This window comes from Salmo salar, chromosome 14 (assembly GCF_965601325.2).
Source record: "Salmo salar chromosome 14, fSalSal1, whole genome shotgun sequence".
Taxonomy (NCBI): Eukaryota; Metazoa; Chordata; class Actinopteri; order Salmoniformes; family Salmonidae; genus Salmo; species Salmo salar.
Window position 1 is genome coordinate 52,629,948 of NC_138304.1, and position 142,859 is coordinate 52,772,806.

General features: G+C 46.2%; 3 protein-coding genes across 3 annotated transcripts in view; 1 reads left to right on the forward strand and 2 right to left on the reverse strand.

Annotated features, from left to right (window-relative positions):
* Positions 1-57,716: 57,716 nt before the first annotated feature.
* On the forward strand, positions 57,717-91,882 carry LOC106569730 (protein APCDD1). Its single transcript, XM_045694509.2, has 7 exons — positions 57,717-58,351; positions 75,234-75,420; positions 77,257-77,467; positions 79,707-79,880; positions 80,142-80,285; positions 88,514-88,835; positions 89,009-91,882. The coding sequence occupies exons 1-7, from the start codon at positions 58,312-58,314 to the stop codon at positions 89,467-89,469; spliced, it is 1,539 nt and encodes a 512-aa protein (XP_045550465.1). The 5' UTR covers positions 57,717-58,311; the 3' UTR covers positions 89,470-91,882.
* Positions 91,883-97,791: 5,909 nt separating this feature from the next.
* Positions 97,792-120,292, reverse strand: LOC106569738 (vesicle-associated membrane protein-associated protein A). Its single transcript, XM_045694511.2, has 6 exons — positions 120,099-120,292; positions 105,893-106,045; positions 103,555-103,658; positions 102,713-102,793; positions 101,731-101,925; positions 97,792-99,437 (listed from the first exon to the last, which is right to left on the reverse strand). The coding sequence occupies exons 1-6, from the start codon at positions 120,154-120,156 to the stop codon at positions 99,261-99,263; spliced, it is 768 nt and encodes a 255-aa protein (XP_045550467.1). The 5' UTR covers positions 120,157-120,292; the 3' UTR covers positions 97,792-99,260.
* A 6,004-nt stretch (positions 120,293-126,296) lies between these two features.
* Positions 126,297-142,859, reverse strand: part of LOC106569740 (ras-related protein Rab-31) — a 17,165-nt gene continuing 602 nt past the window's right edge. Inside the window, exons 2-7 of the mRNA XM_014141320.3 lie at positions 142,450-142,529; positions 137,097-137,178; positions 135,321-135,392; positions 134,807-134,913; positions 131,616-131,725; positions 126,297-130,117 (exon numbers count right to left, since the gene is read on the reverse strand). Coding sequence (XP_013996795.1) covers positions 130,020-130,117; positions 131,616-131,725; positions 134,807-134,913; positions 135,321-135,392; positions 137,097-137,178; positions 142,450-142,529 — 549 coding nt within the window. The 3' untranslated portion in view covers positions 126,297-130,019. The remainder of the gene's footprint in view (positions 130,118-131,615; positions 131,726-134,806; positions 134,914-135,320; positions 135,393-137,096; positions 137,179-142,449; positions 142,530-142,859) is intronic.

The following is a 142,859-nucleotide window of genomic DNA, read 5'->3' on the forward strand; positions in this document are numbered from 1 at the left end:
TTAATGGTGAGGTTATGTCAGTCAGGAGGGTTAGTGGTGAGGTTATGTCAGTCAGACAGGAGGGTTAGTGGTGAGGATATGTCAGTCAGTCAGGAGGGTTAGTGGTGAGGTTATGTCAGTCAGGAGGGTTAGTGGTGAGGTTATGTCAGTCAGGAGGGTTAGTCGTGAGGTTATGTCTGTCTATCAGGAGGGTTAGTGGTGAGGTTATGTCTGTCTGTCAGGAGGGTTAGTGGTGAGGTTATGTCTGTCTGTCAGGAGTGTTAGTTGTGAGGTTATGTCTGTCTCTCAGGAGGGTTAGTGGTGAGGTTATGTCTGTCTGTCAGGAGTGTTAGTGGTGAGTTTATGTCTGTCTGTCAGGAGGGTTTGTGGTGAGGTTATGTCTGTCTGTCAGGAGGGTTTGTGGTGAGGTTATGTCTGTCTGTCAGGAGGGTTAGTGGTGAGGTTATGTCAGTCTGTCAGGAGGGTTAGTGGTGAGGTTATGTCAGTCAGACAGGAGGGTTAGTGGTGAGGATATGTCAGTCAGTCAGGAGGGTTAGTGGTGAGGTTATGTCAGTCAGGAGGGTTAGTGGTGAGGTTATGTCAGTCAGGAGGGTTAGTCGTGAGGTTATGTCTGTCTATCAGGAGGGTTAGTGGTGAGGTTATGTCTGTCAGTCAGGAGGGTTAGTGGTGAGGTTATGTCAGTCAAGAGGGTAAGTGGTGAGGTTATGTCAGTCAATCAGGAGGGTTAGTGGTGAGGTTATGTCAGTCAGGAAGGTTAGTGGTGACGTTATGTCAGTCAGGGAGGTTAGTGGTGAGGTTATGTCTGTCTGTCAGGAGGGTTAGTGGTGAGGTTATCTATGTCTGTCAGGAGGGTAAGTGGTGAGGTTATGTCAGTCAGTCAGGAGGGTTAGTGATGAGGTTATGGCTGTCTGTCAGGAGGGTTAGTGGTGAGGTTATGTCTGTCAGTCGGGATGGTTAGTGGTGAGGTTATGTCAGTCAGGAGGGTTAGTGGTGAGGTTATGTCAGTCAGGAGGGTTAGTGATGAGGTTATGTCTGTCTGTCAGGAGGGTTAGTGGTGAGGTTATGTCTGTCAGTCAGGATGGTTAGTGGTGAGGTTATGTCAGTCAGGAGGGTTAGTGGTGAGGTTATGTCAGTCAGGAGGGTTAGTGGTGAGGTTATGTCTGTCTATCAGGAGGGTTAGTGGTGAGGTTATGTCTGTCTGTCAGGAGGGTTAGTGGTGAGGTTATGTCTGTCTGTCAGGAGGGTTAGTGGTGAGGTTATGTCTGTCTGTCAGGAGGGTTAGTGGTGAGGTTATGTCTGTCTGTCAGGAGGGTTAGTGGTGAGGTTATGTCAGTCTGTCAGGAGGGTTAGTGGTGAGGTTATGTCTGTCTGTCAGGAGGGTTAGTGGTGAGGTTATGTCTGTCAGTCAGGAGGGTTAGTGGTGAGGTTATGTCTGTCTGTCAGGAGGGTTAGTGGTGAGGTTATGCCTGTCAGTCAGGATGGTTAGTGGTGAGGTTATGTCAGTCTGTTAGGAGGGTTAGTGGTGAGGTTATGTCAATCAGTCAGGAAGGTTAGTGGTAAGGTTATGTCTGTCTGTCAGGAGGGTTAGTGTTGAGGTTATGTCAATCAGTCAGAAAGGTTAGTGGTAAAGTTATGTCAGTCAGGAGGGTTAATGGTGAGGTTATGTCAGTCAGGAGGGTTAGTGGTGAGGTTATGTCAGTCAGACAGGAGGGTTAGTGGTGAGGATATGTCAGTCAGTCAGGAGGGTTAGTGGTGAGGTTATGTCAGTCAGGAGGGTTAGTGGTGAGGTTATGTCAGTCAGGAGGGTTAGTCGTGAGGTTATGTCTGTCTATCAGGAGGGTTAGTGGTGAGGTTATGTCTGTCTGTCAGGAGGGTTAGTGGTGAGGTTATGTCTGTCTGTCAGGAGTGTTAGTTGTGAGGTTATGTCTGTCTCTCAGGAGGGTTAGTGGTGAGGTTATGTCTGTCTGTCAGGAGTGTTAGTGGTGAGTTTATGTCTGTCTGTCAGGAGGGTTTGTGGTGAGGTTATGTCTGTCTGTCAGGAGGGTTTGTGGTGAGGTTATGTCTGTCTGTCAGGAGGGTTAGTGGTGAGGTTATGTCAGTCTGTCAGGAGGGTTAGTGGTGAGGTTATGTCAGTCAGACAGGAGGGTTAGTGGTGAGGATATGTCAGTCAGTCAGGAGGGTTAGTGGTGAGGTTATGTCAGTCAGGAGGGTTAGTGGTGAGGTTATGTCAGTCAGGAGGGTTAGTCGTGAGGTTATGTCTGTCTATCAGGAGGGTTAGTGGTGAGGTTATGTCTGTCAGTCAGGAGGGTTAGTGGTGAGGTTATGTCAGTCAAGAGGGTAAGTGGTGAGGTTATGTCAGTCAATCAGGAGGGTTAGTGGTGAGGTTATGTCAGTCAGGAAGGTTAGTGGTGACGTTATGTCAGTCAGGGAGGTTAGTGGTGAGGTTATGTCTGTCTGTCAGGAGGGTTAGTGGTGAGGTTATCTATGTCTGTCAGGAGGGTAAGTGGTGAGGTTATGTCAGTCAGTCAGGAGGGTTAGTGATGAGGTTATGGCTGTCTGTCAGGAGGGTTAGTGGTGAGGTTATGTCTGTCAGTCGGGATGGTTAGTGGTGAGGTTATGTCAGTCAGGAGGGTTAGTGGTGAGGTTATGTCAGTCAGGAGGGTTAGTGATGAGGTTATGTCTGTCTGTCAGGAGGGTTAGTGGTGAGGTTATGTCTGTCAGTCAGGATGGTTAGTGGTGAGGTTATGTCAGTCAGGAGGGTTAGTGGTGAGGTTATGTCAGTCAGGAGGGTTAGTGGTGAGGTTATGTCTGTCTATCAGGAGGGTTAGGTGAGGTTATGTCTGTCTGTCAGGAGTGTTAGTGGTGAGTTTATGTCTGTCTGTCAGGAGGGTTAGTGGTGAGGTTATGTCTGTCTGTCAGGAGGGTTAGTGGTGAGGTTATGTCTGTCTGTCAGGAGGGTTAGTGGTGAGGTTATGTCTGTCTGTCAGGAGGGTTAGTGGTGAGGTTATGTCTGTCTGTCAGGAGGGTTAGTGGTGAGGTTATGTCTGTCTGTCAGGAGGGTTAGTGGTGAGGTTATGTCTGTCAGTCAGGAGGGTTAGTGGTGAGGTTATGTCTGTCTGTCAGGAGGGTTAGTGGTGAGGTTATGTCTGTCAGTCAGGATGGTTAGTGGTGAGGTTATGTCAGTCAGGAGGGTTAGTGGTGAGGTTATGTCAATCAGTCAGGAAGGTTAGTGGTAAGGTTATGTCTGTCTGTCAGGAGGGTTAGTGTTGAGGTTATGTCAATCAGTCAGGAAGGTTAGTGGTAAAGTTATGTCAGTCAGGAGGGTTAATGGTGAGGTTATGTCAGTCAGGAGGGTTAGTGGTGAGGTTATGTCAGTCAGACAGGAGGGTTAGTGGTGAGGTTATGTCAGTCAGTCAGGAGGGTTAGTGGTGAGGTTTTGTCAGTCAGGAGGGTTAGTGGTGAGGTTATGTCTGTCTATCAGGAGGGTTAGTGGTGAGGTTATGTCTGTCAGTCAGGAGGGTTAGTGGTGAGGTTATGTCAGTCTGTCAGGAGGGTTAGTGGTGAGGTTATGTCTGTCTGTCAGGAGGGTTAGTGGTGAGGTTATGTCTGTCTGTCAGGAGGGTTAGTGGTGAGGTTATGTCTGTCAGTCAGGAGGGTTAGTGGTGAGGGTATGTCTGTCTGTCAGGAGGGTTAGTGGTGAGGTTATGTCTGTCAGTCAGGATGGTTAGTGGTGAGGTTATGTCAGTCAGGAGGGTTAGTGGTGAGGTTATGTCAATCAGTCAGGAAGGTTAGTGGTAAGGTTATGTCTGTCTGTCAGGAGGGTTAGTGTTGAGGTTATGTCAATCAGTCAGGAAGGTTAGTGGTAAAGTTATGTCAGTCAGGAGGGTTAATGGTGAGGTTATGTCAGTCAGGAGGGTTAGTGGTGAGGTTATGTCAGTCAGACGGGAGGGTTAGTGGTGAGGTTATGTCAGTCAGACAGGAGGGTTAATGGTGAGGTTTTATCAGTCAGGAGGGTTAGTGGTGAGGTTATGTCTGTCTATCAGGAGGGTTAGTGGTGAGGTTATGTCAGTCAGTCAGGAGGGTTAGTGGTGAGGTTATGTAAGTCAGTCAGGAGGGTTAGTGGTGAGGTTATGTCAGTCAGTCAGGAGGGTTAGTGGTGAGGTTATGTCAGTCAGTCAGGAGGGTTAGTGGTGAGGTTATGTCAGTTAGTCAGGAGGGTTAGTGGTGAGGTTATGTAAGTCAGTCAGGAGGGTTAGCGGTGAGGTTATGTCAGTTAGTCAGGAGGGTTAGCGGTGAGGTTATGTCAGTCAGGAGGTTTAGCAGTGAGTTTATTTCAGTCAGGAGGGTTAGTGGTGAGTTTATGTCAGTCAGGAGGGTTAGTGGTGAGGTTATGTCTGTCAGTCAGGAGGGTTAGTGGTGAGGTTATGTCAGTCAGGAGGGTAAGTGGTGAGGTTATGTCAGTCAATCAGGAGGGTTAGTGGTGAGGTTATGTCAGTCAGGAAGGTTAGTGGTGATGTTATGTCAGTCAGGAAGGTTAGTGGTGAGGTTATGTCTGTCTGTCAGGAGGGTTAGTGGTGAGGTTATCTATGTCTGTCAGGAGGGTAAGTGGTGAGGTTATGTCAGTCAGTCAGGAGGGTTAGTGGTGAGCTTATGTCTGTCTGTCAGGAGGGTTAGTGGTGAGGTTATGTCTGTCTGTCAGGAGGGTTAGTGGTGAGGTTATGTCAGTCTGTCAGGAGGGTTAGTGGTGAGGTTATGTCTGTCTGTCAGGAGGGTTAGTGGTGAGGTTATGTCAGTCAAGTCAGGAGGGTTAGTGGGGAGGATTTGTCTGTCAGGAGGGTTAGTGGTGAGGTTATGTCAGTCTGTCAGGAGGGTTAGTGGTGAGGTTATGTCAGTCTGTCAGGAGGGTTAGTGGTTAGATTATGTCTGTCTGTCATGAGGGTTAGTGGTGAGGTTATGTCAGGCAGTCAGGAGGGTTAGTGGTGAGGTTATGTCAGTCAGTCAGGAGGGTTAGTGGTGAGGTTATGTCAGTCAGGAGGGTTAGTGGTGAGGTTATGTCAGTCAGGAGGGTTAGTGGTGAAGTTATGTCTGTCTGTCAGGAGGGTTAGTGGTGAGGTTATGTCTGTCTGTCAGGAGGGTTAGTGGTGAGGTTATGTCAGTCAGTCAGGAGGGTTAGTGGTGAGGTTATGTCAGTCAGTCAGGAGGGTTAGTGGTGAGGTTATGTCAGTCAGGAGGGTTAGTGGTGAGGTTATGTCAGTCAGGAGGGTTAGTGGTGAAGTTATGTCTGTCTGTCAGGAGGGTTAGTGGTGAGGTTATGTCTGTCTGTCCGGAGGGTTAGTGGTGAGGTTATGTCAGTCAGTCAGGAGGGTTAGTGGTGAGGTTATGTCAGTCATTTGGGTTAGTGGTGAGGATATGTAAGTCAGGAGGGTTAGTGGTGAGGTTATGTCTGTCTGTCAGGAGGGTTAGTGGTGAGGTTATGTCTGTCTGTCAGGAGTGTTAGTTGTGAGGTTATGTCTGTCTCTCAGGAGGGTTAGTGGTGAGGTTATGTCTGTCTGTCAGGAGTGTTAGTGGTGAGTTTATGTCTGTCTGTCAGGAGGGTTTGTGGTGAGGTTATGTCTGTCTGTCAGGAGGGTTTGTGGTGAGGTTATGTCTGTCTGTCAGGAGGGTTAGTGGTGAGGTTATGTCAGTCTGTCAGGAGGGTTAGTGGTGAGGTTATGTCTGTCTGTCAGGAGGGTTAGTGGTGAGGTTATGTCTATCTGTCAGGAGGGTTAGTGGTGAGGTTATGTCTGTCAGTCAGGAGGGTTAGTGGTGAGGGTATGTCTGTCTGTCAGGAGGGTTAGTGGTGAGGTTATGTCTGTCAGTCAGGATGGTTAGTGGTGAGGTTATGTCAGTCAGGAGGGTTAGTGGTGAGGTTATGTCAATCAGTCAGGAAGGTTAGTGGTAAGGTTATGTCTGTCTGTCAGGAGGGTTAGTGTTGAGGTTATGTCAATCAGTCAGGAAGGTTAGTGGTAAAGTTATGTCAGTCAGGAGGGTTAATGGTGAGGTTATGTCAGTCAGGAGGGTTAGTGGTGAGGTTATGTCAGTCAGACGGGAGGGTTAGTGGTGAGGTTATGTCAGTCAGACAGGAGGGTTAATGGTGAGGTTTTATCAGTCAGGAGGGTTAGTGGTGAGGTTATGTCTGTCTATCAGGAGGGTTAGTGGTGAGGTTATGTCAGTCAGTCAGGAGGGTTAGTGGTGAGGTTATGTAAGTCAGTCAGGAGGGTTAGTGGTGAGGTTATGTCAGTCAGTCAGGAGGGTTAGTGGTGAGGTTATGTCAGTCAGTCAGGAGGGTTAGTGGTGAGGTTATGTCAGTTAGTCAGGAGGGTTAGTGGTGAGGTTATGTAAGTCAGTCAGGAGGGTTAGCGGTGAGGTTATGTCAGTTAGTCAGGAGGGTTAGCGGTGAGGTTATGTCAGTCAGGAGGTTTAGCAGTGAGTTTATTTCAGTCAGGAGGGTTAGTGGTGAGTTTATGTCAGTCAGGAGGGTTAGTGGTGAGGTTATGTCTGTCAGTCAGGAGGGTTAGTGGTGAGGTTATGTCAGTCAGGAGGGTAAGTGGTGAGGTTATGTCAGTCAATCAGGAGGGTTAGTGGTGAGGTTATGTCAGTCAGGAAGGTTAGTGGTGATGTTATGTCAGTCAGGAAGGTTAGTGGTGAGGTTATGTCTGTCTGTCAGGAGGGTTAGTGGTGAGGTTATCTATGTCTGTCAGGAGGGTAAGTGGTGAGGTTATGTCAGTCAGTCAGGAGGGTTAGTGGTGAGCTTATGTCTGTCTGTCAGGAGGGTTAGTGGTGAGGTTATGTCTGTCTGTCAGGAGGGTTAGTGGTGAGGTTATGTCAGTCTGTCAGGAGGGTTAGTGGTGAGGTTATGTCTGTCTGTCAGGAGGGTTAGTGGTGAGGTTATGTCAGTCAAGTCAGGAGGGTTAGTGGGGAGGATTTGTCTGTCAGGAGGGTTAGTGGTGAGGTTATGTCAGTCTGTCAGGAGGGTTAGTGGTGAGGTTATGTCAGTCTGTCAGGAGGGTTAGTGGTTAGATTATGTCTGTCTGTCATGAGGGTTAGTGGTGAGGTTATGTCAGGCAGTCAGGAGGGTTAGTGGTGAGGTTATGTCAGTCAGTCAGGAGGGTTAGTGGTGAGGTTATGTCAGTCAGGAGGGTTAGTGGTGAGGTTATGTCAGTCAGGAGGGTTAGTGGTTAAGTTATGTCTGTCTGTCAGGAGGGTTAGTGGTGAGGTTATGTCTGTCTGTCAGGAGGGTTAGTGGTGAGGTTATGTCAGTCAGTCAGGAGGGTTAGTGGTGAGGTTATGTCAGTCAGTCAGGAGGGTTAGTGGTGAGGTTATGTCAGTCAGGAGGGTTAGTGGTGAGGTTATGTCAGTCAGGAGGGTTAGTGGTGAAGTTATGTCTGTCTGTCAGGAGGGTTAGTGGTGAGGTTATGTCTGTCTGTCCGGAGGGTTAGTGGTGAGGTTATGTCAGTCAGTCAGGAGGGTTAGTGGTGAGGTTATGTCAGTCATTTGGGTTAGTGGTGAGGATATGTAAGTCAGGAGGGTTAGTGGTGAGGTTATGTCTGTCTGTCAGGAGGGTTAGTGGTGAGGTTATGTCTGTCTGTCAGGAGGTTTAGTGGTGAGGTTATGTCAGTCAGTCAGGAGGGTTTGTGGTGAGGTTATGTCAGTCAGGAGGGTTAGTGGTGAGGTTATGTCAGTCAGGAGGGTTAGTGGTGAGGTTATGTCTGTCTATCAGGAGGGTTAGTGGTGAGGTTATGTCTGTCTGTCAGGAGGGTTAGTGGTGAGGTTATGTCTGTCTGTCAGGAGTGTTAGTTGTGAGGTTATGTCTGTCTCTCAGGGGGGTTAGTGGTGAGGTTATGTCTGTCTGTCAGGAGGGTTAGTGGTGAGGTTATGTCTGTCTGTCAGGAGGGTTAGTGTTGAGGTTATGTCTGTCTGTCAGGAGGGTTAGTGGTGAGGTTATGTCTGTCTGTCAGGAGGGTTAGTGGTGAGGTTATGTCTGTCTGTCAGGAGGGTTAGTGGTGAGGTTATGTCAGTCTGTCAGGAGGGTTAGTGGTGAGGTTATGTCTGTCTGTCAGGAGGGTTAGTGGTGAGGTTATGTCTGTCTGTCAGGAGGGTTAGTGGTGAGGTTATATCTGTCAGTCAGGAGGGTTAGTGGTGAGGGTATGTCTGTCTGTCAGGAGGGTTAGCGGTGAGGTTATGTCTGTCAGTCAGGATGGTTAGTGGTGAGGTTATGTCAGTCAGGAGGGTTAGTGGTGAGGTTATGTCAGTCAGGAGGGTTAGTGGTGAAGTTATGTCTGTCTGTCAGGAGGGTTAGTGGTGAGGTTATGTCTGTCTGTCCGGAGGGTTAGTGGTGAGGTTATGTCAGTCAGTCAGGAGGGTTAGTGGTGAGGTTATGTCAGTCATTTGGGTTAGTGGTGAGGATATGTAAGTCAGGAGGGTTAGTGGTGAGGTTATGTCTGTCTGTCAGGAGGGTTAGTGGTGAGGTTATGTCTGTCTGTCAGGAGGTTTAGTGGTGAGGTTATGTCAGTCAGTCAGGAGGGTTTGTGGTGAGGTTATGTCAGTCAGGAGGGTTAGTGGTGAGGTTATGTCAGTCAGGAGGGTTAGTGGTGAGGTTATGTCTGTCTATCAGGAGGGTTAGTGGTGAGGTTATGTCTGTCTGTCAGGAGGGTTAGTGGTGAGGTTATGTCTGTCTGTCAGGAGTGTTAGTTGTGAGGTTATGTCTGTCTCTCAGGGGGGTTAGTGGTGAGGTTATGTCTGTCTGTCAGGAGGGTTAGTGGTGAGGTTATGTCTGTCTGTCAGGAGGGTTAGTGTTGAGGTTATGTCTGTCTGTCAGGAGGGTTAGTGGTGAGGTTATGTCTGTCTGTCAGGAGGGTTAGTGGTGAGGTTATGTCTGTCTGTCAGGAGGGTTAGTGGTGAGGTTATGTCAGTCTGTCAGGAGGGTTAGTGGTGAGGTTATGTCTGTCTGTCAGGAGGGTTAGTGGTGAGGTTATGTCTGTCTGTCAGGAGGGTTAGTGGTGAGGTTATATCTGTCAGTCAGGAGGGTTAGTGGTGAGGGTATGTCTGTCTGTCAGGAGGGTTAGCGGTGAGGTTATGTCTGTCAGTCAGGATGGTTAGTGGTGAGGTTATGTCAGTCAGGAGGGTTAGTGGTGAGGTTATGTCAATCAGTCAGGAAGGTTAGTGGTAAGGTTATGTCTGTCTGTCAGGAGGGTTAGTGTTGAGGTTATGTCAATCAGTCAGGAAGGTTAGTGGTAAAGTTATGTCAGTCAGGAGGGTTAATGGTGAGGTTATGTCAGTCAGGAGGGTTAGTGGTGAGGTTATGTCAGTCAGACAGGAGGGTTAATGGTGAGGTTTTATCAGTCAGGAGGGTTAGTGGTGAGGTTATGTCAGTCAGTCAGGAGGGTTAGTGGTGAGGTTATGTCAGTCAGTCAGGATGGTTAGTGGTGAGATTATGTCAGTCAGTCAGGAGGGTTAGTGGTGAGGTTATGTCAGTCAGTCAGGAGAGTTAGTGGTGAGGTTATGTCAGTCAGTCAGGAGGGTTAGTGGTGAGGTTATCTATGTCTGTCAGGAGGGTAAGTGGTGAGGTTATGTCGGTCAGTCAGGAGGGTTAGTGGTGAGGTTATGTCAGTCAGTCAGAAGGGTTAGTGTTGAGGTTATGTCAGTCAGGAGGGTTAGTGGTGAGATTATGTCAGTCAGGAGGGTTAGTGGTGAGGTTATGTCAGTCAGGAGGGTTAGTGGTGAGGTTATGTCTGTCAGGAGGGTTATTGGTTAGGTTATGTCAGTCAGGTGGGTTAGTGGTGAGGTTATGTCAGTCAGGAGGGTTAGTGGTGAGGTTATGTCAGGCAGGAGGGTCAGTGGTGAGGTTATGTCTGTAAGTCAGGAGGGTTAGTGGTGAGGTTATGTCAGTCAAGTCAGGAGGGTTAGTGGTGAGGATTTGTCTGTCAGGAGGGTTAGTGGTCTTGTTATGTCTGTCTGTCAGGTGGGTTAGTGGTGAGGTTATGTCAGTCTGTCAGGAGGGTTAGTGGTGAGGTTATGTCAGTCTGTCAGGAGGGTTAGTGGTTAGATTATGTCTGTCTGTCATGAGGGTTAGTGGTGAGGTTATGTCAGTCAGTCAGGAGGGTTAGTGGTGAGGTTATGTCAGTCAGTCAGGAGTGTTAGTGGTGAGGTTATGTCAGTCAGGAGGGTTAGTGGTGAGGTTATGTCAGTCAGGAGGGTTAGTGGTGAGGTTATGTCAGTCAGTCTGGAGGGTTAGTGGTGAGGTTATGTCAGTCAGGAGGGTTAGTGGTGAGGTTATGTCAGTCAGGAGGGTTAGTGGTGAGGTTATGTCTGTCTATCAGGAGGGTTAGTGTTGAGGTTATGTCTGTCTGTCAGGAGGGTTAGTGGTGAGGTTATGTCTGTCTGTCAGGAGTGTTAGTTGTGAGGTTATGTCTGTCTCTCAGGAGGGTTAGTGGTGAGGTTATGTCTGTCTGTCAGGAGGGTTAGTGGTGAGGTTATGTCTGTCTGTCAGGAGGGTTAGTGGTGAGGTTATGTCTGTCTGTCAGGAGGGTTAGTGGTGAGGTTATGTCTGTCTGTCAGGAGGGTTAGTTGTGAGGTTATGTCAGTCTGTCAGGAGGGTTAGTGGTGAGGTTATGTCTGTCTGTCAGGAGGGTTAGTGGTGAGGTTATGTCTGTCTGTCAGGAGGGTTAGTGGTGAGGTTATGTCTGTCAGTCAGGAGGGTTAGTGATGAGGTTATGTCTGTCTGTCAGGAGGGTTAGTGGTGAGGTTATGTCTGTCAGTCAGGATGGTTAGTGGTGAGGTTATGTCAGTCAGGAGGGTTAGTGGTGAGGTTATGTCAGTCAGGAGGGTTAGTGGTGAGCTTATGTCTGTCTGTCAGGAGGGTTAGTGGTGAGGTTATGTCTGTCTGTCAGGAGGGTTAGTGGTGAGGTTATGTCAGTCTGTCAGGAGGGTTAGTGGTGAGGTTATGTCTGTCTGTCAGGAGGGTTAGTGGTGAGGTTATGTCTGTCAGTCAGGAGGGTTAGTGGTGAGGTTATGTCTGTCTGTCAGGAGGGTTAGTGGTGAGGTTATGTCTGTCAGTCAGGATGGTTAGTGGTGAGGTTATGTCAGTCAGGAGGGTTAGTGGTGAGGTTATGTCAATCAGTCAGGAAGGTTAGTGGTAAGGTTATGTCTGTCTGTCAGGAGGGTTAGTGTTGAGTTTATGTCAATCAGTCAGGAAGGTTAGTGGTAAAGTTATGTCAGTCAGGAGGGTTAATGGTGAGGTTATGTCAGTCAGGAGGGTTAGTGGTGAGGTTATGTCAGTCAGACAGGAGGGTTAGTGGTGAGGTTATGTCAGTCAGTCAGGAGGGTTAGTGGTGAGGTTATGTAAGTCAAGAGGGTTAGTGGTGAGGTTATGACTGTCTGTCAGGAGGGTTAGTGGTGAGGTTATGTCAGTCAGTCAGGAGGGTTAGTGGTGAGGTTATGTCAGTCAGTCAGGAGGGTTAGCGGTGAGGTTATGTCAGTTAGTCAGGAGGGTTAGCGGTGAGGTTATGTCAGTCAGGAGGTTTAGCAGTGAGTTTATTTCAGTCAGGAGGGTTAGTGGTGAGTTTATGTCAGTCAGGAGGGTTAGTGGTGAGGTTATGTCTGTCAGTCAGGAGGGTTAGTGGTGAGGTTATGTCAGTCAGGAGGGTAAGTGGTGAGGTTATGTCAGTCAATCAGGAGGGTTAGTGGTGAGGTTATGTCAGTCAGGAAGGTTAGTGGTGACGTTATGTCAGTCAGGGAGGTTAGTGGTGAGGTTATGTCTGTCTGTCAGGAGGGTTAGTGGTGAGGTTATCTATGTCTGTCAGGAGGGTAAGTGGTGAGGTTATGTCAGTCAGTCAGGAGGGTTAGTGATGAGGTTATGGCTGTCTGTCAGGAGGGTTAGTGGTGAGGTTATGTCTGTCAGTCGGGATGGTTACTGGTGAGGTTATGTCAGTCAGGAGGGTTAGTGGTGAGGTTATGTCAGTCAGGAGGGTTAGTGATGAGGTTATGTCTGTCTGTCAGGAGGGTTAGTGGTGAGGTTATGTCTGTCAGTCAGGATGGTTAGTGGTGAGGTTATGTCAGTCATTAGGGTTAGTGGTGAGGTTATGTCAGTCAGGAGGGTTAGTGGTGAGGTTATGTCTGTCTATCAGGAGGGTTAGTGGTGAGGTTATGTCTGTCTGTCAGGAGGGTTAGTGGTGAGGTTGTGTCTGTCTGTCAGGAGGGTTAGTGGTGAGGTTATGTCTGTCTGTCAGGAGGGTTAGTGGTGAGGTTATGTCTGTCTGTCAGGAGGGTTAGTGGTGAGGTTATGTCAGTCTGTCAGGAGGGTTAGTGGTGAGGTTATGTCTGTCTGTCAGGAGGGTTAGTGGTGAGGTTATGTCTGTCAGTCAGGAGGGTTAGTGGTGAGGTTATGTCTGTCTGTCAGGAGGGTTAGTGGTGAGGTTATGTCTGTCAGTCAGGATGGTTAGTGGTGAGGTTATGTCAGTCAGGAGGGTTAGTGGTGAGGTTATGTCAATCAGTCAGGAAGGTTAGTGGTAAGGTTATGTCTGTCTGTCAGGAGGGTTAGTGTTGAGGTTATGTCAATCAGTCAGAAAGGTTAGTGGTAAAGTTCTGTCAGTCAGGAGGGTTAATGGTGAGGTTATGTCAGTCAGGAGGGTTAGTGGTGAGGTTATGTCAGTCAGACAGGAGGGTTAGTGGTGAGGATATGTCAGTCAGTCAGGAGGGTTAGTGGTGAGGTTATGTCAGTCAGGAGGGTTAGTGGTGAGGTTATGTCAGTCAGGAGGGTTAGTCGTGAGGTTATGTCTGTCTATCAGGAGGGTTAGTGGTGAGGTTATGTCTGTCAGTCAGGAGGGTTAGTGGTGAGGTTATGTCAGTCAAGAGGGTAAGTGGTGAGGTTATGTCAGTCAGTCAGGATGGTTAGTGGTGAGATTATGTCAGTCAGTCAGGAGGGTTAGTGGTGAGGTTATGTCAGTCAGTCAGGAGAGTTAGTGGTGAGGTTATGTCAGTCAGTCAGGAGGGTTAGTGGTGAGGTTATCTATGTCTGTCAGGAGGGTAAGTGGTGAGGTTATGTCGGTCAGTCAGGAGGGTTAGTGGTGAGGTTATGTCAGTCAGTCAGAAGGGTTAGTGTTGAGGTTATGTCAGTCAGGAGGGTTAGTGGTGAGATTATGTCAGTCAGGAGGGTTAGTGGTGAGGTTATGTCAGTCAGGAGGGTTAGTGGTGAGGTTATGTCTGTCAGGAGGGTTATTGGTTAGGTTATGTCAGTCAGGTGGGTTAGTGGTGAGGTTATGTCAGTCAGGAGGGTTAGTGGTGAGGTTATGTCAGGCAGGAGGGTCAGTGGTGAGGTTATGTCTGTAAGTCAGGAGGGTTAGTGGTGAGGTTATGTCAGTCAAGTCAGGAGGGTTAGTGGTGAGGATTTGTCTGTCAGGAGGGTTAGTGGTCTTGTTATGTCTGTCTGTCAGGTGGGTTAGTGGTGAGGTTATGTCAGTCTGTCAGGAGGGTTAGTGGTGAGGTTATGTCAGTCTGTCAGGAGGGTTAGTGGTGAGGTTATGTCAGTCAGTCAGGAGGGTTAGTGGTGAGGTTATGTCAGTCAGTCAGGAGTGTTAGTGGTGAGGTTATGTCAGTCAGGAGGGTTAGTGGTGAGGTTATGTCAGTCAGGAGGGTTAGTGGTGAGGTTATGTCAGTCAGTCTGGAGGGTTAGTGGTGAGGTTATGTCAGTCAGGAGGGTTAGTGGTGAGGTTATGTCAGTCAGGAGGGTTAGTGGTGAGGTTATGTCTGTCTATCAGGAGGGTTAGTGTTGAGGTTATGTCTGTCTGTCAGGAGGGTTAGTGGTGAGGTTATGTCTGTCTGTCAGGAGTGTTAGTTGTGAGGTTATGTCTGTCTCTCAGGAGGGTTAGTGGTGAGGTTATGTCTGTCTGTCAGGAGGGTTAGTGGTGAGGTTATGTCTGTCTGTCAGGAGGGTTAGTGGTGAGGTTATGTCTGTCTGTCAGGAGGGTTAGTGGTGAGGTTATGTCTGTCTGTCAGGAGGGTTAGTTGTGAGGTTATGTCAGTCTGTCAGGAGGGTTAGTGGTGAGGTTATGTCTGTCTGTCAGGAGGGTTAGTGGTGAGGTTATGTCTGTCTGTCAGGAGGGTTAGTGGTGAGGTTATGTCTGTCAGTCAGGAGGGTTAGTGATGAGGTTATGTCTGTCTGTCAGGAGGGTTAGTGGTGAGGTTATGTCTGTCAGTCAGGATGGTTAGTGGTGAGGTTATGTCAGTCAGGAGGGTTAGTGGTGAGGTTATGTCAGTCAGGAGGGTTAGTGGTGAGCTTATGTCTGTCTGTCAGGAGGGTTAGTGGTGAGGTTATGTCTGTCTGTCAGGAGGGTTAGTGGTGAGGTTATGTCAGTCTGTCAGGAGGGTTAGTGGTGAGGTTATGTCTGTCTGTCAGGAGGGTTAGTGGTGAGGTTATGTCTGTCAGTCAGGAGGGTTAGTGGTGAGGTTATGTCTGTCTGTCAGGAGGGTTAGTGGTGAGGTTATGTCTGTCAGTCAGGATGGTTAGTGGTGAGGTTATGTCAGTCAGGAGGGTTAGTGGTGAGGTTATGTCAATCAGTCAGGAAGGTTAGTGGTAAGGTTATGTCTGTCTGTCAGGAGGGTTAGTGTTGAGTTTATGTCAATCAGTCAGGAAGGTTAGTGGTAAAGTTATGTCAGTCAGGAGGGTTAATGGTGAGGTTATGTCAGTCAGGAGGGTTAGTGGTGAGGTTATGTCAGTCAGACAGGAGGGTTAGTGGTGAGGTTATGTCAGTCAGTCAGGAGGGTTAGTGGTGAGGTTATGTAAGTCAAGAGGGTTAGTGGTGAGGTTATGACTGTCTGTCAGGAGGGTTAGTGGTGAGGTTATGTCAGTCAGTCAGGAGGGTTAGTGGTGAGGTTATGTCAGTCAGTCAGGAGGGTTAGCGGTGAGGTTATGTCAGTTAGTCAGGAGGGTTAGCGGTGAGGTTATGTCAGTCAGGAGGTTTAGCAGTGAGTTTATTTCAGTCAGGAGGGTTAGTGGTGAGTTTATGTCAGTCAGGAGGGTTAGTGGTGAGGTTATGTCTGTCAGTCAGGAGGGTTAGTGGTGAGGTTATGTCAGTCAGGAGGGTAAGTGGTGAGGTTATGTCAGTCAATCAGGAGGGTTAGTGGTGAGGTTATGTCAGTCAGGAAGGTTAGTGGTGACGTTATGTCAGTCAGGGAGGTTAGTGGTGAGGTTATGTCTGTCTGTCAGGAGGGTTAGTGGTGAGGTTATCTATGTCTGTCAGGAGGGTAAGTGGTGAGGTTATGTCAGTCAGTCAGGAGGGTTAGTGATGAGGTTATGGCTGTCTGTCAGGAGGGTTAGTGGTGAGGTTATGTCTGTCAGTCGGGATGGTTACTGGTGAGGTTATGTCAGTCAGGAGGGTTAGTGGTGAGGTTATGTCAGTCAGGAGGGTTAGTGATGAGGTTATGTCTGTCTGTCAGGAGGGTTAGTGGTGAGGTTATGTCTGTCAGTCAGGATGGTTAGTGGTGAGGTTATGTCAGTCATTAGGGTTAGTGGTGAGGTTATGTCAGTCAGGAGGGTTAGTGGTGAGGTTATGTCTGTCTATCAGGAGGGTTAGTGGTGAGGTTATGTCTGTCTGTCAGGAGGGTTAGTGGTGAGGTTATGTCTGTCTGTCAGGAGGGTTAGTGGTGAGGTTATGTCTGTCTGTCAGGAGGGTTAGTGGTGAGGTTATGTCTGTCTGTCAGGAGGGTTAGTGGTGAGGTTATGTCAGTCTGTCAGGAGGGTTAGTGGTGAGGTTATGTCTGTCTGTCAGGAGGGTTAGTGGTGAGGTTATGTCTGTCAGTCAGGAGGGTTAGTGGTGAGGTTATGTCTGTCTGTCAGGAGGGTTAGTGGTGAGGTTATGTCTGTCAGTCAGGATGGTTAGTGGTGAGGTTATGTCAGTCAGGAGGGTTAATGGTGAGGTTATGTCAGTCAGGAGGGTTAGTGGTGAGGTTATGTCAGTCAGACAGGAGGGTTAGTGGTGAGGTTATGTCAGTCAGTCAGGAGGGTTAGTGGTGAGGTTATGTAAGTCAAGAGGGTTAGTGGTGAGGTTATGACTGTCTGTCAGGAGGGTTAGTGGTGAGGTTATGTCAGTCAGTCAGGAGGGTTAGTGGTGAGGTTATGTCAGTCAGTCAGGAGGGTTAGCGGTGAGGTTATGTCAGTTAGTCAGGAGGGTTAGCGGTGAGATTATGTCAGTCAGGAGGTTTAGCAGTGAGTTTATTTCAGTCAGGAGGGTTAGTGGTGAGTTTATGTCAGTCAGGAGGGTTAGTGGTGAGGTTATGTCTGTCAGTCAGGAGGGTTAGTGGTGAGGTTATGTCAGTCAGGAGGGTAAGTGGTGAGGTTATGTCAGTCAATCAGGAGGGTTAGTGGTGAGGTTATGTCAGTCAGGAAGGTTAGTGGTGACGTTATGTCAGTCAGGGAGGTTAGTGGTGAGGTTATGTCTGTCTGTCAGGAGGGTTAGTGGTGAGGTTATCTATGTCTGTCAGGAGGGTAAGTGGTGAGGTTATGTCAGTCAGTCAGGAGGGTTAGTGATGAGGTTATGGCTGTCTGTCAGGAGGGTTAGTGGTGAGGTTATGTCTGTCAGTCGGGATGGTTACTGGTGAGGTTATGTCAGTCAGGAGGGTTAGTGGTGAGGTTATGTCAGTCAGGAGGGTTAGTGATGAGGTTATGTCTGTCTGTCAGGAGGGTTAGTGGTGAGGTTATGTCTGTCAGTCAGGATGGTTAGTGGTGAGGTTATGTCAGTCATTAGGGTTAGTGGTGAGGTTATGTCAGTCAGGAGGGTTAGTGGTGAGGTTATGTCTGTCTATCAGGAGGGTTAGTGGTGAGGTTATGTCTGTCTGTCAGGAGGGTTAGTGGTGAGGTTATGTCTGTCTGTCAGGAGGGTTAGTGGTGAGGTTATGTCTGTCTGTCAGGAGGGTTAGTGGTGAGGTTATGTCTGTCTGTCAGGAGGGTTAGTGGTGAGGTTATGTCAGTCTGTCAGGAGGGTTAGTGGTGAGGTTATGTCTGTCTGTCAGGAGGGTTAGTGGTGAGGTTATGTCTGTCAGTCAGGAGGGTTAGTGGTGAGGTTATGTCTGTCTGTCAGGAGGGTTAGTGGTGAGGTTATGTCTGTCAGTCAGGATGGTTAGTGGTGAGGTTATGTCAGTCAGGAGGGTTAGTGGTGAGGTTATGTCAATCAGTCAGGAAGGTTAGTGGTAAGGTTATGTCTGTCTGTCAGGAGGGTTAGTGTTGAGGTTATGTCAATCAGTCAGAAAGGTTAGTGGTAAAGTTCTGTCAGTCAGGAGGGTTAATGGTGAGGTTATGTCAGTCAGGAGGGTTAGTGGTGAGGTTATGTCAGTCAGACAGGAGGGTTAGTGGTGAGGATATGTCAGTCAGTCAGGAGGGTTAGTGGTGAGGTTATGTCAGTCAGGAGGGTTAGTGGTGAGGTTATGTCAGTCAGGAGGGTTAGTCGTGAGGTTATGTCTGTCTATCAGGAGGGTTAGTGGTGAGGTTATGTCTGTCAGTCAGGAGGGTTAGTGGTGAGGTTATGTCAGTCAAGAGGGTAAGTGGTGAGGTTATGTCTGTCTGTCAGGAGGGTTAGTGGTGAGGTTATCTATGTCTGTCAGGAGGGTAAGTGGTGAGGTTATGTCAGTCAGTCAGGAGGGTTAGTGATGAGGTTATGGCTGTCTGTCAGGAGGGTTAGTGGTGAGGTTATGTCTGTCAGTCGGGATGGTTACTGGTGAGGTTATGTCAGTCAGGAGGGTTAGTGGTGAGGTTATGTCAGTCAGGAGGGTTAGTGATGAGGTTATGTCTGTCTGTCAGGAGGGTTAGTGGTGAGGTTATGTCTGTCAGTCAGGATGGTTAGTGGTGAGGTTATGTCAGTCATTAGGGTTAGTGGTGAGGTTATGTCAGTCAGGAGGGTTAGTGGTGAGGTTATGTCTGTCTATCAGGAGGGTTAGTGGTGAGGTTATGTCTGTCTGTCAGGAGGGTTAGTGGTGAGGTTATGTCTGTCTGTCAGGAGGGTTAGTGGTGAGGTTATGTCTGTCTGTCAGGAGGGTTAGTGGTGAGGTTATGTCTGTCTGTCAGGAGGGTTAGTGGTGAGGTTATGTCAGTCTGTCAGGAGGGTTAGTGGTGAGGTTATGTCTGTCTGTCAGGAGGGTTAGTGGTGAGGTTATGTCTGTCAGTCAGGAGGGTTAGTGGTGAGGTTATGTCTGTCTGTCAGGAGGGTTAGTGGTGAGGTTATGTCTGTCAGTCAGGATGGTTAGTGGTGAGGTTATGTCAGTCAGGAGGGTTAGTGGTGAGGTTATGTCAATCAGTCAGGAAGGTTAGTGGTAAGGTTATGTCTGTCTGTCAGGAGGGTTAGTGTTGAGGTTATGTCAATCAGTCAGAAAGGTTAGTGGTAAAGTTATGTCAGTCAGGAGGGTTAATGGTGAGGTTATGTCAGTCAGGAGGGTTAGTGGTGAGGTTATGTCAGTCAGACAGGAGGGTTAGTGGTGAGGATATGTCAGTCAGTCAGGAGGGTTAGTGGTGAGGTTATGTCAGTCAGGAGGGTTAGTGGTGAGGTTATGTCAGTCAGGAGGGTTAGTCGTGAGGTTATGTCTGTCTATCAGGAGGGTTAGTGGTGAGGTTATGTCTGTCAGTCAGGAGGGTTAGTGGTGAGGTTATGTCAGTCAAGAGGGTAAGTGGTGAGGTTATGTCAGTCAATCAGGAGGGTTAGTGGTGAGGTTATGTCAGTCAGGAAGGTTAGTGGTGACGTTATGTCAGTCAGGGAGGTTAGTGGTGAGGTTATGTCTGTCTGTCAGGAGGGTTAGTGGTGAGGTTATCTATGTCTGTCAGGAGGGTAAGTGGTGAGGTTATGTCAGTCAGTCAGGAGGGTTAGTGATGAGGTTATGGCTGTCTGTCAGGAGGGTTAGTGGTGAGGTTATGTCTGTCAGTCGGGATGGTTAGTGGTGAGGTTATGTCAGTCAGGAGGGTTAGTGGTGAGGTTATGTCAGTCAGGAGGGTTAGTGATGAGGTTATGTCTGTCTGTCAGGAGGGTTAGTGGTGAGGTTATGTCTGTCAGTCAGGATGGTTAGTGGTGAGGTTATGTCAGTCAGGAGGGTTAGTGGTGAGGTTATGTCAGTCAGGAGGGTTAGTGGTGAGGTTATGTCTGTCTATCAGGAGGGTTAGTGGTGAGGTTATGTCTGTCTGTCAGGAGGGTTAGTGGTGAGGTTATGTCTGTCTGTCAGGAGGGTTAGTGGTGAGGTTATGTCTGTCTGTCAGGAGGGTTAGTGGTGAGGTTATGTCTGTCTGTCAGGAGGGTTAGTGGTGAGGTTATGTCAGTCTGTCAGGAGGGTTAGTGGTGAGGTTATGTCTGTCTGTCAGGAGGGTTAGTGGTGAGGTTATGTCTGTCAGTCAGGAGGGTTAGTGGTGAGGTTATGTCTGTCTGTCAGGAGGGTTAGTGGTGAGGTTATGCCTGTCAGTCAGGATGGTTAGTGGTGAGGTTATGTCAGTCTGTCAGGAGGGTTAGTGGTGAGGTTATGTCAATCAGTCAGGAAGGTTAGTGGTAAGGTTATGTCTGTCTGTCAGGAGGGTTAGTGTTGAGGTTATGTCAATCAGTCAGAAAGGTTAGTGGTAAAGTTATGTCAGTCAGGAGGGTTAATGGTGAGGTTATGTCAGTCAGGAGGGTTAGTGGTGAGGTTATGTCAGTCAGACAGGAGGGTTAGTGGTGAGGATATGTCAGTCAGTCAGGAGGGTTAGTGGTGAGGTTATGTCAGTCAGGAGGGTTAGTGGTGAGGTTATGTCAGTCAGGAGGGTTAGTCGTGAGGTTATGTCTGTCTATCAGGAGGGTTAGTGGTGAGGTTATGTCTGTCTGTCAGGAGGGTTAGTGGTGAGGTTATGTCTGTCTGTCAGGAGTGTTAGTTGTGAGGTTATGTCTGTCTCTCAGGAGGGTTAGTGGTGAGGTTATGTCTGTCTGTCAGGAGTGTTAGTGGTGAGTTTATGTCTGTCTGTCAGGAGGGTTTGTGGTGAGGTTATGTCTGTCTGTCAGGAGGGTTTGTGGTGAGGTTATGTCTGTCTGTCAGGAGGGTTAGTGGTGAGGTTATGTCAGTCTTGGTAAAGTTATGTCAGTCAGGAGGGTTAATGGTGAGGTTATGTCAGTCAGGAGGGTTAGTGGTGAGGTTATGTCAGTCAGACAGGAGGGTTAGTGGTGAGGATATGTCAGTCAGTCAGGAGGGTTAGTGGTGAGGTTATGTCAGTCAGGAGGGTTAGTGGTGAGGTTATGTCAGTCAGGAGGGTTAGTCGTGAGGTTATGTCTGTCTATCAGGAGGGTTAGTGGTGAGGTTATGTCTGTCAGTCAGGAGGGTTAGTGGTGAGGTTATGTCAGTCAAGAGGGTAAGTGGTGAGGTTATGTCAGTCAATCAGGAGGGTTAGTGGTGAGGTTATGTCAGTCAGGAAGGTTAGTGGTGACGTTATGTCAGTCAGGGAGGTTAGTGGTGAGGTTATGTCTGTCTGTCAGGAGGGTTAGTGGTGAGGTTATCTATGTCTGTCAGGAGGGTAAGTGGTGAGGTTATGTCAGTCAGTCAGGAGGGTTAGTGATGAGGTTATGGCTGTCTGTCAGGAGGGTTAGTGGTGAGGTTATGTCTGTCAGTCGGGATGGTTAGTGGTGAGGTTATGTCAGTCAGGAGGGTTAGTGGTGAGGTTATGTCAGTCAGGAGGGTTAGTGATGAGGTTATGTCTGTCTGTCAGGAGGGTTAGTGGTGAGGTTATGTCTGTCAGTCAGGATGGTTAGTGGTGAGGTTATGTCAGTCAGGAGGGTTAGTGGTGAGGTTATGTCAGTCAGGAGGGTTAGTGGTGAGGTTATGTCTGTCTATCAGGAGGGTTAGTGGTGAGGTTATGTCTGTCTGTCAGGAGGGTTAGTGGTGAGGTTATGTCTGTCTGTCAGGAGGGTTAGTGGTGAGGTTATGTCTGTCTGTCAGGAGGGTTAGTGGTGAGGTTATGTCTGTCTGTCAGGAGGGTTAGTGGTGAGGTTATGTCAGTCTGTCAGGAGGGTTAGTGGTGAGGTTATGTCTGTCTGTCAGGAGGGTTAGTGGTGAGGTTATGTCTGTCAGTCAGGAGGGTTAGTGGTGAGGTTATGTCTGTCTGTCAGGAGGGTTAGTGGTGAGGTTATGCCTGTCAGTCAGGATGGTTAGTGGTGAGGTTATGTCAGTCTGTCAGGAGGGTTAGTGGTGAGGTTATGTCAATCAGTCAGGAAGGTTAGTGGTAAGGTTATGTCTGTCTGTCAGGAGGGTTAGTGTTGAGGTTATGTCAATCAGTCAGAAAGGTTAGTGGTAAAGTTATGTCAGTCAGGAGGGTTAATGGTGAGGTTATGTCAGTCAGGAGGGTTAGTGGTGAGGTTATGTCAGTCAGACAGGAGGGTTAGTGGTGAGGATATGTCAGTCAGTCAGGAGGGTTAGTGGTGAGGTTATGTCAGTCAGGAGGGTTAGTGGTGAGGTTATCTTAGTCAGGAGGGTTAGTCGTGAGGTTATGTCTGTCTATCAGGAGGGTTAGTGGTGAGGTTATGTCTGTCTGTCAGGAGGGTTAGTGGTGAGGTTATGTCTGTCTGTCAGGAGTGTTAGTTGTGAGGTTATGTCTGTCTCTCAGGAGGGTTAGTGGTGAGGTTATGTCTGTCTGTCAGGAGTGTTAGTGGTGAGTTTATGTCTGTCTGTCAGGAGGGTTTGTGGTGAGGTTATGTCTGTCTGTCAGGAGGGTTTGTGGTGAGGTTATGTCTGTCTGTCAGGAGGGTTAGTGGTGAGGTTATGTCAGTCTGTCAGGAGGGTTAGTGGTGAGGTTATGTCTGTCTGTCAGGAGGGTTAGTGGTGAGGTTATGTCTGTCTGTCAGGAGGGTTAGTGGTGAGGTTATGTCTGTCAGTCAGTAGGGTTAGTGGTGAGGGTATGTCTGTCTGTCAGGAGGGTTAGTGGTGAGGTTATGTCTGTCAGTCAGGATGGTTAGTGGTGAGGTTATGTCAGTCAGGAGGGTTAGTGGTGAGGTTATGTCAATCAGTCAGGAAGGTTAGTGGTAAGGTTATGTCTGTCTGTCAGGAGGGTTAGTGTTGAGGTTATGTCAATCAGTCAGGAAGGTTAGTGGTAAAGTTATGTCAGTCAGGAGGGTTAATGGTGAGGTTATGTCAGTCAGGAGGGTTAGTGGTGAGGTTATGTCAGTCAGACGGGAGGGTTAGTGGTGAGGTTATGTCAGTCAGACAGGAGGGTTAATGGTGAGGTTTTATCAGTCAGGAGGGTTAGTGGTGAGGTTATGTCTGTCTATCAGGAGGGTTAGTGGTGAGGTTATGTCAGTCAGTCAGGAGGGTTAGTGGTGAGGTTATGTAAGTCAGTCAGGAGGGTTAGTGGTGAGGTTATGTCAGTCAGTCAGGAGGGTTAGTGGTGAGGTTATGTCTGTCTGTCAGGAGGGTTAGTGGTGAGGTTTTGTCAGTCAGTGAGGAGGGTTAGTGGTGAGGTTATGTCAGTCATGAGGGTTAGTGGTGAGGATATGTAAGTCAGGAGGGTTAGTGGTGAGGTTATGTCAGTCAGGAGGGTTAGTGGTGAGGTTATGTCAGTCAGTCAGGAGGGTTAGTGGTGAGGTTATGTCAGTCAGGAGGGTTAGTGGTGAGGTTATGTCAGTCAGGAGGGTTAGTGGTGAGGTTATGTCTGTCTATCAGGAGGGTTAGTGTTGAGGTTATGTCTGTCTGTCAGGAGGGTTAGTGGTGAGGTTATGTCTGTCTGTCAGGAGTGTTAGTTGTGAGGTTATGTCTGTCTCTCAGGAGGGTTAGTGGTGAGGTTATGTCTGTCTGTCAGGAGGGTTAGTGGTGAGGTTATGTCTGTCTGTCAGGAGGGTTAGTGGTGAGGTTATGTCTGTCTGTCAGGAGGGTTAGTGGTGAGGTTATGTCTGTCTGTCAGGAGGGTTAGTTGTGAGGTTATGTCAGTCTGTCAGGAGGGTTAGTGGTGAGGTTATGTCTGTCTGTCAGGAGGGTTAGTGGTGAGGTTATGTCTGTCTGTCAGGAGGGTTAGTGGTGAGGTTATGTCTGTCAGTCAGGAGGGTTAGTGATGAGGTTATGTCTGTCTGTCAGGAGGGTTAGTGGTGAGGTTATGTCTGTCAGTCAGGATGGTTAGTGGTGAGGTTATGTCAGTCAGGAGGGTTAGTGGTGAGGTTATGTCAGTCAGGAGGGTTAGTGGTGAGCTTATGTCTGTCTGTCAGGAGGGTTAGTGGTGAGGTTATGTCTGTCTGTCAGGAGGGTTAGTGGTGAGGTTATATCAGTCTGTCAGGAGGGTTAGTGGTGAGGTTATGTCTGTCTGTCAGGAGGGTAAGTGGTGAGGTTATGTCTGTCAGTCAGGAGGGTTAGTGGTGAGGTTATGTCTGTCTGTCAGGAGGGTTAGTGGTGAGGTTATGTCTGTCAGTCAGGATGGTTAGTGGTGAGGTTATGTCAGTCAGGAGGGTTAGTGGTGAGGTTATGTCAATCAGTCAGGAAGGTTAGTGGTAAGGTTATGTCTGTCTGTCAGGAGGGTTAGTGTTGAGTTTATGTCAATCAGTCAGGAAGGTTAGTGGTAAAGTTATGTCAGTCAGGAGGGTTAATGGTGAGGTTATGTCAGTCAGGAGGGTTAGTGGTGAGGTTATGTCAGTCAGACAGGAGGGTTAGTGGTGAGGTTATGTCAGTCAGTCAGGAGGGTTAGTGGTGAGGTTATGTAAGTCAAGAGGGTTAGTGGTGAGGTTATGACTGTCTGTCAGGAGGGTTAGTGGTGAGGTTATGTCAGTCAGTCAGGAGGGTTAGTGGTGAGGTTATGTCAGTCAGTCAGGAGGGTTAGCGGTGAGGTTATGTCAGTTAGTCAGGAGGGTTAGCGGTGAGGTTATGTCAGTCAGGAGGTTTAGCAGTGAATTTATTTCAGTCAGGAGGGTTAGTGGTGAGTTTATGTCAGTCAGGAGGGTTAGTGGTGAGGTTATGTCTGTCAGTCAGGAGGGTTAGTGGTGAGGTTATGTCAGTCAGGAGGGTAAGTGGTGAGGTTATGTCAGTCAATCAGGAGGGTTAGTGGTGAGGTTATGTCAGTCAGGAAGGTTAGTGGTGACGTTATGTCAGTCAGGGAGGTTAGTGGTGAGGTTATGTCTGTCTGTCAGGAGGGTTAGTGGTGAGGTTATCTATGTCTGTCAGGAGGGTAAGTGGTGAGGTTATGTCAGTCAGTCAGGAGGGTTAGTGATGAGGTTATGGCTGTCTGTCAGGAGGGTTAGTGGTGAGGTTATGTCTGTCAGTCGGGATGGTTACTGGTGAGGTTATGTCAGTCAGGAGGGTTAGTGGTGAGGTTATGTCAGTCAGGAGGGTTAGTGATGAGGTTATGTCTGTCTGTCAGGAGGGTTAGTGGTGAGGTTATGTCTGTCAGTCAGGATGGTTAGTGGTGAGGTTATGTCAGTCAGGAGGGTTAGTGGTGAGGTTATGTCAGTCAGGAGGGTTAGTGGTGAGGTTATGTCTGTCTATCAGGAGGGTTAGTGGTGAGGTTATGTCTGTCTGTCAGGAGGGTTAGTGGTGAGGTTATGTCTGTCTGTCAGGAGGGTTAGTGGTGAGGTTATGTCTGTCTGTCAGGAGGGTTAGTGGTGAGGTTATGTCTGTCTGTCAGGAGGGTTAGTGGTGAGGTTATGTCAGTCTGTCAGGAGGGTTAGTGGTGAGGTTATGTCTGTCTGTCAGGAGGGTTAGTGGTGAGGTTATGTCTGTCAGTCAGGAGGGTTAGTGGTGAGGTTATGTCTGTCTGTCAGGAGGGTTAGTGGTGAGGTTATGTCTGTCAGTCAGGATGGTTAGTGGTGAGGTTATGTCAGTCAGGAGGGTTAATGGTGAGGTTATGTCAGTCAGGAGGGTTAGTGGTGAGGTTATGTCAGTCAGACAGGAGGGTTAGTGGTGAGGTTATGTCAGTCAGTCAGGAGGGTTAGTGGTGAGGTTATGTAAGTCAAGAGGGTTAGTGGTGAGGTTATGACTGTCTGTCAGGAGGGTTAGTGGTGAGGTTATGTCAGTCAGTCAGGAGGGTTAGTGGTGAGGTTATGTCAGTCAGTCAGGAGGGTTAGCGGTGAGGTTATGTCAGTTAGTCAGGAGGGTTAGCGGTGAGGTTATGTCAGTCAGGAGGTTTAGCAGTGAGTTTATTTCAGTCAGGAGGGTTAGTGGTGAGTTTATGTCAGTCAGGAGGGTTAGTGGTGAGGTTATGTCTGTCAGTCAGGAGGGTTAGTGGTGAGGTTATGTCAGTCAGGAGGGTAAGTGGTGAGGTTATGTCAGTCAATCAGGAGGGTTAGTGGTGAGGTTATGTCAGTCAGGAAGGTTAGTGGTGACGTTATGTCAGTCAGGGAGGTTAGTGGTGAGGTTATGTCTGTCTGTCAGGAGGGTTAGTGGTGAGGTTATCTATGTCTGTCAGGAGGGTAAGTGGTGAGGTTATGTCAGTCAGTCAGGAGGGTTAGTGATGAGGTTATGGCTGTCTGTCAGGAGGGTTAGTGGTGAGGTTATGTCTGTCAGTCGGGATGGTTACTGGTGAGGTTATGTCAGTCAGGAGGGTTAGTGGTGAGGTTATGTCAGTCAGGAGGGTTAGTGATGAGGTTATGTCTGTCTGTCAGGAGGGTTAGTGGTGAGGTTATGTCTGTCAGTCAGGATGGTTAGTGGTGAGGTTATGTCAGTCATTAGGGTTAGTGGTGAGGTTATGTCAGTCAGGAGGGTTAGTGGTGAGGTTATGTCTGTCTATCAGGAGGGTTAGTGGTGAGGTTATGTCTGTCTGTCAGGAGGGTTAGTGGTGAGGTTATGTCTGTCTGTCAGGAGGGTTAGTGGTGAGGTTATGTCTGTCTGTCAGGAGGGTTAGTGGTGAGGTTATGTCTGTCTGTCAGGAGGGTTAGTGGTGAGGTTATGTCAGTCTGTCAGGAGGGTTAGTGGTGAGGTTATGTCTGTCTGTCAGGAGGGTTAGTGGTGAGGTTATGTCTGTCAGTCAGGAGGGTTAGTGGTGAGGTTATGTCTGTCTGTCAGGAGGGTTAGTGGTGAGGTTATGTCTGTCAGTCAGGATGGTTAGTGGTGAGGTTATGTCAGTCAGGAGGGTTAGTGGTGAGGTTATGTCAATCAGTCAGGAAGGTTAGTGGTAAGGTTATGTCTGTCTGTCAGGAGGGTTAGTGTTGAGGTTATGTCAATCAGTCAGAAAGGTTAGTGGTAAAGTTCTGTCAGTCAGGAGGGTTAATGGTGAGGTTATGTCAGTCAGGAGGGTTAGTGGTGAGGTTATGTCAGTCAGACAGGGGGGTTAGTGGTGAGGATATGTCAGTCAGTCAGGAGGGTTAGTGGTGAGGTTATGTCAGTCAGGAGGGTTAGTGGTGAGGTTATGTCAGTCAGGAGGGTTAGTCGTGAGGTTATGTCTGTCTATCAGGAGGGTTAGTGGTGAGGTTATGTCTGTCAGTCAGGAGGGTTAGTGGTGAGGTTATGTCAGTCAAGAGGGTAAGTGGTGAGGTTATGTCTGTCTGTCAGGAGGGTTAGTGGTGAGGTTATCTATGTCTGTCAGGAGGGTAAGTGGTGAGGTTATGTCAGTCAGTCAGGAGGGTTAGTGATGAGGTTATGGCTGTCTGTCAGGAGGGTTAGTGGTGAGGTTATGTCTGTCAGTCGGGATGGTTACTGGTGAGGTTATGTCAGTCAGGAGGGTTAGTGGTGAGGTTATGTCAGTCAGGAGGGTTAGTGATGAGGTTATGTCTGTCTGTCAGGAGGGTTAGTGGTGAGGTTATGTCTGTCAGTCAGGATGGTTAGTGGTGAGGTTATGTCAGTCATTAGGGTTAGTGGTGAGGTTATGTCAGTCAGGAGGGTTAGTGGTGAGGTTATGTCTGTCTATCAGGAGGGTTAGTGGTGAGGTTATGTCTGTCTGTCAGGAGGGTTAGTGGTGAGGTTATGTCTGTCTGTCAGGAGGGTTAGTGGTGAGGTTATGTCTGTCTGTCAGGAGGGTTAGTGGTGAGGTTATGTCTGTCTGTCAGGAGGGTTAGTGGTGAGGTTATGTCAGTCTGTCAGGAGGGTTAGTGGTGAGGTTATGTCTGTCTGTCAGGAGGGTTAGTGGTGAGGTTATGTCTGTCAGTCAGGAGGGTTAGTGGTGAGGTTATGTCTGTCTGTCAGGAGGGTTAGTGGTGAGGTTATGTCTGTCAGTCAGGATGGTTAGTGGTGAGGTTATGTCAGTCAGGAGGGTTAGTGGTGAGGTTATGTCAATCAGTCAGGAAGGTTAGTGGTAAGGTTATGTCTGTCTGTCAGGAGGGTTAGTGTTGAGGTTATGTCAATCAGTCAGAAAGGTTAGTGGTAAAGTTATGTCAGTCAGGAGGGTTAATGGTGAGGTTATGTCAGTCAGGAGGGTTAGTGGTGAGGTTATGTCAGTCAGACAGGAGGGTTAGTGGTGAGGATATGTCAGTCAGTCAGGAGGGTTAGTGGTGAGGTTATGTCAGTCAGGAGGGTTAGTGGTGAGGTTATGTCAGTCAGGAGGGTTAGTCGTGAGGTTATGTCTGTCTATCAGGAGGGTTAGTGGTGAGGTTATGTCTGTCAGTCAGGAGGGTTAGTGGTGAGGTTATGTCAGTCAAGAGGGTAAGTGGTGAGGTTATGTCAGTCAATCAGGAGGGTTAGTGGTGAGGTTATGTCAGTCAGGAAGGTTAGTGGTGACGTTATGTCAGTCAGGGAGGTTAGTGGTGAGGTTATGTCTGTCTGTCAGGAGGGTTAGTGGTGAGGTTATCTATGTCTGTCAGGAGGGTAAGTGGTGAGGTTATGTCAGTCAGTCAGGAGGGTTAGTGATGAGGTTATGGCTGTCTGTCAGGAGGGTTAGTGGTGAGGTTATGTCTGTCAGTCGGGATGGTTAGTGGTGAGGTTATGTCAGTCAGGAGGGTTAGTGGTGAGGTTATGTCAGTCAGGAGGGTTAGTGATGAGGTTATGTCTGTCTGTCAGGAGGGTTAGTGGTGAGGTTATGTCTGTCAGTCAGGATGGTTAGTGGTGAGGTTATGTCAGTCAGGAGGGTTAGTGGTGAGGTTATGTCAGTCAGGAGGGTTAGTGGTGAGGTTATGTCTGTCTATCAGGAGGGTTAGTGGTGAGGTTATGTCTGTCTGTCAGGAGGGTTAGTGGTGAGGTTATGTCTGTCTGTCAGGAGGGTTAGTGGTGAGGTTATGTCTGTCTGTCAGGAGGGTTAGTGGTGAGGTTATGTCTGTCTGTCAGGAGGGTTAGTGGTGAGGTTATGTCAGTCTGTCAGGAGGGTTAGTGGTGAGGTTATGTCTGTCTGTCAGGAGGGTTAGTGGTGAGGTTATGTCTGTCAGTCAGGAGGGTTAGTGGTGAGGTTATGTCTGTCTGTCAGGAGGGTTAGTGGTGAGGTTATGCCTGTCAGTCAGGATGGTTAGTGGTGAGGTTATGTCAGTCTGTCAGGAGGGTTAGTGGTGAGGTTATGTCAATCAGTCAGGAAGGTTAGTGGTAAGGTTATGTCTGTCTGTCAGGAGGGTTAGTGTTGAGGTTATGTCAATCAGTCAGAAAGGTTAGTGGTAAAGTTATGTCAGTCAGGAGGGTTAATGGTGAGGTTATGTCAGTCAGGAGGGTTAGTGGTGAGGTTATGTCAGTCATACAGGATGGTTAGTGGTGAGGATATGTCAGTCAGTCAGGAGGGTTAGTGGTGAGGTTATGTCAGTCAGGAGGGTTAGTGGTGAGGTTATGTCAGTCAGGAGGGTTAGTCGTGAGGTTATGTCTGTCTATCAGGAGGGTTAGTGGTGAGGTTATGTCTGTCTGTCAGGAGGGTTAGTGGTGAGGTTATGTCTGTCTGTCAGGAGTGTTAGTTGTGAGGTTATGTCTGTCTCTCAGGAGGGTTAGTGGTGAGGTTATGTCTGTCTGTCAGGAGTGTTAGTGGTGAGTTTATGTCTGTCTGTCAGGAGGGTTTGTGGTGAGGTTATGTCTGTCTGTCAGGAGGGTTTGTGGTGAGGTTATGTCTGTCTGTCAGGAGGGTTAGTGGTGAGGTTATGTCAGTCTGTCAGGAGGGTTAGTGGTGAGGTTATGTCTGTCTGTCAGGAGGGTTAGTGGTGAGGTTATGTCTGTCTGTCAGGAGGGTTAGTGGTGAGGTTATGTCTGTCAGTCAGTAGGGTTAGTGGTGAGGGTATGTCTGTCTGTCAGGAGGGTTAGTGGTGAGGTTATGTCTGTCAGTCAGGATGGTTAGTGGTGAGGTTATGTCAGTCAGGAGGGTTAGTGGTGAGGTTATGTCAATCAGTCAGGAAGGTTAGTGGTAAGGTTATGTCTGTCTGTCAGGAGGGTTAGTGTTGAGGTTATGTCAATCAGTCAGGAAGGTTAGTGGTAAAGTTATGTCAGTCAGGAGGGTTAATGGTGAGGTTATGTCAGTCAGGAGGGTTAGTGGTGAGGTTATGTCAGTCAGACGGGAGGGTTAGTGGTGAGGTTATGTCAGTCAGACAGGAGGGTTAATGGTGAGGTTTTATCAGTCAGGAGGGTTAGTGGTGAGGTTATGTCTGTCTATCAGGAGGGTTAGTGGTGAGGTTATGTCAGTCAGTCAGGAGGGTTAGTGGTGAGGTTATGTAAGTCAGTCAGGAGGGTTAGTGGTGAGGTTATGTCAGTCAGTCAGGAGGGTTAGTGGTGAGGTTATGTCTGTCTGTCAGGAGGGTTAGTGGTGAGGTTTTGTCAGTCAGTGAGGAGGGTTAGTGGTGAGGTTATGTCAGTCATGAGGGTTAGTGGTGAGGATATGTAAGTCAGGAGGGTTAGTGGTGAGGTTATGTCAGTCAGGAGGGTTAGTGGTGAGGTTATGTCAGTCAGTCAGGAGGGTTAGTGGTGAGGTTATGTCAGTCAGGAGGGTTAGTGGTGAGGTTATGTCAGTCAGGAGGGTTAGTGGTGAGGTTATGTCTGTCTATCAGGAGGGTTAGTGTTGAGGTTATGTCTGTCTGTCAGGAGGGTTAGTGGTGAGGTTATGTCTGTCTGTCAGGAGTGTTAGTTGTGAGGTTATGTCTGTCTCTCAGGAGGGTTAGTGGTGAGGTTATGTCTGTCTGTCAGGAGGGTTAGTGGTGAGGTTATGTCTGTCTGTCAGGAGGGTTAGTGGTGAGGTTATGTCTGTCTGTCAGGAGGGTTAGTGGTGAGGTTATGTCTGTCTGTCAGGAGGGTTAGTTGTGAGGTTATGTCAGTCTGTCAGGAGGGTTAGTGGTGAGGTTATGTCTGTCTGTCAGGAGGGTTAGTGGTGAGGTTATGTCTGTCTGTCAGGAGGGTTAGTGGTGAGGTTATGTCTGTCAGTCAGGAGGGTTAGTGATGAGGTTATGTCTGTCTGTCAGGAGGGTTAGTGGTGAGGTTATGTCTGTCAGTCAGGATGGTTAGTGGTGAGGTTATGTCAGTCAGGAGGGTTAGTGGTGAGGTTATGTCAGTCAGGAGGGTTAGTGGTGAGCTTATGTCTGTCTGTCAGGAGGGTTAGTGGTGAGGTTATGTCTGTCTGTCAGGAGGGTTAGTGGTGAGGTTATATCAGTCTGTCAGGAGGGTTAGTGGTGAGGTTATGTCTGTCTGTCAGGAGGGTTAGTGGTGAGGTTATGTCTGTCAGTCAGGAGGGTTAGTGGTGAGGTTATGTCTGTCTGTCAGGAGGGTTAGTGGTGAGGTTATGTCTGACAGTCAGGATGGTTAGTGGTGAGGTTATGTCAGTCAGGAGGGTTAGTGGTGAGGTTATGTCAATCAGTCAGGAAGGTTAGTGGTAAGGTTATGTCTGTCTGTCAGGAGGGTTAGTGTTGAGTTTATGTCAATCAGTCAGGAAGGTTAGTGGTAAAGTTATGTCAGTCAGGAGGGTTAATGGTGAGGTTATGTCAGTCAGGAGGGTTAGTGGTGAGGTTATGTCAGTCAGACAGGAGGGTTAGTGGTGAGGTTATGTCAGTCAGTCAGGAGGGTTAGTGGTGAGGTTATGTAAGTCAAGAGGGTTAGTGGTGAGGTTATGACTGTCTGTCAGGAGGGTTAGTGGTGAGGTTATGTCAGTCAGTCAGGAGGGTTAGTGGTGAGGTTATGTCAGTCAGTCAGGAGGGTTAGCGGTGAGGTTATGTCAGTCAGGAGGTTTAGCAGTGAATTTATTTCAGTCAGGAGGGTTAGTGGTGAGTTTATGTCAGTCAGGAGGGTTAGTGGTGAGGTTATGTCTGTCAGTCAGGAGGGTTAGTGGTGAGGTTATGTCAGTCAGGAGGGTAAGTGGTGAGGTTATGTCAGTCAATCAGGAGGGTTAGTGGTGAGGTTATGTCAGTCAGGAAGGTTAGTGGTGACGTTATGTCAGTCAGGGAGGTTAGTGGTGAGGTTATGTCTGTCTGTCAGGAGGGTTAGTGGTGAGGTTATCTATGTCTGTCAGGAGGGTAAGTGGTGAGGTTATGTCAGTCAGTCAGGAGGGTTAGTGATGAGGTTATGGCTGTCTGTCAGGAGGGTTAGTGGTGAGGTTATGTCTGTCAGTCGGGATGGTTACTGGTGAGGTTATGTCAGTCAGGAGGGTTAGTGGTGAGGTTATGTCAGTCAGGAGGGTTAGTGATGAGGTTATGTCTGTCTGTCAGGAGGGTTAGTGGTGAGGTTATGTCTGTCAGTCAGGATGGTTAGTGGTGAGGTTATGTCAGTCAGGAGGGTTAGTGGTGAGGTTATGTCAGTCAGGAGGGTTAGTGGTGAGGTTATGTCTGTCTATCAGGAGGGTTAGTGGTGAGGTTATGTCTGTCTGTCAGGAGGGTTAGTGGTGAGGTTATGTCTGTCTGTCAGGAGGGTTAGTGGTGAGGTTATGTCTGTCTGTCAGGAGGGTTAGTGGTGAGGTTATGTCTGTCTGTCAGGAGGGTTAGTGGTGAGGTTATGTCAGTCTGTCAGGAGGGTTAGTGGTGAGGTTATGTCTGTCTGTCAGGAGGGTTAGTGGTGAGGTTATGTCTGTCAGTCAGGAGGGTTAGTGGTGAGGTTATGTCTGTCTGTCAGGAGGGTTAGTGGTGAGGTTTTGTCAGTCAGTGAGGAGGGTTAGTGGTGAGGTTATGTCAGTCATGAGGGTTAGTGGTGAGGATATGTAAGTCAGGAGGGTTAGTGGTGAGGTTATGTCAGTCAGGAGGGTTAGTGGTGAGGTTATGTCAGTCAGTCAGGAGGGTTAGTGGTGAGGTTATGTCAGTCAGGAGGGTTAGTGGTGAGGTTATGTCAGTCAGGAGGGTTAGTGGTGAGGTTATGTCTGTCTATCAGGAGGGTTAGTGTTGAGGTTATGTCTGTCTGTCAGGAGGGTTAGTGGTGAGGTTATGTCTGTCTGTCAGGAGTGTTAGTTGTGAGGTTATGTCTGTCTCTCAGGAGGGTTAGTGGTGAGGTTATGTCTGTCTGTCAGGAGGGTTAGTGGTGAGGTTATGTCTGTCTGTCAGGAGGGTTAGTGGTGAGGTTATGTCTGTCTGTCAGGAGGGTTAGTGGTGAGGTTATGTCTGTCTGTCAGGAGGGTTAGTTGTGAGGTTATGTCAGTCTGTCAGGAGGGTTAGTGGTGAGGTTATGTCTGTCTGTCAGGAGGGTTAGTGGTGAGGTTATGTCTGTCTGTCAGGAGGGTTAGTGGTGAGGTTATGTCTGTCAGTCAGGAGGGTTAGTGATGAGGTTATGTCTGTCTGTCAGGAGGGTTAGTGGTGAGGTTATGTCTGTCAGTCAGGATGGTTAGTGGTGAGGTTATGTCAGTCAGGAGGGTTAGTGGTGAGGTTATGTCAGTCAGGAGGGTTAGTGGTGAGCTTATGTCTGTCTGTCAGGAGGGTTAGTGGTGAGGTTATGTCTGTCTGTCAGGAGGGTTAGTGGTGAGGTTATATCAGTCTGTCAGGAGGGTTAGTGGTGAGGTTATGTCTGTCTGTCAGGAGGGTTAGTGGTGAGGTTATGTCTGTCAGTCAGGAGGGTTAGTGGTGAGGTTATGTCTGTCTGTCAGGAGGGTTAGTGGTGAGGTTATGTCTGTCAGTCAGGATGGTTAGTGGTGAGGTTATGTCAGTCAGGAGGGTTAGTGGTGAGGTTATGTCAATCAGTCAGGAAGGTTAGTGGTAAGGTTATGTCTGTCTGTCAGGAGGGTTAGTGTTGAGTTTATGTCAATCAGTCAGGAAGGTTAGTGGTAAAGTTATGTCAGTCAGGAGGGTTAATGGTGAGGTTATGTCAGTCAGGAGGGTTAGTGGTGAGGTTATGTCAGTCAGACAGGAGGGTTAGTGGTGAGGTTATGTCAGTCAGTCAGGAGGGTTAGTGGTGAGGTTATGTAAGTCAAGAGGGTTAGTGGTGAGGTTATGACTGTCTGTCAGGAGGGTTAGTGGTGAGGTTATGTCAGTCAGTCAGGAGGGTTAGTGGTGAGGTTATGTCAGTCAGTCAGGAGGGTTAGCGGTGAGGTTATGTCAGTTAGTCAGGAGGGTTAGCGGTGAGGTTATGTCAGTCAGGAGGTTTAGCAGTGAATTTATTTCAGTCAGGAGGGTTAGTGGTGAGTTTATGTCAGTCAGGAGGGTTAGTGGTGAGGTTATGTCTGTCAGTCAGGAGGGTTAGTGGTGAGGTTATGTCAGTCAGGAGGGTAAGTGGTGAGGTTATGTCAGTCAATCAGGAGGGTTAGTGGTGAGGTTATGTCAGTCAGGAAGGTTAGTGGTGACGTTATGTCAGTCAGGGAGGTTAGTGGTGAGGTTATGTCTGTCTGTCAGGAGGGTTAGTGGTGAGGTTATCTATGTCTGTCAGGAGGGTAAGTGGTGAGGTTATGTCAGTCAGTCAGGAGGGTTAGTGATGAGGTTATGGCTGTCTGTCAGGAGGGTTAGTGGTGAGGTTATGTCAGTCAGTCAGGAGGGTTAGTGGTGAGGTTATGTCAGTCAGTCAGGAGGGTTAGCGGTGAGGTTATGTCAGTTAGTCAGGAGGGTTAGCGGTGAGGTTATGTCAGTCAGGAGGTTTAGCAGTGAATTTATTTCAGTCAGGAGGGTTAGTGGTGAGTTTATGTCAGTCAGGAGGGTTAGTGGTGAGGTTATGTCTGTCAGTCAGGAGGGTTAGTGGTGAGGTTATGTCAGTCAGGAGGGTAAGTGGTGAGGTTATGTCAGTCAATCAGGAGGGTTAGTGGTGAGGTTATGTCAGTCAGGAAGGTTAGTGGTGACGTTATGTCAGTCAGGGAGGTTAGTGGTGAGGTTATGTCTGTCTGTCAGGAGGGTTAGTGGTGAGGTTATCTATGTCTGTCAGGAGGGTAAGTGGTGAGGTTATGTCAGTCAGTCAGGAGGGTTAGTGATGAGGTTATGGCTGTCTGTCAGGAGGGTTAGTGGTGAGGTTATGTCTGTCAGTCGGGATGGTTACTGGTGAGGTTATGTCAGTCAGGAGGGTTAGTGGTGAGATCATGTCAGTCAGGAGGGTTAGTGATGAGGTTATGTCTGTCTGTCAGGAGGGTTAGTGGTGAGGTTATGTCTGTCAGTCAGGATGGTTAGTGGTGAGGTTATGTCAGTCAGGAGGGTTAGTGGTGAGGTTATGTCAGTCAGGAGGGTTAGTGGTGAGGTTATGTCTGTCTATCAGGAGGGTTAGTGGTGAGGTTATGTCTGTCTGTCAGGAGGGTTAGTGGTGAGGTTATGTCTGTCTGTCAGGAGGGTTAGTGGTGAGGTTATGTCTGTCTGTCAGGAGGGTTAGTGGTGATGTTATGTCTGTCTGTCAGGAGGGTTAGTGGTGAGGTTATGTCAGTCTGTCAGGAGGGTTAGTGGTGAGGTTATGTCTGTCTGTCAGGAGGGTTAGTGGTGAGGTTATGTCTGTCAGTCAGGAGGGTTAGTGGTGAGGTTATGTCTGTCTGTCAGGAGGGTTAGTGGTGAGGTTATGTCTGTCAGTCAGGATGGTTAGTGGTGAGGTTATGTCAGTCAGGAGGGTTAGTGGTGAGGTTATGTCAATCAGTCAGGAAGGTTAGTGGTAAGGTTATGTCTGTCTGTCAGGAGGGTTAGTGTTGAGGTTATGTCAATCAGTCAGAAAGGTTAGTGGTAAAGTTATGTCAGTCAGGAGGGTTAATGGTGAGGTTATGTCAGTCAGGAGGGTTAGTGGTGAGGTTATGTCAGTCAGACAGGAGGGTTAGTGGTGAGGATATGTCAGTCAGTCAGGAGGGTTAGTGGTGAGGTTATGTCAGTCAGGAGGGTTAGTGGTGAGGTTATGTCAGTCAGGAGGGTTAGTCGTGAGGTTATGTCTGTCTATCAGGAGGGTTAGTGGTGAGGTTATGTCTGTCTGTCAGGAGGGTTAGTGGTGAGGTTATGTCTGTCTGTCAGGAGTGTTAGTTGTGAGGTTATGTCTGTCTCTCAGGAGGGTTAGTGGTGAGGTTATGTCTGTCTGTCAGGAGTGTTAGTGGTGAGTTTATGTCTGTCTGTCAGGAGGGTTTGTGGTGAGGTTATGTCTGTCTGTCAGGAGGGTTTGTGGTGAGGTTATGTCTGTCTGTCAGGAGGGTTAGTGGTGAGGTTATGTCAGTCTGTCAGGAGGGTTAGTGGTGAGGTTATGTCTGTCTGTCAGGAGGGTTAGTGGTGAGGTTATGTCTGTCTGTCAGGAGGGTTAGTGGTGAGGTTATGTCTGTCAGTCAGGAGGGTTAGTGGTGAGGGTATGTCTGTCTGTCAGGAGGGTTAGTGGTGAGGTTATGTCTGTCAGTCAGGATGGTTAGTGGTGAGGTTATGTCAGTCAGGAGGGTTAGTGGTGAGGTTATGTCAATCAGTCAGGAAGGTTAGTGGTAAGGTTATGTCTGTCTGTCAGGAGGGTTAGTGTTGAGGTTATGTCAATCAGTCAGGAAGGTTAGTGGTAAAGTTATGTCAGTCAGGAGGGTTAATGGTGAGGTTATGTCAGTCAGGAGGGTTAGTGGTGAGGTTATGTCAGTCAGACGGGAGGGTTAGTGGTGAGGTTATGTCAGTCAGACAGGAGGGTTAATGGTGAGGTTTTATCAGTCAGGAGGGTTAGTGGTGAGGTTATGTCTGTCTATCAGGAGGGTTAGTGGTGAGGTTATGTCTGTCAGTCAGGAGGGTTAGTGGTGAGGTTATGTAAGTCAGTCAGGAGGGTTAGTGGTGAGGTTATGTCAGTCAGTCAGGAGGGTTAGTGGTGAGGTTATGTCAGTCAGTCAGGAGGGTTAGTGGTGAGGTTATGTCAGTTAGTCAGGAGGGTTAGTGGTGAGGTTATGTAAGTCAGTCAGGAGGGTTAGCGGTGAGGTTATGTCAGTTAGTCAGGAGGGTTAGCGGTGAGGTTATGTCAGTCAGGAGGTTTAGCAGTGAGTTTATTTCAGTCAGGAGGGTTAGTGGTGAGTTTATGTCAGTCAGGAGGGTTAGTGGTGAGGTTATGTCTGTCAGTCAGGAGGGTTAGTGGTGAGGTTATGTCAGTCAGGAGGGTAAGTGGTGAGGTTATGTCAGTCAATCAGGAGGGTTAGTGGTGAGGTTATGTCAGTCAGGAAGGTTAGTGGTGATGTTATGTCAGTCAGGAAGGTTAGTGGTGAGGTTATGTCTGTCTGTCAGGAGGGTTAGTGGTGAGGTTATCTATGTCTGTCAGGAGGGTAAGTGGTGAGGTTATGTCAGTCAGTCAGGAGGGTTAGTGGTGAGGTTATGTCAGTCAGGAGGGTTAGTGGTGAGGATATGTCAGTCAGGAGGGTTAGTGGTGAGGTTATGTCAGTCAGTAGGGTTAGTGGTGAGGTTATGTCATTCAGGAGGGTTAGTGGTGAGGTTATGTCAGTCAGGAGGGTTAGTGGTGAGTTTATGTCAGTCAGGAGGGTTAGTGGTGAGGTTATGTCAGGCAGGAGGGTTAGTGGTGAGGTTATGTCTGTAAGTCAGGAGGGTTAGTGGTGAGGTTATGTCAGTCAGGAGGGTTAGTGGTGAGCTTATGTCTGTCTGTCAGGAGGGTTAGTGGTGAGGTTATGTCTGTCTGTCAGGAGGGTTAGTGGTGAGGTTATGTCAGTCTGTCAGGAGGGTTATTGGTGAGGTTATGTCTGTCTGTCAGGAGGGTTAGTGGTGAGGTTATGTCAGTCAAGTCAGGAGGGTTAGTGGGGAGGATTTGTCTGTCAGGAGGGTTAGTGGTGAGGTTATGTCAGTCTGTCAGGAGGGTTAGTGGTGAGGTTATGTCAGTCTGTCAGGAGGGTTAGTGGTTAGATTATGTCTGTCTGTCATGAGGGTTAGTGGTGAGGTTATGTCAGGCAGTCAGGAGGGTTAGTGGTGAGGTTATGTCAGTCAGTCAGGAGGGTTAGTGGTGAGGTTATGTCAGTCAGGAGGGTTAGTGGTGAGGTTATGTCAGTCAGGAGGGTTAGTGGTGAAGTTATGTCTGTCTGTCAGGAGGGTTAGTGGTGAGGTTATGTCTGTCTGTCAGGAGGGTTAGTGGTGAGGTTATGTCAGTCAGTCAGGAGGGTTAGTGGTGAGGTTATGTCAGTCAGTCAGGAGGGTTAGTGGTGAGGTTATGTCAGTCAGGAGGGTTAGTGGTGAGGTTATGTCAGTCAGGAGGGTTAGTGGTGAAGTTATGTCTGTCTGTCAGGAGGGTTAGTGGTGAGGTTATGTCTGTCTGTCCGGAGGGTTAGTGGTGAGGTTATGTCAGTCAGTCAGGAGGGTTAGTGGTGAGGTTATGTCAGTCATTTGGGTTAGTGGTGAGGATATGTAAGTCAGGAGGGTTAGTGGTGAGGTTATGTCTGTCTGTCAGGAGGGTTAGTGGTGAGGTTATGTCTGTCTGTCAGGAGGTTTAGTGGTGAGGTTATGTCAGTCAGTCAGGAGGGTTTGTGGTGAGGTTATGTCAGTCAGGAGGGTTAGTGGTGAGGTTATGTCAGTCAGGAGGGTTAGTGGTGAGGTTATGTCTGTCTATCAGGAGGGTTAGTGGTGAGGTTATGTCTGTCTGTCAGGAGGGTTAGTGGTGAGGTTATGTCTGTCTGTCAGGAGTGTTAGTTGTGAGGTTATGTCTGTCTCTCAGGGGGGTTAGTGGTGAGGTTATGTCTGTCTGTCAGGAGGGTTAGTGGTGAGGTTATGTCTGTCTGTCAGGAGGGTTAGTGTTGAGGTTATGTCTGTCTGTCAGGAGGGTTAGTGGTGAGGTTATGTCTGTCTGTCAGGAGGGTTAGTGGTGAGGTTATGTCTGTCTGTCAGGAGGGTTAGTGGTGAGGTTATGTCAGTCTGTCAGGAGGGTTAGTGGTGAGGTTATGTCTGTCTGTCAGGAGGGTTAGTGGTGAGGTTATGTCTGTCTGTCAGGAGGGTTAGTGGTGAGGTTATATCTGTCAGTCAGGAGGGTTAGTGGTGAGGGTATGTCTGTCTGTCAGGAGGGTTAGCGGTGAGGTTATGTCTGTCAGTCAGGATGGTTAGTGGTGAGGTTATGTCAGTCAGGAGGGTTAGTGGTGAGGTTATGTCAATCAGTCAGGAAGGTTAGTGGTAAGGTTATGTCTGTCTGTCAGGAGGGTTAGTGTTGAGGTTATGTCAATCAGTCAGGAAGGTTAGTGGTAAAGTTATGTCAGTCAGGAGGGTTAATGGTTAGGTTATGTCAGTCAGGAGGGTTAGTGGTGAGGTTATGTCAGTCAGACAGGAGGGTTAATGGTGAGGTTTTATCAGTCAGGAGGGTTAGTGGTGAGGTTATGTCAGTCAGTCAGGAGGGTTAGTGGTGAGGTTATGTCAGTCAGTCAGGAGGGTTAGTGGTGAGATTATGTCAGTCAGTCAGGAGGGTTAGTGGTGAGGTTATGTCAGTCAGTCAGGAGAGTTAGTGGTGAGGTTATGTCAGTCAGTCAGGAGGGTTAGTGGTGAGGTTATCTATGTCTGTCAGGAGGGTAAGTGGTGAGGTTATGTCGGTCAGTCAGGAGGGTTAGTGGTGAGGTTATGTCAGTCAGTCAGAAGGGTTAGTGTTGAGGTTATGTCAGTCAGGAGGGTTAGTGGTGAGATTATGTCAGTCAGGAGGGTTAGTGGTGAGGTTATGTCAGTCAGGAGGGTTAGTGGTGAGGTTATGTCTGTCAGGAGGGTTATTGGTTAGGTTATGTCAGTCAGGTGGGTTAGTGGTGAGGTTATGTCAGTCAGGAGGGTTAGTGGTGAGGTTATGTCAGGCAGGAGGGTCAGTGGTGAGGTTATGTCTGTAAGTCAGGAGGGTTAGTGGTGAGGTTATGTCAGTCAAGTCAGGAGGGTTAGTGGTGAGGATTTGTCTGTCAGGAGGGTTAGTGGTCTTGTTATGTCTGTCTGTCAGGTGGGTTAGTGGTGAGGTTATGTCAGTCTGTCAGGAGGGTTAGTGGTGAGGTTATGTCAGTCTGTCAGGAGGGTTAGTGGTTAGATTATGTCTGTCTGTCATGAGGGTTAGTGGTGAGGTTATGTCAGTCAGTCAGGAGGGTTAGTGGTGAGGTTATGTCAGTCAGTCAGGAGTGTTAGTGGTGAGGTTATGTCAGTCAGGAGGGTTAGTGGTGAGGTTATGTCAGTCAGGAGGGTTAGTGGTGAGGTTATGTCAGTCAGTCAGGAGGGTTAGTGGTGAGGTTATGTCAGTCATGAGGGTTAGTGGTGAGGATATGTAAGTCAGGAGGGTTAGTGGTGAGGTTATGTCAGTCAGGATCGTTAGTGGTGAGGTTATGTCTGTCTGTCAGGAGGTTTAGTGGTGAGGTTATGTCAGTCAGTCAGGAGGGTTAGTGGTGAGGTTATGTCAGTCAGGAGGGTTAGTGGTGAGGTTATGTCAGTCAGGAGGGTTAGTGGTGAGGTTATGTCTGTCTATCAGGAGGGTTAGTGGTGAGGTTATGTCTGTCTGTCAGGAGGGTTAGTGGTGAGGTTATGTCTGTCTGTCAGGAGTGTTAGTTGTGAGGTTATGTCTGTCTCTCAGGAGGGTTAGTGGTGAGGTTATGTCTGTCTGTCAGGAGGGTTAGTGGTGAGGTTATGTCTGTCTGTCAGGAGGGTTAGTGGTGAGGTTATGTGTGTCTGTCAGGAGGGTTAGTGGTGAGGTTATGTCTGTCTGTCAGGAGGGTTAGTGGTGAGGTTATGTCAGTCTGTCAGGAGGGTTAGTGGTGAGGTTATGTCTGTCTGTCAGGAGGGTTAGTGGTGAGGTTATGTCTGTCTGTCAGGAGGGTTAGTGGTGAGGTTATGTCTGTCAGTCAGGAGGGTTAGTGATGAGGTTATGTCTGTCTGTCAGGAGGGTTAGTGGTGAGGTTATGTCTGTCAGTCAGGATGGTTAGTGGTGAGGTTATTTCAGTCAGGAGGGTTAGTGGTGAGGTTATGTCAATCAGTCAGGAAGGTTAGTGGTAAGGTTATGTCTGTCTGTCAGGAGGGTTAGTGTTGAGGTTATGTCAATCAGTCAGGAAGGTTAGTGGTAAAGTTATGTCAGTCAGGAGGGTTAATGGTGAGGTTATGTCAGTCAGTCAGGCGGGTTAGTGGTGAGGTTATGTAAGTCAGTCAGGAGGGTTAGTGTTGAGGTTATGTCAGTCAGTCAGGAGGGTTAGTGGTGAGGTTATGTCATTCAGACAGGAGGGTTAATGGTGAGGTTTTATCAGTCAGGAGGGTTAGTGGTGAGGTTATGTCAGTCAGTCAGGAGGGTTAGTGGTGAGGTTATGTCAGTCAGTCAGGAGGGTTAGTGGTGAGGTTATGTCAGTCAGTCAGGAGGGTTAGTGGTGAGGTTATGTCAGTCAGTCAGGAGGGTTAGTCGTGAGGTTATGTCAGTCAGTCAGGAGGGTTAGTGGTGAGGTTATCTATGTCTGTCAGGAGGGTAAGTGGTGAGGTTATGTCAGTCAGTCAGGAGGGTTGGTGGTGAGGTTATGTCAGTCAGTCAGAAGGGTTAGTGGTGAGGTTATGTCAGTCAGGAGGGTTAGTGGTGAGATTATGTCAGTCAGGAGGGTTAGTGGTGAGGTTATGTCAGTCAGGAGGGTTAGTGGTGAGGTTATGTCTGTCAGGAGGGTTATTGGTTAGGTTATGTCAGTCATGAGGGTTAGTGGTGAGGTTATGTCTGTCAGGAGGGTTAGTGGTGAGGTTATGTCAGTCAGTGTGCAGGTTGGGGGGTACGATGCCATTTCATTGTAGCCTCTGATGTTGTTTAAACACCGTGGGGTCTTCAGCGACCTGAGACAGGTTTAATTCAGGTGCTGCCTTCTAGGTCACTGGACCACACACACACACAGGGGAGGTATGTGAAGAAGAAATGTGGTGTTTGGCAGGAGTTGTGTCACACACACATTGACTTCTATGGTAGACGCGTCCGCTGACGAGTGGTTTTATCGTTGTTGATAGGAGTCCATGACGGAGAGACAGAGCTCTCTCTAGTTCTCTGTTCACTTTGTCGTAGAAACGATCCTTTGATCAGTGAGGGGGGAACTCACCGAGGGTCCTAGCCAGAGTATGTTCCAAAAAGCACCCTATTCTGCCAACAGTGCACTCCCTTAGAGCCCTGTGGTGCGCTATGAAGGGAATAGGATGGCTGTTTGGAAGACTTCCCTAAAAGGACAGGACTCTTTTAGAGTTGTTGTTGATTTTAGGCTGGTTTTTCTGTATAAGCACTTTGTGACATCGGCTGATGTAAAAAAGGGCTTTGTCAATACATTTGATTGATTGATTTTAACCACAAGAATCACATAGGGGGGGGGAAACTGTATGAAACCTATGAGATTGCACCTCTGTTGGATCAAAGATATGTAACAATGTATTGTGGGGATGTCACGGAACCATTTCTGGATTGAACTTCAGCAAATAGCAGCTACAAATGCTTTAATAAATATATATGGCTGGGTTAGGGGTTAGAGGTTAGGGGTTAGGGGTTATGGCTGGGTTAGGGGTTAGGGGTTAAGGTTATGGCTGGGGTAGGGGTTATGGCTGGGTAATGGGTTATGGCTGGGTTAGGGGTTAGGGTTATGGCTGGGTTAAGGGGTTAGGGGTTATGGCTGGGTTAGGGGTTATGGCTGGGTTAGGGGTTACGGCTGGGTTAGGGGTTAGGGTTATGGCTGGGTTAGGGGTTAGGGGTTAGAGGTTAGGGGTTAGGGGTTATGGCTGGGTTAGGGGTTAGGGGTTAGGGTTATGGCTGGGTTAGGAGTTAGGGGTTATGGCTGGGTTAGGGGTTACGGCTGGGTTAGGGGTTAGGGTTATGGCTGGGTTAGGGGTTAGGGGTTAGGGGTTATGGCTGGGTTAGGGGTTAGGGTTATGGCTGGGTTAAGGGTTAGGAGTTATGGCTGGGTTAGGGGTTAGGGGTTATGGCTGGGTTAGGGGTTAGGGGTTAGGGTTATGGCTGGGCTAGGGGTTAGGGTTATGGCTGGGTTAGGGGTTAGGGGTTATGGCTGGGTTAGAGGTTAGGGTTATGGCTGGGTTAGGGGTTCTGGGTTATGGCTGGGTTAGGGGTTAGGGTTATAGCTGGGTTAGGAGTTAGGATTATGGCTGGGTTAGGGGTTAGGGTTATGGCTGGGTTAGGAGTTAAATGTAATGGCTGGATTAAGGGTTAGGGATTAGAGGTTGTTTCTGGACCGGACCTTTAACGTACTACCTTGATCCAGGACCTCCATGCCCCTAAGCCAGGCAGTGGTGCAGTACAGTCCTGTATGTGGCCAGAGGGTAGGAAGGGTTAGGGACTCGAGGCTAGTTTGTGGTTCAGGTCTAGGGGATGTTTCTGGACTGGTCCACCCAGACCTCACTTCCCCCTGAATCTCAGAAGGAGGTGGTTCAGTACAATCCAGAGGAAACATTCTTAATGTGGTCAGACCAGGATGGAACTCTGGGGCTTCCTGCCCTTAGCCAAACCCTAGAAGTCACGTGAGGGACATAAATCAAACTTCTAATGATATTTTATCAAAGAGGAGCAGTACTGTACTAGGGTTATGGTTTGGACAGGAAAAAAAAATCTACTTGATCTCAAAACAATTCATATTATTCTGTACGTAAATCTGTATCCCTCCATTTAGTATGATACAGTACGTTACGTTGTGTTAGCTTACATTATGAATGGAATAGAATAGCAGTCGTACGATATCATACGACTTGGATGATGTAATTTATACATCTTGATGGACGAATAGTATTGCACGTCTTTATCTGAGACCGGATTGCTTGTTGAGCTGAAAACAGCAACATTTAGGTTGGCGGTTAGGGGAACTAACGACAAAGGTTAGGGCTAACTAAAATGACAAAGGTTAGATGGATTGGGTTACGTTTGAATAAGGGTTAGGGGAATGGTTAGATAAAATTCGACAGTTGTCCCCGACACGGCTCGAACATGCAACCCTTGGATGTAGGTTAAAACCCAGAGAGCTTCTCTATCTATCTACCATGTGTTACATCTAATAGCCTACAATAGTAAAGCCAAGCAGAACCGCAGTCATCTAGTTTGAAGCAACTATTTGTAACAATATTTTTGAATGTGTTCCAGAAGTCACTCTGAAGAACAACAAAACTGAATTTCCTTTCTTAAACAATTACAACACAAGCGTTACTTCTGTTAGACAAAGACGTTTCACTCTACTTTAAAGAAAGATGGAGTAGACTAGACAACATGACATCATGTCGGTCATGTAGCCTTCTACGAGAGAAGATGGATGTCAGTTCTGTCTGTCTGTCTGTCTGTCTGTCTGTCTGTCTGTCTGTCTGTCTGTCTGTCTGTCTGTCTGTCTGTCTGTCTGTCTGTCTGTCTGTCTGTCTGCCTGCCTGCCTGCCTGTCTGCCTGCCTGCCTGCCTGCCTGCCTGCCTGCCTGCCTGCCTGCCTGCCTGCCTGCCTGCCTGTCTGTCTGCCTGCCTGCCTGACTGTCTTTCAGCGTTTGTGAGGGAACTTCTTTATATATTTATAAATATGTTGCTTCCTCCGTCTCTCTCTCTTCACCACAAGCCAATCTACAGTCCCAGTCCCATCTGGTTCTTCTCTGTCCTGCGACCACAACACAGAGAGAGAGAGAGAGAGAGAGAGAGCGAAAGAGAGAGAGAGAGAGAGAGCGAAAGAGAGAGAGAGAGAGCGAAAGAGAGAGAGAGAGAGAGTGAGAGAGAAGGATGGAAGATGAGAGAGAGAGTGAGAGAGAGAGAAGGATGGAAGATGAGAGAGAGAGAGAGAGAGAGAGAGTGAGAGAGAAGGATGGAAGATGAGAGAGAGAGAGAGAGAGAGAGTGAGAGAGAAGGATGGAAGATGAGAGAGAGAGAGAGAGAGAGAAGGATGGAAGATGAGAGAGAGAGCCACATCAAAGGATACCACCAACCTAACCACAGGAGAGAAAGGGTGGAGAGGAGGAGAGAGAGCGAGGGAAGAGAGAAAAGAAGGAAAGACAGAGCGAGAGACGGTAAGAGAGAGCAGGGAAGGAGAGAGAGAGGGGGAAGGAGAGAGTGGGGTGGGAGGGGTGTGGGAGGAGAGAGGGAGCAGGGGAAGGAGAGAGAGAGCAGTGGGAGGAGAGGGGGAGAGAGAGTGGGGGAAGGAGAGAGAGCAGGGGAAGGAGAGGGGGGAGAGAGCGGGGGAAGGAGAGAGAGAGCAGGGGAAGGAGAGGGGGGAGAGAGAGAGCAGGGGAAGGAGAGGGGGGAGAGAGAGCGGGGGAAGGAGAGGGTGAGCAGGGGAAGGAGAGAGAGCAGGGGAAGGAGAGGGGGGAGAGAGAGCGGGGAAGGAAAGAGAGAGCAGGGGAAGGAGAGGGGGGAGAGAGAGCGGGGGAAGGAGAGAGAGCAGGGGAAGGAGGGGGGGAGAAAGCGGGGGAAGGAGAGAGAGAGCAGGGTAAGGAGAGGGGGGAGAGAGCGGGGGAAGGTGAGAGAGAGTGGGGAAGGACAGATAGAGCAGGGGAAAGAGAGAGAGAGCGGGGGGAAGGAGAGAAAGAGGGAAAACAGAAAAGAAGGAAAGAGAGAGAGAGGGAATACGAAGAAGACGATGAGATAAAAATCTGTGATAAATTCTATTTCACACACGAACCACAATCTGAGTTCAGTCATGGAAAAACACTTCCAGCTCTGCACATCATTTAGGTTGTGAGTCAATAAATCTACAGGCCTGACTGCTTGACCAGTATAGTTCAGTCTCTCTCTCTCTCTCTCTCTCTGTCTCTCTTTGTCTGTCTCTCTGTCTCTCTGTCCCTCTCTCTCTCTGTGTCTCTCTGTGTCTCTCTGTCTCTCTCTCTCTGTCTCTCTCTCTGTCTCTCTCTGTCTCTGTCTCTCTGTCTCTCTCTGTCTCTGTCTCTCTGTCTCTCTCTGTCTCTGTCTCTCTATGTCTCTCTCTCTATGTCTCTCTCTCTATGTCTCTCTCTCTATGTCTCTCTCTCTCTCAGTCTCTGTCTCTGTCTCTCTCTGTCTCTGTCTCTCTCTGTCTCTGTCTCTCTCTGTCTCTGTCTCTCTCTGTCTCTGTCTGTCTCTGTCTTTGTCTCTCTCTGTCTCTGTCTCTCTCTGTCTCTCTCTGTCTCTGTCTCTCTCTGTCTCTCTGTCTCTCTCTCTCTCTCTCTCTCTCTCTCTCTCATATCCCCAATATACAGGCTGTATCTAAGGCGTAACGCAATGTGGCATGGGTGGAGTTTGTTGCACATGTTTCAAGCTGTCGTTTTTGCGTAACATTTCCTTTCTGGGCAACAACACAATACAGAGACAACCATCCAAATAGTTTCTGGAGCTTAGATGCCGTTAATTATCAGACGGTGATACCAGGGTCTCTTTATTCAGCTCTCAGTTCGCTATTGGTGGTGACATTTTGAACATACGGTATGCAAAGTGACACGATTGGTTCATTTGTTTGTTTCTTTCTTTCTTTCAAGGAGCTGCAAATGATGTCGTTATCAAAAAAAAGCTATACGGTGGTGACATTTAGGACAATGCATAGTCTCGCGATCCAAGATTGGTTGATTGGTAAAAGATGCAGGAATGTAAAACTAAATCACCAGTTTGTTTTTGTTGATGCCATGCTATAACTAAAATAGGATGTTCCTCAGGTCTCCAAACCCGTTCACAGGGTTGGCTAACTGGAGGTTCCTCACGTCTCCAAACCCTTTCACAGGGTTGGGTTAACTGGAGGTTCCTCACGTCTCCAAACCCTTTCACAGGGTTGGGTTAACTGGAGGTTCCTCAGGTCTCCAAACCCGTTCACAGGGTTGGGTTAACTGGAGGTTCCTCAGGTCTCCAAACCCATTCACAGGGTTGGTTAACTTGAGGTTCCTCAGGTCTCCAAACACGTTCACAGGGTTGGTTAACTCGAGGTTCCTCAGGTCTCCAAACACGTTCACAGGGTTGGTTAACTCGAGGTTCCTCAGGTCTCCAAACACGTTCACAGGGTTGGTTAACTCGAGGTTCCTCAGGTCTCCAAACCCTTTCACAGGGTTGGTTAACTGGAGGTTCCTCAGGTCTCCGCTGGACTATGTACAGTTGAAGTCAGAAGTTTACATACACTTAGGTTGGAGTCATTAAAACTCGTTTTTCAAACACTCCACAAATTTCTTGTCAACAAACTATAGTTTTGGCAAGGACATCTACTTTGTGCATGACACAAGTAATTTTTTCCAACAATTGTTTACTGACAGATTATTTAACTTATAATTCACTTTATTACTGTATCACTTTGCTTGACATTATGGGAAAACCAAAAGAAATCAGCCAAGATCTCAGAAAAACTATTGTAGATCTCCACAAGTCTGGTTCATCCTTGGGAGCAATTTCCAAACGCCTGAAGGTACCACGTTCATCTGTACAAACAATAGTACGCACGTATAAACACCATGGGACCACGCAGCCGTCATACCGCTCAGAAAGGAGACGCGTTCTGTCTCCTTGAAACAAACATACTTTAGTGTGAAAAGCGCAAATGAATCCCAGAACAACAGCAAAGGACCTTGTGAAGATGCTGGAGGAAACAGGTACAAAAGTATCTATATCCACAGTAAAACGAGGCCTATATCGACATAACCTGAAAGGCCGCTCAGCAAGGAAGAAACCACTGCTGGATTAGATGTTTTTAGTTTGTCTCATGAAATTGTATATGCAAGGATTTCTTGTGAAAGAGACCCTGGTCTCAACAGGGACTTTCTGTTTAAATAAATAAAAAGTGTCTGCATGATGATACAATATTAAACCGTCCCCCAATATTAAACCGTCCCCCAATATTAAATCGTGATGGTTTAACCTGTTAGGGCAAGGGGGCAGTATTTGCACGGCTGGATAAAAAAATGTACCCGATTTAATCTGGTTACTAATCCTACCCAGTAACTAGAATATGCATATACTTATTATATATGGATAGAAAACACTCTAAAGTTTCTAAAACTGTTTGAATGGTGTCTGTGAGTATAACAGAACTCATTTGGCAGGCAAAACCCTGAGACATTTTCTGACAGGAAGTGGATACCTGATGTGTTGTATTACCTTTAAACCTATGCCATTGAAAAACACAGGGGCTGAGGAATATTTTGGCACTTCCTATTGCTTCCACTAGATGTCACCAGCCTTTACAAAGTGTTTTGAGTTTTCTGGAGGGAGATCTGACCGAACAAGAGCCATGGAACGATGATGGCCCATTAGACACCTGGCGTGCGAGTTCATGTTGGGTACCCTCGTTCCAATACGTTATAAAAGAGAATGCATTCGTCCACCTTGAATATTATTCATGTTCTGGTTAAAAAAGGCCCTAATGATTTATGCTATACAACGTTTGACATGTTTGAACGAACGTAAATATATTTTTTCCCCTCGTTCATGACGAGAAGTCCGGCTGGCTTAGATCATGTGCTAACAAGACGGAGATTTTTGGACATAAATGATGAGCTTTTTTGAACAAAACTACATTCGTTATGGACCTGTGATACCTGGAAGTGACATCTGATGAAGAGAATCAAAGGTAATGGATTATTTACATAGTATTTTCGATTTTAGATCTCCCCAACATGACGTCTAGTCTGTATCGCAACGCGTATTTTTCTGGGCGCAGTGCTCAGATTATTGCAAAGTGTGATTTCCCAGTAAGGTTATTTTTAAATCTGGCAAGTTGATTGCGTTCAAGAGATGTAAATCTATAATTCTTTAAATGACAATATAATATTTTACCAATGTTTTCTAATTTTCATTATTTAATTTGTGGTGCTGACTTGACTGCCGGTTATTGGAGGGAAACGATTTCCTCAACATCAATGCCAAAATAAAACGCTGTTTTTGGATATAAATATGAACTTGATAGAACTAAAAATGCATGCATTGTCTAACATAATGTCCTAGGAGTGTCATCTGATGGAGATTGTAAAAGGTTAGTGCATCATTTTAGCTGGTTTTATGGTTTTGGTGACCCTGTCTTTGAATTGACAAAACATTACACACAACTCTTGTAAATGTACTGTCCTAACATACTCTAAATTTATGCTTTCGCCGTAAAACCTTTTTGAAATCGTAAAACGTGGTTAGATTAAGGAGATGTTTATCTTTCAAAGGGTGTAAAATAGTTGTATGCTTGAAAAATTTGAATTTTGACATTTATTTGGATTCAAATTTGCCGCTCTTGAAATGCACCTGCTGTTGATGGAGTGCACACACACACACACACACACACACACACACACACACACACACCTTTCATTAGTTCTTATTGTTGTTGCATTGTAGAGAAGGAACCTGCAGGAAGCATTTAGTTGGACGATGTATACCATGTATATGTGTATCCTCTACTAAAACAGATAACTTGAAACACAAGCAGACACAAACATGAGATAGTCCTGCTCAAACACTGAGATTGAAGAGAGAAAAGCCCAACACTAGAAGTCTCTGTGGTGGGGTTTCATTTTGTTTATTATATTTCACCTTTATTTAACCAGGTAGGCTAGTTGAGAACAAGTTCTCATTTACAACTGCGACCTGGCCAAGATAAAGCAAAGCAGTTCGACACAAACAACACAGAGTTACACATAAACAAACATACAGTCAATAACACAATAGAAAGATCTATGTACAGTGTGTGCAAATGTAGCAAGATTAGGGAGGTAAGGCAATAAATAGGCCATAGAGGCGAAATAATTACAATTTAGCATTAATACTGGAGTGATAGATGTGCAGAAGATGAATGTGCAAGTAGATATACTGGGGTGCAACAGAGCAAGAGGATAAATAACAATATGGGGATGAGGTAGTTGGGTGTGCTATTTCCAGATGGGCTGTGTACAGGTACAGTGATCGGTAAGCTGCTCTGACAGCTGGTGCTTAAAGTTAGAGAGGGAGATATAAGACTCCAGCTTCAGTGATTTTTGCAGTTCGTTCCAGTCATTGGCAGCAGAGAACTGGAAGGAAAGGCGGCCAAAGCAGGTATTGGCTTTGGGGATGACCAGTGAAATATACCTGCTGGAGTGCGTGCTACGGGTGGGTGTTGCTATGGTGACCAGTGAGCTGAGATAAAGCGGGGCTTTACCTAGCAAAGACTTATAGATGTCCTGGAGCCAGTGGGTTTGGCAACAAATATGTAGTCAGGGCCAGCCAACGAGAGCATACAGGTCGCAGTGGTGGGTAGTATATGGGGCTTTGGTGACAAAACGGATGGCACTGTGATAGACTGCATCCAATTTGCTGAGTAGAGTGTTGGAGGCTATTTTGTAAATGACATCGCCGAAGTCAAGGATCGGTAGGATAGTCAGTTTTACGAGGGTATGTTTGGCAGCATGAGGGAAGGAGGCTTTGTTGCGAAAAAGGAAGCCGATTCTAGATTTCATTTTGGATTGGAGATGCTTAATGTGAGTCTGGAAGGAGAGTTTACAGTCTAAACAGACACCTAGGTATTTATAGTTGTCCACATATTCTAAGTCAGAACTGTCCAGAGTAGTGATGCTAGACGGGCGAGCAGGTGCGGGCAGCAATCAGTTGAAGAGCATGCACTTAATTTGACTAGTATTTAAGAGCAGTTGGAGGCCAAGGAAGGAGAGTTGTATGGCGTTGAAGTTCGTTTGGAGGTTAGTTAACACAGTGTCCACAGAAGGGCCAGATATATACAGAATGGTGTTGTCTGTGTAGAGGTGGATCAGAGAATCACCAGCAGCAAGAGCGACATCCTTGATATATACAGAGAAAAGAGTCGGCCCGAGAATTGAACCCTGTGGCACCCCCATAGAGACTGCCAGAGGTCCGGACAACAGGCCCTCCGATTTGACACACTGAACTCTATCAGAGAAGTAGTTGGTGAACCAGGCGAGGCAGTCTTCTGAGAAACCAAGGCTGTTGAGTCTGCCGATAAGAATGCGGTGATTGACAGAGTCGAAAGCCTTGGCCAGGTCGATGAAGACGGCTGCACAGAAACTGTCTTTTATCAATGGCGGTTATGATATTGTTTAGGACATTGAGCGTGGCTGAGGTGCACCCATGACCAGCTCGGAAACCAGATTGCATAGTGGAGAAGGTACGGTGGTATTCGAAATGGTCGGTGATCTGTTTGTTAACTTGGCTTTCAAAGATTTTAGAAAGGCAGGGCAGGATTGATATAGGTCTATAACAGTTTGGGTCTAGAGTGTCTCCCCCTTTGAAGAGCGGGTTGAACGCGGCAGCTTGCCAATCTTTGGGGATCTCAGACGATACTAAAGAGAGGTTGAATAGGCTAGTAATAGGGATTGCAACAATTTCAGCAGATCATTTTAGGAAGAGTGGGTCCAGATTGTCTAGCCCAGCTGATTTGTAGGGATCCAGATTTTGCCGCTCTTTCAGAACATCAGCTGTCTGGATTTTGGTGAAGGAGAAGCAGGGGGGGGCTTGGGCAAGTTTCTGCGGGGGGTGCAGAGCTGTTGGCTGGGGTAGGGGTTGCCAGGTAGAAAGCATGGCCAGCCGTAGAAAAATGCTTATTAAATTTATCGATTATCGTAGATTTATCGGTGGTGACAGCGTTTCCTAGCCTCAGTGCAGTGGGCAGCTGGGAGGAGGTGCTCTTATTCTCCATGGACTTTACAGTGTCCCAAAACTTTTTGGAATTAGTGCTACAGGAAGCAAGTTTCTGTTTGAAAAAGCTAGCCTTAGCTTTCTTAACTGTCTGTGTATATTGTTTCCCGACTTCCCTGAAAAGTTGCATATCGCGGGGGCTATTCGATGCTAATGCAGCACACCACAAGATGTTTTTGTACTGGTCAAGGGCAGTCAAGTCTGGGGTGAACCAAGGGCTATATCTGTTCTTAGTTCTACATTTTTTGAACGGGGCATGCTTATTTAAGATGGTGAGGAAAGCACTTTTAAAGAGCAACCAGGCATCGTTTACTGACGGGATGAGGTCACTATCCTTCCAGGATACCCGGGCCAGGTCGATTAGAAAGGCCTGATCACTGAAGTGTTTTAGGGAGCATTTGACAGTGATGAGGGGTGGTCGTTTGACCGCGGACCCAGTACGCACACAGGCAATGAGGCAGTGATCGCTGAGATCCTGGTTGAAGACAGCAGGTGTGAATTTAGAGGACAGGTTGGTCAGGATGATATCTAAGAGGATGCCCATGGTTACGGATTTAGGGTTGTACATGGTAGGTTCCTTGATAATTTGTGTGAGATTGAGGGCATCTAGCTTAGATTGTAGGACGGCCGGGGTATTAAGCATTTCCCAGTTTAGGCCACCTAACAGTACGAACTCTGAAGATAGATGGGGGGCAATCAATTCACATATGGTGTCCAGGGCACAGCTGGGGGCTGAGGGGGGTCTATAACAAGCGGTAACGGTGAGAGACTTATTTCTGGAAATGTGGATTTTTAAAAGTAGAAGCTCAATGTGTTTGGGCACAGACCTGGATAGTAGGACAGAACTCTGCAGGTTCTCTCTGCAGTAGATGTCAACTCCGCCCCCTTTGGCAGTTCGATCTTGTCGGAAAATGTTGTAGTTGGGGATGGAAATTTCAGAATTTCTGTTGGCCTTCCTAAGCCAGGATTCAGACACGGCTAGGACATCAGGGTTGGTGGTTACAGAAGTCAACAAATGAAAGCGCCTGGGTAATAGGTGTGGTGCTGGGGGCTACAGGGCCTGGGTTAACCTCTACATCACCAGAGGAACAGAGGAGGAGTAGGATAAGAGTACGGCTAAAGGCTATAAGAACTGGTCGTCTATTGCGTTGGGAACAGAGAATAAAAGGAGCAGAATTCTTGGCGTTTTAGAATAGATTCAGGGCAATATGTAAAGACATGGTTATGGTAGGATGTGAATACAGTGGAGGTAAACCTAGGCATTGAGAACGATGAGAGAGGTTGTGTCTCTGGAGGCACCAGTTATGCCAGGTGGGGTCTCTCCACATGTGTGGGGGGTGGGACAAAAGAGCTATCTAAGGCGTGTTGGGTGAGGGTGGGGGCTCTACAGTGAAATAAAACAATAATAACTAACCTAAACAGCAGTAGACAAGGCATATTGACATTAGGGAGAGGCATGTGTAGCCGAGTGATCATAGGGTCCAATGAGCAGCAATAGGTGAGTCAGGGAGCCGCTCAGTAGTCGCTATTACGCTACCCGAGCTGGAGACACGGCGATTCAGAAAGCTAGCGGGCCGTGGCTAGCAGATAGGTCTTCGGCGACGTCGCAACGGAAAAGCCTGTTGAAACCACCTCGGACGATTACATCGGCAGACCAGTAGTGATGGATCGGCGAGGCTCCGTGTCGGCAATAAAGGGTCCAGGCCAATTGGCAAAAGAGGTATTGTAGCCCAATAATTAGCTGGTAGACCTCTTCGGCTAGCCGGGAGATGGGCCTAGCTCAAGGCTAGCTCAAGGCTAACTGGTGCTTGCTTCGGGAGCCACTCGTTTGCAGTTATGCAGTTAGCTTGCTGTGATGATCCGGTGTAATGGTCCAGAGCTTGCGGTGGGAATTCGGTGATGTGGTGGAGAAAAAGCAGTTCGATATGCACTGGGTTGATATCGCACTGTACAGACTGGCAGGTATTGACCGAGCTGAAGCTGGCTGGTGTCCGAGTTAACGGTGATGACCGCTAGCAGTGGCTAACTAACTACTGGCTAGTGGCTAGTTAGCTGGCTAGCCTCTGATGGGGCTTCCGGTTGTAAAGTATAAAAATCGCAGATCTGTACCACATTGGGCAAGAGAGTATATTCAGTCCGTAGATGGAAAGTGAGATTAAAATATAAAGGACAAAAAAAAAACAAGAGGACACAAGACGGGACAAGACAAACACAAGTCCGACTGCTACGCCATCTTGGAATGAGGAATAAGGTACAGTAGATATGGAAGCTGTGCAAACAACGTTCCACATTCTGTTATTTTTCTTTGAATTAAACGTCAATAGTATAAATCTTAGGTTCAGGATATTGGTATTTTTCAGGTGCCAGATTTACCACGCATTTGCATCAAGTGTAAAATTTTCTCCTTTCTTTCAATCGGAAGATTGGTGAATATGAGTAGCCACAACAAGATGGCTTGGGTTTGAATGAGCTAGATAGAGTTCTCCATGCTACGTTCTCCTCCTCCATTTTACTGTAGCGTCACATCAGAACCCTCTCATTGGTTCTACCAGAGATAAATCAATCTGATTTGTTGGACCAGGTTCCAACTCATCCTCTGATTGGTTAGACTCGATTCCGGCTCGGCCTCTCGCCACCTGTGTGTAGAATGTTCAGGAGTTATTTTCACAGCTAACTGTCTCTCTCTCAACACTCTAACGTTAGAGGCTTTGATCCTGGCGTATGTATGTGTGCTGTCTAGGCCTGAAACAGACTGTCAGACCAGGGAATCCAGGGGAAGCCCACACCAGACTAATAAATGATTCTATGTCCATTTTGTTGCTACATGGACCTCAAACCCCTAGTCTGTAGCATCTACTATAGACACTTGTAGATCTTGGATAGGTATGATAGGATACCATAGCTACTACCAATACAGATTATAAAATAAAACCGTACAAATATATTGGATTAGATTAATACCATTTTAATAATAATAGTAATTATAACAACATAGTCCCCCCATAAGTTCACATAGTAGCTGGTCGTATACAGCCACCGTCTCTCCTCTTGGAGAGATCTGGAGAGGGTTTCATGGAGCAGAGACCATCACCACTCTACACCACAAGAGATCTGGAGAGGGTTTTATGGACCAGAGACCACCACCACTCTACACCACAAGAGATCAGGAGAAGGGTTTTGTTTCTACCTGGTAGTTAATCACATGGTGTCCCAGGTCTGAATTAGTCCCTGATTAGTAGGAGATGATGAAAACCAGATGTGTTTGGGCCCTCCAGGACTATGATTGGTTAACCCTGATCTAGTAGGACCTATGATTGGTTAGCCCTGATCTAGTAGGACCTATGATTGGGCAGCCCTGATCTAGTAGGACCTATGATTGGGCAGCCCTGATCTAGTAGGACCTATGATTGGGCAGCCCTGATCTAGTAGGACCTATGATTGGGCAGCCCTGGTCTAGTAGGACCTATGATTGGTTAGCCCTGATCTAGTAGGACCTATAATTGGTTAGCCCTGATCTAGTAGAACCTATAATTGGTTAGCCCTGATCTAGTAGAACCTATGATTGGTTAGCCCTGGTCTAGTAGGACCTATGATTGGTTAGCCCTGATCTAGTAGGACCTATAATTGGTTAGCCCTGGTCTAGTAGGACCTATGATTGGTTAGCCCTGATCTAGTAGGACCTATAATTGGTTAGCCCTGGTCTAGTAGGACCTATGATTGGTTAGCCCTGATCTAGTAGGACCTATAATTGGTTAGCCCTGGTCTAGTAGGACCTATGATTGGTTAGCCCTGGTCTAGTAGGACCTATGATTTGTTAGCCCTGATCTAGTAGGACCTATGAAAATAATCACAAACACAAAACAACACATGCATTCAATTATTCAGAAAAAGTCTGTAATGAAGAACTGGAAAAACAAAAACTTTGAAATGTCCCCAACACACTCTGACTCCACTGACATGCATGGGAGGGAGACAAAGACATTAATCAGAAAAATATGGTATAATCATTCTGTAATGTTTAAACACTTTGGGAGAGCTATATTTCATCATCACACGTGTGTACAGATCCAAGGCAAATCACAATAATCTAAAAGTCCCTAAATGATTAAATGATGAAATTGAAGTTATTCGTGCTGTAATGAGTTTTGGGAGCACTGGCTTTCAATGGTCACCGGGTTTCTACTGTACCTCACTGTCTTGGAAAATTACTTGGCTGGAACAAAACCCTGTAAGCACACGGTAAAACTGCCCAGGGTCACAGATCACATCCCCCCCTGTTCACAGATCACATCCCGACTGTTCACAGATCACACCCCCCCTGTTCACAGATCACATCCCGCCTGTTCACAGATCACATCCCGCCTGTTCACAGATCACATCCCCCTGTTCACAGATCACATCCCCCCTGTTCACAGATCACATCCCCCCCTGTTCACAGATCACATCCCCCCCCTGTTCACAGATCACATCCCGCCTGTTCACAGATCACATCCCCCTGTTCACAGATCACATCCCCCTGTTCACAGATCACATCCCGCCTGTTCACAGATCACATATCTCCTGTTCACAGATCACATCCCGCCTGTTCACAGATCACATCCCCCCTGTTCACAGATCACATCCCCCCTGTTCACAGATCACATCCCGCCTGTTCACAGATCACATCCCGCCTGTTCACAGATCACATCCCCCCTGTTCACAGATCACATCCCCCCTGTTCACAGATCACATACCCCTGTTCACAGATCACATCCCCCCTGTTCACAGATCACATCCCCCCTGTTCACAGATCACATCCCGCCTGTTCACAGATCACATCCCCGTCTATTCACTGATCACATCCCCTTCTATTCACTGATCACATCCCATCTGTTCACAGATCACATCCCCCCTGTTCACAGATCACACCCCCCCTGTTCACAGATCACATCCCCCCGTTCACAGATCACATCCCCCCGTTCACAGATCACATCAACCCGTTCACAGATCACATCCCCCCGTTCACAGATCACATCCCCCCGTTCACAGATCACATCCCCCCGTTCACAGATCACATCCCCCCTGTTCACAGATCACATCCCCCCGTTCACAGATCACATCCCCCCTGTTCACAGATCACATCCCCCCCGTTCACAGATCACATCCCCGCGTTCACAGATCACATCCCCCCTGTTCACAGATCACATATCCCAGGTTCACAGATCACATCCCCGCTGTTCACAGATCACATCCCCGCTGTTCACAGATCACATCCCCGCTGTTCACAGATCACATCCCCCCTGTTCACAGATCACATCCCGCCTGTTCACAGATCACATCCCGCCTGTTTACAGATCACATCCCGCCTGTTCACAGATCACTTCCCCCCCTGTTCACAGATCACTTCCCCCCTGTTCACAGATCACATCCCCCCTGTTCACAGATCACATCCCCCCTGTTTACAGATCACATCCCGCCTGTTCACAGATCACAATCCCGCCTGTTCACAGATCACATCCTGCCTGTTCATAGATCACATCCCCCCTGTTCACAGATCACATCCTGCCTGTTCACAGATCACATCCCCCCCTATTCCCAGATCACATCCCCTGTTTACATCCCCGCTGTTCACAGATCACATCCTGCCTGTTCACAGATCACATCCTGCCTGTTCACAGATCACATCCCCCCTGTTTACAGATCACATCCTGTCTGTTCACAGATCACATCCCCCCCCATTCACAGATCACATCCCCCAGAACTCCCGAAGGCCAATAGGAGAATAAGACAGAACTCCTGAAGGCCAACAGGAGAATAAGACAGAAATCCTGAAGGCCAATAGTCTCACAGGGAGGAATGTCAAAGCCAACAGTTCAAAGAAGCAAGAGGTCAAACCACCAAAGCCTTAATGCTAGTGTATGTGTATGTGTGTGTGTGTGTGTGTGTGGTGTGTGTGTGTGTGTGTGTGTGTGTGTGTGTGTGTGTGTGTGTGTGTGTATGTGAGTGTGTGTGAGAGTGTGTGTGTGTGTGTGAATGTGTGTGTGTGTTATGTGGGTGTTGAGCAGAAAATCACTTGGCACACAACTCTCCCCTCCAGACACAAGTACGGGCTAGAGGAGGAGGCAGTACATTATTTGGAAACGTAATGTAGATAATAATACATCAATACCCTCCAGAACAGAGGAAATAAACATCACAAAAAGCATTGTTATGATGTTGGCTAGTTTGGCAACTTTTGGTCCATTCCCAACTAGGATTCAATATCACTCCATTTCGAACATGTCTTACTTTAGCCTACCCTTTCTCTTTTCTTTGTTAAAACAATAATCCAAAAAACAGAGTCCATTTATTTATGAAATATACTTGTTTTTTCAGTTGTATATGCTTAAAAAAAAAGAAAAAAAATCTCTGTTTTGCATCTAATGTGAGAATGTAGACTAGACTCATTCAGACAGTATACACAGTACCTTAGTGGCCAGGCTACATGGATACACACTCCTCACCCCCCAATACAAACTCATCTGGAAGGAGGAGTGGAGTTTACAGTACCTTAGTGGCCAGGCTACATGGATACACACTCCTCACCCCCCAATACAAACTCATCTGGAAGGAGGAGTGGAGTTTACAGTACCTTAGTGGCCAGGCTACATGGATACACACTCCTCACCCCCCAATACAAACTCATCTGGAAGGAGGAGTGGAGTTTACAGTACCTTAGTGGCCAGGCTACATGGATACACACTCCTCACCCCCCAATACAAACTCATCTGGAAGGAGGAGTGGAGTTTACAGTACCTTAGTGGCCAGGCTACATGGATACACACTCCTCACCCCCCAATACAAACTCATCTGGAAGGGGGAGTGGAGTTTACAGTACCTTAGTGGCCAGGCTACATGGATACACACTCCTCACCCCCCAATACAAACTCATCTGGAAGGAGGAGTGGAGTTTACAGTACCTTAGTGGCCAGGCTACACGGATACACACTCCTCACCCCCCAATACAAACTCATCTGGAAGGAGGAGTTAAGAGTTTACTCTCGCTCTCTATTGGTGGACACACAGGGTTCAGATCATAATGAATTAAGTTCTCACCGAATACGGTTGAATTCTTGTATAGTACAGGAAGGAGCATGCTCATCAATACACTATTTTATTCATTCGCGGGATGTTCTATGTGGTTTTGGAGAGACACAGAAAAACATGTAGGCAACTTCTGAAGCGGATATTTCTTCTCTTGGAATAGAAGACAAGACGCACTTCAACTTCGGATTGGTTCGGGAGGAAAGTCGTTCGTTGCGTTGAAGCATACTAAACAAAGTGATTCAATTATTTCTTTGCGGTGACGAAAATTTAGTTTGAATACATTTAAATCGATATCTTCCACACACACACACACACACACACACACACACACACACACACACACACACACACACACACACACACACACACACACACACACACACACACACACACACACACACACACACACACACACACACACACACCGCTATTTATCCGATGTTTGGTCAGATATCACTGAGCCGAAACTATGGTGATAGAATGTTGGATTCGGTCACGGATTTGACGCGCCGTCGCTAAAGGAATAACACATCTTCAGAGAAACAAAACCTCATCGCTGTTTCCAGAGTGTGAAGGAATGGAGCCTTCCATAGTATTACTGCTTATGACAGTTTTCGGTAAGACATTCAACAAATATATGTTTACTGAAATACTATTCATGTGGTTCCTTATCTAATCATGCTTTTGAAGTAACTATAATTTATCCTTTTTTTTTTAAATTGGAATATTCCTTTTAATTGGGGTTAATATGAAATACGCTTTAGGAATATAATAGTGTGTGTGTGAAGTGATGATCAATTGATATACCTGGTTTCCACTACTATAATTACACGGGTCCCGTGTGGCTCAGTTGGTAGAGCATGGTGTTTGCAACGCCAGGGTTGTGGGTTCGATTCCCACGGGGGACCAGTACGAGAAAAAAAGAAATGTATGAAATGTATGCATTCACTACTGTAAGTCGCTCTGGATAAGAGCGACTGCTAAAATGTAAAAATGTAAACTAGACGTTATAGACCAGTGGTATTCAACTCTTACCCGACACGTTCCGGGGGCGCCTGCTGGTTTTCTGTTCTATCTGATAGTTACCTACCTGTTGTCTAAGGCAGTCCCTGATTAGAGGAAAACAAGCAGTGGAACTGGGGGTTCAAGACCCTCCATATACGGTTAAACTATGTACTTTTAGTTAAACTATTTTCAACCTATTTTTTCCTCTATAGGCCTAATATGACATTTTATAATGATAAAAATACCCATGAGTGGAAAAGTTGTCACCAGAACTTCCCACAGAGAACAGAACAGAGTATTTGGTAGTGACATATGTTTGGCCACATTGGTGGACATATCTGAGGCAGAGAATGCAATATAGCGTAGCCATGGGCAACAGGGCAGATGAACACAGCGGGAGACGTACACACACCAATACACACACACCACTACACACACACACCACAACACACACACCACAACACACACACCACATCACACACACCACTACACACACACCACTACACACACACACACCACTACACACACACACACCACTACACACACACACACCACTACACACACACCACATCACACACACACCACTACACAAACACACACACACACCACTACACACACCACTACACACACACCAACTACACACACACCACATCACACACCACTACACACACACCACTACACACACACCACTACACACACACCACTACACACACACACCACTACACAGACACCACTACACACACACCACTACACACACCATTACACACACCACAACACACACACACACACACACACACCACTACACACACACCAACTACACACACACCAACTACACACACACCACTACACACACACACCAACTACACACACCACTACACACACACCAACTACACACACCACTACACACCCACCACTACACACACACACCACTACACACACACACCACTACACACACACCACTACACACCCACCACTACACACCCACCACATCACACACACCACTACACACACACACCACTACACACACACACACACCACTACATACACACCACATCACACACACACACACACCACTACACAAACACACACACACACACACCACTACACACACCACTACACACACACCAACTACACACACACCACATCACACACCACTACACACACACCACATCACACACACCACTACACACACACACCAGTACACACACCAACTACACACACACCAACTACACACACACCACTACACACACACACCACTACACACACACCAACTACACACACACCAACTACACACACACCACTACACACACACCACATCACTACACACACACCACTACACACACACCAACTACACACACACCACATCACACACCACTACACACACACACACCACTACACACACACACACCACTACACACACACCAACTACACACACACCAACTACACACACACCACATCACACACACCACTACACACCCACCACAACACACACACCACATCACACATAAACACCACTACACACACACACACCACTACACACACACCACTACACACACACCAACTACACACACAACAACTACACACACACACCAACTACACACACACACCACTACACACACACACCACTACACACCCACCACTACACACCCACCACTACACACCCACACCACTACACACACACACCACTACACACACACCACTACACACCCACCACTACACACCCACCACTACACACCCACCACATCACACACCCACTACACACACACACCACTACACACACACCACTACACACACACACACACACCACTACACACACACCACTACACACACACACACATCTACACACACACCACTACACACACACCACTACACACACACCACATCACACACACCACAACACACACACCACAACACACACACCACAACACACACCACTACACACACACACACACACACACACACACACACACACACACACACACTCACACACACACATTTACACACCACTACACACACACACCACTACACACACACACACCACTACACACACACCACTAAACACACACACCACTAAACACACACCACTACACACACACACACTACATACACACACACACACACACACACACACACACACCACTACACACACGCGACTACACACATACACCACATCACACACACACACACACACACACACACACACACCACTACACACACCACTACACACACACACCACTACACACACACCACTACACACACACCACTACACACACTAGATTACTGGAATAGAGCTGACCCGTTCCATCTGCTGGCTATGACAGTACGGACAATGAAGCCAAAGACTTGGCCAGGACTTCAAATGAGCTGCAAGATAAAATATATATTTTAGAATCCACTTATCCTTAAGTGTGTTTAAATGAAACTAACATTCAATTAACTGGGGCGTTATTGTAGTCTTTCCCTACAGCTGTAACACCAGGCTGTCAGACTGGATCAGTGTCAGCTGTAACACCAGGCTGTCAGACTGGATCAGTGTCGGTTGTAACACCAGGCTGTCAGACTGGATCAGTGTCAGCTGTAACACCAGGCTGTCAGACTGGATCAGTGTGGGCTGTAACACCAGGCTGTCAGACTGGATCAGTGTGGGCTGTAACACCAGGCTGTCAGACTGGATCAGTGTCGGCTGTAAAACCAGGCTGTCAGACTGGATCAGTCTCAGCTGTAACACCAGGCTGTCAGACTGGATCCGTGTCAGCTGTAACACCAGGCTGTCAGACTGGATCAGTGTCGGCTGTAAAACCAGGCTGTCAGACTGGATCAGTGTCAGCTGTAACACCAGGCTGTCAGACTGGATCAGTGTCAGCTGTAACACCAGGCTGTCAGACTGGATCAGTGTGGGCTGTAAAACCAGACTGTCAGACTGGATCAGTGTGGGCTGTAAAACCAAACTGTCAGACTGGATCAGTGTCGGCTGTAACACCAGGCTGTCAGACTGGATCAGTGTAGGTTGTAAAACCAGACTGTCAGACTGGATCAGTGTAGGCTGTAAAACAAGACTGTCAGACTGGATCAGTGTCGGCTGTAAAACCAGACTGTCTACCTTGGCTACTTGAGGAGGGGTGGGGTCGAGGTGAGGAGGAGAATTATTTAAGATACTGTTTGCAGTGGATGTGAGCTTCGACTAGAAGCCAGTCTAGTGTGCGGAGGAGTGGGGTGACATGAGAGAACTTGGGAAGGTTGAACACCAGGCGGGCTGCAGCGTTCTGGATAAGTTGAAGGGGTTTGATGGCAGAAACGGGGAGCCCGGCCAACAGAGAGTTGCAGTAGTCCAGACGGGAGATGACAAGAGCCTGGACTAGGACCTGCATCACTTCCTGTTTGAGGTAGGGAGCGGTCACTGCTTTGATGTTTGCAGAGAACAACAGGGTGTTGTCCAGGGTCACGTCAATGTTCTTTGCACTCTGGGAGGAAGACACAATGGAGTTGTCCACCGTGATGGCGAGGTCTTTGAGCGGGCAGACCTTCCCTGGGAGGAAGAGCAGCTCCGTCTTGTCGAGGTTGAGGTTGAGGTGGTGGGCCGACATCCAACCTGAGATATCTGCCATGAACGCAGAGATGGGTGTCGCCACCTGGGTGTCAGAAAGAGGCGGAAGGAGAAAAGTAGTTGAGTGTCATCCTCATAGCAATGATAGGAGAGACCATGTGAGGATATGACAGAGCTGAGTGACTTGGTGTATAGAGAGAAGAAGAGAGGGCCTAGAAGTGAGCCCTGTGGGGGACACCAGTAGCGAGAGTACGAGGTGCAGACACAGATCCTCTCCACGTCACCTGTTATGAGCGGTTTGCCAGGTAGGGTGCAATCCAAGGTACTTTAATATCCATTTGGTTAGAATATAAACCAACGTTGTCTTAGATATATGATGTCGGAGGAGTTCTCAAAGCCAATGTTCACAACAGATGTGGAGTCCTCCAGCTCCAGCCCAGGCAGGCAGGGGTCCCAGTTGTTTTAGCTCAATGGTGGTCCTGGGCCAAACTACATGGGCCAATTGGAAATGTTCACTGTGGTTTGGATTTCTTCTAGGAGCTCTGTGGTTCTCTTTGATTTAGATAGAATCCAATGGGAAATGATTGGTAGAGGAGGAGGAGGAGGAGAAAAAAGCCTAGTAAAGAAAAAGAGGAAATAGCCGGGCCATTCGGCCTCGGATGGCAGTGGCTTTAGATATAGGACTAATGAAGGAAGGGTTATGGACTTCTACATAAAAGAAATATAAACCGTGAACCCCCCCACACAGATACAACGCTAACATCATTATGAGGAGGACAAATATGGACATTGGTGAGATTGCTGTAATTATGTGTAGTTATGATCAAAATAGATATTTTCTATAAAAGTCTTTGAATGGGTTTCGTCCCTTGGTGTGAAAGTGTTTCTTCCCTGGTGTGAAAGTGTTTCCTCCCTTGGTGTGAAAGTGTTTCCGCCCTGGTGTGAAAGTGTTTCCTCCCTGGTGTGAAAGTGGAAGTGCAAGGCCTCACGTTGCTCAACAGTACATGCCTGTGTAACCGACGTGAAATGGCTAGCTGGTTAGCGGTGGTGCGCGTTAATAGCGTTTCAATCGGTGACGTCAATCGCTCTGAGACCTTGAAGTAGTTGTTCCTCTTGCTCTGCAAGGGCCGTGGCTTTTGTGGCGCGATGGGTAACGATGCTTTGTGGTGGTGTCAGTCGTCGATGTGTGCAGAAGGTCCCTGGTTCGACCCCAGGTAGGGGCGAGAGGAGAGGGAGGTACAGTACTCAACAGTACATGCCTGCTGTCATTTATGGTTAGAAAGAATATTCTAAAAGAGGTTGTCCACTTATCTGGGTAATACTTTTAAAGGTAACCTATATACAGTGTATATACATATATAAGTCAATGGTGGTTGGTGCCGTTTAAGATGAGGGAGGACGATTATATTTTTTAGGAGCATGGCCTTATTTCTATTACAGCATATTGGATGACTGTCATTCATATTCCATTCACCCAGTTCAATGTAACATCGATACGTTTAGCCTACTACATGATACTCAAATGTTCCCTGTACACGTCATGAGGTTGCTACAACCTAGCCAACGAATGGTCAAGAGAAATTTGAGTAAACAAGGTGACAGACATTGACACATTCAATACCACCTTGCACAGTCTTGCCTGCATCTAGCTGATCTAGGGTGTAATCATTAGTCCAACAGTTGCAAACAAGAGTTTCTATTGGACAAATTCAGGTATGTTTATCCCAGTTTCGTTCCGTTTGCTTCCGTTTAAGAAAAGTTTTTCAACAGAATTGGTGGAATGAATACACCCTCGATCGCACGCAAAAAAAAGTTCCCTTTCATAGCAGCCACATACAAACAGCATGATCCCTTTGATCGTTGGATAATTCCTTCACACATCTACGCGCTCTCCTCCTCTTACCTTTTCCCCTTCACTTCTGGACTTCAGTGCACAACACATCAGCTGTCTGTGACCAGGCGAAAAAAACGTTCCAAGCCAAGCCTTCGTATCATAACCGCTAAGCGCCTCACAAAGCCTACATCATTTTCACCATATTAGCTAATGTCAAGTCAACATATCTACTAGAACTAACACGTTAGTAAACCTGCTACAATCATGCAGTACAGTGTACAGTTAGCAAGCAGTATAGCAGTTACACCGGCAGGTCCCGGTGGCAATAAATTAATAAAACCAAAAGTTTACCTTGATTTGGAAGAGTTCCAGTGTTGGATAGCCATAGCCAGCTAGGTAACATAACATCCCTCTGTCACGCCTGCTCCCGCTCCCCCTCTCTGGCGCTCGACGGTGCCAGGCGGCCATTATTACGCACACCTGTCACCATCATTACGCGCATCTGCACAATATTGGACTCATCTGGACTCCATTACTTTGTCGATTGACCTTCTGTATCTGTCTGCTCCTCAGTTTGTTCCCCGTGTCAGCATTATTGTCGTTGTGTTTTCCCCTGTCCAGACGCTGTCCTTGTTTGTGTCTTGTCCGTTGTTTATTAAATGTTCACTCCCTATACTTGCTTCTCGTCTCCCAGCGTCTGTCCTTACACCTTCTCTGTTTGAGCCGGGTGTTTGAGTAGGCTAAACTAGCTAGCTAAGTGAAAGTGAAAAACATGAAATCTCTCTCTTCTTCTCTCTTGCTTCTCCTGCATTATTTAAAGAAATTAATTTGTTCAAAACTGTTCAACTGTTGTTTTTGTCTCTCTTTGAGTCAACTACTCGCCACATTTTATGCACTGCAGTGCTAGCTAACTGTAGCTTATGCTTTCAGTACTAGATTCATTCTCTGATCCTTTGATTGGGTCCCATTCTACAGTAGGTTCCATTCTACAGTAGGTCCACCTTCTACAGTATGTCTCATTATACAGTAGGTCCCATTCTACAGTAGTCCACCTTCTACAGTAGGTCCACCTTCTACAGTAGGTCCACCTTCTACAGTAGGTCTCATTATACAGTAGGTCCCATTCTACAGTAGGTCCACCTTCTACAGTAGGTCCCATTCTACAGTAGTCCACCTTCAACAGTAGTCCACCTTCAACAGTAGGTCTCATTCTACAGTAGGACCCATTCTACAGTAGTCCACCTTCAACAGTAGGTCCCATTCTACAGTAGTCCACCTTCAACAGTAGGTCTCATTCTACAGTAGGTCCCATTCTACAGTAGTCCACCTTCAACAGTAGGTCTCATTCTACAGTAGGTCCCATTCTACAGTAGTCCACCTTCAACAGTAGGTCCCATTCTACAGTAGTCCACCTTCAACAGTAGTCCACCTTCAACAGTAGGTCTCATTCTACAGTAGGTCCCATTCTACAGTAGTCCACCTTCAACAGTAGGTCCCATTCTACAGTAGTCCACCTTCAACAGTAGTCCACCTTCAACAGTAGGTCTCATTCTACAGTAGGTCCCATTCTACAGTAGTCCACCTTCAACAGTAGGTCCCATTCTACAGTAGTCCCCATTCTACAGTAGGTCCCATTATACAGTAGGTCCCATTCTACAGTAGTCCACCTTCTACAGTAGTCCACCTTCTACAGTAGGTCCCTTTCTACAGTAGGTTCCCATTATACAGTATTCCCCATTCTACAGTAGGTCCCATTCTACAGTAGGTTACCATTATACTGTAGTCCCCATTCTACAGTAGTCCCCATTCTACAGTAGGTCCCCATTATACGTTAATCCCCATTCTACGGTAGTCCCCATTCTACAGTAGGTCCCATTCTACAGTAGTCCCCATTCTACAGTAGGTCCCCATTCTACAGTAGGTCCCCATTATACAGTAAACCCCATTATACGGTAGTCCCCATTCTACAGTAGGTCCCATTCTACAGTAGTCCCCATTCTACAGTAGGTCCCCATTCTACAGTAGGTCCCCATTATACAGTAATCCCCATTATACGGTAGTCACCATTCTACAGTAGGTCCCATTCTACAGTAGTCCCCATTCTACAGTAGGTTCCCATTATACAGTAGTCCCCATTCTACAGTAGGTTCCCATTATACAGTAGTTCTCCATTATACAGTAATCCTCATTCTACGGTAGTCCCCATTCTACAGTGGGTCCCATTCTACGGTAGTCCCCATTCTACAGTAGGTTCTCATTATACAGTAATCCTCATTCTACGGTAGTCCCCATTCTACAGTAGGTCCCATTCTACGGTAGTCCCCATTCTACAGTAGGTCCCATTCTACGGTAGTCCCCATTCTACAGTAGGTCCCATTCTACAGTAGGTCCCATTCTACAGTAGGTCCCATTATACAGTAGTCCCCATTCTAGTAAAGTGTTCCTCTGATTCAGTCTCTATTTGTATAACATCCCAGCAGATTCCACCTGGTCCAGATAAGGGCTTGCGTCCCCAATGGCAGCCTATTCCCTACATAGTGCACTACCTTTGACCAAGGCCCATAGGGAAAGTAGCGCACGATGTAGGAGATAGGGTATCATTTAGGACGCGAACAGCCGAGGTCTATAACATCCTCCCAGAGCGGTTTCCTCCTTCTCCAGATCAGCTGTACTGTAATCTGTAATCCACCATACCTGATTCATAGGACTCCATCCTCCCAGGTTTGGCTGTAGCGTGTGTGTGTGTGTGTGTGTATGTGCGTGTGTGTGTGTCTGTGCGTGCGTGTGTGTACGCACGATAAGGTTGTTCCTCTCAGGTTTGGCTGTAGTAGAAGGATGTCTGTTTTACCTCAGAATCTGATTGTCTCCTGAGCCCTGTGTTTTCATCCTCTTGTCATTGAGAGGAAATCCCACTGAATACCTTACCTTCGCTGAATCTTGATGGAGGTGTGTGTGTACATATGTGTGTCTGTGTCAGACGTTTGTACTGTACTGTATATGGTAGGTACTGTAGACCTAACAGTTCACCTCGCATTCATTCACCTGCCAGTAAAGCTGTGGTTCAACATGCAGTAATTTCCCTCTGACTAAAGGATTTCTGGATAAGAAAGTGTTTACATACAGCGCCTTTGGAAAGTATTCAAACCCCTTGTCTTTTTCCACTTTGTTACGTTACAGCCTTATTCAAAAAAAAAAAAAAATGTTTGTTTTTTAACTCAGCAATCTGCACACAATACCCCATAATGACAAAGCGAAAAAACTGGTTTTTAGAAATGTTTGTACATTTATTAAAATAAAAACGCTGCAATATCACATTTACATAAGTATTCAGACCCTTTGCTTTGAGACTCGAAATTGAGCTCAGGTGCATCCTGTTTCCATTGATCATCCTTGAGATGTTTCTACAACTTGACTGGAGTCCACCTGTGTCAAATTCAATTGATTGGACATGATTTGGAAAGGCACACACCTGTCTATATAATTGTGATATATTGTGATGTCATTATGGGGTATTCTGTGTAGATTGATGAGGCAAAAAAAAAAAAAAAACATTTTAGAATAAGGCTGTAACATGACAAAATGTGGAAAAAGTCAAGGGGTCTGAGTACTTTCCGAATGCACTGTAGCACATCTCTCCAGGTCTCCCTAGACTAACACACACACACACACACACACACACACACACAGAGCCCGGTGTTTTCTGGTATCCCAAGTCCGAAAACAATTCTGTTCAGGTCCTTTCCTCTGGAAGGAGGAGGCTGGCTGGGGCTAGGAATACACGCTCACACACTTATTGTGTTCTTCTTATTTCTCATTTTAATTTCTCCTGTTTTTTGTTCTACCTTATGTTATTTTTAGTACTACATTGTTATTGATTACTGTATTATTGGGTTTAGAGATTGCAAGAAAGGTATTTAATTGTATTTGTGCACGTGACATTAAAACGTTGTGGGACGTGAATGGGCTGCAGGTGTAAACCACATTCGCTGGCGGAGAGAGGAGATCTGTGAAGTGTAAAGTGATCTCCTTGTGTGATCTCCTCCACACGGCCCCGGGGGGGTGTGTGTGTGTGTGTGTGTGGTGTGTGTGTGTGTGTGTGTGTGTGTGTGTGTGTGTGTGTGTGTAACCAGCGAGCAAACACTGACAGCGTTCCTAATGCTTAGTATCGTTCCGGTATTCATATCTACTAGTCTATCAGCCAAGTCACTCCAGATCCAAGGTGAAATTCAACATTTGTCCAGGTCCCCAGGATGTTGGGAGATGTATTTATAAAAATGGCCACTAGGGGAGCAACGGTGAGCGCTATTACCATCCAGTAGGATAGCTCCGGCTTTGACGGTCGCATGTTCAATCCCACTGCACTCGTTTTTATTTATTTGTTTTAAACCGATCCCAAACCTTAACCATTCTGAATTAATGGGTAAATTTAACCGTAGAAATTTGACATTTATCTGGACAAGATGTCAATAAGAAATAATTTAGTGATGATACCATTTGGCTAAAACAGCTGGGTATAACCTTACAACAACAAAAAATATGAACAAATATTATTTAAAAAAATACATTGCTTTTCCGATAATATTTATGAACACGTTTGAACAAATCACATGTTAAAAATTTCCCGTGAAAAACAAAACAAAAACTAAAATTCACAAGTCAGACACATGGATTTTCAACTTTTTCACATTAACAAATCACATGTGAAGATGTCACGTGAAGCGAGAAAAAGAAACATGGTTTTCGGACACCTGGGAAGCTTCAAATTGATTTTTCACATGTATATTTTTCACATGACTCAGACACATGGTTCCCAACATTTCAACTTTCACATGTGTGCTTTTGCAACCAGCGGGATTAGAACAGGGGTCTCCCACAGGAGACGCCAATGTCTTGACCATTGGACAAAGAGGGCTGACACTGGGTTTGTCTTCCATATTTATTATCAATTTCTCTCAATCTCAGAATATTGACTGTTCAATTAAAAAAAGGGTCTGTCAAACATTTAAAAATGTAATCGAGTTAATCGCAGGATTTGAGATGATTAATCACAAATTCTCAATTACTAATTTACAAAAAAATAATTATATAAAAAGCCTTACAAGAATATTGATGTCTTGATTTTGTCCAAAGTAATGTTAGCAAAATCAGGTCAATTAATAAAGCAATTGATAAATTGATAAAGCACATCCCATAGAAAATGTGTGGGCAGAACTGCAAAAGCTTGAGCGAGCAAGGAGGCCTACAAACCTGACTCAGTTACACCAGCTCTGTCAGGAGAAATGGGCCAAAATTCACCCAACTTATTGTGGGAAGCTTGTGGAAGGCTACCCGAAATGTTTGACCCAAGTTAAACAATTTAAAGGCAATGCTACCAAATACTACTCGAATGTATGTAAAACTTGTGATGAATGTGATGAAAGAAAGAAATAAAAGCTGAAATAAATCATTCTCTCTACTATTATTCTAACATTTCACATTCTTAAAATAAACTGACCTAAGACAGGGAATTTTTACTAGGATTAAATAAGAATTTGTTCTTAACAGACTTGCCTAGTTAAATAAAGGTTCGATTATTATTATTTTTGAACATAACAAAAGGTGGTGTTAATATGTAAACTTCAAATTTAATACAAGTGAAAGTAAGTGTTTCACATGTGAAATGTAAGTGTTTCACATGTGAAATGTAAGTGTTTCACATGTGAAATGTAAGTGTTTTTTTGCTATGGAGATTTGGATTCTTTGTCCCTTAGGATACACTGTGCTACAAATACATGCACAGATTTCGAGGTTTGTTGTTGTTAGTAGTAATTGTAGTTTATTATTATTATTATTATTACATGTAGGCCTTACTTGGCAGCTAAAAGCGTATTTGCATTATTGAATAGTTTTACAGTGTATTGTGTATGAATTGTCCTTCATAATACAGTAGTGATACTGTAATGAGCCGTGTGCATGAATATAACCAGATAGGAAACCAGTTTGATATAACCACAGCTGAATTCCAAGGGGTTAAAGAAGGATATTACCAGGCAAGTCATGTCTGTTAAAACATATTTAAATCAAAGTCCTCATATTTCAAGGCTTATCTTGTGATATTACAGTATTTAAGGTAAGGTCTTCATATTTCAAGGCTTATCTTGTGATATTACAGTATTTAAGGTAAAGTCTTCAAATTTCAAGGCTTATCTTGTGATATTACAGTATTTAAGGTAAAGTCTTCAAATTTCAAGGCTTATCTTGTGATATTACAGTATTTAAGGTAGTCTTCATATTTCAAGGCTTATCTTGTGATATTACAGTATTTAAGGTAAAGTCTTCATATTCCAAGGCTGATAATACAGCATTACATGTAATACATCCTCTGGAATGTGAGCTTTGACGGATTTCTTCTTGATGTTTAGATATTTCTCCCCTCCAGCTCTGAGAATACTTTCATTTCCGACATCTCATCCCCTAAAGCCTCCCTATTGTTGAAGAAGGTTTTGTTATGTCATGTGGTGCAACGATGGTATTCTGACTGACTGACTGTTATGCTCAGTTGGTAGAGCATGGTGTTTGCAACGCCAGCATGGTGTGTGCAACGCCAGGGTTGTGGGTTCGATTCCCACGATTCCCACGGGGGGGCCAGTACAAAGGAAATGTATGAAATGTATGTATTCACTACTGTAAGTCGCTCTGGATAAGAGCATCTGCTAAATGACTAAAAATGTAAATGTAAAAATGTGATGCAGCGATGGTATTCTGACTGACGGGAACTGGATATTTTTTTTGGGGGGGGAGGGGGGGGGGGGGGTTCACCCTTATTCAAGTAAAGCTGGTTGTCTATTGGTCTTTTACATTTACATTTAAGTCATTTAGCAGATGCTCTTGTCCAGAGCGACTTACAAATTGGTGCATTCACCTTATGATATCCAGTGGAACAACCACTTTACAATAGTGCATCGAAATCTTTTAAGGGGGGGGGGGGTTAGAAGGATTACTTTATCCTATCCTAGGTATTCCTTAAAGAGGTGGGGTTTCAGGTGTCTCCGGAAGGTGGTGATTGACTCTGCTGTCCTGGCGTCGTGAGGGAGCTTGTTCCACCATTGGGGTGCCAGAGCAGCGAACAGTTTTGACTGGGCTGAGCGGGAACTGTACTTCCTCAGAGGTAGGGAGGCGAGCAGGCCAGAGGTGGATGAACGCAGTGCCCTTGTTTGGGTGTAGGGCCTGATCAGAGCCTGAAGGTACGGAGGTGCCGTTCCCCTCACAGCTACGTAGGCAAGCACCATGGTCTTGTAGCGGATGCGAGCTTCAACTGGAAGCCAGTGGAGAGAGCGGAGGAGCGGGGTGACGTGAGAGAACTTGGGAAGGTTGAACACCAGACGGGCTGCGGCGTTCTGGATGAGTTGTAGGGGTTTAATGGCACAGGCAGGGAGCCCAGCCAACAGCGAGTTGCAGTAATCCAGACGGGAGATGACAAGTGCCTGGATTAGGACCTGCGCCGCTTCCTGTGTGAGGCAGGGTCGTACTCTGCGAATGTTGTAGAGCATGAACCTACAGGAACGGGTCACCGCCTTGATGTTAGTTGAGAACGACAGGGTGTTGTCCAGGATCACGCCAAGGTTCTTAGCACTCTGGGAGGAGGACACAATGGAGTTGTCAACCGTGATGGCGAGATCATGGAACGGGCAGTCCTTCCCCGGGAGGAAGAGCAGCTCCGTCTTGCCGAGGTTCAGCTTGAGGTGGTGATCCGTCATCCACACTGATATGTCTGCCAGACATGCAGGGATGCGATTCGCCACCTGGTTATCAGAAGGGGGAAAGGAGAAGATTAATTGTGTGTCGTCTGCATAGCAATGATAGGAGAGACCATGTGAGGATATGACAGAGCCAAGTGACTTGGTGTATAGCGAGAATAGGAGAGGGCCTAGAACAGAGCCCTGGGGGACACCAGTGGTGAGAGCACGTGGTGCGGAGACAGATTCTCGCCACGCCACCTGGTAGGAGCGACCTGTCAGGTAGGACGCAATCCAAGCGTGGGCCGCGCCGGAGAGGCCCAACTCGGAGAGGGTGGAGAGGAGGATCTGATGGTTCACAGTATCAAAGGCAGCCGATAGGTCTAGAAGGATGAGAGCAGAGGAGAGAGAGTTAGCTTTAGCAGTGCGGAGCGCCTCCGTGACACAGAGAAGAGCAGTCTCAGTTGAATGACTAGTCTTGAAACCTGACTGATTTGGATCAAGAAGGTCATTCTGAGAGAGATAGCAGGAGAGCTGGCCAAGGACGGCACGTTCAAGAGTTTTGGAGAGAAAAGAAAGAAGGGATACTGGTCTGTAGTTGTTGACATCGGAGGGATTGAGTGTAGGTTTTTTCAGAAGGGGTGCAACTCTCGCTCTCTTGAAGACGGAAGGGACGTAGCCAGCGGTCAAGGATGAGTTGATGAGCGAGGTGAGGTAAGGGAGAAGGTCTCCGGAAATGGTCTGGAGAAGAGAGGAGGGGATAGGGTCAAGCGGGCAGGTTGTTGGGCGGCCGGCCGTCACAAGACGCAAGATTTCATCTGGAGAGAGAGGGGAGAAAGAGGTCAAAGCACAGGGTAGGGCAGTGTGAGCAGGACCAGCGGTGTCGTTTGACTTAGCAAACGAGGATCGGATGTCGTCGACCTTCTTTTCAAAATGGTTGACGAAGTAATCCGCAGAGAGGGAGGAGGGGGGGAAGGGGGAGGAGGATTCAGGAGGGAGGAGAAGGTGGCAAAGAGCTTCCTAGGGTTAGAGGCAGATGCTTGGAATTTAGAGTGGTAGAAAGTGGCTTTAGCAGCAGAGACAGAAGAGGAAAATGTAGAGAGGAGGGAGTGAAAGGATGCCAGGTCCGCAGGGAGGCGAGTTTTCCTCAATTTCCTCCAAAGAGATGCTGTATGTGTTGTCGTTCTGTTTTAATTGCCATGTAATGTCCACGAGACTCAACTGGGGAAAAAAACAGCCTCAATAGCTCTCCTCCATCCAGGAATGTTTCTCCCCCATTGAGCCGACATGTACAGCGTTTACCGGCGAACGCGAGAACATTGCCGTTTAAATTTCAGTCACGCTGTAGCGTACGGATTGAATCTAGCCCTTTACTCCGTGAGGAAACCTTTCCCAGGTGTGACAGACAGTTTAATAACTTGAGTTAATCTCGTAGTGATGCAAGGGTTAAATTGACTGCATTAAACTTTGTATCACTTCAAAAGAGATTCAGCTTTAAATGAAAATGGTAGTTAAGTATGTTAAAATAAGCTTTTTCTTTGTTTGAATGTTGTGGGGCGTACCCCGACAACAGAATGTTGTGGGGCGTACCCCGGCAACAGAAGGGTGTGGGGCGTACCCCGGCAACAGAAGGGTGTGGGGCGTACCCCGGCAACAGAATGGTGTGGGGCGTACCCCGGCAACAGAAGGGTGTGGGGCGTACCCCGGCAACAGAAGGGTGTGGGGCGTACCCCGGCAACAGAATGGTGTGGGGCGTACCCCGGCAACAGAATGGTGTGGGGCGTACCCCGGCAACAGAATGGTGTGGGGCGTACCCCGGCAACAGAATGTGTGGGGCGTACCCCGGCAACAGAATGGTGTGGGGCGTACCCCGGCAGCAGAATGGTGTGGGGCGTACCCCGGCAGCAGAATGGTGTGGGGCGTACCCCGACAGCAGAATGGTGTGGGGCGTACCCCGACAGCAGAATGGTGTGGGGCGTACCCCGACAGCAGAATGGTGTGGGCGTACCCCGACAGCAGAATGGTGTGGGCGTGACCAGTGTAGATTTCCCCTGCGTTGTGTGATCGGGGAACAGATGACCAGGGCCCCGTTTTTTCACACGTTATCTATCCGGATTTCGGCTGTCGGATTTAAAATGTCCTCATTCAAGTCAATGATTTGTCTGTTCTATTCATTCCATTTCTATGCATTAAATCCTATTGGCAAAATCCAGATAGATGATAATGATTTATTTTTGTAATAAACAGACTATCAACATCCATAAATGAAGTGTTGTGCTGCCCTCATGCACCAACTCCTCTCTTCCACATGACTACCTGTAGACGGACTATAAGACTAAGACATGACTACTGTAGACGGACTATAAGACTAAGACATGACTACTGTAGACGGACTATAAGACTAAGACATGACTACCTGTAGACGGACTATAAGACTAAGACATGACTACCTGTAGACGGACTGTAAGACTAAGACATGACTACCTGTAGACGGACTGTAAGACTAAGACATGACTACCTGTAGACGGACTGTAAGACTAAGACATGACTACCTGTAGACGGACTATAAGACTAAGACATGACTACCTGTAGACGGACTATAAGACTAAGACATGACTACCTGTAGACAGACTATAAGAAACTCCTCTGTAAAGTAAAAATGAACAACGAGGGACATGAATAGCCATGCTAGGCCAATGACGACATGTACAGACAAAGGTACAGTAACTAGCTAGCACGTACAACGTTCACAAATCAATAGTTCATAAATGTCACAATAGGTTGGTGGGAGATCATTATAACATAATTTAAGTGACCATATTAAACTGAATATCAGTGTTTTAACACATAGGATTACTGATTATTTTCACGGGAATATTTCTCTCTTCCACATGGGTCCAGTAGACTGGGAAGAGGTAAGGGGGGGGGACGACAGGATGTTTATGAGGGGGAATGCAGAATGAGAAGGAAGTTGTACGACATAAAAAAAATAAAAAAAAGTCTCTGACAACAACAAAAAGAAATGTACACTAATATCAGTCATGGAACTGATTCAGATTCTGGGGAATCATACATGAAACTCAACACTTGTTAGTTACATGGATGTATAGCGGTCATCGATAATATTAATGACGAGTAACGGCTGATTGGTCAGCTCGGTGAGCCAACATGGCATCATGTTCTATGAAGAAATAGCAAGCATTTTTATAACAGTCTGTTTGAGATACCAGTTTGAGGAGGGGTTTTAAAGTGGTGGTGGTGGTGGGGGAGTGGGTTTCTTGTCAAATGTATGCTTTTTGCCACAATATTATTTGGGTGTAAGTTAACTGAATATGAACTATAAAAAGTGATATTTTCACTTGACAATTACTTTAACTGTTCTCTTTTGTTGTCTCTCTTAGGTTTGGGTGAGGGGTCGTCCCTCCAATACTCAGACGGCCACTCCAATCGCCTGCTGTCCCTGGAGAAGATGTTTGGTCGTCCTGCTAAACACTCTCAGTGTCACCACATGTTAAAACATCTCCACCACGGGGCCCGGATAACCGTCCAGATGCCCCCTAACATAGATGGCCACTGGGTCTCGACCAGGTACGACTACCCCCCTAGCTCCTAACCTCAACGCAACAGAGTGACACTGGGGCCGAGATTCAATCAAAGGCACGTTGTAGACAAGCACATTGTTCTTGACTTTTTTAGATTTTTTTTTTTAGGTAATTCATGGTTGAGCCGACGTTGTAGTGTTTACTGTAAACACGATCTCTGCAAAAGTCGGGAAAATTGCCTGTCTGTAGTGCAGTACTCAGTGCTGCAACACGCCTTAAAATGAATCCCAGCCTCCACCAGGTACACTTTCTGGCTGGGGGGGAGACACTCACATATAGAGTATTTTTTTATTGAACATTTATTTAACTTGGCAAGTCAGTTAAGAACAAATTCTTATTTACAATGACAGCCTACCCCGGCCAAACCCAGACGACGCTGGGACAATTGTGCGCCGCCCTATGGGACTCCCAATCACGACCGGTTGTGATACAGCCTGGATTCAAACCAGGGTCTGTAGTGATGCCTCTAGCACTGAGATGTAGTGTCTTAGACCGTACAACTCGGGAGCCCCAGTATGATGTTTACTATGGAAACCACGCATTTCACACTCCTCTCCCCTTCCACCTCTCTCTAAGTCCTCTCCCCGTCCACCTCTCTCCAACTCCTCTCTCCTCTCCCCATCCACCTCTCTCCAACTCCTCTCTCCTCTCCCCATCCACCTCTCTCCAACTCCTCTCTCCTCTCCCCATCCACCTCTCTCCAACTCCTTTCTCCTCTCCCCATCCACCTCTCTCCAACTGCTCTCTCCTCTCCCCGTCCACCTCCTCTCCCCGTCCACCTCCTCTCCCCGTCCACCTCCTCTCCCCGTCCACCTCCTCTCCCCGTCCACCTCCTCTCCCCGTCCACCTCCTCTCTCCAACTCCTCTCCCCGTCCACCTCCTCTCTCCAACTCCTCTCCCCGTCCACCTCCTCTCTCCAACTCCTCTCCCCAACTCCTCTCCCCGTCCACCTCCTCTCTCCAACTCCTCTCCCCGTCCACCTCCTCTCTCCAACTCCTCTCCCCGTCCACCTCCTCTCTCCAACTCCTCTCCCCGTCCACCTCCTCTCTCCAACTCCTCTCCCCGTCCACCTCCTCTCTCCAACTCCTCTCCCCGTCCACCTCCTCTCTCCAACTCCTCTCCCCGTCCACCTCCTCTCTCCAACTCCTCTCCCCGTCCACCTCCTCTCTCCAACTCCTCTCCCCGTCCACCTCCTCTCTCCAACTCCTCTCCCCGTCCTTCTCTCTCTCCAACTCCTCTCCCCAACTCCTCTCCCCGTCCACCTCCTCTCTCCAACTCCTCTCCCCGTCCACCTCCTCTCTCCAACTCCTCTCCCCGTCCACCTCCTCTCTCCAACTCCTCTCCCCGTCCACCTCCTCTCTCCAACTCCTCTCCCCGTCCACCTCCTCTCTCCAACTCCTCTCCCCGTCCACCTCCTCTCTCCAACTCCTCTCCCCGTCCACCTCCTCTCTCCAACTCCTCTCCCCGTCCACCTCCTCTCTCCAACTCCTCTCCCCGTCCACCTCCTCTCTCCAACTCCTCTCCCCGTCCACCTCCTCTCTCCAACTCCTCTCCCCGTCCTTCTCTCTCTCCAACTCCTCTCCCCGTCCACCTCTCTCTCCAACTCCTCTCCCCGTCCACCTCTCTCTCCAACTCCTCTCCCCGTCCACCTCTAACTCCTCTCCCCGTCCACCTCTCTCTAACTCCTCTCTCCCATCCACCTCTCTCCGTCCACCTCTCTCTAACTCCTCTCTCTCCGTCCACCTCTCTCTAACTCCTCTCCCCCATCCACCTCTCTAACTCCTCTCTCTGTCCACCTCTAACTCCTCTCTCCGTCTGCCAGCTGCGAGGTACGTCCTGGCCCAGAATTCCTGACGCGGTCGTACCGGTTCTTCCCCAACAACACGTTCCAGGCCAACCAGTTCTACTACAGGGACAACCACTGCACTACCCCCACCTACACCCTGGTAGTCCGGGGACGGCTGAGGCTCAGACAGGCCTCCTGGATCGTCAGAGGAGGAACAGAGGCTGACTACCAGCTCCACCACACACAGGTAGGGGGTGTGTGTGTGTGTGTGTGTGTGTGTGTGTGTGTGTGTGTGTGTGTGTGTGTATACAGAAGCAGACTTCCAGCTCCACACACAGGTTTGGTTACTTTTATTTTTAATAATAATTAATCCATTAAGGATAATATTCCTGGGTTCATACAAAACTAAATATAGAAGATAACAGTAAAACTCCTTACTCAACTAGATGAATTTATTAGTGTGTTCAAGCACAGGTCAGTCAGTGTGTTCAAGCCCAGGTCAGTCAGTGTGTTCAAGCCCAGGTCAGTCAGTGTGTTCAAGCCCAGGTCATTCAGTGTGTTCAAGCCCAGGTCATTCAGTGTGTTCAAGCCCAGGTCATTCACTGTGTTAAAGCCCAGGTCAGTCAGTGTGTTAAAGCCCAGGTCATTCAGTGTGTTCAAGCCCAGGTCATTCAGTGTGTTCAAGCCCAGGTCATTCAGTGTGTTAAAGCCCAGGTCAGTCAGTGTGTTAAAGCCCAGGTCAGTCAGTGTGTTAAAGCCCAGGTCAGTCAGTGTGTTAAAGCCCAGGTCAGTCAGTGTGTTAAAGCCCAGGTCAGTCAGTGTGTTAAAGCCCAGGTCAGTCTGTTCGGATTTTTCGTTATTTAGCCCTCCGAAAAGGCTCACCAGGAAGCACACAATGTCATGACTCGTGTTTTGTCCTTAATTTTATTTTAAATCAAATGACCACAGGTCATAAACCTGAAATACAACAAACAAATAATGACAATATATTATTAAGATATAATATATTATTCAAGTAATATAATAATGTAAATAATTAAAATCAAACAGCCTGCAACACCATCAAAGATGTGACAAATCTGGCTTAAAACAGCACCGACTACAACACACAGAATGCCCAGCGCCAGAGGAGCATGCGCACAGTGACTCTGCCGTCACAGGTTGCTATGGACGCTGTCACAGGACACAGAACCCATGCCACCACATGCCTCGTCCAAAGGATTTACACACTCACAAACGCAACATAATGCGGCACTCCACCATGGATCACCGAACCAAACCACCGCTATCACCACCGCTACCAGAAACCAGCAGAGTGCTCCGAACAATCAGCACAATGCAAATGGCTGATAATAATAGCCTAATGCTATATAGCATCTGGGTCGCTGAGCTACCGCACCCAGCGAGCTACAAGTTACTTCCGGCCAACTAAACACCGACACAGTGAGGTAAACGTTCAGTGCACAAACATATAAGTGACTTTAAACATGAATGCTAGACTGAGTAGATCGCAGTTACATACCAACGGGCTGTGTGCTCCTGATGATTGTCTGCGGTCAAGTGATTACCAGGTGCTGTAATTTAAGTCTCTAGTGAAGCTGCGCATGCGCACATAACGTAACATATCTGAGCATCTAAGAAACTTAAAGAAATCACTCGTTCCCCATTTAATTGAACACATCAGACCCATTTGCTTCTCTTTTATCTATTTATATATATATATATATATATATATATATATATTCTCTTTTCCTGAGTGAGCTAGAAGTCTCAACACAGTCAGTGTGTTAAAGCCCAGGTCAGTCAGTGTGTTAAAGCCCTGGTCAGTCAGTGTGTTCAAGCCCAGGTCAGTCACTGTGTTAAAGCCCTGGTCAGTCAGTCAGTGTGTTAAAGCCCTGGTCATTCAGTGTGTTAAAGCCCAGGTCAGTCAGTGTGTTCAAGCCCAGGTCAATCAGTGTGTTCAAGCCCTGGTCATTCAGTGTGTTAAAGCCCAGGTCATTCAGTGTGTTAAAGCCCTGGTCATTCAGTGTGTTAAAGCCCTGGTCAGTCAGTGTGTTAAAGCCCTGGTCAGTCAGTGTGTTAAAGCCCTGGTCAGTCAGTGTGTTACAGCCCAGGTCAGTCAGTGTGTTAAAGCCCTGGTCAGTCAGTCAGTGTGTTAAAGCCCTGGTCATTCAGTGTGTTAAAGCCCAGGTCAATCAGTGTGTTAAAGCCCTGGTCATTCAGTGTGTTAAAGCCCTGGTCATTCAGTGTGTTAAAGCCCTGGTCATTCAGTGTGTTAAAGCCCTGGTCATTCAGTGTGTTAAAGCACTGGTCAATCAGTGTGTTAAAGCCCAGGTCAGTCAGTGTGTTAAAGCCCAGGTCAATCAGTGTGTTCAAGCCCTGGTCATTCAGTGTGTTAAAGCCCTGGTCATTCAGTGTGTTAAAGCCCTGGTCAGTCAGTGTGTTAAAGCCCTGGTCATTCAGTGTGTGTTCATCCCACTACCCAGGTGGTGTGTCACAGTGCGGCCGTGGCCAAGGAGCTGAGCCAGAGGTTAAACCAGAGCTGTCGCAGCACCGTGAGGATCAAAGCACCCTGGGAACCCAACATCAGCTATGAGCTGTGGAACGAGGAGGGCTGTGACTGTTCCAGAGAGATCAACTTCTCCATACACGAGCTACAGGTTAGTGAGGAATACTAGTAACCAGAGGGTCTACGGTTCGAGCCCATTCCCGACACGAAAAAATATGCAATGGACTGGCAACCAGAGGGTTGCTGGCATCAATATCCACCAGTAGCCCTTTGAACAAGGCACTTAACCTCTAGAAACTGATCATGGGGGCATTGCGCTGCGGCTTTCTGTTAGACGTGTGTACACTGGACCACAGAACAGAACACTTTTTGAATGATATGTCTACGAATCATTCTTCTTCTTCTCTTGCAGCTGCTACGTGTGGAGAAACAGTACCCTCATCATAACGTGGACCACATGGTTGAAGAGCTGTTCCTGGGAGACATCCACACTGAGGTAGCTCAGAGGATGTACTATAGACCCTCTAGTTACCAGGCCGCTCTACAGAGTGCCAAGGTCAGTATGTTGCTCTCTATGTTAGTGGGGCTGAAGGTTGTACAGATTTAAGACATTAGGTCGAAGACTGTTCTGATGTTGTCTGTGTACTTACTGCCTCCCAGAACATGACATACTGATAACATGACATATTGATACCCTGACATACTGATACCATGACATACTGATACTATAACATACTGATACCATGACATACTGATACCATGACATACTGATGCTATGACATACTGATACTATGACATACTGATACTATGACATACTGATACCATGACATACTGATACCATGACATACTGATACCATGACATACTGATACTATGACATACTGATACCATGACATACTGATACCATGACATACTGATACTATGACATACTGATACCATGATATACTGATACCATGATATACTGATACCATGACATACTGATGCCATTACATACTGATGCCATTACATACTGATACCATTACATACTGATACCATGACATACTGATGCCATGACATACTGATGCTATGACATACTGATACCATGACATACCGATACCATGACATACCGATACCATGACATACTGATGCTATGACATACTGATACTATGACATACCGGTACCATGACATACTGATACCATGATATACTGACACCATGATATACTGATACCATGATATACTGATACTATGACATACCGGTACCATGACATACCGGTACCATGACATACCGATACCATGACATACCGATACCATGACATACCGGTACCATGACATACCGGTACCATGACATACCGGTACCATGACATACCGATACCATGGCATACCGAAACCATGACATACCGAAACCATGACATACTGATACCATGACATACCGATACCATGACATACCGATACCATGACATACCGATACCATGACATACCGATACTATGACATACCGATACTATGACATACTGATACCATGACATACCGATACCATGACATACCGAAACCATGACATACCGAAACCATGACATACTGATACCATGACATACCGATACCATGACATACCGATACCATGACATACCGATACTATGACATACCGATACCATGACATACTGATACTATGACATACCGATACCATGACATACTGATACCATGACATACCGATACTATGACATACCGATACCATGACATACCGATACTATGACATACCGATACCATGACATACTGATACCATGACATACCGATACCATGACATACCGATACCATGACATACCGATACCATGACATACCGATACCATGACATACGGATACCATGACATACTGATACCATGACATACTGATACCCTGTACAGTTTTTTTCCCACTTCTTTTAACATCAAGGCCTAAGTCATTTTAATTCCTGATCACGGTCTTTATGAGGATGTGATTTGAACTGTTTATAGTTGGAACAGCAGTTGTCCTGCTCCATATAACCTTATAGTGATGCTGTGAACCCAACCACTTCACATAGAGTACCCTGAGATCCTCTGGCCTGTCTAAACAAACATTACATCTGTACCACGCTGACCACGGATTGGTAATGCAAACAGCGACTGGGCACCCTATGGGTCCTGGTCTAAAGTAGTGCACTGTATATAGGGAATAGGGTGCCATAGGGCTCTGGTCTGAAGTAGTGCACTGTATAGGGAATAGGGTGCCATTTGGGACACAATGAGTGGTTAGGGTGAGGAGCCCTGTGGTGCTCTAACGACCAGCGCTGCAGAGTGAAGCTCCTCAGGGCCGGAGAGAAGAGAAACGGTGGGGGGGGGGGGAACATGAAACCTGGCTACGTCCCAAATGGCACCCTATTCCCTACATAGTGCACTACTTTTGGCTAAAAACCCTATGGGCCTAGGTGAAAAGAAGTACCCTATATGGGGAATTAGGGTTTCATTTGGAATGTGAAACCTGCTGCACACCTTCCATCTCTGGTAGTGATCACACATGTGACATTCCTAGAATTTGGAATCATGCAGCCTTATGAATAATTCCCGGACAGAACATTCCGGCTCTGATTTCATGCATACCTGCTACATCAGAAGAACTCGTCTGTCTCTTTACACCCGTGTATGTTTCTCTCTGTCTGTATATCTCTCTCTCTCTGTCCCCCTGTCGCTCTTGTTCTGTGTGTATCTCTCTCTGTCCCCCTGTCTCTCTGTCTGTATATCTCTCTGTCCCCCTGTCTCTCTGTCTGTATCTCTCTCTCTGTCCCCCTGTCTCTCTTGTTCTGTGTGTCTCTCTCTCTTTTGACCCGTGCAATAGGTCCAGTATATCTTATCTCCATAATCAAAGCACACTAGCATCATTTGCATATTTCCATAAGCTCTAATCAAATACAGGCAGCTTGGGGTCATCAAAAAACACTTCCCTTGTTCAATAGTTTGCCAGTTATTCAGGAATTCAATTCCGAAATGATCTGAAATAAAGTCTTAGAACACGAGAGTACATCCACACCTGCTGTATCCAGTAGCCAAGTGATAAGTCAGTGAAACATTTCTGAATGATCAACATAGGATAGTTAGTGGATAGCATGTAGCATGATTAAAAAAAACATCTTATGGAACAGCGAGGGCTGTGAAGCAACACAAACATTGGCACAGACACATGCACGCATACACACACGATAACATGCGCACTATACATACACATGGATTTAGTACTGTAGATATGTGGTAGTGGTGTAGGGGCCTGAGGGCACACGGTGTGTTGTGAAATCTATGAATGTATTGTAATGTTTTAAAATTGTATAAACTGCCTTAATTTTGCTGGACCCCAGGAAGAGTAGCTGCTGCTTTGGCAGGAACTAATGGGGATCCATAATAAACCCCAGGAAGAGTATCTACTGCCTTGGCAGGAACTAATGGGGATCCATAATAAACCCCAGGAAGAGTAGCTGCTACCTTGGCAGGAACTAATGGAGATCCATAATAAACCCCAGGAAGAGTAGCTGCTGCCTTGGCAGGAACTAATGGGGATTCATAATAAACCCCAGGAAGAGTAGCTGCTGCCTTGGCAGGAACTAATGGGGATCCTTAATAAACCCCAGGAAGAGTAGCTGCTGCCTTGGCAGGAACTAATGGGGATCCATAATAAAAAACAAATGCAAACATACGATAGCTAGTGGATAGTATCTAGAGGTGAGCCAGCTGTACACATGCAGACTTTCCTTCTCTCTTTGTACACTGAGGATGATAGTATGTTGAAGTGAAACCTGGATCTCTTAGCTGCCACAAGGCTTCGTTAGCCAGCTGAGCTGAAGCCCAGATAATATATTGGACGTGAAATAGCTTTAGACGTGCCCTCAGCTCAGTCCCACCAGTTAACTTACAATCATCAGCTCACTAGCCAGCCCATCCAGTGATGTCATAATAGTTTCTTCTTCAGGATGTTTTATTGCCATGGCGACTATCCGATCCATCAATGTTCAGTGGGTAATAGTTGGGTCTGGTAACAGTCCAGAGGGTTGTCACTGCCAGCCTGTTAGTCTGTGGTTACTGTGTGGATCTCAGTGACGCAATAAGAGTGAGGCAGCAGACAGTTTATACCCATTTTATTTATTTTCCATCATTCTCTACTTTCTCAATGCTGTCCAGATAAAGTTATGAGTATGAAGGCTTTGCTGCTTTTATTTTTGTTCCATATGTGGAGTTGTGGCGCTCAATATTGTTTGAACTATATTAAACACCATAGTGTACAGGAGTGTTTCCAAACACCCTGGTCCTCCATTACCCCCCAACACCCTGGTCCTCCGTTACCCCCCCACTCCCTGGTCCTCCGTTACCCCCCCACACCCTGGTCCTCCGTTACCCCCCCACACCCTGGTCCTCCGTTACCCCCCAACACCCTGGTCCTCCGTTACCCCCCCACACCCTGGTCCTCCGTTACCCCCCCACACCCTGGTCCTCCGTTACCCCCCCACACCCTGGTCCTCCGTTACCCCCCCACACCCTGGTCCTCCGTTACCCCCCCACACCCTGGTCCTCCGTTACCCCCCCACACCCTGGTCCTCCGGGATATGAATGTCATGAATTGTTTACATATGTGTTATTCCAATTAAACAGAAGTACTCAGTAATAGCATGTTGAAGACAAATAGTAATTTTTAGGAGAAACCATATTAACTTACAAACAGAAGTTCAACTTAAACAGATGAAGAGTTAGTACTATTCCTGTGAAGTTAGTTACTGTATGTATTATATTTATTTGGCAGGGACAATGTACAACAAGCAGGGGACATGGGGTTGATGTATCAATAACGAAGGCATGGGGTTGGCCCAGGCCCCAGGATGAGGAGTTATGTTTTAGGACAGTCAGCAGGTCTCTCTGTGTTTTATGGGTTGGATGGTTCTGTTTGGGAGAGAGGGAGGCTGTGGGGGGGAGAGAGGGAGGCTGTTGGCTGAATGGGAGAGAGGGAAGTTCTCTCTCGCTCTTCTGTCTCATTGTCTTCTCTGTCTGTAACCCCTCTCTCTTAAATGGTAATTGTGCTGTACTGGATACATGTTCTCTTAAACCTCACACTATCATAATGCTGATTTACAGAAACATTTAAGACAGCTCCTAAATTGTAATACTTAAACAGAAATTATATTCCCTAACCCTGAAGGGTGTCCCTAACCCTGAAGGGTTTCCCTAACCCTAAAGGGTGTCCCTAACCCCAACCCTGAAGGGTTTCCCTAACCCTGAAGGGTTTCCCTAACCCTAACCCTGAAGGGTTTCCCTAACCCTAACCCTGAAGGATTTCCCTAACCCGAACCCTGAAGGGTTTCCCTAACCCTAACCCTGAAGGGTTTCCCTAACCCTGAAGGGTTTCCCTAACGCTAACCCTGAAGGGTTTCCCTAACCCTGAAGGGCTTCCCTAACCCTAACCCTGAAGGGTTTCCCTAACCCTAAAGGGTGTCCCTAACCCTAACCCTGAAGGGTTTCCCTAACCCTGAAGGGTGTCCCTAACCCTGAAGGGTGTCCCTAACCCTAACCCTGAAGGGTGTCCCTAACCCTAACCCTGAAGGGTGTCCCTAACCCTAACCCTGAAGGGTTTCCCTAACCCTAACCCTGAAGGGTTTCCCTAACCCTGAAGGGTTTCCCTAACCCTAACCCTGAAGGGTGTCCCTGACCCTGAAGGGTTTCCCTAACCCTAACCCTGAAGGGTGTCCCTGACCCTGAAGGGTTTCCCTAACCCTAACCCTGAAGGGTGTCCCTAACCCTGAAGGGTTTCCCTAACCCTAAAGGGTGTCCCTAACCCCAACCCTGAAGGGTTTCCCTAACCCTGAAGGGTTTCCCTAACCCTAACCCTGAAGGGTTTCCCTAACCCTAACCCTGAAGGGTTTCCCTAACCCTAACCCTGAAGGGTTTCCCTAACCCTAACCCTGAAGGGTTTTCCTAACCCTAACCCTGAAGGGTTTCCCTAACCCTAACCCTGAAGGGTTTCCCTAACCCTGAAGGGTTTCCCTAACGCTAACCCTGAAGGGTTTCCCTAACCCTGAAGGGCTTCCCTAACCCTAACCCTGAAGGGTTTCCCTAACCCTAAAGGGTGTCCCTAACCCTAACCCTGAAGGGTTTCCCTAACCCTGAAGGGTTTCCCTAACCCTGAAGGGTGTCCCTAACCCTGAAGGGTTTCCCTAACCCTGAAGGGTTTCCCTAACCCTAACCCTGAAGGGTGTCCCTAACCCTAACCCTGAAGGGTGTCCCTAACCCTAACCCTGAAGGGTGTCCCTAACCCTAACCCTGAAGGGTTTCCCTAACCCTGAAGGGTTTCCCTAACCCTAACCCTGAAGGGTGTCCCTGACCCTGAAGGGTTTCCCTAACCCTAACCCTGAAGGGTGTCCCTGACCCTGAAGGGTTTACCTAACCCTAACCCTGAAGGGTTTCCCTAACCCTAACCCTGAAGGGTTTCCCTAACCCTAACCCTGAAGGGTGTCCCTAACCCTGAAGGGTTTCCCTAACCCTAACCCTGAAGGGTTTCCCTAACCCTGAAGGGTTTCCCTAACGCTAACCCTGAAGGGTTTCCCTAACCCTGAAGGGCTTCCCTAACCCTAACCCTGAAGGGTTTCCCTAACCCTAAAGGATGTCCCTAACCCTAACCCTGAAGGGTTTCCCTAACCCTGAAGGGTGTCCCTAACCCTGAAGGGTTTCCCTAACCCTGAAGGGTTTCCCTAACCCTAACCCTGAAGGGTGTCCCTAACCCTAACCCTGAAGGGTTTCCCTAACCCTAACCCTGAAGGGTGTCCCTGACCCTGAAGGGTTTCCCTAACCCTAACCCTGAAGGGTGTCCCTGACCCTGAAGGGTTTCCCTAACCCTAACCCTGAAGGGTGTCCCTAACCCTGAAGGGCTTCCCTAACCCTGAAGGGTGTCCCTAACCCTAACCCTGAAGGGTGTCCCTAACCCTGAAGGGTGTCCCTAACCCTAACCCTGAAGGGTGTCCCTAACCCTAACCCTGAAGGGTTTCCCTAACCCTGAAGGGTGTCCCTAACCCTGAAGTGTGTCCCTAACCCTGAAGGGTGTCCCTAACCCTGAAGGGTGTCCCTAACCCTAAAGGGTGTCCCTAACCCTAACCCTGAAGGGTGTCCCTAACCCTAACCCTGAAGGGTGTCCCTAACCCTAACCCTGAAGGGTTTCCCTAACCCTGAAGGGTGTCCCTAACCCTAACCCTGAAGGGTGTCCCTAACCCTAACCCTGAAGGGTTTCCCTAACCCTAACACTGAAGGGTTTCCCTAACCCTAAAGGGTGTCCCTATCCCTAACCCTGAAGGGTTTCCCTAACCCTAACCCTGAAGGGTTTCCCTAACCCTAACCCTGAAGGGTTTCCTCTACAGAATAGAACGATCATAAATAACAGAATGTGAATCTAATCTACACTGTTAGGCCGGGGTTCGATGTCCCCTTTTTCGACTACGCATCACAATGTTCCCGTGTCAGCGGAGGCTGCATTCCCGGTAAACGCTGCATTGCGGCTCAATCGGCAAAATTACCTTTTAAATGTCAAGTGAGCTATAGCGTGGATCTTCCGTGGTACAGATTTATTCTAGGCTTAATCCATAAGGCTCCATAAATCTAATGTGTTCAGCTGTCTGGTCAAGAGATTACAGAACTGAAGAGAATGTGTGTCGCTTTAGGGACTTGGCTAAGCGAACGAGACATGGCATGTAATAAAGATTGATAGAGGGTCTTGTATACCTTCGACAATAGCTTTATGAATCTGAAGCCTAATGAAACTAAGTCCCTTTATAGCTTTTCTCAGTATGAGGAGCATAAACCCAGCTGGAGGACTGGGCTGTATTTCTGCAGTAAACCCAGCTGGAGGACTGGGCTGTATTTCTGCAGTAAACCCAGCTGGAGGACTGGGCTGTGTTTCTGCAGTAAATCCAGCTGGAGGACTGGGCTGTGTTTCTGCAGTAAACCCAGCTGGAGGACTGGGCTGTATTTCTGCAGTAAACCCAGCTGGAGGACTGGGCTGTATTTCTGCAGTAAACCCAGCTGGAGGACTGGGCTGTGTTTCTGCAGTAAAACCCAGCTGGAGGGCTGTATTTCTGCATTAAACCCAGCTGGAGGACTGGGCTGTGTTTTTGCAGTAAATCCAACTGAGTTTTTTCCTTCTGTCCGTCCGTCCATGTCTGTTTCAGTAAATTATGTGATCACCCTGAGAAAACACTGCAACTTTGCTTGGATTCCGTAACGGATTGATTCTTTCTGAAGAAAATCAGTTTTCCTGTATATCCCAAAGTACAGCAACAGTCGTTAAATTACAGTACTTAAACGATTATATTGGTATTTGACATTACAGTAATGTACATAATAGATGTGCTCGACATGTCTAGTAATCCCGTCTAATAGAGAGAAAACAATAGATAGAGAATATAGCTCATTGATCATGCTTGATGTTCCTATAGAGACATTTAATGACAAGACAAAAACTCAACAAATCATATTAAGTGATTTTTAAAATCTATAGTTGTTTTTGGATTACCTGAAGAACGCCATTTCCTGCACGTTGTCTTTTAAAAATAAAAAAACTTCTGTAAGTTTGCATACATTCCATTCCAGATTGACATTTGAAATGATTCATTTGCAGTGTTAAAGGGACATTACACCCTACCATCTAAGTTTGTCAGATGTTTTCATACCTTAATAAATGTAGTCTTCCACATGTGAGCTGAAACGATCTCTGTTCTTTCAAACCCTGAATATGGACCCCCCGTTCCCTAAATCTAATGAATCTTCTCTCCTCCTCCAGAACCATGACCACGGCTGCATTGCCTGTCGTATCATCTACATTTCGGATGAGTTCCACCCTCCCATCCTGGCGCCGCGGGCGGACATGACAGTGGGTCTGTATGGCCAATGGGTGAGCCAGCGCTGTGAGGTCCGCCCTGAGGTCCTCTTCCTGACCCGTCACTTCATCTTCCATGACAACAATCAGACCTGGGAGGGCCACTACTACCACTACTCTGACCCCATCTGCAAACACCCCTCCTTCAATATCTACGCTAGAGGGAGGTACAGCCGAGGGACGCACTCAACCCGAGTTATGGGAGGCACGGAATTCGTCTTCAAAGGTAAAGGGCAAAGGTTGATTTTCAACTCTGTTGAGATTTGAATTGTGAAGTGTGTGGTCGAGATGAACAAGAGGGTGGGTTTACAAATCTGTGTATTTCAGATTAAATGTATCATCGATCTGGATCACTCTCTCTCCCTCTCTCATCCTCTGCACCCCTCCTTCCCTCTTCAGTGAACCACATGCGTGTGATGCCCATGGACCTGGCCACCACGTCTCTCCTCAACGTGTTCAAAGGTAACGAGTGTGGCATCCATGGTTCCTGGGAGGTCGGAGTTGAACAGGACGTCACCTTGACCAATGGCTGCGTGGCGTTGGGGATCCGCCTCCCGCACACAGAGTACGAGCTGTTCCGGATGGAACAGGACGCCCACGGACACCTACTCCTCTACAACGGCCAGAGACCCTCAGACGGGTCCAGCCCCGACCGGCCGGATAAACGAGCAACCTCGTACCAGATGCCCCTGGTCCAGTGTTCAGCTAGCAGCCAGATGTCAGAGGTCGTGGGAGGGGAAGACGAGGACCGACCCCTGAGGCTGAGTAATGGTGGAACCAGAATGACGTGGAACCAGAACCGGAGGGGTGTTGTTGTGGTTCTGACCGCGCTGGTTCTGTTGTTCCGGTGTTACAGCTAAAAACTGACAGTCTGGTTTTTCATAGTTAAAGAACAGACCTACTGGTTTTTGTACATAAAGACACTGACTGTGTGTAGGACTGTGGACCGTGAGAGAGGACTCTAATCTGACTCTACTTCAGCGTCTACCCTGAGGGAAAGGAGACTGCTCATTGCCTTTGACGCACTTGAACTTTTGAAATATCTTTTTGGCTTTTTAAATGCGATGGAAGCGTTTAAAAGACAAGGTGGAGAGAGTGGAGAGGAGAGAGTGGAGAGAGAGTGGAGAGAGGAGAGAGAGTGGAGAGCGTGGAGAGAGAGTGGAGACTAGTTCCTTTGATGCCTCTGTTGCTTGGAACTCCACTCCGTTATTACCAGAGGTAACACCGCTGCATCACAATAACTGCACTTTAGAGTGGAAATGGAGAACTAGAGAAGCCTTTGGTTATAGAACTAGAGAGGTCTTTGGTTATAGAACTAGAGAAGTCTTTGGTTATAGAACTCCAGAAGTCTTTAGCTATAGAACTCCAGAAGTCTTTAGCTATAAAACTCCAGAAGTCTTTAGCTATAGAACTCTAGAAGTCTTTGGCTATAGAACTCTAGAAGTCTTTGGCTATAGAACTCTAGAAGTCTTTGGTTATATAACTCTAGAAGTCTTTGGCTATAGAACTCTAGAAGTCTTTGGTTATAGAACTAGAGAAGTCTTAGGCTACAGAACTATAGAAGTCTTAGGTTATAGAACTAGAGAAGGCCTAGGCTATAGAACTCTAGAAGTATTTGGCTATAGAACTCTAGAGGTCTTAGGTTATAGAACTATAGAAGTCTTAGGTTATAGAACTAGAGAAGTCTTTGGCTACAGAACTAGAGAAGTCTTTGGTTATAGAACTATAGAAGTCTTTAGCTATAGAACTCCAGAAGTCTTTAGCTATAAAACTCCAGAAGTCTTTGGCTATAGAACTCTAGAAGTATTTGGCTATAGAACTCTAGAAGTCTTTGGTTATAGAACTCTAGAAGTCTTTAGCTATAAAACTCCAGAAGTCTTTAGCTATAGAACTCTAGAAGTATTTGGTTATAGAACTCTAGAAGTCTTTGGCTATAGAACTATAGAAGTCTTAGGCTACAGAACTATAGAAGTCTTTGGCTATAGAACTCTAGAAGTCTTTGGTTATATAACTCTAGAAGTCTTTGGCTATAGAACTCTAGAAGTCTTTGGTTATAGAACTAGAGAAGTCTTAGGCTACAGAACTATAGAAGTCTTAGGTTATAGAACTATAGAAGTCTTTAGCTATAGAACTCCAGAAGTCTTTAGCTATAAAACTCCAGAAGTCTTTGGCTATAGAACTCTAGAAGTCTTTGGCTATAGAACTCTAGAAGTCTTTGGCTATAGAACTCTAGAAGTCTTTGGTTATAGAACTCCAGAAGTCTTTAGCTATAAAACTCCAGAAGTCTTTAGCTATAGAACTCTAGAAGTCTTTGGTTATAGAACTCTAGAAGTCTTTGGCTATAGAACTATAGAAGTCTTAGGCTACAGAACTATAGAAGTCTTTGGCTATAGAACTAGAGAAGTCTTTGGTTATAGAACTAGAGAAGTCTTAGGCTACAGAACTAGAGAAGTCTGGTTATAGAACTCTAGAAGTCTTTGGCTATAGAACTATAGAAGTCTTAGGCTACAGAACTATAGAAGTCTTTGGCTATAGAACTAGAGAAGTCTTTGGTTATAGAACTAGAGAAGTCTTTGGTTATAGAACTCTAGAAGTCTTAGGCTATAGAACTAGAGAAGTCTGGTTATAGAACTCTAGAAGTCTTTGGCTATAGAACTAGAGAAGGCCTAGGCTATAGAACTCTAGAAGTATTTGGCTATAGAACTCTAGAAGTCTTAGGTTATAGAACTATAGAAGTCTTAGGTTATAGAACTAGAGAAGTTTATCTATGGCTGCATCCACAAATACAGGAGATTGTTTTTATACACCATACCTTAACACAATAGCAAGTGTCTTCTTGGTATTACAAGTAGATGAAATAAGATGCATTATTTTCTACAATGAAATGTAAAGATGGCAAAGAACGTGTTTGGGGTAGACAAATGCTAAAGAATCTGATTCAGGGTTTAAACGGGAAATACATTATCAGTACAATAGGACTACTGATAATGACATAACCTACAGAGACTTCCATGACTAATATGATACCACAAAAAAAAAATGTTAAATGGCACTTTTGTCTAAATCTTCCCCATAACTAAAACACCAAACACTTTATTGTACAGGTCAGGAGTTACGGCACATTTAGAAATCCGCCCGTGATCTTCTTTGATGTTAACAGAGATATCCGCTACGATCTAGCCTGAGAACCATCTCATACGCAATGGATGAAGATGCCCTAAAACGATCTGTATAACTGGCTGTATGTATGACAATTAAAGATTTGATACTGTACACTGGTTATTATGGACTCTTTATTTCGTAAAGACAAACAGCACTAATTGCAAACATGTTATGGGGGAGGGGGTGAGGTGAAGGGAGATACCTAGTCAACTGAATGCATTCAACTGAAATGTGTCTTCCATATTTAACCCAACCCCTCTGAATCGGAGAGGTGCTGGGGGGGGCTGCTTTAAATCAACGTGATCAGTGCCTGGGGAGCAGTTGTTGCTGAGGGTTAATAACTGCCTTGCTCCAGGGCAGAACAGCAGATTTCTCCACCTTGCCCGGCTCAGGGATTCGAACCGGCAGCATTTCTGTTACGGGCCCAACGCTCTCAACCGCTGTTGGTTTTTACTCAAGCATTTCTAAATGCAAAACGTCAGGAGAAAACAGTTGGAAAGAAGTGGTGTGTCAACAGAACGGAGATAATGAGGTGGTGTGTCAATAGAACGGAGATAATGAGGTGATGTGTCAATAGAACAGAGATAATGAAGTGATGTGTCAACAGAACAGAGATAATGAGGTGGCGTGTCAACAGAACAGAGATAATGAGGTGGCGTGTCAACAGAACAGAGATAATGAGGTGAGGTGTCAACAGAACAGAGATAATGAGGTGACGTGTCAACAGAACAGAGATAATGAGGTGACGTGTCAACAGAACAGAGATAATGAGGTGACGTGTCAACAGAACAGAGATAATGAGGTGACGTGTCAACAGAACAGAGATGAGGTGACGTGTCAATAGAACAGAGATAATGAAGTGACGTGTCAATAGAACAGAGATAATGAGGTGATGTGTCAATAGAACAGAGATAATGAGGTGATGTGTCAATAGAACAGAGATAATGAAGTGACGTGTCAATAGAACAGAGATAATGAAATGACGTGTCAACAGAACAGAGATAATGAAGTGACGTGTCAATAGAACATCGGTAATGAAGCAACATGAATAAGTGCTTGAATCGCTTTTAAATTGAAGGGAGTATTTTATAACGCTATGGGCCAGTACTTTGTAGTGAATTCCCATAAATAAAAAATAAAAAGCAAAACAGTCAACAGCAAAGTATTGCTGGATATCCAAGGATGTAGTGTAACAACCTCCTTTTATAGTACCTGGATTTCTGTTGTATAATAAAAACAACTTCATACAATACGAATTATTAACTTATGTTTTTTTTTCTCCATAATGTTTTAAAACACTTTCACACAGGTAAATATAACTTAATGTGTAAAATGTTTACTTTTAAACCTCAAAGCCCCTTTGCGTGTAATCCTGGGGTGGTGGAGGGGGGTCATGGAAACATGGGTGGTGCGGACCTTTTGAGAATATTTTTCTTGTTATGATTGTGTTTTAAGATCTACTACCTGAAGAGATTTTTTTTGAAGTGCGGAGAGTTGAGAAAAACAAGTAAAAACGAGAATGGGAATGTGTATTTATCCTATTGTTTTTACCAAGACATGTACGGGGGTTAAAATGGCTACTCAAATAACAGAGATACCCTCCTGGAGGTTTAACTCCAACCCTGTTCTTGGAGAGATACCCTCCTGGAGGTTTAACTCCAACCCTGTTCTTGGAGAGATACCCTCCTGGAGGTTTAACTCCAACCCTGTTCTTGGAGAGATACCCTCCTGGAGATTTTAACTCCAACCCTGTTCTTGGAGAGATACCCTCCTGGAGGTTTTAACTCCAACCCTGTTCCTGGAGAGATACCCTCCTGGAGGTTTTAACTCCAACCCTGTTCCTGGAGAGCTACCCTCCTGGAGGTTTTAACTCCAACCCTGTTCCTGGAGAGCTACCCTCCTGTAGGTTTACACTCCAACCCTGTTCCTGGAGAGAGACCCTCCTGGAGGTTTTAACTCCAACCTTGTACCTGGTGAGATGCCCTCCTGGAGGTCTCTCTCCAGGAACAGGATTAGAGAGCCCTGATCCAGAATGTCAGGATTCGGGTACGTTTCTGCTTGACTAAAGCCAGCACCCACACACTAGCCCTGGAATGATGAGGGTAGCATTATTATATTTCCGAGACCAATTGGAGAGGATGGCTAGGGACAGCTGGCCCAGTTCAAGCCCTCTACAGCTGGATAGGGTAACTAGGGACAGCTGGCCCAGTTCAAGCCCTCTACAGCTGGATAGGGTAACTAGGGACAGCTGGCCCAGTTCAAGCCCTCTACAGCTGGATAGGGTAACTAGGGACAGCTGGCCCAGTTCAAGCCCTCTACAGCTGGATAGGGTAGCTAGGGACAGCTGGCCCAGTTCAAGCCCTCTTCAGCTGGATAGGGTAACTAGGGACAGCTGGCCCAGTTCAAGCCCTATACAGCTGGAGAGGTTTATACCCTTACACCATGTTATCACAAGTGATCCCATGACCACCCAGAACACCTTACTGTTTTGCTTTTTTTGTCTGATTGTGGGCATTACTGACTGGGCCTGGGTCCGTATTCATGAATCATCTCAGACTATCAGGTCTTCATTATCCACAGCTCTGGGCTGGTCTAGGATCAGGTCCTTCATTACCCACAGCTCTGTTCTGATCTAGGATCAGGTCTTCATTATCCACAGCTCTGGATTGATCTAGGATCAGGTCTTCATTATCCACAGCTCTAGGCTGATCTAGGATCAGGTCCCCCTGTCCAGTGGTGTAAAGTACTTAAGTAAAAAATACTTTAAAGTATTTTTTACTTAAGTCGTTTTTTGGGGGTATCTGTAGTTCACTATTTATATTTTTGACAACTTTTACTTGACTACATTCCTAAAAGAAAATTATGTACTTTTTACTCCATACATTTTTCCTGACACCCAAAAGTAATTACATTTTGAATGCTTGGCAGGACAGAAAATGGTCCAATTCACACACTTATCCAGAGAACATCCCTGGTCATCCCTACTGCCTCTGATCTGGAGAACTCACTAAACAGAGAACATCCCTGGTCATCCCTACTGCCTCTGATCTGGAGGACTCACTAAACAGAGAACATCCCTGGTCATCCCTACTAGCCTCTGATCTGGAGGAGTCACTAAACACAAATGCTTTGTTTTCAAATTACGTCTGAGTGTTGGAGTGTGCCATCTGTAAAAAGAAAAAAGGCAACTGTGCCGTCTGGTTTGCTTAATATAAGGAATTTTAAGTTATTCGTACATTTACTTTTGATACTTATTCTATTTTATTTATTTCACCTTTATTTAACCAGGTAGGCCAGTTGAGAACAAGTTCTCATTTACAACTGCGACCTGGACAAGATAAAGCAAAACAGTGCGACACAAACAACACAGAGTTACACATAAACAAACAGTCAATAACACAATAGAAAGATCTATGTGCAGTGTGTGTGAATGTAGAAGATTAGGGATGTAAGGCTATAAATAGGTCATAGAGTCGAAATAATTACAATTTAGCATTAACACTGGAGTGGTTAATGTACAGATGATGATGTGCAAGTAGAGATACTGGGGTGCAGAAGAGCAAGAGGATAAATAACAATATGGGGATGAGGTACCTCTTTAAGGAATACCTAGGATAGGATAAAGTAATCCATCTAACCCCCCCCCCCTTAAAAGATTTAGATGCACGATTGTAAAGTGGTTGTTCCACTGGATATCATAAGGTGAATGCACCAATTTGTAAGTCGCTCTGGATAAGAGCGTCTGCTAAATGACTTAAATGTAAATGTATTTACAGATTGGCTGTGTACAGGTACAGTGATCGGTAAGCTGCACTGACAGCTGATGCTTAAAGTTAGAGAGGGAGATATAAGACTCCAGCTTCAGAGATTTTTGCAATTCGTTCCAGTCATTGGCAGCAGAGAACTGGAAGGAAAGGCGGCCAAAGGAAGTGTTGGCTTTGGGGATGACCAGTGAAATATACCTGCTGGAGCGCGTGCATATTTATAAACCAAAACCTTTAAGACTTTTACTCAAGTAGTATTTTTCTGGGTGACTTTTCACTTTTACATGAGTCATTTTCTATGAAGGCATCTTTACTTTTACTCAAGTATGACAACTGAGTACTTTTCCCCACCACTGCCCCTGGCCATGTTATGTTATTAGGCCCAGCTTGTGTTAACATCTAAAAGACCAAACTGGTCCTAGATCAGTAATCCTACCCAGACATTTTATGAACACAGGCCCTGATCTCACCCTAACAACTGAACTGAAAACCAACAAGATATTTGGTTGATAAAAAAAATGGTGATACTCAATTGATGAATGGGCTTCCACAGAATAGTTTACCTGGTAACCTTATTGAATGTGGCTCAGTGGTTTCAGAGTCCCACTAGAGTAGCTAATATTGGAGTAAACTCTTTCGTAATTGTAATCGGTGGGTGTCACGGAGTAGGCTGATACCTATGGAGTGTACAGACGTTAAATGGGGGTAAGACTGAACTGTGTATATACACTCACTATACCAAACATTGGGAACACCTTCCTAACATTGAGTTGAATCCCCCCTTTAACAGCCTCCATTCATCAGGACATGGACTCTACAAGGTGTTGAAAGCGTTCCACAGGGATGCTGGCTCATGTTGACTCCAATGCTTCCCACAGTTGTGTCAAGTTGGCTGGATGTCCTTTGGGTGGTGGAACATTCTGGATACACACAGGAAACTGAGTGTGAAAAACCCAGCAGCGTTGCAGTTCTTGACACAAACTGGTGCGCCTGGCTCCTACTACCATACCCCGTTCAACAGCACTTACATCTTGTGTCTTCCCCATTCACCCTCTGAATGGCACACATACACAATCCATGTCTCAAGGCTTAAAAATCCTTCTTTAACCTGTCTCCTCCCCTTCAGCTACACTGATTGAAGTGGATTTAACAAGTGACATCAATAAGGGATCATAGCTTTCACCTGGTCAGTCTGTCATGGAAAGAGGTGTTCTTAAATGTGGAGTATGCCCCCTACGCAATTATACAGTAACACATCCACAGTGGGATTTGGACTTTTAATTTTATTTAACTAGGCAAGTCCATTAAGAACAAATTCTTATTTACAATGACAGCCTACCCCAGCCAAACATCACGATGGGGGTATTGTGTGTAGATTGATGAGGAAAATATCAGTTTTAGAATAAGGCTTTTAACGTAAGAAAATGTGGAAAAAGGGGTCCGAATGCACTGTATGTAGCAATTAGCCCGGGGGAAAAAGGCTGCGCTAGGCCCGGGGGGATAAAGGCTGCGCTAGGCCCGGGGGGATAAAGGCTGCGCTAGGCCCGGGGGGATAAAGGCTGCGCTAGGCCCGGGGGGATAAAGGCTGCGCTAGGCCCGGGGGGATAAAGGCTGCGCTAGGCCCGGGGGGATAAAGGCTGCGCTAGGCCCGGGGGGATAAAGGCTGCGCTAGGCCCGGGGGGATAAAGGCTGCGCTAGGCCCGGGGGGATAAGGCTGCGCTAGGCCCGGGGGGATAAGGCTGCGCTAGGCCCGGGGGGATAAGGCTGCGCTAGGCCCGGGGGATAAGGCTGCGCTAGGCCCGGGGGATAAGGCTGCGCTAGGCCCGGGGGATAAGGCTGCGCTAGGCCCGGGGGATAAGGCTGCGCTAGGCCCGGGGGATAAGGCTGCGCTAGGCCCGGGGGATAAGGCTGCGCTAGGCCCGGGGGATAAGGCTGCGCTAGGCCCGGGGGATAAGGCTGCGCTAGGCCCGGTGAATTAGCCTGGGGGACAAGGCTGAGCTAGGTCGGGTGAATTAGCCTGGGGGACAAGGCTGAGCTAGGTCGGGTGAATTAGCCTGGGGAAAAGGCTGAGCTAGGTCCAGTGAATTAGCCTGGGGGACAAGGCTGAGCTAGGTCTGGTGAATAGATGTTTTGTATTCGCAAAAAATTAAATATTGTTATCTAGATATGTCAGCAAACTAAGATGTCTGCTACATTGTGATGTATGATTTGTACATTTGAAGAGACTCCGCAAGAAGATGGCCATCAAAACCAACATTGTTTTCAGTTTTATTTCTTCAATGTTTAATACCATGGGAGGGACGGGGTTAAGAACATTTGCCTCAGAAGGTAAGGAGGGGTATAATATGATTTGAGAGAAAAACAATGTCTGCATTCTTATCTTCAGGGATAGGATTGGACAGGAAGTAGCATCGGACAGGAAGTAGGGAAGGACCTATGTCCCAGATGGACTAGAAACATTTCCCAGAGAAAAAGTAGAGAAATTACTAAAAACTGAACAAATCAAGTAGTCGATGTCTCCGTCCCAAATGGCACCCCATCTATCCGTCCGTCCGTCCATATATCCATCCAGCCATATAGTGTACTACTTTACAACAGATCACCCTACGGGCCCTGGTCAACAGTAGGACATTATACAGGGAATAGGAGCACCATTTTGTACAGACTAAATCAGAGGCGATCCTGCATTAAGTAGCGAGGTGGTCGGTGTTGGACAACAGAAGAAGTAGTTCTCTCCTTTTTTAGCTTAAAAAAAAGGATTAAAATAACATTTACACTTAACATTGTATTCAACTCCTATTAAAAATAAAAAAAAAACAGAGTGAGAGAACGAGAGAAGACGATTGGTTTATTCAACTGCTTCATGCCCCATGGTGACTAGGACTGTGTTCCAATACTTAAGAAATGCATAGTTCCTTCCTACCCATCATTCATAGTTCCTTCCTACCCATCTTCCTTGAAGCAATCACAGATCTGAATTGGGTAAAGTAATGGGGGGGGGGGGGTAAGCTTGCTTTTCACTGATCTAACCACTTGTAGAGCTATGCTTACCTCAAATAAAGGTAGGAACGGTGCGTTAAAGAATTCTAACAACTGTCCTCCATGTTGATTGATAGTGTACCACTTCCTGTGCATCCCAAAAGGCATCCTATTCCTTGTATAGTGCACTACTGTTGACCAGGACTATTAGAAGTAGTGTACTATACAGGGAATAAGGTGAAATTTTGTACGTACATCTCATACCTGCACTTAGGCTGTCTGTCCATCCATAAAAAATAAAAAAAAATAAAAAATAAAAAAAAAATTCTGAAAAAAAAAATGGAGACATCTTTTTAGCTCTCATCCTTCCTTTCCTTTCTCCTCTGTGTGTACACTAACCATGTGTAAACGCTTGTAAAAAGGCAGTGGGGCCCTCGTACTGTACAGATAGACAACATGACCACTGCAGACAGAGCACTACTTCTGATATGGCAAAGTCAACAGAAAGACTTTTCTTCTTGGTTAGTCAGTTCCATCCAGGCCTTTTCATTCCGGAGCCGAGGGGGTTGTCGTGGGATACGGCAGGCGTCTTTGCGTCTCCCAGGGCGCGCTGTCCGAAATGGCACCCTATTCCCTATGTAGTGCCCTACTTTGAACCAAAGCCCTATGGGACTCCCCTATCGGTTTCTGCTCAAAAGTAGTGCGCGAAATAGGGAATAGGGTGCCATTTCAGAGCCAGTTCCGGTTTACAAGATGAACTTCCCGATGAAGAATCCGATGAAGACGGCTGCTATGACAACGAGGAGAGATGGGAGGGAGGTGGCGGTCGTCTGTTGCATCATGGAGGAGGAGGAGGAGCCTGTCTGGTTTGATGTCACGTGGTCAGAACGCTGGGCAGCCCTTCTCATTCTAACACCGTCGTCCTTGGATGGAGAGAGAGAGAGAGGGGCGAGAGAGAGAGAGAGAGAGGCGCGCGAGCGGGGAGAGAGGGGGGAGAGAGGGGGCGCGAGCGGGGAGAGGGGGGCGAGCGAGAGAGAGAGAGAGAGCGGGAGAGAGAAGGGAGAGAGAAGGGAGAGAGAAGGGGGAGAGAAGGGGGAGAGAAGGGGGAAGAGAAGGGGGGAGGAAAGGAGGGAGAGAAGGGGGGAGAGAAGGAGGGAGGAAAGGGGGGAGAGAAGGGGGGAGAGAAGGAGGGAGGAAAGGGGGGAGGAAAGGGGGGAGGAAAGGGGGGAGGAAAGGGGGGAGAGAAGGAGGGAGGAAAGGGGGGAGAGAAGGAGGGAGGAAAGGGGGGGAGAGAAGGGGGGAGAGAAGGAGGGAGGAAAGGGGGGAGAGAAGGAGGGAGGAAAGGGGGGAGAGAAGGAGGGAGGAAAGGGGGGAGAGAAGGAGGGAGGAAAGGGGGGAGAGAAGGAGAAAGGGGGAAGGGGGGAGAAGGAGAAAGGGGGGAAAGAGGGGTACACATATCAAACTGCACAAAACAAGAAAAAAACTAACTGAACAAGAATATAGTTCTCTACAGAAAAGTTCAAGTCAAGTGTCCTCCTGAAACATGACCCAACATACCCACTCTCCTTAACACCCGCTCACTTAACCTGGAAACCAGCCGCACGCATTCAACTGACTACCGGAGTCAGCCTGCAGGCGCCAGGCACACCACAAAGAGTCGCTAGAGCGAGATGAGCCTCCCCTAACCCGGGACGACGCTGGGCCAAACCCTCCCCTAACCCGGGACGACGCTGGGCCAAACCCTCCCCTAACCCGGGACGACGCTGGGCCAAACCCTCCCCTAACCCGGGACGACGCTGGGCCAAACCCTCCCCTAACCCGGGACGACGCTGGGCCAAACCCTCCCCTAACCCGGGACGACGCTGGGCCAAACCCTCCCCTAACCCGGGACGACGCTGGGCCAAACCCTCCCCTAACCCGGGACGACGCTGGGCCAAACCCTCCCCTAACCCGGGACGACGCTGGGCCAAACCCTCCCCTAACCCGGGACGACGCTGGGCCAAACCCTCCCCTAACCCGGGACGACGCTGGGCCAAACCCTCCCCTAACCCGGGACGACGCTGGGCCAAACCCTCCCCTAACCCGGGACGACGCTGGGCCAAACCCTCCCCTAACCCGGGACAACGCTGGGCCAAACCCTCCCCTAACCCGGGACAACGCTGGGCCAAACCCTCCCCTAACCCGGGACGACGCTGGGCCAATTGTGCGCCGCCCTATGGGACTACCGGTCACGGTCGGTTGTGATACAGTCTGGGATCGAACCCGGATCTGTAGTGACGCCTCAAGCACTGTAATGCAGTTTCCTTAGACCGCAGTGCCACTCGGGAGGCTCTGTATCAGAGATTTCTACAGGAGAATTATCAGGCCATCCGTCTGAACTGAAGCTGAAGTGCAGCTGGGTCATGTAGCAAGACAATGATCCAAAACACACAATCAAGTCTACATGAAAACTGCTAAAAAGCAACACATTTGAAGTGTTGGAATGTTCTAGTCAAAGTCCAGATCTAATCCCAATTGAGATGTGGCAGGACTTGAAACGAGTAGGTCATGCTTGAAAACCCATAAATGTTGTTCAGTTAAAACAGTTCTGCATGGCAGAGCGGGTCAAAATTCCTCCACAGCGATGTGAGAGACTGATCAACAACTACAGGAAGTGTTTGGTTGGAGTCGTTGCAGCTAAAGGTGGAACAACCAGTTATTGAGTGTAAAGGGGGCAATTACTTTTTCCACACAGGGGAATTGTGTATTGCATAACTTAGTTCAATCAAATAATTTTACATTTTTGTGTTATTTGTAAACTCAGGTTCCTCTTTATCTAATATTAGATTTTGGTTGGAGAGTTGGTAACATTCAGGATCAAAAAGATGCAAAAGTATAGAAAAGTAGAAACGCGGGCAAATACCCACACATACATATATGTGTATGTATATAAACACACACACACACGTGAAAAGGTATGTCCGAATTCCAAATCAAATAGGCTACGCAAAAATGAACATGGTCGCTGTGGGAGAACGTTGACTTTCTGCATTTATTCAAGTCCCATCAGGGTGTGTCCATGTAAACTGGATTACTGGGGAAATGATTCTTCATGATTTTAATTGAACTACTTATACACCAATCTGACTAATAAATCGTATATTATTGTGTGCATGAAACCGCACACCGTCTACCTCCAGCCGTCTCTACAGCAGAGAGAACCCTCAAAGGCCTAACCTTGAGTTGTCGGTTTTCGCCGGCCAGCTTGTCCATCTCAGCCTGCAGTCTCTTACACGCCTCCGTTAGTTTCTTCATCTCAGAGTCGTTCATCGAGACGCTGGCGGTCTTCGCCGCTGTTAGCACGGGACCGTCCGCCGCCTTGGACGAGTTCTGCACGGGAGCCGTTGTTTTGCTGCTCAAATCCACTTCATTCTGGAGGAAAGGACAACGGAGAGAGAGAGAAATCGTTAAGTCTGAATCCCAAATGGCACCCTTAGATATTAAGTGCACTACTGACCAGGACTTCAAAAAGGGCTCTAGTCACAAGTAGTGCACTATTATAGGGAATAGGGTGTTATTCGCAGACGTTTAATAAAAACCACTAAACAGAAACACAGCAGGAGTGCGTCCGTAGCCTGGTCCCAGATCAGTTTGGGGCTGGAGGTTAGGAGACAGAACAGGTACAGTTTGAACCCTGGACAATCTGATGCTTAGAGAGCGAGTAGGGTTCAAACAGTACCCGTTCTGATGCTTACTTGAATTCGCCTGCAATGAAACAATCTCAAAAGTGCGTACCACAAACATCTAGGCTCAAATCAAATAATTGTTTTATGAAAGAAAACAAGTACTGTTTGATGTTTGGTGAGGAGGCCGTACCAGCGCTCCCCCCCCTCCCCGAGAGGCGCGCTCCCCCGCCCCCCCCCCCGAGAGGCGCTGCTCCCCCCCCCCCCCGAGAGGCGCTGCTCCCCCCCCCCCTCCCCGAGAGGCGCTGCTCCCCCCCCCCCTCCCCGAGAGGCGCTGCTCCCCCCCCCTCCCCGAGAGGCGCTCCCCCCCCCCCTCCCCGAGAGGCGCTCCCCCCCCCTCCCCGAGAGGCGCTCCCCCTCCCTCCCCGAGAGGCGCTCCCCCTCCCTCCCCGAGAGGCGCTCCCCCTCCCTCCCCGAGAGGCGCTCCCCCCCCCCTCCCCGCATAAGTTGGGAGGAGCAGCATCAGCAGGACTTACCACTTCATCGTTTTCAGAAGGCAGGTCGAATACACATCTCAGCTTGGAATCCATGAGATCATGAGGTTTGACATCTTTCCACTGGAGGAGAAGAGAGGAATACATGTTATTCATCAGACTAAACTACTAGCAGCTGGACTCCGTATACACTCAGACACACAGACACATACCATGGTGGGTGGAGGAGAAATCTGGCAACAAACTATCACATAATCCTTCAACTATTCAGCCAAACACTAAAGCTCTGTAGATATCTTCCCTTTACTTGTTGTCACTGTGATGTTCTGTGAGGAGATCAACTGCAGCTCTAACTGTAGTAGTAGTAGAGAGATTCAGAGAATGGGTTTGGTTTTGACAGGGGGAAAACTCCCATGACTCTGTTGCTGCCCTCTACTGGACTAGAGGGGAAAACTCCCATGACTCTGTTGCTGCCCTCTACTGGACTAGAGGGGAAAACTCCCATGACTCTGTTGCTGCCCTCTACTGGACTAGAGGGGAAAACTCCCATGACTCTGTTGCTGCCCTCTACTGGACTAGAGGGGAAAACTCCCATGACTCTGTTGCTGCCCTCTACTGGACTAGAGGGGAAAACTCCCATGACTCTGTTGCTGCCCTCTACTGGAGTAGAGGAGAAAACTACCATGACTGGGTTAAGTCACAGATAATACAAAATGGGGTGCGACATCAAAGCCAGTTCCAATACCTTTTTATTTTTCTTTCTTCCCTTGTAATCAGGGACAGATTAAGACCTGGGACACAAGGTGGATTCAGAAAAGCAGCAGTAGTCCAGACCTCGTAGGGTCAGATGTAACAGATCATGACAGTAAGGTACAACTACTCACCATTGCATCCATCTCAGCCACATTAGGAGGAGCAAAGATACTCTGGACCATGAATTTGTGTTTACTTTTCTCATTGGGGTCGTAGTCAAAGGGCTGGAGCATTACTGGAATAGATTCAAAACAAACTATCACACACACACACACACACGTGTCAGCAAAAAAACAAATCAAAAAGAGTTCTTGATTTACGCTATAAGTGTTAAATGTAGTTTTTCATTTCAACTACCGTAACAGGGATCAACATAAAAGCTAGAGACAGAAATTGTCCGAATGGACAAGTAAAAAAATTAAACAAAAGGCTACTACGATAATTGTATTTGTCTTCATTAAGGATCCCCATTAGTTCCTGCCAAGGCAGCAGCTACTCTTCCTGGGGTTTATTAAGGATCCCCATTAGTTCCTGCCAAGGCAGCAGCTACTCTTCCTGGGGTTTATTATGGATCCCCATTAGTTCCTGCCAAGGCAGCAGCTACTCTTCCTGGGGTTTATCATGGATCCCCATTAGTTCCTTCCAAGGCAGCAGCTACTCTTCCTGGGGTTTATCATGGATCCCCATTAGTTCCTTCCAAGGCAGCAGCTACTCTTCCTGGGGTTTATTATGGATCCCCATTAGTTCCTGTCAAGGCAGCAGCTACTCTTCCTGGGGTTTATTATGGATCCCCATTAGTTCCTGTCAAGGCAGCGGCTACTCTTCCTGGGGTTTATTATGGATCCCCATTAGTTCCTGCCAAGGCAGCGGCTACTCTTCCTGGGGTTTATTATGGATCCCCATTAGTTCCTGCCAAGGCAGCAGCTACTCTTCCTGGGGTTTATTATGGATCCCCATGAACGTGTGTGTAGAGTGTGTGTCTCAGTATGTGTCTGTGCGCGTCTCTTCAAAGTCCCCGCTGTTCCGTAAAGTGTATATGATTTATTTTCAGCATTGAATCCTCAGGATGCGATGTGTAGTACACACTGGTCCTCCCAATGTCGCCAGAGCACATCGCAGTATAATTATTGTACGCCTGCATTGACAAGCACGAGCGAGACCCGTTGTGGATAATCATTATTAGTTACAGTATTTGTCCAGTTATAGCAATTTTTTTTGGTGAGAAATTAAAATCCTGGAAAGTCATGGTGTGTGCCAGCAGCCCGTTGTGTGTGTGTGAGAAGAGACATTTGCGCAGCAGGTAAAACAATTTATTTAACTAGGCGAAGTCAGTTTAGAACAAATTCTTATTTTCAATGACGGCCTAGGAACGGTGGGTTAACTGCCTTGTTCAGGGGCAGAACGACAGATTGTTACCTTGTCAGCCGCCCCCCTAACCGCCCCTACACTCCTCGCCACTAGGCTACCTGCCGCCCCTACACTCCTCGCCACTAGGCTACCTGCCGCCCCTACACTCCTCGCCACTAGGCTACCTGCCGCCCCTACACTCCTCGCCACTAGGCTACCTGCCGCCCCTACACTCCTCGCCACTAGGCTACCTGCCGCCCCTACACTCCTCGCCACTAGGCTACCTGCCGCCCCTACACTCCTCGCCACTAGGCTACCTGCCGCCCCTACACTCCTCGCCACTAGGCTACCTGCCGCCCCTACACTCCTCGCCACTAGGCTACCTGCCGCCCCTACACTCTAACCACTAGGCTACCTGCCGATCCAATGATCTACAGACCAACTATATGACCAATTCAAAAACATTGTGTAGTTTGGTTGCTTCTCTCTAGTTAACTATTAGCCTGTATTAATGTCACAGTCACGTCCGATGTTTTAAAATAACTTTCCACAGGACTGGAGAATAACCGCAAACGGCCAACAAGCAGTTGGATACTGGTTTGTTCAACTGATGAACCCAATGCTTCATATTCTGGTTATTAAAACAGACTCAACATTGGCTAGGATTCTCCTCTATTCAATACTGGGCCATGTAATTCCGACAAATTTTAATAAATATATTTTGGTAATTATCTTAACTGACAAGTGACTCCTATGCAGTCAAGATCTCCGCTGACGAAATATTTCCATGTAAACATTAAACAAATAAAACATATATCAGTGAATCATAAGTTATGTAATTCTATAAAGTCCTAGTGGAATAAATCTATGGTTATAACCTATTATTTCAGTAAAGTAGGGCCAATCAGCAATGAATAAGCTTTAACATTCTACACGCAACAGACCGAAGACTGAACACAAACATCATTAGCAAAGAAAAAGGGCAGGCGAGCACTAGGATTTTAAATGTACATTTTGTGGAGGAAAAATATTATTATTATTATTATTATCCGTCAGGGATTTTTGTAAACATTAAGGATACCAATTTTAAAAAACGTTCCCACCCCTAGTTACTGGACTTACCAGAGATGGTGACGGTAGCAGCTACATCGATGATGCCGCTGTTGGGCCGTACGCAGTATCTCTTGGGAGCTGTGGTCTTCACTTTGAAACATACTCTTCTATCAGACGGGTTCTTCAGCTTCAGGTTGATGGTGACAACATCAGTGAAGGGACCTGGAGAGAGAGAGAGGGGAGAGAGAGAGGGGAGAGAGAGAGGGGAGAGAGAGAGGGGAGAGAGAGAGAGGGGAGAGAGAGAGAGGGGAGAGAGAGAGAGAGGGGAGAGAGAGAGAGAGGGGAGAGAGAGAGAGAGGGGAGAGAGAGAGAGAGGGGAGAGAGAGAGAGAGGGGAGAGAGAGAGAGAGGGGAGAGAGAGAGAGAGGGGAGAGAGAGAGAGGGGAGAGAGAGGGTGAACATGTGCTTCTACAGTGCAGCACTGAGGGGAGCTGAACACATCTAGATAACACATAAATCGTTTAAATGGTTGTTACTCAGTTACAGTTCATATAAGGAAATCAGTCAATTGAAATAAATTCATTAGGCCCTAATCTATAGATTTCACATGACTGGGAATACAGATACGCTGTTGGTCACAGATACCAAGAGAAAGGTAGGGGTGTGGATCAGAAAACCAGTCAGTATCTGACCACCATTTGCCTCATGCAGCGCAACACATCTCCTGTCGCATAGAGTTTATCAGGCTGTTGATTGTGGCCTGTGGAATGTTGTCCCACTCCTCTTCAATGGCTGTGTGAAGTTGCTGGATATTGGTGGGAGCTGGAACATGATGTCATACAATGACATGTCTGGTGAGTAAGCAGGCCATGGAAGAACTGGGACATTTCCAGCTTCCAGGATTTGTGTACAGATCCTTGCTACGTGGGGCTGTGGATTATCATGCTGAAACTTGGTCACGTCGGTGGATGAATGGCACAACAATGGACCTCAGGATCTCGTCACTGTATCTCTGTGCATTCAATTTGCCATCGATAAAATTGCATTTGTGTTTGTTGTTCGTAGTTTATGCCTGACCATCGCATAACCCCACAATGGGGCACTCTGTTCCCAATGTTGACATCAGTAAACCGCTCACCCACACGACGCCATAGAGGTGGTCTGTGATTGAACGGCCAGTTGGACTTAATGCCAAATTCTGTAAAACGACATTGGAAGCTGCTTAGGCAGAGAAATTAGCACTAAATTCTCTGGCAACAGTTCAGCATGCCAATGTCTCAAGTTTTGAGGGAGCGTGCAATTGACATGTGGCATTGTGTTGTGTGACAAAACTGCAGATTTTAGAATGGCCTTTTATTGTCAACAGCACAAGGTGCACCTGTGTAATGATCATGCTGTTTAAATCAGCTTCTTGATATGAAACGCCTGTCAGGTGGATGGATTATCTTGGCAAAGGGAGAAATGCTCACTAACAGAGGATGTAAACAAATTTGTGCACAACATTTGAGAGGAATAAGCTTTTTGTGCGTATGGAACATTTCTGGGATATTTTATTTCAGCTCATGAAACATGGGACCAACACCTTATATTTTTGTTCAGTGTATATCATCAGGAAAGAGGTAAACAACTTTGAAGCCATCAGAAGCAACGTAACAAAAGGTTAAACGCTGTCACCCAACTCAAGCAGCTATTAATAGCCTCAACGAGTAACGATAGAACTCTGAAAAGGACAGTTCAAAAGGCTAATGGTTTGTTAACAGGGCCATTCATATTGCTTAGGATTTTTGAAGGGAATAGGGGTCACACTACCTGTGCTTCTGCTACAATTACTCTGGGTTAAACAAGACAGCTCCTTCATACTGTATAATACATCACTATTTTTCTGGATTTGTTACATCCATTTTTTGGGCTTAAATTAATCAGATATACACCTATTGATTCTTGAAGAAAAGGGTAAGTGTATCTGTTAATGCAACTTTGGATTCAAATAAACAAAACATTTCTGCAATTTTTTGTTGTTGTCATCGTTTCAAGAATCGGTTCATGTGGTTGTATTCATACCAGCTTTAATTCTAAACCAAAATCAGATGTTTTATTATTTAACACGCACTATGCTGAAATCACACCGCCATTTTCCTGGTTCCTAAAATCCAAATAGTTGGCCTAATTTCAGTTCATGTGACAAAACAAAGCAACTATAGCGTAAAGCAGTGTTTCACAAACTCAGTCCCGGGTGCACGTTTTGGTTTTTGCCCTAACTGATTCAACTAATCAAAAAGCTTGATGACGAGTTAGTTATTTGAAATCAGCTGTGTAATGCTAGGGCAAAAAAAAAAAAAGAAATAGTGCACATAGAATAGATCTACCGCTTCTTAGACTAGTTTTCATTAAGAATGACAGATCTATAACTTACTTACATTTATGTGAATTTTGCCAGGTCGCTCCAAAAAAAGTTACATATTGCAGATTTAAGTTATGGACAGTTGTGTAAGTTCCTAACAGGACTGTATACGTAAAACATTTAAAACTTAGATTTTGGTGAGCTTAATAAGTACACGTCCCCTTTAATGCCTCACGAGCCTAGTTCTGTTGTACCCCCCATCACAACCCAAATATTAGCCATTTAATCCAACACCTCTAAACAAAGCCAAATGTAAACAAACACTATAAAGCATGGTTAAAATGATCCTATTGATATCCTGGATCGTCAGCACGGCCGCCCAGAAAGCATCTGGCGAGCTGGCATTTAACCTCAGCACTTTCGGGGCGGCAGGTAGCCTAGCGGTTAGAACATTGGGCCGAAGACATGGATGTGGACTAAGGCAGCTCCCTGCGCCTCTCTGATTCAGAGGGGTTGAGTTAAATGTGGAAGACGCATTTCAGTTGAAGTACAACTGATTGGGTATCCCCCCCTTTCAATTAGGTGTGGCAGCGCCCCATCACTTTTGAATTAGTTTAATAAGAAATACGATTAATTTCTCTGTCCTTCACATCGGAGTGCTGCTGGGGAGTAACTCACTACATGTAATCAGTTACACGTCATTTTTTTTAAAACAAACTTATCAGTTCCCAGCAGAAATATTGCAATCAGACTACAGATACATCTGGAAAAACTCAAATTGTGCTATAATGGTTTACTTGAATATAGGATGTTTGATCAAATATACAAATACACAAAATATACAATATAAACTCAGCAAAAAAAACGTCCTCTCACTGTCAACTGCGTTTATTTTCAGCAAACTTTAACATGTTATGTTCATACAAATATTTACACAAGATTCAACAACTGAGACATAAGCTGAACAAGTTCCACAGACATGTGACTAACAGAAATGGAATAATGTGTCCCTGAACAAAGGGGGGGGGGGGGGGGGGGGGGTCACAATCAAAAGTAAGTCAGTATCTGGTGTAGCCACCAGCTGCATTAAGTACTGCAGTGCATCTCCTCCTCATGGACTGCACCAGATTTGCCAGTTCTTACTGTGAGATGTTACCCCACTCTTCCACCAAGGCACCTGCAAGTTTCCGGACATCTCTGGGGGGGAATGGCTCCAGCCCTCACCCGCCGATCCAACAGGTCCCAGATGTGCTCAATGGGATTGAGACCCGGGCTCGTCGCTGGCCATGGCAGAACACTGACATTCCTGTCTTGCAGGAAATCATGCACAGAATGAGCAGATGGCTGGTGGCATTGTCATGCTGCAGGGTCATGTCAGTATGAGCCTGCAGGAAGGGTACCACATGAGGGAGAAGGATGTCTTCCCTGTAACGCAAAGCATTGAGATTGCCTGCAATGACAACAAGCTCAGTCCGATGACGTTGTGACCCTCCACCTCCATATTGATCCCGCTCCAGAGTACAGGCCTCAGTGTAACGCTCATTCCTTCGACGATAAACGCCAATCCGACCATCACCCCTGGTGAGACAAAACCGCGACTCGTCCGTGAAGAGCACTTTGCCAGTCCTGTCTGGTCCAGCGACGGTGGGTTTGTGCCCATAGGCGACGTTGTTGCCAGTGATGTCTGGTGAGGACCTGCCTTACAACAGGCCTACAAGCCCTCAGTCCAGCCTCTCTCAGCCTATTGTGGACAGTCTGAGCACTGGAGAGGGGGATTGTGCATTCCTGGTGTAACTCGAGCAGTTGTTGTTGCCATCCTGTACCTGTCCCACAGGTGTGATGTTCGGATGTACCAATCCTGTGTAGGTGTTGTTACACGTGGTCTGCCGAGGACGATCAGTTGTCCGTCCTGTCTCCCTGTAGGGCTGTCTTAGGCGTCTCACAGTACGGACATTGCAATTTATTGCCTTGGCTACATCTGCAGTCCTCATGCCTCCTTGCAGCATGCCTAAGGCTCGTTCACACAGATGAGCAGGGACCCTGGACATCTTTCTTTTGGTGTTTTTCAGAGTCAGCAGAAAGGCCCCTTTAGTGTCCTAAGTTTTCATAACTGTGACCTTAATTGCCTACCGTCTGTAAGCTGTTAGTGTCTTAACGACCGTTTCACAGGCGCTTGTTCATTAATTGTTTACGGTTCATTGAACAAGCATGGGAAACAGTGTTTAAACCCTTTACGATCTGTGAAGTTATTTGGATTTTTACAAATTTTCTTTGAAAGACAGGGTCCTGAAAAAGGGACATTTCTTTTTTGCTGAGTTCACATTAACACCTTTGTTTTCTCAAATGACATTTAATTCAGCATTGAAAAAAAAGGGCGCAATTTTAAGTTTGTTACGCCTGAGCGAGTCTGACCAGCAGTCAGAGACCATTATGACTCCAAATGTGTTTTGAAGGATCCTTTGTCTTCCAATGTCTCTTAAGGGGAAAGTAATCAGATTAAGTTACCGAGTTTCGGGGTAATCCAAACGTTACGTTGCCGATTACAATGTTGGACAGGTATCTAGTAACGGATTACATTTAGGAAGTAACCTACCCAACCCTGGTGATAAAATACTCCCGACAGAAAAGCAAAAAGTCTTTACATAAATGTTGCTGAAGCCTACACCAAAACATTAGCGATTTGACATGCTTTACAGGATGAAAACAAGACGATTTTTCCAGTCTGATGAACTGTAGGCCACTAAATAGTAACAACGGTTGTATACAATCTACTACACACTGTCCCTCTGGCCAAGGTAAACAAAGTGGTAACGTTGTGTATTTATAGCTCATTTGTTGGTGTTGGGAGGGAAAATAACGCTTTGTTATTGTTTCAACTGCGGATTGCCCCTTTAAAAAGGTTGTAAATGGATGCATTGCCTAGGATCCAGACTTGTCAGAGTCATTCGATACCAGTACACCAACAGCTGACTGTAAACAGGCATTACATAACGCTTTCCGAGGCTATAAGCCAAATCCTAATCGATTAAACCAATTGAAGGTTCCCTTAGCTCAGGTAATACATGGAGAAGAGATCCCATGCTCTCCATATTGGAGATGGAAGGACTATGGCTGCGTTGACACAGTCAACCCAATTCTGAACTTGACACTAATTTGTCTTTTGATCAATCAGATCTTTTGCCAATAATTGGGTTGCCTGTGTAAATGCAGCCTTTGTGACCTGATTTGTTGACTCAGGTTGACTGACTCCGGTAAAATCCATGGGGAGACATTAGCTACCATCATTAGCTCGCTGCTGCTCTATGTCCATCTTGTGACAGCTGGTCTGCTGTTTCCTATAAGGACATTACCAGCCAGCACAGACCAGCTTTAACCAGCCAGCATGGTCCCAACACGGACCAGCCAGCATGGTCCCAACACGGACCAGCCAGCATGGTCCCAACACGGACCAGCCAGCATGGTCCCAACACGGACCAGCTTTGACCAGCCAGCATGGTCCCAACACGGTCCAGCCAGCATGGTCCCAACACGGACCAGCTTTGACCAGCCAGCATGGTCCCAACACGGTCCAGCTTTAACCAGCCAGCATGATCCCAACACGGTCCAGCTTTAACCAGCCAGCATGGTACCAACACGGACCAGCTTTAACCAGCCAGCACGGTCGCAACACGGACCAGCTTTAACCAGCCAGCACGGTCCCAACACAGTCCAGCTTTAACCAGCCAGCATGGTCCCAACACAGTCCAGCTTTAACCAGCCAGCATGGGGCCAACACAGTCCAGCTTTGATGGGGTGATGTTCCATCATGTTGTCAACACAGCTGGAGGCCAAGTCAAATTACACCAAACTCAGATGAATTAGTGATTAGTTAGCCCTGCAGAGATGAATGGAGGTTGTTGTGTATCCATTTTCCCCACTGATAGGTTTATTAGGGCATGTTTTGCTGTGACCTGGCTTGACCATAACACTGTTTCAGATCAGATGATATACTGAAAGACAGGGTCAATGTCTGCCATAACCTACTATGATTCTACGCTCGTTTTCCCCCCTCTAGTGCCACTACGCTCCTCACAGTTGTCACTGCTGTTCCATACCTAGGGAGGAAATTATTCCATCAAAATCAGGAAAAGTCTTGCTCTGCATGGGTAACGCTACATCGAGGGTGGCTGTTGTCGATGTGTTCCTGGTTCGAGCCCAGGTAGGAGCGAGGAGAGGGACGGAAGCTATACTGTTACACTGGCAATACTAAAGTGCCTATAAGAACATCCAATAGTCAAAGGTATATGAAATGCAAATCATATAGAGAGAAATAGTCCTATAATAACTACAACTTTAAACTTCTTACCTGGGAATATTGAAGACTCATGTTAAAAGGAACCACCAGCTTTCATATGTTCTCATGTTCTGAGCAAGGAACTTAAACGTTAGCTTTTTTACATGGCACATATTGCACTTTTAATTTCTTCTCCAGCACTCTGTTTTCGCATTATTTAAACCAAATTGAACATGTTTCATTATTTATTTGAGGCTAAATGGATTTTATTGATGTATTATATTAAGTTAAAATAATTGTTCATTCAGTATTGTTGTAATTGTCATTATTACAAATAAAAAAAATAAAAAAATTGGCCGAATAATCGGTATCGGCTTTTTTGGCCCTCCAATAATCGGCATCGGTGTTGAAAAAAAAATCAATCGGTCGACCTCTAGCTTGGACCATGTTAGTTTGTTGTTGATGTGGACACCAAGGAACTTGAAGCTCTAAACCTGCTCTACTACAGCCCCGTCAATGAGAATGGTTGCGTGCTCGGTCCTCCTTTCCTGTAGTCCACAATCATCTCCTTAGTCTTAATCACATTGAGGGAGAGGTTGTTGTCCTGGCACCACACTTACAGGTCTCTGACCTCCTCCCTTTAGGCCGTCTCGTCGTTGTCGGTGATCAAGCCTACCACTGTTGTGTCGTCGGCAAACTTGGTGTTGGAGATGTGCTTGGCCACGCAGTCGTGGGTGAACAGGGAGTACAGGAGAGAACTAAGCTCGTACCCCTGAGGGGCCCCCGGTGCTTGCTTGCCTAGAAGTGCGCGTAGAAGTCATTAAGCTCGCGGCTGGGCTTCCCGCTCGCGACTGGGCTTCCCGCTCGCGACTGGGCTTCCCTTTTTAGTCCGTAGTAGTTTGCAAGCCTTGCCACATCCGACGAGCATCGGAGCCGGTGAAGCAGCTAATTAAACTTAATCCATATCTGACAAATAAATCTCCGTTAGAAATTTAGAAAGAGAAGGAATGAAGTAGCAACTACTATGATGGGTCGTTAACGGGGGACCGGGATGGGTCGATAACGGGACGGGTCGATAACGGGACCGGGATGGGTCGATAACGGGACCGGGATTGTGCCTTTATCTTCTGGACAACGAAATAAAGTTGATATGAAAACCAATAGAACAGGAGAGAAATGCTGGTTAATGGCACATGAGGAAGTCTGTAATAACTGCCTCCTCGTTTCTACGGATGGATTTTCACACGGCTACTTTAAAGCAAGGTAAGACACGCCTCGTAGTAAAACGTTCATGTTGCAAACAAATATACTGCCTCAAACTCCCATTGCAAAGTTGTGGGTGAACCACTGAAAGCCTGGCTGCCGTTGACTATTGTCTACGCATGTAAAAGGGAGGCACGCTTTACGAGTTGAGATTGAGAAGAAAATGAAAAATAAAAAAACATTTTTCAATCGTGGCCATAAGTTGACAAGCGATTGCATTTAGAAGTGTTATTTGTTGCGCAATGACTAGGCTTCTAAAAGCAGGCTTCACTCCAGTAGACTACAGACTGAGGAGCTTGTCTGTATGCTGTAGACAGGTGGTAGGATATTCCACTCCTCAAACTAGGCTCTGTATGCTGTGCACAGGTGATAAATAAAATGCATGAGGACTAAACGAAATTACACAACGAGGCAATTTAATTCCTCACAATTATTCACATTAACCTATAAACCGATAAGCATGACCGGTCAAAATGCATTTCGGTGGCTAACCAATTAACATCCTTTTCTCCTAGAGAACACAGTATGTTATTGCGCAGCTTTGAGCCTGTGTTCAAGTTCAATTCAGAAAGAACGGCTGAGACAGTTGTCAACTCCTATATAGTTATTTTGTGACAGGATCTAGGCTGCACCGGGCCCTCCTCCTAGACAGGATCTAGGCTGCACAGGGCCATCCTCCTAGACAGGATCTAGGCTGCACCGGGCCCTCCTCCTAGACAGGATCTAGGCTGCACCGGGCCATCCTCCTAGACAGGATCTAAGCTGCACAGGGCCATCCTCCTAGACAGGATCTAAGCTGCACAGGGCCATCCTCCTAGACAGGATCTAAACTGCACAGGGCCATCCTCATAGACAGAATCTAAGCTGCACAGGGCCATCCTCCTAGACAGGATCTAAGCTGCACAGGGCCATCCCCCTAGACAGGATCTAAGCTGCACAGGGAGATCCACCTAGAGAGTATATACTGAGCTACTAGTCTTTTCAGTTTCACATACTTGTCACGAGAGCTTAAAAATATAAAAGGATAATAATCCTAGTTTGCGTCAACACACAAGTGGTATGGTATTGGAGCGAGCAATCTTGCTACTTACGCCCTAACTACCTACACACAATATATTTACATTATGTTTGTCATTTGGTGTTGAGGTTAAAGAGAAGATGGATGTTTTCTCCTCTGACTGGGTGATCCTGACATGGCCTATTTACCTTCTCATTGAGCCAGGGAAGGGAGAGAGCTGGCCAATTACGTGACATGCAATTTATTTTCCTAAAATTGTTGCGTGCTCTCCTACCGTTGTCATTTAGTCTTCCAGAAAGCAGTTAGTGAGCCTCGGGTTTAATTTGTTGAAAGGGGTAAATATAAATCTTGTGACTGATGATCAGAAGTTGGGCTGACTGATCAGAAGACGTATCAGAGGGCACGACTAGCTCTGGTCCAGGTCGTTAGTAACACCCAAGACCAGAGCTATCAGGGGGCATGGCTAGCTCTGGTCCAGGTCGTTAGTAACACCCAAGACCAGAGCTATCAGGGGGCATGGCTAGCTCTGGTCCAGGTCATTAGTAACACCCAGGCCTACTACGGCTACGACTAGCTCTGGTCCAGGTCGTTAGTAACACCCAGGCCCAGAGCTATCAGGGGGCACGGCTAGCTCTGGTCCAGGTCGTTAGTAACACCCAAGACCAGAGTAATAAGGGGAATGGGTAGCTCTGGTCCAGGTCATCAGTAACACCCAAGACCAGAGCAAGGTCATGGCCAGCCCAAACTACACCAGTCAAGTAGGCTTGTCTCATCTATCAGTCATCACTAGCCACAGATAAGATTGAGGGTTGGTATTAATGAGTTGAGGTGCCTACTTTAATACTTCCTCTAGCATTGACAGTAGAGGTCGACCAACTAGGATTTTTCAAAGCCGATACCAATTATTGGAGGACCAAAAAAAGCCGATACAATAAATCGGCTGAGATTGTCATTTTATTTATATTTATATATATATATATATATAAAATGACAATTACAACAATACTGAATGAACACTATTTTAACTTAATATAATACATAAATAACATCTATTTAGTCTCAAGTAAATAATGAAACATGTTCAATTTGGTTTAAATAATGCAAAAACAGTGTAGGAGAAGAAAGTAAAAGTGCAATATGTGCCATGTAAAAAAGCTAACGTTTAAGTTCCTTGCTCAGAACATTTGAAAGCTGGTGGTTCAATATTGCCAGTTAAGAAGTTTTAGGTTGTAGTTATTATAGGAATTATGACGCGTCGACTATTTCTCTCTATACCATTTGTATTTCATATACACCTTTGACTATTGGATGTTCTAATAGGCACTTTAGTATTGCCAGCCTAATCTCAGGAGTTGATAGGCTTGAAGTCAAATAGCGCTGTGCTTCAAGCATTGCTAAGAGCTGCTGGCAAACGCGGTAGTGTCCTGTTTGAATGAATGCTTACGAGCCTGCTGCTGCCTACCACCGCTCAGTCAGACTGCTCTATCAAATATCAAATCATAGACTTAATTATAATAAACATAGAAATACAAGTCTTAGGTCATTAATATGGTCAAATCCGGAAACTATCATCTCGAAAACAAAACATTTATTCTTTCAGTGAAATACGGAACCGTTCCGTATTTTATCTAACGGGTGGCATCCATAAGTCTAAATATTGCTGTTACATTGCACAACCTTCAATGTTATGTCATATTTATGTAAAATTCTGGCAAATGAATTACGTTCACACAGTTTGCAACGAGCCAGGCGGCCCAAACTGTTGCATATACCCTGACTCTGCTTGCACTGAACGCAAGAGAAGTGACAATTTCCCTAGTTTAATATTGCCTGCTAACATGAATTTCTTTTAACTAAATATGCAGGTTTAAAAATATATACATCTGTGTATTGATTTTAAGGAAGGCATTGATGTTTATGGTTAGGTACATTTGTGCAAAGATTGTGTTTTTTTCACAAATGCGCTTGTTAAATCACCCGTTTGGCAAAGTTGAAGTAGGCTGTGATTCGATGAGACATTAACAGGCACCGCATTGATTATATGCAACGCAGGACACGCTAGATAAACTAGTAATATCATCAACCATGTGTAGTTAACTAGTGATTATGTGAAGATTGATTGTTTTTTATAATTTAAGTTTAATGCTAGCTAGCAACTTACCATGGCTCTTTGCAGCCTTTTGACGCTGCACTCGTGTAAGAGATGGTCAGCCTGCCACGCAGTTTCCTCATGGATTGCAATGTAATCGGCGTCCAAAAAGGCAGATTACCGATTGTTATGAAAACTTGAAATTGGCCATGCCAATTAAAATAGGTCGACCTCTGACAGTCATGGAAGCTGCTCACCAACAAAACCGTTTTTTGTTTTTGGTCTTTCAACAGCTGAAGGTTGATTTCAATTGTCAAGCCAATTAATGTATTTTTAGGACTTGTTCAAGTCACATCGAAACAGAAATGTCAGTACTTGACTTGGGGGACTGTAGACGGACTTCTGTAATCTGTCAACCTAAAGCGATATAAGGGAGACTGAACATCACCAGAATTGTGGTCAATAAATAAACAGGTATGTTTTAGGTAACGATAAACTAGCTAGAACTGGTGTGTACGTAAGACAATCTGTACACGTCACTGACTAAGCCAGTTTCCACATCAAATCAAATTTTATTGGTCACATACACATGGTTAGCAGATGTTAATGTGAGTGTAGTGAAATGCTTGTGCTTCTAGTTCCGACAGTGCAGTAATATCTAACAAGTAATCTAACAATTCCACAACAACTACCTTGTACACACAAGTTTAAAGGAACGAATACGAATATGTACATAAAAATATATAAATGAGTGATGGCCGAAAGGCGTAATAGATGGTATGGAGTACAGTATATACATACGAGATGAGTATTGTAGGGTATGAAAACAAAGCGGCATTGTTTAAGGTGGCTAGTGATACATTACATCAAGATGGCATAGAGTACAGTATATACATATGAGATGAGTAACACAACCACGTAAAGGCACGTTCAGGGATACATTTGGAGACCGGAGCGAGCTGAGCTACAAAAGCAGGGGGGACATTGTGTGAGCTGAAATGGGAGTCCCTAGCTGAAGACAGGAAGAGAAATTGAATTTTTATGAGGGTGAAGTATCGGAGGTGGTAGATGTGTTGAAGTTATCGTAGAGACCGAGGTATTCACCGAGGGTCAGGAAAAAGATGAGTCTGACAGTAGGAGTGAAGTTTATGGACAAAGTGGACTCTTGCCTTTTAAGCTGATCCATTTGTGGATTCATGCTGGGTGGGAGAAAAAGAGTTGGGTGCTGTGGAATCGGTGAGGGTAACCAGAAATGGTCATGTGATAATTGTTTGTGTTTCTGTTGGTCAGAGGGAGAAGGCACTCGGGAGTAAAACAAAATCGGGGCAAGAAAAGTGAATTGTTATGCTTTCAAGAAAAGGGCACCAATGAAAGGAGTGATAACTGGGGTAGCAGTAAATATAAAAAAGTCGACCAGCTGAGGAGAAAGATTCCTGGTATATGTGATGCTCGTCGTTTGTGACGCAGACAGGGTGGCGAGAGTCGGGAAACAGAAGAGTCATTGTCCACTCTTTTGAGCTTCGAAGTTGAGTCTTTGCCCGACAAAGTGAAGTTAGGATATATAAGTTATCCTGTACGAGTGTATGTGCCGAATACATTACGATGTTACAGGTGTCAAGCTTATGGGCATGTGGCAGCAGTGTGTAGGAAGGAGGGTCCAAGGTGTGAGAAGTGTGCAGAAGGGCATGAGACAGAGGAATGTGTAGTATTGGTGAAAGTAGTGGTATGTGTTAATTGTAGGGGGTGCCCATGGAGCTGGGGATCAGAAATGTCCCGTGAGAGAGAGGCAGGTTGAGGTTTCCAGGGTTAAAAGTAGTGCAGAAGTTGTCATATGCTGAGACAGTGAAGGAAGTAGAGGAAGATGGGTTAAGGGGGTGGAGTGGTGAGTAGTAGTAGAGATATAGAGCTTACAATTGTCTCATTCATCCCTCTCCTCTGTAACTATTCACCAGGTTGTTGCTGTAAATGAGAATGTGTTCTCAGTCAACTTACCTGGTAAAATAACGATAAAATAAAAAACCAGTACAGAGGGATAGGTCAAAAACGTATATGTTTCAGTAAGATTGGATTTTTAGCATTTCTAGCAATGGTTATCAACTGTACGGCACGGATGGAACGGAAGTCGCAGAAAAGAGAGGTGGCGGCGGCAGCTGCAGAGATATTTAGGTGTGCGAGACATGACATCAGAAGAGTTACAGGGTGTGTTGAGTGTTGCCCCATCCTTTCAGGATAATGGCCATGAGGTAGGAATAAATACATTTAATTACTGGAGTAGTGCAGTGGTCATTTTTATTTTATATCATTTGGAAATTACTGAGTGTAGTGTTAGATTGTAGGGTATTTATTTAGTACATTCTTGTTTCTCAAGCAAAAGTAGAAAGGAGTTGTACCTCAGACTAGTAGGTGGCGGTAATGCAACAAATTGGATGCCAAGCGCCTGTTAAACCTCAGAACCAGCACCATGTAACGTGAGGTGGAGAACCCGGTCCTCTGAACCACAGAAAGCTCCGATTGAGCAACTGGGGGCCTGAAAATACATGTTTTCGAGTTGCTTGTAAAAATGTTTAACTCCGACTTGGTTTTTTTGTAAGTGCAATAAACGGCAAACGAGTTAGAACGACTAACGTTAACATTTGCTACCTAATTTAACAGTACGTTCAAAACGTTGCAAACATTCACCAACCAAATGACTGAGAAAATACGTTTTAGTTACATACCTAGTTAGCTAGTTTTACCACCAACGACTACTTCACAAAACAGGACACCTTAAAAAAAAAACTAAATTGGTTAACTACATGTCCTCCTTGTATGTTAGTTTATTGGTTAACAAGTTGTAAAAAAATAAATAATAAACCTTTGCACTAGTAAAGTTAACGTTAACATTCCTTATGTGTGGACAAGTCTGTCATAAGAAACGGGCGAGATGACAATGCAGTCAGAGACAAAACGATCCCCGGGGTACAGTTTCAGTTTGTGACATGAAGCCAAGACCCACGCAGGTTGACCACGTCTGTTCCAGTGCGGTGATTCACCCAGCGGCCTGGTCTCTCCGTTCACCCCACGAAACAAAATGGCGGCGGTGGTGGTGGCGACCAACCGAGCTACGTTAACTACGAAACGAACCGAAAGGGAAGTGTGAAATCATCCGACAATTATAGGATTGTCTCGGAGATTTAAAACCAAAAACAAACAACCAACAAAAAAAAAAAAAATATATATATATATATATATATATATATATATATATATATATATATATATATAAAAAAATGTAAAGGTAAAATACACTTACCTTTAAATCTGAGGTCACAAGGGGGATCTAGAACAAGGATCTGCTCCAACTTTGACATATTTATCTATAGCGTTGTGAAGAGACACACTGTGAAGAGGTAGTCCTGCTATAGCTGGAGCTGAAGAGTCGCTGACTGCTCTCTGCTCTGACAACCTGAACGAGCACACGGGAGCAAATATTTCAACGCGCGATTCGATAGTGCGCGTTCACGTGGTGGGTCTTCACTAATTAATAATAACAAACTCATTTTTTTTTTTTGGAGCTGATTTGATTAAGTTAGTTAGTTAATCAAATACGAAATAGTCATGTAGGCTACTTTTCTTTCTTTTTTGGCCACAGATCCTTCCTGGAAAAATATGTAGTTTATAGATAGACCTAAATGCCATATTGGTTCAAATTTGTTGATAGAGATATTTCAGCAAACTTGACTTATGGGGTATTTTGATAGGCATGGTTCCAACTACTGTATTGATATTGTTTAAGTGATACTTCTCTGGATACATGTGTGTGTTGAGAGCAATGACTATATATATGTGTATGAAGGCGTTGAAAATTAACTTGTTCATGTGTAAGAAGGGAGTGTGTGTGTGTTGAAGCGGAGAGCATGCGTGCCTGTGCTTTCTCTCTCTGTATTACTGTGTTTAACCTTTATTTAACTAGGCAAGTCAGTTTAGAACAAATTCTTATTTACAATGATGGCCAAACCCTAACCCGGACGACACTGGGCCAATTGTGTGCCGCCCTATGGTACTCCCAAACACAGCCGGTTTGTGACACAGCCTGGAATCGAACCAGGGCGTCTGTAGTGATGCCTCTAGCACTGAGATGAAGTGCCCGTAGACCGCTGCGCCTTCTCTGGAGCACAAAATAAACTCCTAACCTTATTTGTTTTACAACTTTAAACTCAGAACACTCTCAATTCTACCTTTCTCTCTTCGGACCTTTTGAGAGCCTCGTCTAGGGTTAAGTCCATCTTCGTGACAGAGCGGCGGTGCAGACTTCCCTGTCAAGAAGCACGTGTAAACTGTTGAGAGGGAGAGTAGTCTGAAACGGCTGAAAACTCGAGCCTGCTCCGCTCTCCTTCCATCTATTTACAGCATTCCCAAAGGTCAGAGACCAATACCTTCACTAAATAGGATAAGACTCTTAAAAGACAAACCTTTGGTTTCCTTGAAATGAGAGGTTAAAGACAAAGGGAAAGTGATAACCGTGCAGCAAATGTTTACTAAAACAGTAGTTATACTGTATGTCAGACTATCTTAGAAATCTAGATGAAAACTGTCAAAATGTCAAATAAAACTAAATGTCAAATATTTCACTGTTTCCCTACAGAAAGTTTGGGATAAATGTCAACTGTCAAATCAGGAGAGAGAGAAAAAAAACAGGAAATATATTCCAATTGAATTGCGCTTAATGTAAACAGCCAATCAGAGTAGAGCGGACAGTGTGTCTTTACCACTGAAGTCCAGTGGGTAGATACAAAGTATCATTTTACAGTTACTGTACTTGGGAGCCATGATACATGACACTGATTTCACTCACAAATCGTTTTACACTTGTTCTGGTTTCTCAAATAGCATCCGACACGTGTCAAAACTAAATGTCACCACCATTTCCTATTGGATGTTAGATGTGTATTCCCTGTGTAATCGCATATAACTACAAACAGCCTTTCCCCTAGTTTAATTTATAGGTGGGTTGCAAAGGCCACAACCGATCCAAGTAACATCCAGGCACTCTGACATCAAAATGTCAAATGACACCAATACAGTAGACACCATGCAGGAGGTAAGAGGGGCTGAAACCAATACAATAGACACCATGCAGAAGGTAAGAGGGGGCTGAAACCAATACAGTAGACACCATGCAGGAGGTAAGAGGGGGCTGAAACCAATACAGTAGACACCATGCAGGAGGTTAAAGGGGGCTGAAACCAATACAATAGACACCATGCAGGAGGTTAGAGGGGGCTGAAACCAATACAATAGACACCATGCAGGAGGTAGGAGGGGGCTGAAACCAATACAATAGACACCATGCAGGAGGTTAGAGGGGGCTGAAACCAATACAATAGACACCATGCAGGAGGTAAGAGGGGGCTGAAACCAATACAGTAGACACCATGCAGGAGGTAAGAGGGGGCTGAAACCAATACAATAGACACCATGCAGGAGGTAAGAGGGGGCTGAAACCAATACAATAGACACCATGCAGGAGGTAAGAGGGGGCTGAAACCAATACAGTAGACACCATGCAGGAGGTAAGAGGGGGCTGAAACCAATACAATAGACACCATGCAGGAGGTAAGAGGGGACTGAAACCAATACAGTAGACACCATGCAGGAGGTAAGAGGGGGCTGAAACCAATACAATAGACACCATGCAGGAGGTAAGAGGGGGCTGAAACCAATACAGTAGACACCATGCAGAAGGTAAGAGGGGGCTGAAACCAATACAGTAGACACCATGCAGGAGGTAAGAGGGGGCTGAAACCAATACAGTAGACACCATGCAGGAGGTTAGAGGGGGCTGAAACCAATACAATAGACACCATGCAGGAGGTAAGAGGGGGCTGAAACCAATACAGTAGACACCATGCAGGAGGTAAGAGGGGGCTGAAACCAATACAATAGACACCATGCAGGAGGTAAGAGGGGGCTGAAACCAACACAGTAGACACCATGCAGGAGGTAAGAGGGAGCTGAAACCAATACAATAGACACCATGCAGGAGGTTAGAGGGGGCTGAAACCAATACAATAGACACCATGCAGGAGGTAAGAGGGGGCTGAAACCAATACAGTAGACACCATGCAGGAGGTAAGAGGGGGCTGAAACCAATACAGTAGACACCATGCAGGAGGTAAGAGGGGGCTGAACCCAATACAATAGACACCATGCAGGAGGTAAGAGGGGGCTGAACCCAATACAATAGACACCATGCAGGAGGTAAGAGGGGGAACCCCATCTACAGTACCAGTCAAAAGTTTGGACACACCTAGTCATTCAAGGGTTTTTCTTTATTTTTACTATTTTCTACATTTTAGAATAATAGGGAAGACATCAAAATATAAAATAACACATTTGGAATCATGTAGTAACCAAAAGTGTTAAACAAATCCAAATAGATTTTAGATTCCTCAAAGTAGCCACCCTTTGCCTTGATGACAGCTTTAAACAATCTTGGCATTCTCTCAACCAGCTTCATGAGGAATGCTTTTACAACAGTCTTGAAGGAGTTCCCACATATGCTGAGCACTTGTTGGCTGCTTTTCCTTCACTCTGCGGTCCAACTCATCCCAAACCATCTCAATTGGGTTGAGGTCGGGTGATTGTGGCGGCCAGGTCATCTGATGCAGCACTCCATCACTCTCCTCCTTGGTCAAATAGCCCTTACACAGCCTGGAGTTGTGTTTTGGGTCATTGTTCTATTGAAAAACAAATGATATTCCCACTAAGCACAAACCAGATGGGATGGGCGTACCGCTGCAGAATGCTGTGGTAGCCATGCTGGTTAAGTGGGCCTTGAATTCGAAATAAATCAGTGTCACCAGCAAAGCACCCCCACACCATCACACCTCCTCCTCCATGCTTCACAGTGGGGACCACACATGCGGAGATCATCCTTTCACCTACTCTGAGTCTTACAAAGACATGGAGGCTGGAACCAAAAATCGCAAATTTGGACCCATCAGACCAAAGGACAGATTTCCACCGATCTAATGTCCATTGCTCGTGTTTTTTGGCCCAAGCAAATGTCTTTTTATTATCCTGTTATGGCTAGGGGGCAGTATTTTCACGGCTGGATAAAAAACGTACCCGATTTAATCTGGTTACCACTCCTACCCAGTAACTAGAATATGCATATACTTATTACATATGGATAGAAAACACCCTAAAGTTTCTAAAACTGTTTGAATGGTGTCTGTGAGTATAACAGAACTCATTTGGCAGGCAAAAACCTGACAAGGTTTCAGGCAGGAAGTGGCCTGTCTGACAAGGTGTCGTTCTTCTTGTCTCTGTTTATTGAAGAGTGAGGATCTTAGCTGTCCCGTGACACTTCCTACGGCTGCCATAGGGTCTCAGAAGGCGGTAAAAAGCTGAATCGTGGCTTTGCAGGCTCTGGCTGAAAAAAAGTAGCGCGTTTGGGTAGTGGCTGGTTACAGTACTGTGAGACTCAGGCTCGTGCCCGCGTCGACCAAAAGCTTTGTTTACTTTCCTCTGTTTAGCTAAAAGGAGATTCCCGGTCGGAATATTATCGCTTTTTTACGAGAAAAATGGCATAAAAATGGATTTTAAACAGCGGTTGACATGCTTCGAAGTACGGTAATGGAATATTTAGATTTTTTTTGTCACGAATTGCGCCATGCGCGCAACCCTGATTTACCATTTCAGATAGTGTCTGGGACGCACGAACAAAACGCCGCTATTCGGATATAACGATGGATTCTTTTGGACCAAACCAACATTTGCTATTGAAGTAGCAGTCCTGGGAGTGCATTCTGACGAAGACAACAAAAGGTAATCAAACTTTTATAGTAGTAAACCTGATATTGGTGAGTGCTAAACTTGCCGGGTGTCTAAATAGCTAGCCCGTGATGCCTGGGCTAAGTACTTAGAATATTGCAAAATGTGCTTTCACCAAAAAGCTATTTTAAAATCGGACCTATCGAGTGCATAGAGGAGTTCTGTATCTATAATTCTTAAAATAATTGTTATGCTTTTTGTGAACGTTTATCGTGAGTAATTTAGTAAATTCTTTGTGAATTCGCCGGAAGTTTGCGGGGGGTATGCTAGTTCTGAACGTCACATGCTAATGTAAAAAGCTGGTTTTTGATATAAATATGAACTTGATTGAACAAAACATGCATGTATTGTATAACATAATGTCCTAGGGTTGTCATCTGATGAAGATCATCAAAGGTTGGTGCTGCATTTAGCTGTCTTCTGGGTTTTTGTGACATTTATATGCTAGCTTGAAAAATGGGTGTCTGATTATTTCTGGCTTGGTACTCTGCTGACATAATCTAATGTTTTGCTTTCGTTGTAAAGCCTTTTTGAAATCGGACAGTGTGGTTAGATAAAGGAGAGTCTTATCTTTAAAATGCTGTGAAATAGTCATATGTTTGAAAAATTGAAGTTTTTGTATTGAGGAATTTGTAATTCGCGCCACGCCTATCATTGGATATTGGAGCAGGTGTTCCGCTAGCGGAACGTCTAGATGTAAGAGGTTATTGGTGTCCTTTAGTAGTGGTTTCTTTGCAGCAATTTGACCATGAAGGCCTGATTCACACAGTCTCCTCTGAACAGTTGATGGTGGTCCTCATGAGAGCCAGTTTCATCATAGCGCTTGATGGTTTTTGCGACTGCACATGAAGAAACGTTCAAAGTTCCCCAGGATTGACTGACCTTCATGTCTTAAAATAATGATGGACTGTCATTTCTCTTTGCTTATTTGAGCTGTTCTTGTCATAATATGAACTATCTTCTGTATACCACCCCTACCTTATCACAACACAACTGATTGGCTTAAACGCATTAAGAAGGAAAGAAATTCCACACATTTAATTTTTTCTATTTTTTTAAATTTAACATTTATTTAACTAGGCAAGTCAGTTAAGAACACATTCTTATTTACAATGACGGTCTACATCGGCCAAACCCCTGACGACGCTGGGCCAATTGTGCGCCACCCTATGGGACTCCCAATCACGACCGGTTGTGATTCAGCCTGGATTAACTTTTAATAAGGCACACATATTAACTTAAATGGATTCCAGGTTGAGTGAACGACAAGAGTGCAAAACTGTCATCAAGGCTACTTTGAAGAATCTCGAATATAATATATATATATTTGATCTGTTTTAACACTTTTTTGGTTACTACATGATTCCAAAATGTGTTATTTCATAGTTTTGATGTCTTCACTATTATTCTACAATGTAGAAAATAGTAAAAATAAATAAAAACGCTGGAATGAGTAGGTGTGTCCAAACGTTTGACTGGCAATGTATATAATAGTATTGGAAAACAGTCCATTTGTGGATCAGAGGGATTGTCGCATCCTGACCATGGTAAGCTGTTATTTTCTATGGTAGAGTAGGTCAGGGCGTGACAGGGATAGGAATAACTTTTACAATTGTCATTCTATCGAGGCAACAACACAACAGAAACAAAGAGATAAAGAACCAAGAGAAAATACAAATAATACCACTTTATTATCAGACAGATTAATACATAAAATGTTATTGTGTTATATATAGAAAAGTAAATAACTTGAGTCAAGTACACAAAAAAGTAACAATTTAAACTATTAATAATAATAATAATAATAATAATAAATGTCATATTAGATTTTGTCTACAGAGGGAAGACAAAGGCAATTGTTTGCATTGCAGAATGGACTGTATGTATAAATGGTTAAAGGCAAACTCAGGCTGGGAAGACATTTGATATTTGTCAAGTTTGTACAGAATACTACATCTCAGTATTGTGAGCTAACACCTCTGTGTGTGTGTGTGTGTGTGTGTGTGTGTGTGTGTGTGTATAACTGTACACAGACGAATGTCAAACAGAAGAAAAAAAACATGGACAATCTTTTCTGTCTCCTCTACAGTATCTTCCCACAAAGTATTTTTTATTTTTTTTTAATCCAAACATATGACACTGTTAGATCCGCAAGGACTGTTGCTGTAAACTCAGCTTTATACTTACAAAAAGGTACACATGTTGTACAGTTCTACACATCCTTTTAACTCGGTCTACTTTACGGCAATTCAGCTATTACCAACACCACATTGGGAATGTAGTCATTAAATGTAGTCATTAATACTGTGTCATTGTTTTTCCTGAGAAAGTACAGGAACTAGCTACATAAAAGTTCCACTTTAAAATCCCAATAATAAAAAAAAAAAGACTATTTAAAATCCACACCCGAGTGGTTGAATCGAAGAGGCTATATTACCTCACAGATACAGTAGTTAGTCCACCGATCAATCAATCTGCTCATCTGGCCTTATAATTGTCAATAGTTGTATTTATTGTGATAGTGGCCCCTTTTCAGTAGTTGGTCAATATTACATAATAATAACAACATATGGATGTTCGTTACAACATAGCAAAAAACAAACAACACATGGCAACTCAGGTATTCGAATGCATGCTACTTCGTCCTTCAAATATACATTTTGAACACCTTATACATTCTCAAAATACATATTCTATACCAGCATTTCAATGGGGAAAAAGACAACGGTTGGCGAGACCAAATTCATGAAATCAATATCAATATCGTCAGCTACAAAGGGATTCTATCTATCGATCTAAGCAATACTGGAGTCACAAGGCAACAATGCAATCACTAGATCTGCTCAACTGTTGACTGCATATTCTGGAATGAGAATTTGGATTGTAATCTCTATATATCGTATAAGAATTCAGAACGTAATCTCTAGTCTGCATGAATATTTTTGTCATTTTATTAAACGTCATTAAACTCAACTAGATTATTTATTATTTGTGCAATTTATCCAAATGTTCATGTTCAGCGCGTTAGAGATGAGATCTAACATGTTTCGATTTTCAAGATTAAATGTTTATTTTTATTTTTTTTATTGTGCTGCTAACTATGAAATAAAAACATATCCCAGTATGCGTATAAAAGTCTCTGTCTATTGTTTTTTAAAGGTCGACTGCCCCTTAGAATAAACTCCTCCATTTTTAAAACAGCCTTTGTGACATCACTATGAGTCAGAATCTTTCATTTCTAAATGGCAAAATTGACTAGAAAGTTAAAAAATTTGATAATTTTTGGTCATAAAGTCAGTCTCGGTCAAAACAAGAGTTCGGTAAATGACTGAGTCATGACTTACTTGAGGGTTTGGGATTACAATCATGTCAACAATTCATGCCCCCTTTTGCCTTTTAACACATGGTGGCACCATGTTTTCTGGGAAAAGACTGGGCGTATTCGCTATGACGGAGATCTCTCTTTAAGGAGGACCAATGGAATAGTCTAAAATGTGCAAACCCTGCCCACCTGGCACATCATAGGACAACACCTTACCAACAAGTCAGTTTATCAAATTTCTGTCCCAGGCAACTGTAAGTGTTGTTATTGTGAAGTGGAAATGTCTAGGAGTAACAACGGCTCAGCCGCAAAGTGGTAGGCCACACAAGCTCACAGAACGGAACCGCCGACTACTGAAGTGCATAAAAATAGTTTGTCCTCGGTTACAACACTCACTACCAAGTTCCAAACTGCCTCTGGAAGCAACGTCAGCACAATAACTGTTTGTCAGGAGCTTCATGAAATGGGTTTACATGACTGAGCAGCTGCACAGAAACCTATGATCACCATGCGCAATGCCAAGCGTCGGCTGGAGTGGTGTAAAGCTCGCCGCCATTGGACTCTGGAGCAGTGGAAAGGTGTTCTCTGGAGTGATGAATCACGCTTCACCATTTGCCAATCCGATGAACAAATCTGGGTTTGGCAGACGCCAGAACTCTACCTGCCCCAATGCAAAGTGACAACTGTAAAGTTTGGTGGAGGAGGAATAATGGTCTGGGGATGTTTTTCATGGTTCGGGCTAGGCCCCTTAGTTCCAGTGAAGGGAAATCATAACGCTACAGCATACAATTCAATTCTAGACGATTCTGTGCTTCCAACTTTGTGACAACAGTTTGTTTACCTTCAGTCATGGCCGTTAGCATTTCTTAATGAGAATTGATGAAAAACGTGGCCAAATCAGGAAGTGCAGTTCTCCTTTAAATTGTGTGTAACTTCAGGATCCATTTTCTGATGTTAATCTCTAACCAAAAACACTAGAGGGCGACAAACTGGTTTCCCCTCCTGAGTCAGCACACACAGGCCCAGTCCAGAAATGACACTTACAACACACCTTACCAAGGCACTGGAGTCAATCTGAGAGGACGTATAAGAAATATGGCGAAATGTCTACCTACTGTATCTTTCTATGGTTTACTGTATCTTTCTATGGCTTACTGTATCTTTCTATGGGTTACTGTATCCTTATATGGGTTACTGTATCTTTCTGTGGGTTACTGTATCTTTATATATCTTTCTATGGGTTACTGTATCTTTCTATGGGTTACTGTATCTTTCTGTGGGTTACTGTATCCTTATATGGGTTACTGTATCTTTCTATGGCTTACTGTATCTTTCTATGGGTTACTGTATCTTTCTGTGGGTTACTGTATCCTTATATGGGTTACTGTATCTTTCTATGGCTTACTGTATCTTTCTATGGGTTACTGTATCCTTATATGGCTTACTGTATCTTTCTATGGCTTATTGTATCTTTCTATGGCTTACTGTATCTTTCTATGGCTTACTGTATCTTTCTATGGGTTATTGTATCTTTCTATTGCTTACTGTATCTTTCTATGGCTTACTGTATCTGTCTATGGGTTATTGTATCTTTCTATGGGTTACTGTATCCTTATCTGGGTTATAGGGGTGGTTTCTGCACCTGGACACGCTGGTTACTATGCTACAGGTGAGAGGGTCTGATCTATCACAAGCCAAAGCCATGTTGTCGTCCTCCTCTCCCCTGAGACCAATGTACCGTACATGCATGGTGGACTGTGTGGAGGTGGACTGTGAGTAGTTGAGCCACACAGCAGTGTATTACAATGTTGCATTGTGGACCCTGTGATCCATGCAGCTGTGTATGTGTGGAACCAAGGCCAGTGATAATCTCACTGGCAAATCTGATGCAGAATTCTGAACCGACTCATTGTTCCCTAAACTCCTTGTTCCCTAAACTCCTTGTTCCCTAAACTCCTTGTTCCCTAAACTCCTTGTTCCCTAAGAGGAAATGTGGGGGGGGGGGGGGTAGGGTGCTATGGTCTAGGCGTGGTAGGGTGCTCTGTGTCTATTTGGGACTCAGCAGTAGTCTTACTAGCAGCAGAGTTTGTTAGACGGAGGAGACTGCCGGGTTATCTTGAAGGGCTCGTTGCCGTCAACGTCTGGATTCTCCAGAGGTGGAATCTGTTTACCTGAAACACAACACAGGATCAGTTTGAAGGAGCAGGTGCAGTCTGAAGGTGCAGTTTCAGCAACCAGGTGCAGTTTGAAGGAAGTTGAGGTAGTTTCTGGAATAACTAGGGTTAGCAATGGCTCCAGAAGCTACCTTCCTTGAAACTGCACACAGAGACATACAAATAGGTATCCACTTTGTTCATCTGACTCTGGGTATGTAGAAAAAGGGCTTAATAATTGCCAAGATCTCACACTATCCCTTTAAGTGGTGAATCCTAACTTTCACTTAAGTGAAAATCTGAATGAAGTGGAAGTTCAGATTTGTCCCTAAGAGAGCTGCTAACAGGCACTGTACTGAATGGTGCTACTCTGTCTTACAAGGTTGAATGGAATGTTGTAGTGTCTACAACAAACACAAATCAAAAGAAATTCATGCTTTAGTTCAGTGACTTTATTTAACGAGGCAAGTCAGTTAATAAGAACAAATTCTTATTTACAATGACGGCCTAGGAACAGTGGGTTAAACTGCCTTGTTCAGGGGCAGAACGACAGATTTTTACCATGTCAGCTCAAGGATTCGATCCAGCAACCTTTAGGTTACTGACCCAACACTCTAACCACTAGGCTACCTACCGCCCCTACGCTCTAACCACTAGGCTACCTGCCGACCCTACGCTCTAACCACTAGGCTACCTGCCGCCCCTACACTCTAACCACTAGGCTACCTGCCGCCCCTACACTCTAACCACTAGGCTACCTGCCGCCCCTACACTCTAACCACTAGGCTACCTGCCGCCCCTACACTCTAACCACTAGGCTACCTGTCGCCCCTCCCCTCTAACCACTAGGCTACCTGCCGTCCCTCCACTCTAACCGCTAGGTTACCTGCCGTCCCTCCACTCTAACCGCTAGGTTACCTGCCGCCCCCACACTCTAACCGCTAGGCTACCCTGCCGCCCCTACACTCTAACCACTAGGCTACCTGCCGCCCCTACACTCTAACCACTAGGCTACCTGCCGCCCCTACACTCTAACCACTAGGCTACCTGCCGCCCCTACACTCTAACCACTAGGCTACCTACCGCCCCTACACTCTAACCACTAGGCTACCTACCGCCCCTACACTCTAACCACTAGGCTACCTACCGCCCCTACACTCTAACCACTAGGCTACCCTGCCGTCCCTACACTCTAACCACTAGGCTACCTGCCTCCCCTACACTATAACCACTAGGCTACCTGCCACCCCACACTCTAACCACTAGGTTACCTGCCGCCCCTACACTCTAACCACTAGGCTACCTGCCGCCCCTACACTCTAACCACTAGGCTACCTGCCGCCCCTACACTCTAACCACTAGGCTACCTGCCGCCCCTACACTCTAACCACTAGGCTACCTGCCGACCCATGGCACATCTTGCATAACAATTCATGATAAAACAAACTAAACAGTGTTTGATGTGGTCGTATGGAGTGAACCACCCTGCCAACAAACTCTAAACTGAAACACTTACTGATCTTCTGAAAGAGCTCCTCCACATTGACAGCGTTTCTGGCGCTGGTCTCCATGAAGATAGCTGCGATGGACTCAGCAAAGTCCTTAGCTTCCTTCATAGGAACTTCCCTGTTAAAAGAGATACTATAAACTACAGCTTGGGTTGACTCATCAACAGGGCTTTTCCATAACAAACAACCTTTAACACGGTGGTGGTGACTCATCAACAGGGCTTTTCCATAACAAATATCCTTTAACATAGTGGTGGTGACTCATCAACAGGGCTTTTCCTAACAAACAGCCTTTAACATGGTGATGGTGACTCATCAACAGGGCTTTTCCATAACAGCCTTTAACATGGTGGTGGTGACTCATCAACAGGGCTTCCATAACAAACAGCCTTTAACATGGTGGTGACTCATCAACAGGGCTTCCATAACAACCTTTAACACGGTGGTGGTGACTCATCAACAGGGCTTCCCTAACAGCCTTTAACACGGTGGCGGTGACTCATCAACAGGGCTTCCCTAACAGCCTTTAACATGGTGGTGGTGACTCATCAACAGGGCTTCCCTAACAGCCTTTAACATGGTGGTGGTGACTCATCAACAGGGCTTCCCTAACAGCCTTTAACACGGTGGTGGTGACTCATCAACAGGGCTTCCATAACAACCTTTAACACGGTGGTGGTGACTCATCAACAGGGCTTCCATAACAAACAGACTTTAACATGGTGGTGGTGAGGTTGCACCCTTGTGAGAATGTCAGCTCAGAATAGTATTTTAGTTGTTAAGTAAACAAAATTAAACCCTTGTTGTCAACTTACTAATCAAATCAAATCAAATCTATTTATATAGCCCTTCTTACCTCAGGTGATATCTCAAAGTGCTGTACAGAAACCCCCAGCCTAAAACTCCAAACAGCAAGCAATGCAGGTGTAGAAGCACGGTGGCTAGGAAAAACTCCCTAGAAAGGCCAAAACCTAGGAAGAAACCAGGCTACGAGGGGTGACCAGTCCTCTTCTGGCTGTGCCGGGCAGAGATTATAACAGAACATGGCCAAGATGTTCTAATGTTCATAGATGACCAGCATGGTCAAATAATAATAATCATAGTAGTTGTAGAGGGTGCAACAGGTCAGCACCTCAAGAGTAAATGTCAGTTGGCTTTTCATAGCCGATCTTTGAGAGTATCTCTACCGCTCCTGCTGTCTCTAGAGAGTTGAAAACAGCAGGTCTGGGACAGGTAGCACGTCCAGTGAACAGGTCAGGGTTCCATACTACACTTCCTTAGCTTGAGACTGGTAGCTAGAGCTAATACTTCCTAGTCATAAATGTAACAAAGGTGGACATCGATGTCCTGTCAATCAAATGGCTCTTATGGCCGACAGAGCAGAGTTGTATTGCAGAGTCCCAACAATAGTAACACACAACACCATGGCAACCAATCAACAGGGTTTCCATTAGAGGTCGACCGATTATGATTTTTCAACGGCGATACCGATTATTGGAGGACCAAAAAAAGCCGATACCGATTAATCGGACGTTTTTTTTTACATTTATTTGTAATAATGACAATTACAACAATACTGAATGAACACTTTTATTTTAACTTAATATAATACATCAATAAAATCAATTTAGCCTCAAATAAATAATGAAACATGTTCAATTTGGTTTAAATAATGCAAAAACAAAGTGTTGGAGAAGAAAGTAAAAGTGCAATATGTGCCATGTAAAAAAGCTAACGTTTAAGTTCCTTGCTCAGAACATGAGAACATATGAAAGCTGGTGGTTCCTTTTAACATGAGTCTTCAATATTCCCAGGTAAGAAGTTTTAGGTTGTAATTATTATAGGAATTATAGGACTATTTCTCTCTATACGATTTGTATTTCATATACCTTTGACTATTGGATGTTCTTACAGGCACTTTAGTATTGCCAGTGTAACAGTATAGCTTCCGTCCCTCTCCTCGCTCCTACCTGGGCTCAAACCAGGAACACATCGACAACAGCCACCCTCGAAGCATCGTTATCCATCGCTCTACAAAAGCTGCGGCCCTTGCAGAGCAAGGGTAACAACTACTCCAAGTCTCAGAGCGAGTGACGTTTGAAACGCTATTAGCGCGCACCCCGCTAACTAGCTAGCCATTTCACATCGGTTACACCAGCCTAATCTTGGGAGTTGACAGGCTTGAAGTCTTAAACAGCGCAATGCTTGAAGCACAGCAAAGAGCTGCTGGCAAACGCACTAAAGTGCTGTTTGAATGAATGCTTACGAGCCTGCTGCTGCCTACCACCGCTCAGTCAGACTGCTCTATCAAATATCAAATCATTGACTTAATTATAACATAACACACAGAAATACGAGCCTTATGTCATTAATATGGTCGAATCCGGAAACTATCAGTTCGAAAACAAAACGTTTATTCTTTAAGTGAAATACGGACCCGTTCCGTATTTTATCTAACGGGTGGCATCCCTAAGTCTAAATAATCCTGTTACATTGCACAACCTTCAATGTTATGTCATAATTACGTAAAATTCTGGCAAATTAGTTCGCAACAGGCCAGGCGGCCCAAACTGCTGCATATACCCTGACTCTGTTGCACAGAACGCAAGAGAAGTGACACAATTTCCCTAGTTAAAAGAAATTCATGTTAGCAGGCAATATTAACTAAATATGCAGGTTAAAAAATATATACTTGTGTATTGATTTTAAGAAAGGCGTTGATGTTTATGGTTAGGTACACATTGGTGCAACGACAGTGCTTTTTTCGCGAATGCGCTTGTTAAATAACTGTTTGGCGAAGTAGGCAGTGAATCAATGATAAATTAACAGGCACCGCATTGATTATATGCAACGCAGGACACGCTAGATAAACTAGTAATATCATCAACCATGTGTAGTTAACTAGTGATTATGTTAAGATTGATTGTTTTTAATAAGATAAGTTTAATGCTAGCTAGCAACTTACCTTGGCTCCTTGCTGCACTCGCATAACAGGTAGTCAGCCTGCCACGCAGTCTCCTCGTGGAGTGCAATGTAATCGGCCATGATCGGTGTCCAAAAATGGCGATTACCGATTGTTATGAAACCTTGAAATCGGCCCTAATTAAATCGGCCATTCCGATTAATCGGTCGACCTCTAGTTTCCATGACAACTTTAGCCCTTTAACACGGTTCTACAGAAGTGGTGAAGGACTGATACCTGATGTCACCCAAATCCTTCTTGTTCCCTGCCAAGGCAACAATGATGTCCTCAGGACCGTGCTCCTTCAGCTCCTTCACCCATTTCTTCAGTGTCTGGAAAGAGTCCTGACGGACAGACAGAACAGTGCAGACAGACAGGCGAACAGAGCAGACAGAACAAGGCAGACAGAACAGACCAATGGCCAGGTTACACTTTACTACAGGACTGATTTGTCAAACTTTGCTTTTTACCCCCAAAGCCTCCTTTCTCTAGCCTGGCCCGTATTCATAAAGTAGAAGTGCTGATCTAGGATCAGGTCCCCACTTGTCCAATATAAAATCTTAATTATAATGATCTGGAAGGCAAAATGGATCCTAGATCACCTACTGTGAGACGCTTTATGAATACAGGCCCTGGTCTCAGATCTGTTTTGGCATGACAGTGACCACAGGAGTTGACAAGACAACACAAATAGACCAGACTGTAATGTCTCTAGTCTGGAATCCACACAGAATATTGATCGGTTCTTTACCAGTTTGGTGATGTCATAGACTATGACAGCGGCGGCAGAGCCTCGGTAGTACATGGGAGCCAACGAGTGGAACTGGAATAAAACGATACAGGAAGTTAGCTACGAACAAGGGGAGGTTGCAGTTCATATGACTGCATTACTTGGTTTTAACCATGTTTAACTAACTAGTTCAGCTTTAGGGTTAAAAAAAGAAGAAGAAATATTCAAGTTTAAATAGAAATAGGAAATAATATACATTTGGAGAAAGAGATGACGAGATTCCAGCTACAGTATAGCAAAACAAATATAACTGTGAGCTATTTTCCCGCCCATGTGTTAAGGACGTAACGATGAGACTGTCACGCCCTCACCTGAGAGAGCTGTTTTCCTCTGTTTGGTTAGGTCAGGGTGTGACATGGAGTGGGCATTCTATGTGTTGTATTTCTATGTTTTTTTCTTCTCTTCTTTGATTGGCCGAGTATGGTTTCCAATCAGAGGCAGCTGTCATTCGTTGTCTCTGATTGGGAATCATACTTAGGCAGCCCTTTTTCCCCCACAGTCAGTTGTAGGATCTTGTCTTTGTGTTGCATGTGTTTGGCACGCATAGCTTTTCGTTCGTTGTATTGTTTATTGTTTTTACTGGTTCACATTGAAAATAAAAAAACGATGAACCCAACCCACGCTGCACCTTGGTCACAGAGACATTCTAACAGCACGCCTGGTCAGCATATTGCCCCTCCTACACATATTTCCATTTACACACACACACACACACACACACACACACACACACACACACACATTTACATTTACACCCCACTCCTGTGAGTCATCACGCCACAACAATACTATGAACCTTGAACTCTGACCCGTACTGTGTAACAGAATAACAAACCACATGTTCTCTGAAAATTGGGACTCCTTCTCATGATGACGAGACATATGTTACACAGTCAAGAAAAGATTGTGTAAGCCACTTGAGCAGTGATTGGACAGACACCATCGGACACAGGAAGTATGGCTATGGCAACGCGAGACAAGACAACAACGTCAAACTAAATCTCGGTCCAACGGACAAATCATATAGTGAGTAGTCGCCCATTTCTGATCCTTCCAGTCTCCATGAATCAGCCTTTACCTTGTTGACTGGATAAAATGAAAACAAAGTGAACAGGTTTTTCTAATCTCCCAGAATGAGTTGGGTCTTATTTTAGTTCAAATATTTTTTATTGAACACACACACAAGAATGGTGTATAGGTATAAAAGACAAGTTTACAGCTCTTATCTAAACATAAGAGAACAGACATTAACCACAAGACCCAGAGTTCTGGGCACAAAACAAATATTACAAAACAAGACATACAGAACAAGGACAGGTAGAAAGAAAAAGTGTAGATGTAACCCCACCCCTTATTCCACCCTTATTCCCCTCCCGACTGCTCGGGTGGCGGGGCCAGCACATGCTGCCCAAAGGTAGATTACCATATGACAATTGAGAGTGCGTTAAAAAGTGCAAATTCACAGCGCCGACTGGTCCAAGTAAGAGAGGAAAGGCTGCCAGAATGAGTTGGGTCTTATTTTGAGATGGCAAACCCAACCAGTGAGAGCAGAGGAGACTGCTGAGAGGAGAAGGGCTCATAATAACGGCTGGAATGGAAACCATGTGTTTAAAAATATCATTCCATTTACTCCATTCCAGTTCATTATAACAAGCCATCCTCCAATCAGCAGCCTCCACTGAGTGAGAATGTTGAACAGATAAAGGATGAGGAAAAGAAGAAAGAGGAGGTACCCACCCTTTCCTGTCCTGCTGTGTCCCAGATGAGGAACTTGTGTAGTTCATGTCCACACGGCACCGTCTTGGTTAAAAACGATGCCCTGCAAGTATCAGAGAACATTAGGCGAAGCACAGTCTTAATCATTAAGACAACTGTCGGAATGATAGAATAGTGTTAACTGCTTGATGACAGAATAGGTCAGGAACAAGAAGGACAGGTCAGAGTAGGACAGGACAGGTCAGAGCAGGACAGGACAGGTCAGAGTAGGACAGGACAGGTCAGGTCAGGTCAAAGCAGGACAGGTCAGAGCAGGACAGGACAGGACGGGTCAAAGCAGGACAGGTCTGAGCAGGACAGGACAGGTCAGAGAAGGACAGGTCAGAGTAGGACAGGACAGGTCAAAGCAGGACAGGTCAGAGCAGGCCAGGTCAGAGCAGGCCAGGTTAGAGCAGGCCAGGTTAGAGCAGGACAGAACAGGACAGAGCAGGACAGAGCAGGACAGAGCAGGACAGAACAGGACAGAGCAGGACAGGACAGGTCAGAGCAGGACAGGTTAGAGCAGGACAGGACAGAGCTGGACAGGACAGGACAGAGCAGGACAGGACAGGTCAGAGCAGGACAGGACAGAGCAGGACAGGACAGAGCAGGACAGGTCAGGACAGAGCAGGACAGGTCAGAGCAGGACAGGACAGAGCAGGACAGGACAGGACAGAGCAGGACAGGTTAGGACAGAGCAGGACAGGTCAGAGCAGGACAGGTCAGAGCAGGACAGGACAGGACAGAGCAGGACAGGACAGAGCAGGACAGGACAGGACAGAGCAGGACAGGACAGAGCAGGACAGGTCAGAGCAGGACAGGACAGGACAGAGCAGGACAGGTCAGAGCAGGACAGGTCAGAGCAGGACAGGACAGAGCAGGAAAGGACAGGACAGAGCAGGACAGGACAGAGCAGGACAGGTCAGAGCAGGACAGGACAGGACAGAGCAGGACAGGACAGGTCAGAGCAGGACGGGTCAGAGCAGGACAGGACAGAGCAGGACAGGTCAGAGCAGGACAGAGCAGGACAGGACAGGACAGAGCAGGACAGCTCAGAGCAGGACAGAGCAGGACAGGATAGAGCAGGTCAGGTCAGAGCAGGACAGGTCAGAGCAGGACAGGACAGAGCAGGACAGGACAGAGCAGGACAGGTCAGAGCAGGACAGAGCAGGCCAGTACAGAGTACATTTACGTCATTTAGCAGACGCTCTTATCCAGAGCGACTTACAAATTGGAACTCAATTCTGTCTCTCACTGTTCAAATAAACCTACCATTAAAATTATAGACTGATACTTTCTTTGTCAGTGGGCAAACGTACAAAATCAGCAGGGGATCAAATACTTTTCCCCCCACTGTAATTGCTAATTTCCTTTTCTTCCCTGGACATAAGACAGAGTTTGAGACTGGTTTTATCTGAGATTTTCTTGCAATTAACTTGATTTTCCTGAAAGGTCTCCATAACAGGAGAGCCCAGTGGCATGTAAATACTGTGGGAATACGCACACACGTGGCAAAGAGCACTGCCCTGCCTATGGAAAACCATGCAGAGCTTGTGGAACTAATAATCACTTTGCAAAAGTGTGTCTCAAAAGCAAAAGAAGGGTGAGTGAGGGCAAGATTCACTGTGTTGATGATGTCACTCAATGTTCAGAGCTGAACAGTGAAAGTGACATTTACATGCATGAATCCATTGGGGCTGTACACTCAAGAGGGAAGAAATGGTTTGTGACACTACGATTACACAACAAGCAACAACAATGTCAACTGGATTCCGGTGCTACATGCAACGTAATGAGCTACAAAGACAAAATCAATCTGGCACCTGACACGCATCTATTGCCCAGCGATACTAGACTAAAGCTGTACTCAGGAGAGCTAATGAGCTCTATGGGCACCTTTGAGACCGAATGTGTTATTCGGGGACGCAAACACAAGCTGGAGTTTGAGATTGTGAAAACCAGTCAACATCCTCTCCTCTCAGGCTCTACATGCGAACGCCTGGGACTGATGCAGTTCACTGTACCAAATGACCTGCACATTGTGGATCATGTCCAGCATGGACCCCTGTCCAAAGAACAACTACTCAGCAGATATGACGATGTATTCAACATGCCCGTTGAATCAGTGCCTGGTGAGGTACACTTTGAAGTGGATGAGAGCATCACTCCAGTCCAGTGTGCTCCTCGCAATGTGCCCATTGCAATGAAAGTGGCTGTGAAGGCCCAGCTGGACAAGTATGAGGCCGATGGCCACATGACATCTGTGACCGAACCAACTGACTGGATCAGCAATATGGTCATAGTGAAAAAACCAGAGAAGCTGAGGGTCTGCATCGACCCAAAGCATCTGAACCAAGCATTGAAACGATCCCACTACATCATGCCGACACTAGAGGATGTCCTCTACAAGCTTCCCAAGGCCAGGATTTTCACCTTGGTGGATGCCCGAGATGCATTCCTTCAATGCAAGCTGGACGAAGAAAGCAGCTTCATGACTACCTTCTGGACCCCCTGGGGTCGGAAACGCTGGCTCAAGCTCCCGTTTGGTGTCTCAGTGGCACCTGAGGTATACCAACGCAAGCAGCACGAGTTACTGGCTGGGCTCAAGGGCATTGAACCCATCGCTGATGATGTCCTGATCGTAGGCTGTGGTGACACAGACGATGAAGCAGAACGCGACCACGATGTGAAGCTCCTGGCACTGATGGAGCGCTGTCGAACAGTTAAGCTTCGTCTTGGCCTGAAGAAGCTACAGTTCAAGGTGAAAGACGTCCACTTCCATGGCCACATTCTTTCGGCAAAAGGCCTGAAGCCGGACCCAGACAAGGTCCGAGCGATCCTCGACATGCCAAACCCATCTGATGCAAAAGGAGTACAGCGTCTCATCGGTTTTGCAAACTATCTTGCAAAGTTCATGCCACACCTATCAGCAGTCTGTGAGCCTCTGCGCCGGTTGCTGGACAAAGACACACCATGGCACTGGCTACCCAAGCACGAGGCAGCGGTGCAGGAGATGAAATCTCTGGCTTCATCCATGCCAGTGTTGCGCTACTACGACGTCACGAAGCCTGTCACAATCCAGAGTGACTCCAGTCAAAGGGGACTTGGATGCTGCCTTATGCAGGAAGGCCAACCCGTTGCGTTTGCCTCGAGAGCGCTCACCCCCACCGAACAGAACTATGCACAAATTGAGAAAGAGTGCCTCAGCATCGTCTTCTCTTGCCAGCGATTCCATCACTACTTGTATGGTCGAGAGCTGGTCACCGCTGAAACTGACCACAAACCACTCATTGCCATATTCAGTAAACCTCTCCTCAACGCGCCCAAGAGGCTTCAAAGCATGCTCCTGACTCTGCAAAACTACAGCCTGAAGGTCATTTACAAGCCAGGACCAGAGATGTACATCAGCGACACACTGAGCAGGGCAACGGCACAATGTACAGGCAGAGGCACTGCCTATCAGCGGCAGGCCATCTGTTCGCTACAGCAGGAACAACAAGATGTTCAACAGATCAATCAGGCAGACTACTTAAACGTCACAGATCACCGCCTAGCCCAGATCAGGCAACACACTGACAAGGACGAACACCTACAATCACTGAAGTCCATGGCTCTCGCTGGTTGGCCATACCTGAAAGAGGAGACACCTTTCACAGTGAGAGAATACTGGACCTTTCGAGATGAGATCAGCGTGCAAAATGGCGTCTTGTTCAGAGGTCAGAAGGTCATTATTCCCAAATCACTACGTCCAGAGATGCTTACCCGCATACACTCCAGTCACGTTGGAGGTGACGCATGCTACCGCCAGGCTCGTGAAACATTATACTGGCCAAACATGCAAGCAGAAATTAAAGACTTTGTCAGCAACTGTACCACGTGCAACGAGTACGCTCATGAACAGCAAAAGGAAACCATGATGTCACACGAACTGCCCACAAGGGCCTGGCAAATCGTCAGCATGGACTTATTCAGCCACAGACAAAAGGACTATCTTCTCATTGTGGATCACTACTCTGACTTTTGGGAAATTGAACTGCTCCCTGACTTGTCTGCAGAGACGGTCATAAAGCGCTGCAAGGCGCAGTTTGCCAGGCAAGGTCAGCCTGACAAGGTAATCACGGACAATGGCCCACAATTCACTGCACAGTTCAAGCGTTTCGCCTCAGAATGGGAGTTTGACCATGTAACCTCCTCTCCAAGACACCCAAAAGCAAATGGCAAGGCAGAGTCAGCTGTCAAGATTGCAAAAAACCTGTTAAGCAGGGCCGCGCGCGACAGCAACGACCCATGGAAAGCGATCTTACAGTGGAGGAACACACCCACCGAAAACATGGACAGCAGCCCAGCACAACGCCTTCTGTCCAGACGTCTGAAGACTACCATCCCCGTAGCTAACAAGCTACTTGAGCCCTGCGTCATGGTTGGCGTCACGGACAAACTGCGTCGCAGAAAGCAGCTCGCTAAGTGCTTCTACGACCGGACTGCTCGAGACCTACCAGAACTGGAGGTGGGTGAAACGATAAGGATGAAACCGCTGCCGGGAGACCACACAGGACTTTGGAGGCTGGGCACGTGCCTACAGAGAGTTGCACCACGCTCTTACCTGGTGGATGTTGGTGGCTCCCTCTACCGTCGCAATCGGGTGGATCTGCGCATAGCAGAGCGGACAAACCAGAACACGCCATACACTCACCTAGATGAGATGGATCACAGTCCAGGCCTAAGGGTAAGAGGTGCAGAATTGAGACATGAGCCAACTGAAGGTGAGGCTTCTACCCCACCAAGCTCTCCAGCTCGTGGCCCTAATCCTACCCCTGTCAGAGCCAATACTTACTCACGGGTGGGTCGGCTGTGCAAGCCACCGGACAGGCTTACTCTGTAAGCAAGAGACTGTGTTAACTTGTCCTCCTGTTTATAAAAATAAACATTTAAAAAAATAAAAATAAACAAAATAAAAGAAAATAAAGAAAAAAAAGAAAAAGAAAATTTAAAAAGAAAGGAAGATGACAACTGAAGTAAAAAGAAAATGTCATGCGTTCTTAATTGTTATGACTTGATTGTTAAGAATTTAATGTTATGCTGTTATGTTTGCACTTTCTATTGAAAAGGATGATGTTACGGAGTCTAGTTGATAGGTAATCGACTAGCCGGACTGTTCCCCGGACTCCGCGTGTAGGGATTTGTACAATGCATGAACAAGGCTATTGAACTAGACATTGGTGTCTGTCTTTATTACTTTATCCAATATATCATACAGAAACACAGACAGGAAGCTAATTACACACTTGTTGCTGCCTATTGCATAAAATAAGGTATTAACGTTCATACAACTTACCCTATCGTTGGACTAACGTTGTGGTCAAAATGGTCCTGTACAAAACGACATACAATACTAGACTTGCCCACTCCTGTATCCTACAGCAGAAAGAAAAATAACACATTGGTGAAACGCTATATAAGGGGTTTACTATGTCTATACAAAAGACTTGAGAAGATACACAACGCTATTGGCTAAAGCATCCTAGTAGCCTGTTGTTGTTGTTGTTGTTTATGCGAACCAAGGATACATACATACTGTATCCGTAGGACCGAATGGTTACTTTATAAAACTCTAACGGGATGGTGGCGTAACGGCTGGTATTAGTCAGAAGAGCCATTCCCCAAAACAAATGCATCGTAAGGGAAATCTCTCAATGGACAAGGACAACAAACAAACTAAACTGCAGTACAATAAACAACAACAAC

Excerpts from the sequence above, each read along its gene's own strand:
- LOC106569730 (XM_045694509.2), top strand. The coding sequence starts at position 58,312 with ATGGAGCCTTCCATAGTATTACTGCTTATGACAGTTTTCG. Across the intron at positions 77,468-79,706 it reads ACCAGCTCCACCACACACAG|GTGGTGTGTCACAGTGCGGC; the intron begins GTAGGGGGTGTG and ends CCCACTACCCAG. Across the intron at positions 79,881-80,141 it reads TCTCCATACACGAGCTACAG|CTGCTACGTGTGGAGAAACA; the intron begins GTTAGTGAGGAA and ends CTTCTCTTGCAG.
- LOC106569738 (XM_045694511.2), bottom strand. The coding sequence starts at position 120,156 with ATGTCAAAGTTGGAGCAGATCCTTGTTCTAGATCCCCCTTGTGACCTC. Across the intron at positions 103,659-105,892 it reads TGCTACCGTCACCATCTCTG|TAATGCTCCAGCCCTTTGAC; the intron begins GTAAGTCCAGTA and ends AATCTATTCCAG. Across the intron at positions 101,926-102,712 it reads CTTCTGAAAACGATGAAGTG|AATGAAGTGGATTTGAGCAG; the intron begins GTAAGTCCTGCT and ends CCTTTCCTCCAG.